Genomic DNA, 144,179 nt, shown 5'->3' with positions numbered 1-144,179 from the left:
TTACTGTGCTAGAGAAGAACTTTCTTTTAAATCTGATTTCATTCATTACATGCATGCCTTCTGTAGATGTCGATCTCCGATCGAAGCTGAATTCTAACCCCCAGGGTCAATAATTAAAAAAATGAATCAACACAAATAATGATTTTTTAAAAATATCAATATGATAAAGTATTGCATTGTTTCTCTTAAAAAATTTGATAGTATCCTATATATATTCACAAGTAAAATTATTATCCCTTAAGTCCCACCCTACTTTCCAGTCCATATTTGAATCTGCATTCCTGAACTTAATTGCAAATAAAATTGATTAATTTAAGCCCTGTCAAACCTTACAAGTAAGATTCTGTTATATATATTATCATATATTCCCATGCAAAAGCACGATACCTTGTAATTTTTACCTCCATTTTTTTTCCCGGGGTCAAAGAAAATGTAAAATGTCAACAGACAGGCATTTGGACATACAGATACCTTTTGCTCTAGTGAGCTTACAAGTACCGGGATTTTTTGCGAATTGAAGACATCATTTGTTGTCAATGGCAATTTTTACATTGATGTACTTGAAATTTGGCCGGAGGGAACAGATCTAGATACCATGATGCAAACAAACTGCAGTAAAAACCATTTTCCCTCATAAAATGAAAAAAAGACTTCTGTTTATTTGCATGTTCTAACTTTACTACATTTCGAAGTATCATTGGAATGCCCACTTTGATCTGTTATTGTATTATTTCATTTCAGAGAAATGACAAAGATGACTTTCTCACACTTTGGTTATATAGTGGAATCATGTCCCTATAATAATACAGAATACACAAACTCTGCTACCAGACTGGGGTGTGGGGTGGATGAGAATGGACGGAGTCAGTACGTCTGTGTTCCCAATCACGAGAGATCAAACCTGGTCGAGTTCTGTTATAATTTAACAACTACTGGATTATATGAAAAGGGTATTTATCGTTTGCGCATATTTTTTTTTTTCAAAATTAGGTTTACTTTTACCTTGTGCTTCAACTTTTTTTTCTTTATGCAGGAAACTGTATAGAAGTTTATAAAAACGGAAATTTGGATCAAACTAGTTGTCTTCATTTCACAAATGGATGTCCTGATAACCATTTCTTTCTTTCTGACTTGTACAAATGTGAGTATAAACTTGATCAATAAATATCCAGTGAAGAAGTAGGTGTAAAATGAATAAGATTTGCATTTTTAGGCAACAGCAACGAAGTATTCACCTAAAACTACTTTGCGAAACAGTTTCTGTGAAATGTAGTTCAAAATATCCTTATAACTGGAAAAAAAGGAGAATGTTATAAAAAGAAAGGGAGATACAGATGATTTGTTTAATTTTTTTTATGACTGCTTTAATCTTTGCAACATCACGTGGAGAACCTGAACGATAGAGTTAATATCCATGTCTATATTGCAAAATAAGTTTAATTGTCAGTAATGCCACATGAATATTATGTAATTTAAATGGTAGATGCTGCAGTGTACATGTTTCTATATATCTGGTAGAATTTAAACTAAGATTGCACTTCTTACTTTTGTTACAGTCCCAGCTTGTCAAGCAGTCAATCTTCAGGAACGATGCTTTTTTGCGGATCCTGTATGTCCTAACATCACGTAAGTAGAGAGAGAGAGAGAGAGAGAGAGAATGCTTAGGGCAGTTATAAAATGGGGTTCTTTATAGTATGATGAAGAACATACACCATATTGGATTGTAGATGTACGTATTCAATATCAATATCGGAAACCTAAATATCACATCTCAAAAATTAAAAATATGAACAATCATAAGTATCTCATCACAGTATACAAATGTAGATCACTTGCCAGTTATGATACACGGTCAATCAAGAGTTAATCCCCATTAACTGTTTTCATAGACGAAAAAGTAAGAATTTGCATCTTAGTTAAAGCTATACAAAGGCTTAACATTTATTAAAACATGCTGTATTACGTTGAGATAGGTTTTGATTGCAATTCGAAATATATGTATTTGTGCACAGTCAAAAATCTACGTGTGTCAACATTCTTGTGAAGTAAAGCATGGTATTGGATGCTATTGTATGGTAGATGATGTTTTGTTGGCTTACATAATACTGATGTTGTATATACATGGTGACTTGAATATTTACACTGGGTCAATGTTTGTGATGAGGAAGAACATCAATTTTTGTCTCATCACAAATTCTGTAGTAGTATATACATATAGGTTGTAAACTGAAGGTGGAGATATGGATAAAAAATTGTACATGTACCTATGGACCACTGGCTTTTGCGTTGTACAATACAGCGCCAGTGCTCGAGGCATCTGCATGTATCTCAAAGAGTAAGAAGTAAATTGGGAATCCTAACATTGGATAGGTAGTAAGTTTCTACTTTAGAGTCTTGAAGACTTTCTCCTGGTCATCATCCCATCTCAACTTGTCTGGTACTGTTGTTATCTGAACAATAATCTAGATTTTTTTACCATTTGATAAATGGTCATTTAATTGGCGAACAGCTGTCGAGAACCCATTGATAAATATACGGTATTTACCAATGAAACAAAAGGAATTGACAAACTTCATATGAATTTTTTGGCTTCGGCCAGATCAGCACCATGTTGATCTTTTCAGGGTCTGGCTCCTATCCCTCCTCACTGACAATGTGTCATTAAAAATTTAACATTTTTTGTAGGAACTCACTTTCTTTGGTGACGATTTCAAATTTACTTTTCTCAATCGCTGAAAGCTTTTTTTAAAACCACTAAAATGCTTATCATAGGTTTTTGAGAAAATTAACAAGTCACCTAGATATAGAGGTTATCCTGCAACATTCATGAACACGCGGACTTTATTTCTCAAATCAATAAATGACAAGCACATTAAAAAATACCTTAATTTGCTGAAAAACTTCTAAAGATCAAACGAGTAAATAAAATAGATGATTAGTCATAAAAACTTCGATATTTCTAATTCACTTTCACTGAAAGTCCAGTCTTGAATGTATGCGGTAATGAATGTCTATACTTGTTCAAAACACCACATAAATGGATCGTAGATTTACCTCCATATGTGATCCTCACAGTAAGCCAGTCCCATTATGGATGCCATTGAAATAAAGCTCGTTTTGGTTTGATAAAGACAATACCTCCATGTTTTAGTGAAATATGTATTTTCTACACTAGTTATACCAACATCAAAGGTCTGAAATTAAAATACATTTATAAATATGCATTCCTTTGATGAGAATATTCAATTCAAAGAAGAGCAGAAAAATCTGGTAATTAAAATGAGTCTTAAATCCTCTGGGTCTGTACCTATTTAAAAAAATTCTTTTATTGCAAGAGAAAACATGAAACTCTTAAGATCCTGTTAAGTATAAAATTTGTTAAAACTCTACCAGACCTAAAACCATGTTTTAAAATTATTTCAGAACCGTTTATGATGTAAAATATTTTACATAAACATAAATTAATGTTAAATTGATCTTTATTTACTCACCCTACCATAAATTATTTTATACTAATTCACAGAAATTGTCGAAAATTAAATGAAATATTCACCAAAAAAAGATGATGACAGTCTCTTTTAAGATTTTCTTATGATCTACTTAATAGAAAATATTGGTTAAAAATATTCATTTGATATATTCTTTAGTAAAATGTTCAAACTCTACTTGTGTAAGCTATAACTTTCAGTGTTTAAATAACTTATGTTAGTTCAAAAATCACCAGCTAAATGTGTAAGACCCACCCTGGCTCTTTAGGTATTGGTGAGGACAATATGAGTTTAAGGAAGATGGACAATTATTGAGCATAATTACAACTTGCTGGATGTCCAGTAAATCACCTATTTCCTCATGTCTCTTGGATTTTACAAGTTCAGTAGAAGGTTTATTTATGCGCGGATTCACACAAGATGAAACACTTCCTTTAAGTTTGGCTTAATGGTGGCTTATAGGTCCTTAATGATGGCTTAATGGTTGTCTTTAAGTCACCGTTAAGCATCTTTAAGCTACCTTTAAGTAATAAATACACCACCATTAAGTTACCATTAAGCCTTCCAAAGTCCTTAATAGGTGCTTAAAGGTAGCTTAATGGTGGCTTAATGGTGACTTATAGACGCTTAATGGTAGCTTCTGGACAATCTTTAAGTCACCATTAAGCCACCATTAAGCCAGACTAATAGGTGTTTAATGTCCAAACTCCATTAAGCTACCATTAAACTACCTTTAAGCCACCATTAAGTCATGATCACCATTACGCAGTCGATAAAACTGTTTTAATGGGTTAAATATTATTTTTATAATATCTTCCCAAAAATTATAAATGTCGAGTTTACACATTTGTTAATTCGGCGAAAATAATGTAAAACAAAGAAAGAAAAAATAAATAAATCAAAAGAAAAAAAACGTTCCCTACAGGATTTGATCCCACGGCCTTTGATTGGAGGGCGAACGCTTTATTCACTGAGCTATCGGGCCTGTCAATGTAGTCGTAAAATATAAAACTTTTATTTTTAACAAAACTTGTTTGGACTGGTACCTCTACATGTATTTTTTGCTAATGTTTATATTTATTAACCAATAATATGAATGATTATATTTATATATATTTTATAAAAAGAAACTTTTATTAAGTTTTATATTACGTAAATATTTCTTGACCGTGGAGCGGAGTTCGGTGTGATGGTGAGAAACAACTTTTTGATTTTAAGTTACTGAATTCCTCGTTCTGTTATTCGCAGATTTATAAGCATGAAAAGATTGAACTTCAACAGATATAACAAAATTTTGTAATTATAAAAAATATATCATCGAAAGAAAATGATGGGAAAAAAAAACCCGGATTATAGTTCTTAAAAATATGCTGCGGATATTTACGATTTTTTGTATTCTAAATAACTGACAATCTTTGCGTAACATATAAGTTATAAAATGTTTTTTTTAACATATCATCTTCAGTTTTAATTCTTTTTATATCATTATGGGTATCAAAATAATTGTCTTTTTTCTACAATCATAATTTTTTATTTGTTATATGCTTGCGTTGAATTTTAAGTTTGTAAAAATAAATCATCAAAATATGTCACTGTAAGTTCCCGTGTGTAGTTTCCTGTTAGCTGACCAGGGACTGGTGGGGGCACCTAATTAAGGTCTATTGTTTAACCAGTCGATATACTGTACACTGTTTATTTTACCCCGCTTCCCAATGTGTATAAATCTGGTCGGATGACATGTTTAATCTGATCGGCTGTTCTTCTGAAAATTGATTTTGAAATAACAATCATTGAAGACCAACTATTTTTGGATAAATTCTGCTTTATTTTAAATAAATTCTTACTTCTGCATTAGTTTAAAAGAAAGAAAAAAATAATGGCACTTAACCACGAATTAATTCAAATTATTCATGATGGAATTCAATGATTGGCAATATAATCTACACCTATATATTTTTTTTTTATCTTAAACATTTCTCTACCCAATGAAAAATTAAGAGACTTAGAGATATTATATCTTTATATTCAGAAGAAAATTACTTTAATTACAATATTTCCTATGAATTCGGCAGCGGAACGTGGCTCTCCACACACGAAAGAAAAATGCGTGATTTTTAAAAAAATAATTTATATTATGTGTTTATGGATAAAAATAATTATGGAACAAGTATTAAAACAAACTGATTTTAGATAGCGAAAATTTTAAGGCATTTTGGTGAAGCTGTTCTCAGTTCCCGAGTTTATACGAATTGACATAAATGTTAGAATTATGAATTGAATAAGAATTTGCGTAAATTATATTGAAACAACTTTACACTTAACAAGTTAGTTTAAAGACTTGATATAGGATGCCTTAAGGTGGTTTAATTAAGTTTGGACATTAAGTCACCTTTAAGCTGCAGCTTAAAGGTGGCTTATTGGTAGCTTAATGAAGTTTGGACATTAAGCACCTAGAAGCTGCAGCTTAATGGTGGCTCAAAGGAATTAACTTCTATAAGCCATCATTGAGTTACCATTAAGCCACCATTAAGCGATTGCTTAAAGATGGTCTTTCGTCCTGTGTCAGGACTTTTTACAAAGTTTGTAGGGGTGGTCCACACCAACTAAAAAAAAATCTGTATCGAAAAACAATATGTTGAAAAAATTATTGTTGGATTAATTGACGTGTAATTTTTGCAGGAAGCAACAAGCCTAAAATGATTTTGATTGATAGGGAGACTGGGAAGGTGAAGATATTAAAGTTACTGAGTTAATGAATATACTTGTATTAAGTCTTTTTATTGTCTCTATAATATGTTGAATTTGCGACCGTTAAGATGAGCGCAGATACGTTACCAATTCAGTCTGAACTTAATCCGTCTCTTCAAAGTGCACGTGACATTTGGTACGTTTAGAATCTAACGTTACATATGACGACGAATGTAGGTTGCATTACCAATTCGAAGCTTCTAAACAGTGCTAGTTTTATTTAAAAAAAAAATATTTATCTGCAATATCCATTAATTCAAGGTGTTTTAATTTTTTCCTTGAACTTTTGCTGTTACCGCAAGGACGTAGTTTACGGCGAGAAACATTTCGCAAAGGATTGTGGGTCCAGTGGTAACTGCAGAAAAGAATTCGATTGATTCAATATTTAAAGTCCGAATTTTCTTTTCGCCCAGGCGTTGCTTTAAGAGCTAGCAGTGACAAGCAGCTCGCCGCGCTTGCTAACATTGTGAGTTAATGACGATGCCTGAGCCAGCTGGAGTTGACAGCGCTCTAGCGCCATATTAAAATATCAACGGGAACATTTTTCTGTACTTAGGGAAATCAGTGCACATGGGCCTAAAATGATAAAAATAGTGCTTTAAAATGGTCTACAGACACAAGGTTGTCTCTCTGTAATAGATGACTACGATTGTGTTTTTCTGTATATGCCGAAATGTTTAAAAATATTACTTACAAAGGTGACCAAAAAAATACAGACTTTAAAGTTTCCAAATGGACCCCCATTGCGGCTCATGAATTGTTTTGCTCACATGGTTTTAAACTTCTCTTCTCTCTTATCCGTTTTTGAAGGATATCGGAATCTTTGCTAAATAAGAAGTTTATCGTTTGTGAATTTTAAGATCAGTCTGTTTCGATTGCTTTATGTTAGTGAAATACAATTAAGATTTCTGGTAAGGAATTCTAAATCTTACATAAAATATAAGAATTTTCGTGAAAAGGTTTACTGAATTGGATAGAAACACATCTTTTCCCATTAACATATAGAACATGGAAAACATCTACCAAAGGAACAACGGAAGGACTTTTACCGAGATTTACTACGAACCATGGGATGTACAACACTACAATGGATATCCAATCGACCAAATTCTCCGAGGATGACTCAGCTCTTTTTGGGGCGATCGTAGGAAGTCTTGTTGCTGTTGCTGTGTTGACTGTTCTTATTGTTTTAATAACAGTTGTCGTACGGAGGAGAAAACATAAATCTATAAGTATGAATTTTCTTTTCAAAATTTTCAGTTCTGTATATTTATTTAAAATTCAAAACTTACCATTATGTTAACTATGTAAATTTCAATAAAAGATGTAGTGGGAAAGCATTCATCGTGAATTTTGCAGAAAAACTAGTATAATCGGAACACCACTTGTTCCAAAGAAATCGGCTTAATAACCCAATATTCCGGATTAGACAACAATTTAAACAATTGGATTTATTAAAGGGGATTTAAAGTTAACATCATATTAGGCAAGATATCATCATACACAATATTCGGATTAGAAAGATTTTCTTGTTTGAACACTTATGGACCCTATATACACTAAAGCAAAATTATTTTTGGACATGGGAAAGTTATATTGAACGAAGGTGGACACACTGTGCTAATTTTTATTCTCATTTTCAACACAGAGTACCTGGCTCTTACCCCCCCCCCCCCCCCGAAATTTATTTTTTAAATGAAGTATTGATGAACAGAAATTACTGATGTTTAAGTGTGTGAGGAAAATACATGCAGATAAAGTGTTTAAGTAACTTGTCTTTACCTATTAATGTTAAAAATGATTGAATTGGTTTACCATTGAGTAAGAAACAGTAGGTTTAAAGTTTCTTAGTCCTATATCTAGGGGCAGATTACTATAAATGCATAAAATCACCATAGAATAAGACCTCTTTGGTGTGCAGAATAGAGATAGTTCTTTATGTCATCTAAAAAATCTAATGATTATTTGAGCAATTAAAACATTACATTTTTTAAGACAAAAAAGGAGAAGTTTTGACATAATTTCATAAATTACCATGGAGTTGTACTTTGTAACTACCTACAGGGTTCTCTGCATTAAAGGGAGAATCAATAGGTAACTCTTTAAAAAATATGCTCATATATATTATATTGATTATGTTAACACATCGTCCTGCAATGGTGATGAATATGTAATAATTTAAGTAAAATATTCATTCAATTGCCGTCATAGGATCGGAAATGCATGCTATTGATACACAAGAACTTGACGACACTGTGGACAGTGGTGAAGATCGTGTAAATGATATTACTATTGTTCCTGAATGTGAACGTCCACTGCTGGAAGCAGATGAAGGTATTAATAAAAACAATGTCATGTTTAAAGTTTGTGTCTTTCACTACAAGTTTCAAAATTTGAACGTTTAATATAATAATATTTCTTATTACTGAAGAATTTGGTGTAAGAAGACTTGTTCATAAAGTATAAAGCACAAAAGGATGTAATTGTCACATTATATCATCATAGGGCCCAAGTAAAGGACTTCACACTTATGTACCTATTGAAGAATAAAGTTTTTAACGAATTTTTATTTCAGGAATTGGGGAAATACAAGAAATGGGCGTCACTGGAGATCCAGAAAGTAAAGATGATTTTGTTACAGAAGCTGATGACAACGAAAATACTACTGAGCCTGAAAATTTATTGATGCAGAAATTAGGGAAAACGAGAAGTAAGAAAATAGATACTGCAAATCACAGAAAAAAATATTTCCGAGCGATTCAGTTTTTTATTCCAAGAACTTTTTTAAGAACTATTTAAGAGCTATTACTTCTAATAATAAAAATAAACCAAATCTACAAAAGAATTAATTTTTTAGAAATAGTATCATCTCCTGCTTTAAGATAAAGTTCCCACAAGCGAAATATTTATTCGATGTCATGTTATCCTACATCTTTTTTTAAATCCCTTATTTAAAAAGATGAAAGAAAAAAACCTGTACGTTAACAGTGTTACTTGATTTCCAAACTTGTGATTCATTGCGGTAAACTCAAAAGGTGATATTCAAGGTTGTCAGCTGGGAAAAATCAAGATAACTTGTTAAATTAAATTATGTTATGCTAAAATAAATTAATTCCTAATAACGTTTAAATTAAATAACTTTATGCATAAATAACCATATTGTACAGCATTGAATGATTTTAAATAAGGCCCGATGTTAAATGGTTTACAATGCAAAATGGTGCTGTCTTACATGTATGACAAACAAGGTTTTTTTTTCGTATTATTTATCTTACACATATAAATGGGATTATTCAGATAGACATTTTTTTTTTTTTTTTTTTTTTTTATTTATTTAAATAATCCAGTATTTTGTCTTTCGTAGATTTATTCAATCCTTTAGGTAATTACAGCCGGTGGAAGACAGATATATCAGGTTAGTATTTGTACGAAATTAGTTTTCTATTTTAAGATTAGCATATATTCCTTAAAATTAATTTCTATTATACTTTCACAAAGATTATATTTTATATACATACTGTGGATTAAGATGACTTTTAATAGCTTTTAGAGGAAGAGTCGTTTTTATACACGTAGATAATTTGCATATCTTATGCAGTGTATTGAAGTATTGGTGTTCGAAAGTACCCATTACTCAGAAACTGTCTCTAACACATTGGACGTTATTGCTGTGATCCCCTTTAGGTGCAGTGTTTTAATTGTTTATAATATAAATATAATGAATCCAAAAAATTCCAAAGAGCCCCGCCCTTTTCCCTACAGATCCATGCATATTACTCAGTACACAGAAGAGAGGTGACAGAACATATTTATATAGTTAGCATTTTAATAAGCTTACCTCAAAAACCGATATCGGTTATATGTATAGCTAAAATAGCCCATACTTTGATATTTAAATAAATCTGAGTAAGAGCATGGACACGAACGTCATCTTCTCACTGAATATCAGATCTGATAATTAGAGATGTCATATAATGAAAATGTCTATTTCTTCCCTAATGATCAAGCGTAGAAAAAGCTTTACACGGAATAATTTTATATTGATCCCCCCCTCTTTAGCTAAAAAAAGAAATATTGAATTGGTCCTGCACTCCCACCACCCCTCAGTTCCTCTATCTGTCAATTTGTAACTCAGTTTTCAGATATCTCTAACAATTCTTTCATTTTGCAATAAAATTCTATATTTTAACCTATTACTCCGAACAAATCCTTTTTTGAGATCAAAGGAAAAAGTCAGAAATTCAAATTTCTGATGATAACTTAAGTTCTCTTTTAGATTTACAATAAACATTAAAGTGAGGACTCTCTTTCTAATAAGAGTGTCCAACATTGACTGATATCATAAGTGAAAGGTCAAGATCACATGTTTATATATGCTGTGAAATTTTATACTTTAGTTTACAAATAATATCTCTTTAAATCCATGTATAACAAAGAATTTTTTTATCATATCATTATATGTCATAAGAAGACTCTTGTTGCTTTTGAGGCCAAAACATGAGAAACCAAGGTCAAAATGTATACGTGGTATGAACTAGTTTCCATGTTCACTTTAGTACTATTTATTACTCGAATAAATGGAATATTAATTTTTGAAATGAAAGTTTAAAAGTAATGTCAAAAATTGCTTCTGGATATCTTAAATAGGTATCGACCTTCAATAGTGGTATAAATTCTAATTTTTTTGCTTACTTCAGCCAAGACTCAAGTGAGCTTTCCGGGTCAAAGGTTGTGCAACGTCTATCCGACTAGCTGTCTGTCTTTCTCGTCCGAAGGTTTTTGTCTTTAAACTTACCGTATTTTTTTCCCAGCACCATCGGCCCAATTTCAACCAATTTTAACTTTCCACAAACAATATTTGGTCAAAAGGAATTCAATTTTGCTCATAGGAAGGGTCACATCCTTTTTTTAGGGGGGGGGGGATAATAAGGAAATACTGAAAATTTACTGGCATCATTTTGAACTCTTTTTCTTCTCAAGCCATTTGGCTAGAAAAAGCTCAATTTAGGTAAATACTTTTTTTTTTTTACCAAGTGTAGATTCTAATTTGACCATTTTATCAGCCCAATGAATAGGATGGAACAACTTTTGAAAATAAGAATATATTGGCAAAAATCGTTTAAAAACATTTTTTTTCAAAAACAGCAGAACCATGATAAGTGATATTTAAAATGTAAACAACCTCAGATAGTTCAGATTTAGGATTGTTCAAATCATGACCCCGGTTTAGGGTGAGGCCAAAAATAAGGTATCGAAGATTTACATTGGAATACTAAGGGGAAAAAATTCTTCAAAAATTTTTTCAGAAAATCTGGGTTGTGATTGACCATTTTCATGTACAAGCATTTTTTGGTATGCATATTTCAATTTGTTAAATCAATCCCCTTGGGGTAGTGTGGAGAAAGAATTAGGAAAAGAAGTAAGAATTAGGAATCGGGTTTTTCTTTCATGCAGGGTATCTTTGAATAACTTATTTACAATTAAACCAGGACCATGGCTGGTAATTTCAATATGCAAAATCGTCAAATAATGCAGATTCAGATTAATTCAAATCATGCCCCCAGATGTATTTTTAGGCCACTATAAGGAATCAAAGATTTACACTGATATATACAGAAAAAATCAATCTTTAAAATCTTTTATCTTCTCAAGAACAGAAAGGCTATGATAAGAGATATTACATGAAGTGTGCATTGTAGTATGCAATAATTAACAGATAGAAGAAATTAAAGTGTGTTCATAGGGTGTTTTGAAGACCATAATATATGATCAAAGATTCACACTGGAATATATAATTAGAAAAATAAAAAACCTTTATTTTAAGAACATAAGGTTGTGTTTTTGTTCGTAATATGCAAGCATTTTAAGGTAGTACATATTTAAGGTTTTTTTCAAAATCAGGACGCCCTTGGAAGGATGGGGTTAGAATAATTAAAGGGATCTTATTTTGTATGGAAAAATAAAATAAAGGAAAATATCCTTAAAAATTATTCTGCTCAAAACACATCATGATAAATTATATCAATATGAATCATTTCTTCTCGGGTAGTGCAGATTCAAATTATTATTATTATTATTATTATTATTATTATCTAGTCAAAGTCCCTATAGGCATGGTGTGGCCACAATAAGAAATCAAAGGTTTACATGAGAATATCTTTAAAAGCCTTCTCAAACAAGGTTACTGATTGGGCATATTAACATGTTCGAGGGTTGTTCGAAAAGTTTGTGGACTTCTGTCTTATTTTTTTTATTTACCGTCATATTATATCCAAATTTGGTAGAAATATTTCAACAATAAATTCAAATGATTTGTATTAAAATTTTTTAAAATATCTTGATTTATTTTAAACTTATTAGGAGTTAAAAACTACGAAAATTGGTTCGCGGAGCAAGTCAAAATTTTGTAATTTACAAACAATACACTAATTAATGTCTGTAGTCATATCATCTGTGAAATGGCTCAAAATCAAAATAAATTTAGACGATCAAATTAAGAATTGTTACATCGTTCCATATTCCAAATTATGACTTAATAGTTTCCTTCATGGAAAAGAAATCAATTCCTGAAGATAGGTAATCCTCATTGAAAAAGGCAAAAAAAAAAAAGTGACGTCGTAGAACGTCACGGAGCAGCAGTTTACGATACAATTTTCAGTTGTACTCTGGAAAACGTCAGAATAAAATATGGATATGTTGTAGAAAGCATGAAATGTCTCAAAAGCTGGTCATTCATATGTGTGTGTAAATGGCCTAGGCGGTATTTGAATGAGATAAACTCTGTGTCAGACGAGGACGATCTGTGAGAAAACGGATTATCTGTAAAGAATCAACCCAAAAACGTTCAGTTAGTAAGGTCTTGGAAAGAGAAAAGCGTTTCATGGTTGCTGGTCTTGTGAAAGCATAGTTACGCGATAAAAAAGAAAATAATGACAATCAAAATAATGCTGTTGGAACAATTGTTTACAAAATGAATTCCAATTGATAGACACACGTTTTAAATGAGCAGATATTGGACCAGACTGTGTGAAATGTATAGGGAGAATATTTTGAGAACCCCATGGCGCTATATTTTTGACGTTATAATGTTGTTTAATTTGCTCCGGGGTTATCAAACATGTTGATTTTAAAATAAAGTGAATTGATTTCTATTAAATCGAATGGAATGAAACTTCACACATCAACAAAATGAATATTTTTACATGTGATAATGTGCTTACATTAAATTTCTTGAAAGTAGTATAACGAGGATTGACATTGTCCACGAACTTTTCGAACAACCCTCGTATATGCAGGCATCTATGGAACATTGCTTTTACAAAGATTTGAAAAAGAACCCCCAAGGGAGATAAAATATCGATTGTTATCTTACGTGGAGACCGGTCCTTCGGATGAGACCGTATAAACCGAGGTCCCGTGTCGCAGTAGGTGCTGGCACGAAAAAGATCCCTCACTGCTCAATGGCCGTAAGTGCCGAGTAAAGGAAAAATATTGGAGCTCTCCACCGGCAAATGGTGGCATCTCCATATGAGTGAAAATTCTCGAGAGGGACGTTAAACAACATACAATCACATACTTACGTTTCAAACGCCATATCAAACGCCATATATCATACCTGTCAATGAAGCATTGTTACAACGCGAAATGTAATCACAACGCAAAATGTAATAAACTGAGATTATTACATTTTGCTTTATTACATTTCGCGTCGAGATCAAAATGTAATAACGCAAAAATGTTACAACATAATATTTGGATTATTACATTTTGCGTTGGGATTAACGCAAAATGTAATAATGCACTTTTTGGTTGTTACATTTAAATTTATGCTTTGAGGACAACGCAGAAAGTTATCAAACAAAATGTAATAAAACAAAATATAATAATGTATTTTTTGTATTGTGTTCATCGCAAAGCATCACAAAATCGATTTAAACATATAACAATTGGAAAACTCGCTTTACTAAATAGACAGATAGACCTATGACTATGAGACAATTGTTACGGTTTTTACGGACATTACTAAATCTAATTGTATTTTTTTTTAACTCTGTTAAATACTTATAAAACATTAACTTAACTTTGATTGAAATGTCTATTTATAAATCAGTCTTTATTAATTATATATCCATCACTGACATTCTTAATAACCAAAGATTGACCATGGGTCCATTAAAAGCACAGGCACCTGACGTCACTTATTTTTCTTTTAATAAAAAAAATATACCCCTACCTAATAATACACGGTGTTTTATTAGGTAGGGGTATATTTTTTTATTAAAAGAAAAATAAGTAACGTCAGGTGCCTGTGATTAAAAGTTCTTGATATTCATATACGACGTGCATGTGTACATTGTTTAACAAATTAGAAGTGTATGTGTGTGTGTCCGGCGAGGAGAAGCGGGGAGTAGGGGTTACTTTGTATGTTGATCATTGTATTTATATGTGCATGCAGAAACTATCCATTTTATTATTGGAGAAAGAGAGAGAGAGAGAGAGTTTTATTTTTGTTGGTCTGCAATTTATGCACATATTTTGTAAAACAAATGAAATCTTGATTTTCAAGAAATCCCCTCCCTGCTATATTTACACCTGCCAGTAAAATAAATTGATTTCTTTTCTAAATTTCATGCATGTGCCTATCAAAAAGCAAAAGCGAAGTGATACACTGATCAACGAAATTAACACCCCCCCCCACACACACACACACACGTGCGCACGCACATTTCTAATTTTCAACACCTATGATTTGAATATCAACTGATTTTAAATGGCTAATGAAATCAATGTATGACGAAATCAGATCTAATGTTAGAATTAGCGTATGTGTATTTTTCCTATTGCTTTATTTTCTTCCATTTATTTTCTTCATCAGCTCTTCAACTGAAAATTATTCTCAACCAGACTGACCAAAAAGGTTGTTTTTGCATTTCGCATTGTTACATTTTGCTTAATCTCGACGCAAAATGTAACTACGCAAAATGTAATAATCCAAAAATCGTGTTATTACATTTTGCGTTGATCTCAAAGCGTTTCATACATACTTTCATCAAGATTCAGATTTGAATCTTTAAACCAAACCTGTAAGTCATGAAAGATAAGACTTTGAACATATTTTTCAGCTCATTTCATATTAGAACTTATATATATATATATATATATATATATATATATATATATATATATATATATATATATATATATATATATATATATATATATATATATATATATATAACTCAGAAAATTAAATTTTTACAAATTTAGAATAGGTAACTTCAAGATTTTCAAAAATATTTTATCAATATTGTCAAATTTCTGCATTTCAATTTCAAGAATGAAAGAATTAAAAATATAAAGCGACCAGCTTATTTCAAATTCCTGATGCGTGTTTTATACCAGTTGGCCCCTCACTTTTTTGATCAGTTTTGGATTTTTTTTTCGTGCTTGTCAGATTTTTAGGGAAGTTGCCCCCCCCCCCCCACTCAACTTTTGCTACGTGTCTGTTACATATAACAGGAGGTGTAACGATATCCCGAGATATGGTAATGCTTTTCGCTTGAAGTCGATTAGCGATGATCTGAAATACTTCTTTTTTATACGAATGAATATAAAAGGATCTACGTCATTTCCTGCTTTACAAAATGTAATTCGTTTCTTTTTCTTATTCTTATTCTGTATTTGTAGGAGTAAGTGCAGAATACTTTTACACCAGTCAATAATAAAAATGATTTTTTTTTTAAAGTTATGTTTTAAAATCTTTTTTATAGAACAAAATTGGAAAGTTATACGTATCAATGCACATCATGATAAACATGTCAAAATATTAATAAATGAATTTTTTTTTAATATATATATTTTTTTTTTTTTTTTGCTTATTGATACTCATAATTATCTTGTTTACACCCTTTACACCCATTCCGTGGATAAATTATAATGAGGTCCATTCGGCAAACCTCGGATGATTCCGCCTTTCATCAAATTATTAAATAATCAAATTACATGTAGATGAGCTACATGTACGAATCGGCCAAGGTGTGCCTAGTGTGATGAGGTCTTTGGGTCCGTTCCTGGGTTTTTGGAAACTTTAAGGCTGTATGGGGGATTGTATAGAGGGAGTATCCTTCCCTAAACTACATGTAGACTTGCTTAAATAAATGGTTACCATTTTGGTCGATCTAGATGCATTTGGAAGCATTATTTTTATAAATTTCGAAGAAAAAAAGCACTACTTAAATAATGAAAAGATGAAAAAGGAAGGGCCAGTTACTTATATCCAAATATTATTATTTTTGAGTTCAAATGAAAAACTATGATTTGTAATTAAAAAAAAAATAGCGTAATATACCCCGATCTCGCCTTATTCTGTTTCCATGACATCGTCGGCCATTTTGAAATTGTTGCACACTTATTTTTCTTCACGGTATTATAATAAAATTCAACTTTGTTTTATTTCAAATGCTACCGGGTCGTGACAAAAAGAAATAATTATCAATATGCTAGTGAAAATTTCAAATTTAAGTCAAATCGCAACCTCCAACTATCCCCATCCCACCCCACCCTTTAATGAATATTCGACTACCCAATGTAAATGCCTTCCAATGCCCCATGTAGTATGGTTTGCCATCATCAAATAGCTAGACTTGACACACTTTATTGTCAGGAAATTCGAATTTGAAATCGTTATCCTTACATAAATTTTGGTGTATGTACTTTTTTTCTCTTTTCTAAAATTCAAACTGCGAGTGATGAGTACTTTAATTTGGACAGATTCTGACAAGGATATATACTGATAGAGTGTACATTGTATACACTGTACATGTTTTGCTTCTATATATAAATACACCTGACAGAACTTTAAATTGTTCATAAAATTAATCATTATTGGTACATTTTTATTTCATCCATATCAGCAAAGTTTTTGGATAAAATCTTTAAATGTTTGAGATGATATTTTATGCAACTGCACGTAATAACGTCTAAAACGAGTTATTTTTACGTCTGTGACATAGCATGTTGACATTTATTTTTTGTTAGGATTTTGTCACCATTCTATTGACATTAATTTGATATATACCGATAGCTTTTTGAAGAGATGCACATTTGACAAAAATTGTTTAATTTTCAGTATGTCTATATTTAAGGACTACATGTATGATTTATCCAACCACAGTTGTACCATGATAATTAGATTTAATTATTAGTTTTGGACAATGTGTGACATTCAATGTTGACATCGCAGATAGCCTCCAAAACAAACACTTCTATCAAGAATCAATTCAATTTTTTATCTCATTGAAGTTTTGGTTTTGCACATTTTTTATTTAATGTTGTATGGTGCAAAATTAGAACAATTAATTCTAAAAATGAAAGCACTTTATTGATTGTCGTATTTAAATGTGACGTTTTTGCCGTCAAATTTCATTGTGACACATAGCTACATGTTCTACATATACATGTATGTGACACGGCAATTATTCTTACCATTTACGACATCCCAAGTTAAAATTCTGTATAGATATGTTTTTCTTAATAACATGATAACGTTTTTGTAGAATTTAAAAAAAAAAATATTTAACACTGATTTTTCACTCAGTATTACAAAATTAGCCATTCTACGGATCTTAAAAACTTTGTGACACCGAACCTCCAAACTGTGTGACACACCAACTTATTCAATATCCTCCAAATGAATCTTCTAAATGTCAGGTACCCAACATACATATGAACATAAAGTATCATTCTATTCTTAAAAATAGTTCTTTACACACCAAAAGGATTATCGAAATGTACTTTCATAATTGATTCAGCTTATTTGATATTTTTCTAAGAACCCAAAGACATTTTATGTTCATTCTGTAAGTCTTCGTTAACGCTTATCTACATCTCTGTCTTGCAATTTGAGCGACGCGTTCAGAGGATACGGATTGAATGACGTCACAATTGTAGAAATTTACATCATTTACATCATATTTTGAATTTTTCTGCTAAATTTTATGTTTGTATTGTTTGTTTTATGGAAGTTATCAACATTTTGATACCTATCTACATGTGTTTTGGACGTAATTGACGGAATAGTCGAATTAATATATTTGATAAATGGAATTTTTTAATCAATATTTATTTTAAAATGTATCAAGTATACAATTACCGATCGGATGATATATAGTTTTCATACAGTTGTTTTAAAATTATAAAAATAGCGCAAATGCTGCCGCAATAAAAATTTTGACTTTTTGACACCAACATCGTGCGCGACGTCAATACAAATTTTCATATACTACAATCCTTAAAAAAGTGAAATGAGGCAATACTTGCATGTGCAATAGGGGACCCCCCCCCCCCCGATATTGTATCTAGTGAAAGAAAAAGTAACTAAATAAATTCATAAAGAAGGAAGGGTAGGCCATTTTATATATATGTAGAATATCACTACAAAGAAATGAACGAGCATTCACATGGTAGACAGTATCTTTTTGGATGATGTATTAAATGGCGATCTTCACTTGATTTATCTTGCGGCTGCTTTTTATTGTATATGTAATATCTGTATAGATAATATGTGGATTATAAAAAAAGCTGCAAATTATGTTTTTAGGTAGGGTGGGGTTTTTTTCATTAAATTTTCTTTGTACACAAGTTATGTTCCATTATGTCATTGTTTGTTAAGCATGGATTATTCGTCAGAATATAAAATTACAAGATGCACTGTATACGTGAAGGATAGCCTTGACCGCACACAGAGTAATTTAACCGAAGATCCAATATATATAAGCTATAATCGTAATTATATTTTGCGTCATCTGTAAGGAAAAAAATCATATTATCCTGTTGTAAAACAAGAAAAGAATGATTCAAGTATACTGACAAAAAGGTACGGCAGTTTTTACAATGTGAATAATTTGAAGACATCGAGTGAACGACTACTACGCTGATCCACTGAGTTGTCAAGGTTTGCTTCAAATTTGCCTGCACACACAGAGGAAACTGAACCGAACAGACTAGTTTTCATTGATATGTAAAACTAGTTTCTATTGATAATTTTTTTTTCATTTTTTAATACAGTCATAAATTCTTTCTGGTAAAAATTGTATTGCTGTAGATTTATTGCGTCATTTTTCATTAGTCGAACCAGAAACATGTATTATTTTCGTTTTTAAAAGTAAGACGGGGTGGGGGGGGGGGGGGCAGAAAAGAAAAAATCAACTTACCTGACAAATCTGACAAGGAAAAAAACGGGGAAGGAATTGTTTAAACTCTAAAATCCTATTTCATGTGTATGTGTGTGTGTGTGTGTGGGGGGGGGGGGGGTCCAACATTTTTTCAGAACAATATTTCTTCTTACATTATCATATTACATGTAACAAAATTTGGCTGATACTACGTATCTGAAATTTCCTCACCGACGCAACATTCATGTGCACAGGGGTAACTTAGGTCAATTTCTATTCAGCTGACTTGCATTGCATTTTAATTTGTAAAAAATAAATATTTTGAATTAAATGTGCATGAGTTTTAGTTGCAAAACATTCTCATATATGTCACATAAGGAATATGGCTAATTTGATTAATTTTCTATTCGATATTGTCAGAGGTGATAATTCCTCGTAAAGGCTAAGAAATAATTGTTCGAAATACTATATTCTGCGAAAAATTATTCAATAATACATGTATTATAGCCATATCATCGGGGGGGGGGGGGGTTTGCCCGTTCGTAATTTTTAGGTTGTTAGAGCTTTTTCTTAGATATCTTTATATGCCAATGAGCAACATGACAGATGACGAGATATTTCTTTTTCTTCTTGGACGTATTTCTGTTCCTTTACTATCTGGAAATGATCTTCGACAGCTTAATGTGACCAACTTTCGATACATACGAAATGTTGCTACGTGCTACAACCGAGCCCTCCAATTCCAGTAGCAAATGTGCCAATCGAGTTACAATTTGCAATGACCTTTAAAATTGTGAATATATATATATATATATATATATATATATATATATATATATATATATATATATATATATATATATATATATATATATATATATATATATATATATATATATATCCCTCGCACTTTCACCTTGCTCGTTTAGCCGTTTAACTACATGTTATTTTGCTGTCTGTATCTATATTTACTGTATTCTTGATTGTATATATGTAACTTTATGTCTTCACATAATCCTCTAATGAGGGAAATAAAGTATGAATGAATGAATGACAGATGTACGTACATACACGATAAAAGTTATTAAACACAACTTTATCTGGTACTCGCGATAGATCGAAATTGCCCAGTTGGTTGAAGTTACGTCACTCTTTCCTATATAATCGGTTAAAAAAGTCAAATAAAAAAAATCAAACTTTATTGTAAATTTAATAATTACATGTTCAAAGTTTAGCCAGTAGCATGAACAAAAAGGTCAATGTTTTATGCTTATTTTTTATCCGTAACGCAGCTAGGTTAAGGACTCCCATAATCAGGGGATATCAATTCCTTTACCAAGTTTTTGTGAGAGATCTTTTCAAATCTAACATACCTCCCTGGCAGGCATATAACATGTAACAGTGTTATAAAAAGCGGGGAAGCTGACAAGAATGAAAAGAGGCAGTTTTACAAATCTGAAATTCAAAATTAATGACAAAGGTGGATTTAGATTCACACTATTAATTTTCCGAAAACTTCTTTTACAATAAAGGTGAAGGATTAAACCCTATTGCATAAAAAGGGGGGGGGGTCGGCATTATATGAAAGATTTCTGTACAAGATTGTTAATAGAAGACGGTTAGTCAAAAAAAGATAGGGGTGTGTCCTTTCGTGCAATATGCTTGCCCATGACAAAATAATTAAATGTACATGCATCGCATCTGCAAGATTTAGTTATCCTATTCAAAATATATATTCAATTCAATTAAATGTTTGAGAGAATTATGGTGGCCCTCACATGAAATTTTAAACACAATTTTCAAATTAATCTGGCCTACGCAATAGTACTACAACTTTGTGATCAACAAATTGAAAATTTTTAAGGCGATTCTTGCTTTAAAAGCACTGTTTTTATACTAAGTGAAGAACACAAAGTATAAAATTTATAAGATCCCCCCCCCCATCAAAAATAAAATAAAATAAGTATCAATATGGTTATTTCAATAAAAAAAATGAGGGCCTTTAAACTATATATATTACACGTAACCCAAATTTCTGTTCTTTGACACCTGCTGAAAAACTTGTATGGATTTTGAATAATGAAAATAAAGAAATTTTATGCTTACTTGGAAAATTTATTTCTGAAAATGGTAAAAGAACCAATGTATAAATACATCTGTCATCATGTACATGCATGCCTTTTCTCCAATTTTACTTTATTGTATTTTTTTCCCTGAAATATATTACAAATTTAAAGGGAAAAAACTCATACAAATGTATAAATACATGTATGAACATGTTGTAGCATAACATATTTGTATTGTCTTGGGATCAGTGACAATAATTTGGACACTTGACACTGGCAGGCGCGTAGCCAGAATAGAAATGATGTGTACGCAGAGAACGGCAGGGAGTTGGGTGGGGGTGGGGCTTGAGCCCCCCCCCCCCCTCCGAGTGTTGAAGGGCTCTGGTCAGGCACGTAATATAGCTTTTGCCAGCCAGGAAAAAATTACAACTTTAAAAATTTTGTCAAGCAAGGACGAAAAAGGAAGATTGTCAAAATTCGAAGTCCTATTTCTTGTGTTTGTGTGTGTGTGTGTGTTTCTTAGGGGGGTGGGGGGGGGGGGTGTCCATCTTTCACAAACCAAATTTTTATTAATATATTACCAAATTACCATGATTTAACAATGGTGCAACAAACAGTGGAGGTCCACCCTTTCAATGTACATTTTTTCAATAGTAAAAGGTTAAGTTTTAGGAATAAGTAGTGGGGAGGCTCCCCTCATACTACGTGCCTGCTGGTGAGGGCCCAGAAGCTCCGGAGTTTTACCAAATATTTCATTCATTTTCTTGAAATACAAAAATTATGCCATTTAGTTTTTGTTAAGGAAATAAAAGACATAGTAATATTTATTGTTTTAACGAAAATTAATATTCCATGGAAACTTATTGTACGTATAATTGAGGCTAAAAATTTAACCGATATATTAATTGGTATCATATACTAGTAATCATTCTTAACGTTTAAAAACACGTATGCAAAATTTTAATTATGAACAAAAAAATATCGTATTGTAAATCATACTAGTAGATCATAGCATTCAACGATGTGGCTAAAATTTAATTTTTCAAAGATCTTTAAAAACAAATATAAATGTATGATAGAACAATGACAAAATAATGAATGATTTATTTGGATTTGTCAGTTATTAAATAAAAGATTTCAAATTTTATCATACAGCCATAAGCCATTCCAAGTTTTTTCTATGTTTAGCGTCCGCGTGCGCCTTGGTTTTTAAGTACAGGTCCACGTAAGAATCAGGCAATCGGTGATAAGTCGAATATTTCATATTCGGCCAATATTTTTTTATATTATTACTTGATACAGTAGTAATTAAAATAAATCATGATTTTTCCAAAAAGGCACATCCAGGCTGTGATATGTTACTATAAATAGATTCGGGCATTTATGGGCCAAAATGTCAACCAAAAAAGAGGAAGTTCAGTACAGAAGTAACAAGTGTTGTTGTTTTTCATTAATTATCTAACCCTATTTTATTTTGAGAGGAGTCTGTATCCTTCTTGTATTAGTTGTCATGGAGTTGGTATCTAGGTCGTATCCATAGTAACCATTGTAATTATATGTCAAGACATTTTGGATGTCACAACCATTGTGAATTTAAAACAATATTATTAAAAACAGCAAACACATTATGTAGCTTATTACACATGGAAAAATAGAACAACTGCTCATTGTTAGTTTTCCAGTTAAAAAAGTGTGGAAAAATCAATTAGCAGTTTTTAATGAAAAGGAAAACTATTGAGAAATTTTGATAAATTGCTTGAAGTTTGACAAGATTTTTTCCTAAATCTAAGTGCATTGTGTGTAAAATTTAACTTTTATTGAATGGTTTCTTAATTACATTTATCACATTATTATGAATTTTTCTATTCAATGTACCAAGTTTACTCTGGAATTAATTTTATTTCTCTAAAATAGTTTTGGAGAGAATTATGATCGGGATCGAAATTCTGTATATCAAGTACCCAACTTTGATGATTCCAGATTTTTTTTCTGTTTTTATTTTAAACAGCTGCTAAAACTAAGCAGGTGCATCCAGTTTTCTTGTATTGCTTTTTTCATATAGTAAACATGATGACCAATCACTATCTATTTGGGTGATTCTTCTTATATAAGCATTTTTATTTTTTTCATTTAGTTTTTCAGCTTTTACTGTTTGTCAAATACTATAACTTATATATAACAACTGAGAATACATTATGCTACATGAAGACATAATTTTTATGTATAAACAAGTCAGAGTATGTTGGTCTCTGCTAGCAATGTCCTAAAACCTCTCAACTTTTATAGATAAAATTATAAATTCATTAAGACTAGTTCTTTGACTCCTTCTAAATCATACTAGTACATGTATATGAAAGGAATGTAAAGGATTTTGTTCAACTGCAGAAAATGATGCAGCTGCAACATTTGATTTACTGTACCGTTATATGAGCAGCAATATGATATTTTTAATTGCATATTTAACAAATATGTCATGTTGTTCAACATACTAAACTAAATGTTTTAATATGAAAATTTCCAAGTTTATTCTTAAGAAATCAACAATGACCAATTTGCAAAAAGGTTTAACATGTTTATTAAATGTTAACAATTTACATGATTTATAAATTACATTGTACATTATACAAAGATCAAAATTTGTAGAAGAACAGGTGTTACAATATCAGTTCTTTATAATCATCATTCCATCCCATGATTTAAAAAAAAAAATGCTTTTTAAACTACAGTACTTTTCAAGCAGACATGCACATTCAAAATTCTGAACTTGATCAATTTAATATATGGACTTGTGGTGCTTCTACTTTTGGATGGTTCCCGTTGTTTTCTCATATAGTACTCGACACTCTAAATCTCAACTGGTATGCTATTCCCTTTGTTTACAAAAGTTAATGAGCAATAGGACTAAAGTTCTACCTAGTACACTACTGTCACTTTATGATGGTTAAACACAACAAAAGGCATCAGATTCACTGCTCGATGTGATTTTAGAAAATTCTTTCATTCGTAAAGTTTGTTTCCTCATTTTTCACTAAATTTTGAAGTTTGGACAGGAGAAGAAAACCTCGACTGTTTGAGAAGACCAAAGAACTCTTCTGCAACTTGAACTTGTCTGAAAAATTAAATGTAGTGGCATATTACTCAGTATTTTAAACTCTGAAAAAGCATAAAATTTAATATTATGAAAAAATTTAATTACTTATCTCTAAAAAACATTTTTAAAGTCTTAAGCAAGATATTTTTTTTTAATTGGTAGTTTGAAATAAAATAAATATCTATACCCATTTTATAAAATGGGGTTCTCCTAATTCATAGGAAGGATTTCCAAGAAGAAAAAAAAATTACACCCAACTTTGAAATAATTTCGAAGAAGACCAGAAATTAAGGCACTTAAAGCTTAATGGAAAAAAGCTTGCTTATTATTTTTGGTTGACATCAAAAGGGTTTTCCTCACTGTTAGCTTAAAAAACTACTTACTTGCACATGTTGCATCACATGAACTCCTTTTTTTGTGAGAAGATAATTTCCATATTTCAGCAGGATTTCGGGAAATAAATCCATAAATGTTAGATATATAATTGTGTCTTGAAATAATCACAATCAATGTTGTTGTTCTCAAATCGAGTGTCGCATGACTCGAATAAGTCCGCATTTCCTCGCCAACATGACTTTATGATTGAGAGTTTCAATAAAACTGCTGTTTGGCAACGATTGTTTAAAGTGCGTTGTGTAACGCGATGACCAATTTTCTTTGAAGTCTGTTGTAAACTCTTGTGCATCTTTGATGACGCAGTAAAACTGTACAACTATAATAATCCTGCCCAAATCCGCATATGACAACAGACAAGTGTCGAGCAACCTGAACCCGATCAAATTTGACACACACTGTATCGCTAGATTTCAAGGAAAAAGATGTTTAGTTTGAAGTTAGACATTCCTTAATTTTCAGTAGATTAATTAAACCAAAATAAAATGCCAAATTCGATGTTTAATCAATTTGATTCTGTTTTTTCGGTATCAGCGTACTTAACAACGAAGCGCACTCAAGCGACAAATTAAGTCATAAATCAAGAACGATAACTGAAATTCACTAATATTGGAAGTAATTATCGGGGTAGTAAACGCTAAACTCGCAATTTTCCAAACTTTTTAAAATTTAAAATTATAATTTTTAAATAGCTGTTTCGTTGTTCATTATCACTTTCTCTCATAACGTTTGCTGTTTTAATTTTTTAAGGTTTCAATATCCATACCATTGTACAGATTTGTACTACTCATGTTCATAATATTTTCTCAATATATTGCCTATTAAATTAGAACAAGCCTGAATATTTCCAAATCATTGAACATATGTAATATATATGTCCTGATGCATAACCATGTGAAGTTTCAAGTCAATTCTCAAACACTGACTTATCACGAAAATTTGATTTTGCCTGATTCTTACGTGGACCTGTACTTAACACCCCATATCAGAAAAAACAAACAAAATCAGGAGTCCTGAAATTGTTTATTCTGGTCGAAATCACTGAATTCTGTCAATTTCTCTAAGTATTTGTCTACAATATGTCAATATTTGGAATATTGTAAGCATTTAATACCTTGATTTTGCTGAAGAATAGATATTTCTACGAGAAAAATGGATTAATGGAATCAAATCCTTTGAATGACATCATTTTTATGACTATAAAGTCTTGTGTTTTATTTTTGCTTGTGTGTTTTTTGCGAATAGGTAGGTATGTATTTGAAAGATGGGTGGACGCTAAACATAGAAAAAAAACTTGGAATGGCCTAATAATTTAAAATTTAAATCGACACGTGCACAGTATGACACAGAATAATTTGAAACAAGAATATTTGTTGGATGGTACTGAGATTTTTTTCTCCGAATAATTCTCTCTTTTTTCTTATCTTTTTTTTTCTTAAAATGATGTGTACGCACTTGCGTATTTGCGTATAGGCAGCTACGCGCCTGACTGGTATTGTCTATGATTATTAACGCTGAATACAATGTTATATAACTGTTTATGTAACTGTTTTTTATATGTTTATTTATATAAAAACAATGTATATTGTGAATAATGTTTAAATTGTGCATTTATATATGTGGAAATGCCTCTCGGGGCCCTTGATTGGTAAATAGAATATCTTGTATCTTGTTTCATTTCATATTGAGTTACTCATAATATATTCGTTACATTTAATTTTGTAGTTAAGTTCTCCACTCTGAGTGATGACGAGGTGTTGGTGTTATTCTGTTTTCTGTGTTCTGACTCCGGTCCTCCTGACTTCACTGACACAGAGTGGCTGGACATGCTTAATGAGATACGACAGATAGTGTACCGTAAAGAGAATCCTGTAACAAGTGAAGAAGCACAGCAGACTCTGGACAGACTGAAGTCACGTGATTACCTTTGGGAAGATCAGGACAAGATAACGGAGGACACCAAGGATGAGACAATGTATAGGATAGCATCAAAAAACAGTGTTATACCATTCTATTACAGTAGTTATGACACAGCCAGTGTGTATCTGAGATCACAGATGTACATCAGAAAACCTGGAGAGAAGTGTGTCACTGGTGGTACTTACTATGATCCTTTACTGATTACTGCTTACACTGATTACTTCCTGATACGCCGTCTACAGATGAACATACTGACTCACGTCACCATGGAGTTCACGACTATATATGATGACATACACCAGATATGTAAGTCAGTGTAAAGGAATGAAAATATTTTCAGATTTCAGAAAATGTTTCAAATGATTAACTGAATTTTGCAGATTGATATATTAATAAATAAGACAGAGTCAGCATTACTCTAAATATTTTATGATATGATTCCTTAGATATTGACTATTTTATTTACTTCATATGTTTTGTTTATTGCTGCTACAAACTGTAGATAGATGTACTTGTAAAAATATTGTGAATTTAATTAGTAAATGGTGATTAAATCATTTAAATCGATTTCTTCGGAGATTAGATGTACCTTCATGTATATTTATACTTAATTTTAGTTGAAATAATAAATTTAACACTGTGACAGTATTCGTCTTTTTCTACAGTGAATGTGTCAAACAAAATACTGAAAGAGAGTGAAGATAAAAGAGAAGAATTTCTAATGGATCTAAGAAGAGGAGGGGAGGCTGTACATTACAGAAGAAGATCACAGGACAGTGTAGATCACGTGACGTGGCTCTGGAGATACGAGTTCTTGGCTAGACCTGACATTGTGAGATCCTGTATAGGCCTCAATCCACACAATGACATTTACATCATCGACAACAAAGCTTACAGAAAAACAAGTAAGAAAATTAGTATAATTGAAATGTTTTATTCATTTTCCTTCAGGTTTTTTACAGTATTAACGGGAAGTAGTGGGGCACATAAGTTTTAGCTTTACGACTCCGATAAATAAAAACAAAAAAGTGCACACTAAACATGAAACTAAACCTTATTCTGCAAAATACTGACCAGCTTTATTTTCCTTACGGTGGGGAATGGTGAGGGATAATTTTTTACTGTCCGACATTGATAATTAAACAAAGTGTACACTAAACGGGGAACTGTACGTTATTATGCTCAATGTAGACTACATCCCTAGATGTATTGATCATGCAACCTTGGTCACAATAAGTTTTTTTTTTAGAATGAACAGCTCTAAAAGCTTAAATATGTTCACTGAGCCCCCCCCCCCCCCCACTCCCCAAAATATCCACCATCCGAAGTAAGTTTTTTTTCATGAATATGGAATTCCTCCTGAACATTTTAGTCCTCCCAGCACAGTGACGTAGTATCGTTTTTTTAAAGGGGGGGGGGGCAGAGAAAAAAAAATCAACTTATCTAAAAAAAAAAGGGGGGGGAGATTTGTTCATTCTCGAACCCTGTCCAAACTCGAAGATTCTAATTCGGGGGGGGGGGGGGGATAGGCGAACTTCTTTCAATCCCAATCTTTTTCATATATTACTACGTTACTCTTATTTGTCTATACCGAAAAAAAGAGGGGGGACAGCCTTTCAAGGTACATTTTAAATAGAAAAAAGTTATGTGTAGAAAAAAAGGGGGTGGGGCAGGCATCCCTGCCCCCCTGATAATACGTGCCTGCAGCTCTACTTAAAAATAGATAATGAGTTCCTGTCTATAATTGCAATGCTTTTATGTTAAAGTGCACATGCACGTAATATAACTTACCAGATAAAATTTGGGACGGTTTATTGCAATTGCATGCGGTGTAGCAACCGCTATAGATAACAAAATATGTAAATAATAGAAATATCATTAAGCATTGCAGTGCAACGCTTAATGTCGATCAGGAATTGTTGCATTAATAGTTTACATTCTCAATTCTACCATTAAGAGGCGATTTAGCGTTAGCGGTCAAGAATGCCAACTATTAATGCAATAATTTATGACAAAAAATGATATTTTATTATTAAGCGGCGTTTTATTATAAGCAGTTGCTACAATGCAGGGTTTCATTTTTTTTTTTGCTAAAGGGGGGGGGGGGGGGAGAAGGGGTTATGGATGAGCGATTATTTCCGTAAACCGGAATGTGATTCTGAAATACGTATCGTGAAACAGAAATTAAAATACCAGTATTTAGTATGTAAATATAAACAATTACTAAAATTAAAAAAAAATGTTGAAAAGTAAGACAACGACATCCTAGCACTCAAACATGCTTTATAACATGAAGCTTTGTCTTCACAAAATATTTGTTAGAAACACTATCCAAATTCATTGAAAACTAGCCAATTCAGAAAATCTGTGTCCCCCGCTTAAGGAAAAAAGAAGAGCATGCGGAGATGTACATGTAGGGGGGGGGGGGGGGCAGACACTTTAAGAAGGGCGGGTGGAGCCATAGGGAGATATGGTATGAAATTTAATTGTATAAACTCAAAAGCTTCTTGAGATATTGCCCAAAATGTAAGTTTTACACATAAACAGAATGTATGAATTAACGACCTTGACCTTTGACCTCAAAATAAATAGGGGTCTTCTTTAGGCCATAAGGAATTGTCGTATAAAATTTCATTTCAAAAGCTCAAAGGATTCTCGAGATATCGCGTTAACACGAAAGTGTAAAAAACAGACAGAATTTATGACCTTGACCTCTTGACCTCTAAATCAATAGGGGGCTTCCTTAGACCATAGGGAGTTGTGAAAAATTTCATGAAAAAGTTCAAAAGCTTCTCGAGATATCGCGCGGAAACTAAAGTGTTACAGAAAGACGGACAGACTGACAGGCAGACCGAAATTAACATCCCCAACTTTCAGTGAAAGCAGGGGACAAAAAAGTATAAATGAAATATCTGTCAAAGGTAATTTTTCCTCTTTTCTTTAAGAACAAATCTTTGTAAATGTAATCTACAAAAATTCCCATACTCTAGCTTTTGAACGTTTTGGAAAATGTCTTTCATTTCATTGATAGGACTGCAGTTTAATGATCGTGCACATGCCACAAACAAATTCTTTCTTATCTCCCTTACAGGAGAGTTACATCGATATTTTTTTTAAATATTTCTTTTAATGAAATTTTTAATTATAAATTTTGATTGTGTAAAAATGTAAAAATGACTTCTAAAAATATACCTAGAAACTTTACAGGAACAAAGCATTATACATTTTTAGAACTTTTATCGTACTGTAAAGTTACATTTTCTCATTCTTCACTAAATTATGTAGCATTCGGCAGACTTCTGATGATTCTGTCACCTTCATCAAATATTAAACACGTTAAGGTACGAATCGGCCGAGGCGTTCCGAGTGATTTTAAATGGCCAAACATCGTCCGTCGTCTTGTGTTAACATTTGAATATTTTCAGCTTCTTCTCTGGAATCACTGAGAACCAATATGTATTACTATTACGTAAAACTGTGCCTCCGTTGACAATGGTTTTCCTGCGAATCCCGATGAATATTTTCAATGTTACCCTCAACTACATGCAATTTGATATGTTAGCCTCAACTCCATGCAGTTCTTATAATAATTTATTATACCTCAGACTGTAAATTTTTATGCCCTCTTTCGAAGAAGGGAGTTTGCTTTGCTGCTGTCTGTCGGTACACCAACAGATTCCGTTCATTTTCTTCACAGAGGTTGCATATACTGTAATAAAATTTTGTATACAGATTTATCATAGGAATATCTAGATCAAGTCTGTTTTGGGTACCATGAGCAATTTTGGGCAGAGTTATGCCCCTTGGACTTAGAAAAATTCCAATTATTTGGGGGAGGGGGACATAAATGTTTCACAAACATCTCTTGTTACTATATAAAAATATGACAAATAAACCTACTAACCCTATCATGAAAAAGTTTTTGTGCTATATGCCCATGGTGAAATAGTCATCAAACTAGTCACCGGCAGCATTCCGTTTCCTTCGAGCTCGCTTTTCATCTCGGAACTCAACTGCTTTTATCCGGATCCTGACCTTCCACGTCAAATAAAGTCGGCTTTGGTAAACAACAACTTACTGACTATTGGGACACTATCATGTTTATCGGCGGCACCTCGGGAAATAATTGCTGGCTTGGGAGACAAGAAATGTGCTTTTGTCCTTATAGCCAGGAAATAGGTGTATAAGGCCAAAAATAAATAAATAAATAAAAGCCCTGTTTTCTGCTACCCGACCGACCCTTTTTTTGCGCCCGACCCTAAAGTTTTTGTCTTAGTTTTAGAAGAAAAAAAAATCGGGAATTCCCGGAATTTCATCGATCTGTCACTGTAATCGGTTTCCATGTTAATTCAAAACAAGCATTTCATGAAATTCTCTGTTTTAAATATGGACTTTCATAAAATACCACTTGACTTATGCATCAAAAGACATGAATATAATTGTAAAAGACAATATTGACCTGTGACATGTTTAATTAGATCTTATATTAGTTCATATCTAAACATGCAGTCGAAAAAAAAATAATTTTCGTACCTACCTACCCTATTTTTTTTCAGGCTTGTAGCAGGAAACAAGACTATTATTTTCTTTGGCCTAATACACTCAAGATAAAAAATAAACAGAATTTCTCGGAACTTTTAGTCAAAGCTGTATAAAATGAAACTCTCCAAATGACAATTTCATCTGCTGTCATTTATAAATTATAATAATTTAAAGGTCTAGAAAAACTATACGATAAGCACCCTCCATTTTCTCTCTATGTGGAGGGATAGGAGGGGAGAGGTCAGGGTAATGAAGGTAGTCTAATTACGGATTCAAATCATTCCGTGTATCGGTTTGAGATTTTGATAAACCGTCTTAGGTTTATACATGTAATTATACCTTATACATATAATTCGTACAATTTGAATATAAAGTATCAAACCAAAAATTCAGTTTAAATCGATCGTCCATTAACTTTCCCTACCAACTTTACAGGGAATTCTTATATCCGGGTTGGGGTTTGGGTGGGTTGAAGGATTATATACCCCTTCCTCTAATCCGCATGGATCATCCGCTACTGATAAGTTTTGTCTTCAGTTATTAGTACAAATGACAAGAGCTTGAGTCTAGTACCATTTATATTCAGTTGAAAAACAAAGATATTGTATGATGATATGGAATGAAAGGTAAATAATAATTTGCTTATGCATGACTTTAAATCTTTTAATGTTTTTTAATGTATAAATTTCATAATTTCAGGTAAACACCATAACTATACACCGGAAGTCAGATGTCTACTGTACTGCTTTTTGTTAACTGAGAAATATCAACTGAATCTCAATGAACAATCACACAGAATCACAAGGGACAAAATCAGAGACAGATATTTCCCTGATATTACTGATGACAGCTTGGTTGATCTTCCTAATGCAATCACAAAAACACGTAATGGTGTCATAACCTTTATATCAGACGATATCCGACATGACGTCATGTACGCCTTTGTCACGGAGTGTCTGGTGGAGGACAGTGATCTGGAGTTTTTCCTGACCACGGCGTCACGTGACGTGATATCAGAATACTGCAGGTCCTGGTGGTACAAGAGGAGTGAGGGAGAGAAATGTCTGTATGTACCGTACAGACCGGAGGAGATGTACGAGCTCTTCATAGACAAACTACAGCTAGACATCATCACACACTGTACCGTGTCTGACAGGTTGTTTCATGACAGTATCAGTCAACGTTGTAAGTATTATTTCTGTAAAAGATAACATATCCTTTATTTATTAATTTTTTTTATTGACTTTAGACATAAACAAACATACATACACATACACAACACAGACACACCATGGCTGGAAAGCTTACATACAGATTTTTAGGAATAAACATGAAATATAAAAAAATTATGAATACACAAGATATACTAAAATAATAATGTAGAGGACATAAATTTATCTATATGTTTATGTTTTCAAATATCTGGTTCCAGTTAGTCCATCTTCTTTTATACATATGAAGTTCATTGTTAAATTTATACAATTTTTCTTCAAATTTATAATACACATATAAGTATTTAATGATATTTTGGATAGTTATATTTTGTTTTTTTCTTGATTGTTGAAAAATGTACTGTTTAATAAGTAGCAATATAAGATTAATAATTGTGTCTTCTTTAGAAGAACCAAGTATAACTGTGCACACATCAAATCTTATTATTTTTCCAGTTTATTCAAATATCCAATCTTCTAAAAGAGACCACAATGGGTTAACTTTAGGACAATAAAAGAAAATATGTACAATTGATTCAACATTTTGCTGACATAAAGAACATAGATTATTTTCTCTCATTTTTGACAAAAACAAATACATACTTGTACCAAGAATCCTATGTATGATACTAAAATTAAACCATAAAAGCCTTGTGTCTTTTGTTATTGAATAATATTTTTTATGAATTAATTTCCAATTAAAATCCTGCTGTAACTGCAGTTCTTTAGCCCATTTTGATTCACACTTTGGTGAAGTATATACATGTAATGACAAATATGTATCATAAATTGTTTTAGAACCTTTTTAGCTCACCTGAGCCGAAGGCTCAAGTGAGCTTTTCTGATCACTTTTTGTCCGGCGTCCGTCTGTCTGTCCGTCTGTCTGTCCATCTGTCTGTCTGTCTGTCCGTCCGTCTGTCTGTCTGTAAACTTTTAACATTTTTGACTTCTTCTCAAGAACCACTGGGCCAATTTCAACCAAACTTGCCACAAAGTATCCTTGGGTGAAGGGGATTCAAGTCTGATCAAATGAAGGGCCACACCCTTTTTCAAGGGGAGATAATAAAGAATTAGTGAAAAATTAATAGAATAATTTAAAAATCTTCTTCTCAAGAGCCATAGGGCCAGGAAAGATGAAACTCATGTGGAAGCATCCTCAGGTAGTGTAGATTTAAGTTTGTTCAAATCATGACCCCCGGGGGTAGGGCGGGGCCACAATGGAGGATCAAAGTTTTACATAGAAATATATAGGAAAAACCTTCAAAAATCTTCTTCTCAAGAACAGCAAAGCCATGATGAGTCATATTTATATGGAAGCATCCTCAGGTAGTCTAGATTCAAGTTTGTTCAAATCATGACCCCGGGGGGTAGGGTGGGGCCACAATGGAGGATCAAAGTTTTACATAGAAATATATAGGAAAAACCTTTAAAAATCTTCTTCTCAAGAACAGCAAAGCCATGATGAGTCATATTTATATGGAAGCATCCTCAGGTAGTGTAGATTCAAGTTTGTTCAAATGATGACCCCCGGGGGTAGGGTGGGGCCACAATGGAGTATCAAAGTTTTACATCGAAATATATAGGAAAAACCTTTAAAAATCTTCTTCTCAAGAACAGCAAAGCCATGATGAGTCATGTTTATATGGAAGCATCCTCAGGTAGTGTAGATTCAAGTTTGTTTAAATCATGACCCCCCGGGGGTAGGGGGGGGCCACAATGGAGGATCAAAGTTTTACTTAGAAATATATATAAGAAAATTCTTTAAAAATCCTCTTCTCAGGAACAGCAAAGCCCTGATTGGTCATATTTATATGGAAGCATCCTCAGGGAGAGTAGATTCAAACTCATTCAAATCATGACCCGGGGGGGTGGGGGGGGGTAGGGGGGGGGGCCACAATGGAGGATCAAAGTTTTACATAGAAATATAGAGGAAAAATTTTTAAAATCTTCTTCTCAGGAACAGCAAAGCCATGATTGATCATATTTATTTGGAAGCATCCTCAGGTAGTGTAGATTCAAGTTTGTTCAAATCATGACCCCCTGGGGTAGGGGAGGCCACAATGGAGGATCAAAGTCTTAAATAGAAGTATACAGGAAAATATCTTCTGAAAAAGAACTGCAAAGCCATGATTTGTCATTTTGATATGGAAGCAACCTTAGGAAGTGTAAATTCAGTTTTGTTCAAATGATGACCCCCGGGGGTAGGGTGGGGCCCAATGGGGGATCAAAGTTTTACATAAGAACATACAGAAAAAATATTTCTTCTCAAGAACAGAAAAGCTATGTTTAGTCATATTGATATGGAAGCATCCTCAGGTAGTTTAGATTCAAGTTTGTTCAAATGATGACCCCTGGGATAGGGAGGAGCCACAATGGGGGATCAAATTTCTACAAAGGAATATATGGGAAATTTTTTTTTTAATCTTCTCAAGTACAACAAAGCCATTTGTTATATTGACATGGAAGCATCATCAGGTAGTTTAAAATTCAAGCCTCCCCCCCCCCTCCCCAGTAATCTTTTCAATACTGAACTGATTTGTGCTTTCACCTATCCAATGTGCTCAGGTGAGTTATGTGGCCCATGGGCCTCTTGTTTATCTTTATTGATGATTTCCACGAATTTTGGCTGATAAGGTCTTGTGACAGAATTTATACCGACATTTCTAACATTTGGCTAAGAATGCAAAATTGCCCTTTTTATGCCTTCGTATATAGTAAAAGGGACTTTTAAAGAAAATTCTTTAACAAGATCATCAAAGCATATAAAGTTACCATTACTGTCAAATAAATCACCAACTACAATAAATCCCTTTTAATACAATGGCCTTGAAAAAACATATTTATTTTGAGTCATAATTTTATTATTATACCACAGAGGTTCCAACAAAATCTCTCCTTGGTTCGAGTTACATGTTATAAGACTTAAGAATTCTGAAAATACATACATGTACAGTACTTCTTTCTTTATTTATTAATACACCTTTCCTGAATCTGAATTTTTCATATACAGTATTTTACATAGTCTGTGTTCAAAGAGGCGCAAATGGTTCTTATGCACCTTGCAATAAGCTTAAGTTATCAAAACATTGATTTGAACATTATTAACCATCAGTAGAATTAAATATTTTAATTTTTAAACTGTTCGAAGATCTATACATAAATAGACATTTATATATAAGATATCTTTACTTATATAAAAGAATACTCGAACGATGATGATGCAAGTGTCAAGTTTTAAAAGCACACCTGACAAAAATAAAATCTTAGTCAGTCCTGGATAGTCAGCTATGATCTACTAAAGTTAGCCATAGCTTATGTGGTATTACATGTAATGTAAATTAAAGATAATAGAACGAGATCACTTTCCTTTTGAATTCGACAGCATTCTATGCGCACTTGAAACTGAAAATTTCCTTGATGAGACACATGATATTGAAGCATTCTATTGAAGAATCGAGTTCTTGTGATATAGGAAAGGGATTCTTTTCCTGATATTGTGTTTTGATTTGCTCAGTTATGCCCTGAAATATAGTAAGAGAGTCATTTGGTAATGTTAACGTCCTGTCTGCATAGCTTTCATAGAGTATGTCCAGATATGGTCAGCCGACTAAATCGTCTGCTGGACTTGGATTTACAGGCCAACCCCCCAACCCCCCATCTTTTTTTACCTTTTGGTTTTAAAGAGGGTGTGGGGTGGTAGTGGTTTAAGTTTACATGCTTATACATGTATTTCATGTTATTTCATTATATAGAAGAGGACTCAAAACACAAATTATCCTATCTCGTAAAATTTCTCAAAGGTCGATGCGAGGTTCTTCAGATGAATTATATTTGTAGTTCTCTGGTATATCTCTCCAAATTTCTTTCCTAGAGAGCTACAGTTCTGTAGCTAAATATTTTACAGAAGTGTTTTGTTTTTCCTCTATATAGAAAAAAAAAATATTTAAAAAAGCTGGTTTTCATCCGGGAAGCTATGCAGTTATTTCAAAATTACATAAAAGCAAGCTGATGTGGTAAAATGAGTTATTCTCAGGAAAGGGGGGGGGATGGCAAAGTGCAAATCAAACTACAATTACTTCTGTCAAAATGATTATACCCACGACATTCGACGTTGGGGGGGGGGGGGGGGCTAAAGGAATCACCTTGTTTGTCTGTCTGTATTCCCGACAAAGACGTTTTGGGGATAAAGGAATCACCTTGTCCGTCTGTCTGTATACCTGTGTTATTGAGAAACACTGGAAGCTCATACTTGGTACAGAGATTGCTTATGACCCAAGGATGTACATTGACCTAAAAACCTTGGTCGTCTCCACAAGTTCAAGGTCACTGCACAAAAAGTATAAAAAATTTCCGTGTCACAACTTTGTAATGGGGAATCACTGGACACTTGTACTTGGTATAGGGATTGTTTATTAACCATTATTGTGTCTTGACCTTGACCCAAGGTCATTTTAGCAATTCCAAGGTCACCGGCAGAAAAAAAAAGTATAAAAATTTTTGTCCGGGCTATAACTTTAACTTTGTAATGGGGAATCACTGGAAGCTCATACTTATACTACGATTGCACATGGCGCCAGGTTTGTCGTGATATTGTCTCAAGGTCATTCAGGCAAGATGAAGATAAGAGAAGATAAGAAAAACTTATTTGGGCAATAACCAAAAAACGGAGATTCACTGGAAGCTCATACTTAATACAGAGATTGCTTATGATCCGAGCGAGTGTGCTGATCTTAACTCAAGGTCATTTCGGCAAGTTCAAAGTCACTGGCAGAAAAAGATATTAATAGCCATTCTCTGTAACCACTTAAACTTTTGTGGCACGCATAGTCACAGATTTTTTTCAAATTTGGCTAGAATTTACCACCTCATAAACTACTCCAAAAAATATTGTTAGATCATATGAATGTTGAGTAGTTACCATGGAAACGGAGTCTAAAGTTGATTTTTTCTGAAAAAATGCAATTTTTGGGAATGTCAATCAATGAAATGCGGCTACTTCAATTCATGTTACTCACAGAAATGAAAAGTATGACATCCGATTTTAAAAGGCATTTAAAAACATTGTTGGTATTCAGTCTATAAATATAAGAAATCTATGATTAAAATAGCAGACATTCATTTAAAAATTGAATTATCTCCCTTTGATAATTGTGAGCTCTTTAGTGCGAGAGATAAAAAAATCATTGGACAAAACTGACTGGAAGTTGTTTACATTATCAACATGTATCCTGGATTTCAAGTAAAATCAAGTGGTTTTTTGTTTATTTAATGTGCATACAAATTTTAACCTCTTTGTTTATTTCTTGCATGCAAAAGAATAACTTTGATGAGTGAACAGTGGTGAAATGTAAAAGACCACATGGTACAGGAAATAAGCTCTGATTCATTCATGATATTGAAGCCTAAGCCTCAAGGTCTTAGGAGTTTTAAAATGGAGATAAAAGATAAACTTGAGATATCAGAATTATATTGAATTGGTTGTAAGAAGAGGTACAGTGTCTCAGTCAGAGTGATATATTATAATGAATACAGCCTTTGAAAGTCAGTGCCTTTTTAAAACAAATGTGGAAAAAAAACTGAATTATAATGTGAGAGAACTAGGCTATTGATTTTACCTAAATAATTAAAGTCAAGCTACATTTACATGTTTGTACAGAACTGGAAGTTGAAGTTTGTATTGAATGATGTATGTAAGTTGATGTCTGTCATAAAAGGGATGGCCATTTGATGCGAGGGGGGGGGGGTTACAGATTTTAGAAACTAAAGTCCGTTCTTGAAAATGTTGAAAATAAATAATCTGTCTTCAACTGGCAGGAAAATAAATAATCCATCTTTGATAAGTGCTACAACCTCCAACCCAAAGGCACTCGTTTCGGTAATAATTTTTTAACCCATATTATAATAAGTATTATTATTATACTATGCATAATGGGTTAAAAACCCCCACCCCACCCCCCACGAAATAAAGTTTGGGCGTTTTCCCTTGGGGCGGGATGGATTGTTTATTTTATTTTCAGACTTTTTTCAGTGAAGCAAAAAATACATAATCTGTCCTGGATCATATTGGAAATAAATAATCTGTCCTTCAATTCCATGAAAATAAATAATCTGACTCGGAAAAAATTTGCCCCCCCCCCCTTCTGAATCAAATGGTCTTCCCTTAACCAATAGTCAACGCAGTCATATTATGCAGTTTTAAACAGAATTTATGTCATTCGTAATTTACAATTTTTATATGATGTGTGTTTTCACTTGATAGGATTTGCTACATTTAAAATATAAACTGATACTCTTTACACCCTCATCCTAAAATTAAAGAATGTAAAAGTATATTTTATCTCTATTTAAAGGCTACATGTAGAAAACAACCCTGTTTTAGTGAGGGATGTAACAGAAAACTCAATCTTTTTAATACTACCTTTTTTTTTGCCTTTATCTGTATCTGATTCAGAAAAAAAGAGAGAAAAGTTATCTGTGTATATTTCAGATTTGAACTTTTTATTTAATGACTTTGAAAATATTTACAAAGAAATTGATAATGTTCCTGATCCAAGTATTTTCTTTAAGGGAACGGTCTTTATCCAAAAAAAAAAAAGAATAAAAAAAATTGTTAAGGTCAGTAATGAAAATGTTTTGTTTTGTAATTGATTCCTTTCGACCAGTGAAAATTATACTTTTGATTTTTTTAGGGGGGGGGGGGGGGGGGGGGGAGGGGTGTTTGCATAGAAATACAAATTGTCTGAATCATATTTAGAGTTTTCATTTTTATCAAGTTTATCATTTCTCTAGACTAAGAAAAATGTAGATTGAGCCTTGTAGCAGTAAAATTAATAGTAAATCTGTGTAGCTGAATTTTATTGATAATGAAAACATAAATAAATTTCTGACAAGCCCTCCACCCCCACCCCACCCCTTTCTACCTAAAGAAAAAAAATCATAAAATTAAACACAAAAAATCTATACTCGGGAATGGGGGCGGGTTGGGGTTAATCACTTATGAATGAACCGCTTTCTTTCATATTTATAAATAACGCTTCTTAATGTTTCACAAGGGATCCGTGTTTTTCTTACAAATGACTCTTACCAATTTATGTGGGGTAAGTGCTTTTACATGGTTCCTGGAAGGGATAGAGTAAGTCTTGGTCATTGGTTACTTTATCATGTTCATTTTAAAAAATGAAAACCATAGGAAGAAGGCAGGGACAAATTATTTTCAAGGACTCAAGTTAAATGCTATACTAACAAGCTAATTCAGAGAAGCTGTGTCCCATGCTTAAGGAAAAAAGAGCATGTACGGATCTTGAGGGGTGGAGTCGGAGGATGGTGCGGTTGGGGGGACGGGATACTTTAAGAGTTGCAGGCGGGACCAAAGGGAGTTATGATATAAAATTTCATTGCAAAAGCTTAAAAGCTTCTTGAGATATCGCACGGAAATGAAAATTTTACACACAAACAGAATGTATAAATTTTTGACCTTGACCTTTGACCTTTTGAACTCAAAATCAATAGTGGTCTTCTTCAGGCCATAGGGAGTTTCAGTGTAAAATTTCATTGCAAAAGCTCGCAGTTTTTGAGATATTGCGTGGAAATAAAGTGTTAAAACAGACAGAATTTATGAATTCATGACCTTTACCTTTGACCTTAAAATCAATGGGGGTCTTCCTTAGGCCACAGGGAGTTGTTACATAAACTTTCACTGCAAAGACTCAAAGGCTTCACGAGACATCGTGCAGAAACGAAAGTGTTGCAGAACGACAGACGGATAGACGTCAGACAGACCCAAATAAATATCCCCCACTTTAAGTGAAAGCAGGGGACAAAAAGGCAAATTTTATATACCATTGTGTCCTTGAACTTTGACCTTCTGTCCGTATTTACCAATTCATGTGATGCTAGTTACATGTATTGTCCACCAGAACTGTAATTTTGTTTATTCATAATTATGTTGTTTAAAACACAAGTATTAGTTATGGCATTGAAAAAGTTGTGCTTAGTTTGCTTACTTTTCCATCTAAATCGAGTCATTTTGACCTTGACCTTTGACCTTTTGTTATGAAAATCGATTTTTTTCCTTTGTTATTGCTATTGTGTACTACATGTACAAATTTGGTTTTAATCCATTTTAAAATACTCAGGTATTTATATGGAAACTGATAGTAGATACCTATTGCCCTTGTCTGGAATTCTTAAAAAAAGCATTAGTTTGTAACCATGGTAACATGAAAACAAGATATGAATACCAAGTGGTTCTTTGCAGTTTATATTACAACTATATATGGACTTTCAAACCAATGTATTTATTTTTTCCAATATGTCCGCAAAAATTTATACCAGGCTTTTCAAAAGAGCCTAAAATCTACAATTTTTCCTTAGAAAAATCATACTTAAAAAGGGGGGATATTTTTTCTATGAGGTTAAGTTACTCAAATACTAGACATTATCTAAAGAACTATAAAAATGATGTATTTTGACAAAAAGATAAAGTCATGTAAATATCTTGTTGTATTAAAGACTTTTAATTAGTCAAAAATGGTCATTTTTCATCAAAATTTAGCATTTTTTAGGCCATGAAAAATGTATGTTGGTTGCCATGGTAACCATTGACCATAGCAACCATTTTATTATGAATTTTAGTTTCATACATCATTATAGGAATGTGTGCCAAGTTTCATAAAAATCCAAGACCTAGCGTGCCACACTCCCTATATAAGAGTTTAAATGCTTACAGAGAATGGCTATTAAATTCTTGTCTGGGCTACAACTTTGTAATGGAGAATCATTGGAAGCTTATACATGGTACATAGATTGTTTTTGACCTGAGAATGTGTCGTGACCTTGAGCCTACGTCATTTCGACATGTTCAAGATCACTGGCATAAAGAGTGTAAAATTTATAACAGGTCTATATTTTTTTTTAATTGGGAAATAACAGGTCTATAATTTTTTTTAATTGGGAAACATTACATGTCCATATTCACTGAAAGACTACTAATCGCCAGAAAATGAGTTTTTTTTTAAATGATTCAGAGAAATGAAAATTAGTTGAAATTCATTATTTACGAAAATTTGAATGTTCACTTTAAAAAAATTGCGGCGGAGTATTTTTTTGTGAGCTCGCTCACAGTACCTCCAGTGTGCTTTTGAGTTAGGCTTTCTGCAGATAAGATTTTTTTTAATTCAAGATCAGCAACCCAATCCTTTATTTACACAATTTAACACACAGCATATTCACAAATCGTCTACAGCCGCCGTGTTATGTCTCGCATGATTTCCTGAGACTTGCTCTTGAAATTAAAATTTATATTTAGCTCTTGTATAGATGCTGCCATATGATATCACCTACACATTGATAAATAAATACATCCGAAAGGGAAATAATTCACTTAGAGATTATTTATGCCTAAAATTAGATAATTTCATATTCCTATACATATCGTAGGCGTCGGAAGCAAATTATAAGTTGGGGGGGGGGGGGGGCTTATTGAAAGGGGGGCTAAACCAACCAAAAAAAAAGTTTGGGGACTAAGCCCCAATTCTCAATGCCTATATTATCTATGCAAAAAAAGTTGGGGGCTAAGCCCCCCTAACCCCCCTCCCGGTTCCGACCCTACAAATATTCATGACTACCGTTAGATTTGAAAAAAAAACAACATAAATTCTTGATAAAAGTTTTTTTTAAAGAGAAATGGATCAAATATTAATTTCATGAATAAAGACAATGTTTTGTTAAAATTCATACTGAGCGATATTAATGATTATCTAATTGTACTACAGCCACTTGGGCATCTCCAAAAACATGATGTGTCTTTCCTTGATTTGGCGTGTAATACGCTGTCGTCATTTAATTTTAAACTTCCGGGTATTTTTTTTTATTGAAGCGTCCTTATCAACATTTGCAGAATGTCGCAAGCTTTAGTTTTTATACCCCACGCAAATAGTTGCGGGGGGGGGGGGGTATAATGTTTTTGACCCGTCCGTCAGTCAGACAGTACGTCAGTCCTGTTTTTTTTGTCAGCGCAACTCCTCCTAAACCGCTGCACAGAATTTCGTCAAACTTTGCAGATATTTAGGACACAATGTGTAGATGTGCATATTACCAGGAAATTCCGATTCCTTTATTTTTCTGTGAATTTCGGCACTTTTCAACTTAGATTTTTGGCCATATCTTGAATATAGAGATGAACAGTTTGTCAGCGCAACTCCTTTTAAACCGCTGCACAGAATTTCGTCAACTTTTGCAGATATTTAGGACACAATGTGTAGATGTGCATATTACCAGGAAATTCCGATTCCTTTATTTTTCTGGGAATTTCGGCACTTTTCAACTTAGATTTTTGGCCATATCTTGAATATAGAGATGAACAGTTTGTCAGCGCAACTCCTTTTAAACCGCTGCACAGAATATTGCCAAACTTTGTAGATATTTAGGACACAGTGTGTAGATGTGCATATTACCAGGAAATTCCGATTCCATTATTTTTGCCCTACGAGTTTTGTCTATTATTGAAGAAACTTTCCAGCTAGGTAATAAGGAAATCAACACTGGAATCAGCCTTTGTAATGACATTTTATGTGAAATATTTTATGACCTTAAAAGACCCCTATTGATTTTGAGATCAAAATATTAATGATTTAACACACACACACAAAATCTTGAATCTTGGATAGTTCTCACCCCATCCCCCACCCCTCAAATTGGTACTTTGCCTTAAATAATTTCATAAGTACAGTATATAAACAAATTCATATGACTACATCATAATTTTGTTTCCATCAATTATTTAAACGTGTAAGTTGTCATGTGTTGGACATGGACTTACACTCATTAACAAATTGAAATCACTGAGGAATTTAAATAACAGTTTGTCAGCATAACTCCTGCACTGAATTTCCTGAAACTTTGTAGGTATTTCAGACATAATGTATAGATTTGTATATTACCAAAAAAAAATTTTTTCCATTATTTATGTAGAAACTTTAGCCCAATTAAATTTGTAACATAGAAAGATTTAAATGTCCTTATATGCAAGAAGTTTTATGTGATGATTTTTTGCAAGAAATGCCCCTTTTTGAATTATACTGTGTATTTAAAATGCACTGTGCTATTCAGTACATGTTGCATTGTCGAGTTTTGGGGGAGCGTGGGGTATGTGAGCTTGCTCACTTTTTCTTTCATTGTTATATCTATGAGTGTATATTGCATAGCAAAAACATGGTCGCAAGCCTTATCAGCAGTAAATTATCATATTATTTGCATGTTAAAAAATATAATAAAAAGAATGAGTTTAAAAACGATGTTTTGTCGCAAAGAGATTGGGGGGGGGGGGGGAGTTAGGTTGGCTCAAATCCAATTTTCTTTACCAAAAAAAAATGCTGAAAATGAAAAAAGTTAAACAGAAAAATGAAATGACAGAAAGTAGAGAATCGCTAAAAACATAAAAGGTGGAGGGGGAAGACACCCCCTTTCCCCTTTTACATTTAAAAGTTACATGACCCCCCCCCCCTTTTCCCGATACCATACACAGAAAAATAATTTTTATCATTATATAAGCAAACTTGCATTCATTTAAATAAAATTTGATTTTATACCGCTTCATATCAGGAAAAAATTATTTTTAAAAATCCTATTGATTTTGTATATAATGTAATCATGTAATCACTATGATTTTTTAATGGAATGAACAGCTCTCAAAGAAGATGCGTGAATTAAAAAGGCGAGCGAAATGCCTATAGTGCGACAAACATGAAGGTGAAAAATCAATTATAACAAGATTTTCTTTGATATTTCATCTAAAATTAAAGTATACTTCATGAAAAATCTCCACAATTTGCAAATATCTCACAAAGATTGAAATTATTTGCCTATGAAATAGCATACACACACACTAAAAGGGCAAAAAAGATCATTTTCTTATACCATAACCCAATTTTTCGATTAGAGTGGGCCTTCGCTCCATAATTTTGAAAATTTATCCTCAAAGTTTTGCGTAAAAATATACATTTTTTTGGTTAACAAAAAGATGGAGCAAAGACCCAATATACCTTAAAAATACACCTTTATGACACAACATTCACATCTTTTCGAGAAATACTTGAAGTCCATTTAGTCCAGGGTCATATCACAAACATGATTTAAATACCACTATTCATCAGGAGCTGTGTAGCGCAGTGGTGTATAGTGTGTTAGTCTCAAAGAAGGATGATACTCGGGATTTTTATTGCTAGGGTTAGAACCATGAATATCACATTATTTTTTTTTAATAACAGAATATTTTTTTTTTCGAGAAAATTTTCCTTAGAAAAGTTTTGTTTTCATAATTTCATAAATTTCGACAATGAGAACTTAACTCTAAAAACAAAATTCACAAAATGGATATGATTTTTATATATATGAAACCATAGGCATTCTGCACGCCTTGTTCACCAATCTCCTCTAATAAAATTTTATTATTTTTTTTTTACTCTTTTGTGTTAAATAATTACCATTTTATAAATAATTCACTTTGAAAAAATATTGTGGAGTGAAAATTGTAGCAGGCAGAAAACGGGTTAAGAGAGGGACTATCAGGGAAAAATCTTTATATAAATTAATTTCTTTCAAGAAAAGCAGCGTTATGATTATTCATTTTATTAGTGCACTGGAAATAGATTTGGAAGTAAACAGTTTTTTTTTTCTAGCCTCAAGTAACCTAGATTTAAAATCCATCAAGTCATAGACTCTCACTGTTCCAAACGGGTTCAAAGTTTTACGTTGGAAAACTTATGAAAAAAAAACAACTTTAAAACATCATTTTCAAGAGAAACAATGTCTTAATTTGCAGTAGTCTTCAGGTAGTGCAGATTCAGCTTGGTTTCATTCCTGGCCCGGGGGTAGGTGATAAACATTATTCATAGGAATATGAGCATACATGTACAGGTATCTATAAAAAATAAGGTCTTCTTGCATCATGATTAGTAATATTAATGTGCAAACAACAATGCAGTGCAGATTCATATTTGTTCAAATCATTACCGGATTAAAATAAGTACATTGTGTTCAAATTCATAAATGAGAATAATCATGAATATAAGAAAAAAAATCTTTTAGCAGTAGCAGACCAAACTAAGTTGTATTCACATGCAAACCCAATTTTTTTATTCTTTATTTTTATTCTTCTTTTTAGGTCACCTGAATCACTCAGGTGACCTATTGCTATCTGTTTTCGTCCGTCGGCGTCCGTCGTGCATCGTCTGTCGGTCGTAAACTTTTGAACATTTTCAGCTTCTTCTCTTGAACCACTGAACCAATTTCAACTAAATTTGTCATATAGCATCTATGGGCGAAGGGAAACAAAAATTGTGAATTTCATGGTCCCTGCCCCCTGGGGCCTGAGGGCTGGGGCTAAAACCACCAAAATTAATGCAGTCTTTAAAAATCTTCTTCTTTACTCCTGGACATCAAGCAGTCAAACTGTTGGCATGATTGTAATAAGCATTGAGCCCTCTACCAAAATTGTGAAATTCATGGCCCCAGCAGGGTCAGGGGTTCTGGTGCTAGGGTGGGGCTATATAGATCATATAGTGAAAGTGCATTATTCCTTTGAAAATCTTTTTCTCTGCTCCTGGGTATTAAATAAAGTAACTAAGTACATAGTTATGAAGAGCAAGAGTGCCTCTTCGAAAATTGTGAATTTCATGACCCCAGGGTCAGGGGTTCTGGTGTTAGGGCGGGGCTCTATTGATTATATAGTGAAAATGCATTTATTCATTGAAAATCTTCTTCTTTGCTCCTGGGTATTAAATAAAGTAGCTAAGTACATAGTTATGATGAGCAAGAGTGCCTCTTCCAGAAATGTGAATTTCATGGCCCCTGGGTCAGGGGTTCTGGTGTTAGGGTGGGGCTCTATTGATTGTATAGTGAAAATGCATTTTAAAATTCTCTGAAAATCTTCTTCTCTGCTCCTGGGTATTAAATAAAGTAACTAAGAACATAGTTATGATGAGCAAGAGTGCCTCTTTCAAAATTGTGAATTTCATGGCCCCTGGGTCAGATGTTCTGGTGTTAGGATGGGGCTCTATTGATTATATAGAGAAAATGCATTAAATCATTGAAAATCTTCTTCTCTGCTCCTGGGTATTAAATAAAGTAACTAAGTACATAGTTATGATGAGCAGGAGTGCCTCTTCCAAAATTGTAAATTTCATGGCCCCTGGGTCAGGTGTTCTGGTGTTAGGGTGGGGCTCTATTGACTATATAGTGAAAATGCATTAATTCTTTGAAAATCTTCTCTGTTCCTGGGTATTGAATATATAAACTAAGAACATATTTATGATGGGCATGACTGCCTTTTCAGAAATTGTGAATTTTATGGCCCCTGGGTCAGGGGTTCTGGTGTTAGGGTGGGGCCTATTGATTATATAGTAAAATTGCATTAATTCTTTGAAAATCTTCTTTTCTGCTCCTGGATATTAAATAAACTAAGTTCATAGTTATGATGGGCATGGTTGCCGCTTCCAAAATTGTGAATTTCCTGGCCCCAGGGTCAGGGGTTCTGGTGTTGGGCGGGGCTCTATTGATTATATAGGGAAAATGCATAATTTCTTTCCAAATCTTCTTCTCTGCTCCTGGGTATTATTCAAACAAAGGAAGTGCATGGTTATGATAAGGAAGAATACCTCTTCCAAAATTGTGAAATTCATGGCCACTGGGTCAGAGGTTCTGGTGAAGAGGGGGGGGGAGGGGGGGACTCTAATTGATTATATAGTGAAAATGCATAATTTCTTTCAAAATATTTTTTCTACTACTGCTTATAAAGCAAAGAAACAAGTGTATAGTCATGATGAGCAAGGGTGCTTCTTCCAGAATTGTGAGTTTATGGCCCGTGGGTCAGATGTTCTGGTGTAAGGGTGGGGCTTTATTTATTTAATAATATAGTGAAAATGCATTTCTTTGAAAATCTTCTTGCTTCTGGGCATATTCGAGGCAAACAGAGTAAAAGTTTTAATATGCAAAGGTATTTTTACCAGAATTTCGAACACCTGGACCATTTAGTCAAGTGTTCTGGTCCTGGCCAGGGCTCTATTAACTTGTATTCTGTTGAGCAAAGTTATTCCCCTTTGCCATTCACCTTTCATAATTAATCACTGTTAACAATGTATTTGAAAGGTTAATAGAATTAAAGAATTATGCAAGAATATTTATTGTATAATACAAAAAGTACTTTCATAGTTTTAATGATAAGGTAGACTTGGAAATAATAGATGAATAAAAACAAGACAAAAATAACTTATCTTTTTCAATGTTCTTCAAAGGCCAAGAGAGGCCAATGTGAGAAGTAATAATATGGGGTTAAAAATAGACATTTTGTTAATAGTCTGCATGGTAATAGTGATAAATGGGGGACAGATAGATGCTAGACCAATTATTTTGTTGATGCTAATCATACTATTTTTCTTGCTTTTGGGCAACAAAGCTTCATTTATCAGTTTATGGATCCTCTTAATTGTTGTATTGTACTCAGGTGACCGTTAAGGCCCTTGGGCCTCTTGTTATTTTTCCCCTTAATTATTAAAGCATCCTTATGTTTTGCGGAGTCAGAACCGTTTAAGACATGACCCTTTGGGGCTATAGTGATTATGGGTTCATTTTTACCCAAGAATATGGGGGATTTTTTTTCCTGAAAAGCAGGGTAAATTTAATTTATTGAGCATTGTGGATCATTTGCCCTTTTCTAGTTTTGCATTTTGGGTAAAAGCCTTTGTTATATCTAGAATGTATTATGATTATTGAAAATGTTCGTCTTTATCATAAAAGTTTTATTGTTATAATTATTAGTGAACATACCAGAAGAAGTGTTAAAATGGGATTTAGAAGAAAGAAAACGATTTGTTGACAAAATAAATCAAGGCAGTGTCCCCATGTATCGTGCGAGATGTCTCCTAGTTGGTTGTACGGGGGCAGGAAAGACAACTGTACTACGTAATCTGAAGAGAAAGAAAGGAAAGGAAGAAACCAAACAACCAACAGAAACAACTATAGGACTGGACGTTCACCAGGACCTGTTTCTTATTGGACAATCTGAGGATGACAGTGGCAGCACTCTGTTCGGTTTGTCTGTTAAATTTTCATTGCATATTACATATATTTATTAATTTTTTAGAGAAAGAGAGAGGAAGAGGAGGAAAGGGTGGAAACATTTATTAAGAGAGAGAGAGAGAGAGAGCTACTAATCTATCCAACTAAAAAGTATTTTTGAGCGCCTTTTGTGCAGTGCAAAACTTCAAATATTTTAAGTAAATCATGCAATCCGTCGTGTTATTACGAAAACATGTCTTAGAAACCGCGCATTATATTTGTTTGTTCTCTCTCTCCAAACTTCAATTAGTAGACATTTTTAAGTTTCATTTACAACATTTTTGCTGAAAATTTATAGTGTAAATCTTTATAAAAAGTAATTACCTAGTTTAAATCTCATTGTTGAAGCTTAGAAAAAATCTTCAAAAGAAAGGTCCTGCTCACATTTGCAAGAGTGTTGTTGCTTATCTGTTTTCGCCTATCGTTGTTATCAATCACATTCGATTGAAAATCTTGAACATTTTTTTTCTTTTCCTAAAGAATTGCTGAAACTTTCATGATCAACTTTCAGCTATTTTTTTTGGTATAGAGAATTTATGGATACAGGGGTACCAAAATTGAATAACATTATATCTGTATCCCCTGGGAATATAGAGATGTAATACAACCATCAACAAGATGTGTTTGTGAAACACTAATGCCTCCGTATGGCAACTTATAGCAAAGGTAAAACTTTCTCAAATGCAAATCAAATATGTTGGTACACAAAGTAATTAATGTCTTGTCTCGAGGAATAAACCTGTGAAATATGAAAGCCCTAGCAGCAACCATTGAATAGATATGGAAAAGATTAAAGTTTTTTTTTCAAAAGTATGTCAAACATCAAGGTCAAGGTCAAATGGTCAAAATAAATTGTGCCTTAATTGAAAGGCCTTCTCCCAAGAAAAACACAGGTGAAATATGAAAGCCAAAGCAACAATCTTTCAAAAGTTATGACCAAGTTAAAGTTTTCCAAAAGTAGGTAAAACTCCAAGGTCAAGGTCAAAGGGTCAAAGTTGTTGGTATCTAAAGTAAGGTCTCCTCACAAGGATTACATATGTGAAGTACGAAAGCCCTAGCACCAGCCGTTTAAAGGTTATGGCAAAGGTTAAAGTTTTCCAAAAGTAGGTCAAACTACAAGATCAAGGTCAAAGAGTCTAAGGTGTTGGTATCCAAAGGAAGGTCTTTTCGCAAGGATTACACTTGTGAAGTATGAACGCCCTAGCAACAATTGTTCAAAAGTTATGGCAAGGTTAAAGTTTGGTAAAGTTTTGCAAAACTAGGTCAAACTCCAGGGTCAAATTTAATTTTGGTGGTATCCAAAGGAAGGTCTTGTCACAAGGATTTCATATGTAAAGTATGAAAGCCCCAGCTCCAACTGTTCAAAAGTTATGGCCAAGGTCCAAATTTGGTAAAATTTTGCAAAACTGGGTGAAGCTCCAAGGTCAAGGGCAAAAGGTCAAATATGGTGGTATCCAAAGAAAGGTCTCGTCACAAGCACATGTGAAATATAAAAAACCATAGCTCTAACCAATCAAAACTAATAGGCAAGGTTAAAGTTTTTGCGGAAAAACAGACAGACAGACAGACTGACGGACAGGTCAAAAACTATATACCCCGAATCTTCGATACGGGGCATAAAAATACTGGTTAACTCGTTCGTTCCATCTATAGCAATAGCGACAGACTTTGTGCAACCAATTCATTGTTTTCTGGCAGAAAGCACTTTTACAAGAGCGAGGAACAAATTCTTGAAAGTTTCAAAAACACAACTAGACTTGGTTACAAGCAACTCTGAATTTTCATTAAGCTTTTCCGAGCCAACTGCAAGAATATAAGAGGAAAAAATTATAGATGTAGCAATAACGATATGTTTAGAACGTCTTTGTTACGGGGTGACATAAAATAACGTGCAGTGATAAAATGTACAAGTATATCATCATCAACATCATCAAAGTTTATGTACATTAAAAGAATTTATACATAATTTTTTAGACTATGAAGGAAATGCATCTCCGATTAGTGAAAATGACAGCAAAGAATTACTAAGTGTGATGGACTTTGCAGGACAAGTGGCATATTATGCTTGTCATCAGGTCTACTTATCACGCAGAGCAATATACCTATTAGTCGTAGACATGACCCAGGATCTAACAACTAAACTACAACAAGATGACAGAAACTGTGTTCTCGGCACTCTTTTCGAAGACTGGACTGCACTAGGTGACTGTTTTAGCTTTCTAACGTCTTTTATTTTCATTTATCATACTTCTTTACATCAATAGAAATAAATCGTAATGTTGATTATTATTTCAGAATTATGTGCTTATACTAAAATAATATTTATTTTTTAACTCCACTTCATTATTTAGATTATTTCACATTCTGGCTACAGACTATTCGAACATATGGTCAGGAAGATGGGGGCAAACGTTATAACACGAAATCTTACGACCCAGAAAGTAGTGAACGCGAGAAAATTTTGACGCCTATCATTGTACTAGCAACGCACAGAGATTCGTACAAATATTCAAAGGTATTTTTATATATCTGATAAAAAGATAACTGGAACTATTTTATTTTGAGTAAAGGTGATGGCGAAGGAATTTAAATATATATTTTATCCAAACACAGTTGTAATGTAAATAGCTCATCAATCCATATCATATGATGCCAAGATCTGTACAGTAAATCTCGTTTTGTACAAACCCACCTGGATATAGCAAATGGACCGATAAAGCGAAGTTTGGAACCCCTGCAAAATTCAAAACAAATTCTTGCAAAATTTAGTTTCATAACTTAATCGATTCTAAGAATTAAAGAATATAATTATTTAATTTTGAATCATGTAGAGGTTAAAATTAATAATTTAAAAAAAAAAAATCATTTTATAGCAATTTCTTAAAGATTTTAAAATTCCAAATATTTTCTTTGTTTTATAAGCTCTTATATTTGAAAATTTATTCATCAGGATTGTAACAGCTACATTTAACCAAATCTAAAAATTGTTTAGATTAATTAGGTTTTTTTCATGATATGTTGAATCTACACAAATTACACAATAACGATCGTGGTAACTATTTCGAGTATGTGCATTTATAGGAAACCATTCAAAAAGTTCGTTCTGACGAAAAAAAGGACCAATGTTTTAAGTATTCCTTGTAAATGTAGATTCAAGTGTGAACATTTCATGGTCTTATGTTGTCTTATGATTTCACAAGAAGGGGCTATACTTATACATTAGAACAACATTCGTTATAACGTTATTCTCCAGAACAGAATGACAAATTATATTCATGTTGCCTTTAATTATAACCCCACCAATGATATGAGGCCTATAAAGGTGATCATCATTTTATGGTGGAATATAGAGGGGGTACCTGTTCAATATCTTTAAAAATGATAGGACAATAACTAATTATTTGTAATATTCAAATAGTCCTATACATGTGCGTATTGTAGGTTTAAATTTTCATTAATTCTATGTCAAGTTAGTGCAAAATTATCAAAGATCCATGTTCTTGTATGGATGTAAAATCTATACTTTTATTCAGGAAAACAATGCTATAATAAAAAGGTAGAATTGTAAAGATCATGGACTTCTAGTTGAGGACTTGAAGGGAGAGGGCTATATGTATCTAGATAATTATTTGCTTTGCAGCTATATACGTCTTATGAAAGGGCCTCAGTCCTTTAAGAAAATATTCCCATATATCTATAAATATGTTGAAAAAACTAATTGATTTAACATGTTCAGGCCTACGAAGAGGATACATCTGCATATGGAAGTTTTTACGTCAAGCTACGGAAACAAATTCCAGAAAATATTAAAAACCTTGTTTGTAAGCACTTTGAACTGGAACTTCCTCCACAAAAAAGATCAAAAGAAGAGCTTCGAGAACTTGAAAAAGTTAGACGCTACATTGCAAAAACAACAAAATCACTTTCGCACTGGGGCGAAAAAGTACCGAAACAGTGGTCTGACTTCGAAGAAATTATTCGAGAAAAACAAGGATTAAAAATATCATCTCGGGAGGAGCTAAAGAAATTTTCAGAATACTTTTTGGAAGACGACTTTAATGATATGCTGAAATTCTATCATGAAATTGGAATGATTCTGTATTTTCCGGATTTAGGACCTGATGTCATTCTGGACATTCAGTGGTTTGTTGATGCATTTAAATACATTATAACTGATCGGAAGCATGTATCGATAGAAATGGCTACCGACGAATATTGGGATAAATATTTTGATGGTGGTGTGATAACAGAATCATTGATGCTCAAGATATGGGAGGAGAAGATTGGCAGGGATTCCCTTTATGACAGATACCTGAATAGGATTACACCTTTCATGGAGAAACTTGGAATTCTTGCGAAAATGGATATGAAATACACACAACAAAATCAATGCTACTATGTCCCAAGCATGAACAAGAGGCATTTAGAAAAAGGGGAAAACTGGACCGAATGGGAAAAAACACCAATTATATCATTCTATTTCAAAACGTATTTACCCCACTTCTTCTTCTTTCGCCTAGTAGTTGCATGTTTTGCATTTTGGGATGCCAAAGAAGACAATTTGTACAAAAATTTAGCATTATTCAAAGGGACTGAAAAAGACGAGTACCACACTGTTGTTATTGCAGTCAATAAAACGTCAATTCAACTGCAGGTACTTACTCCAGGAAATGACATACCACTATGTAAGGAAAGAACAAGAGAAATCCGTTTACAGATAGAAAAGAAAATAGCAGAGCTAACAAAAACATTTCATGGAAATGTAGAATATGAGATCGGCTTCCCTTGTCCATGTGAACCTTTTTTCATTACACAGGAAGATGAAAAACGTTTTATTTCTGAAAGGGAGCTTCAAGAAATTTCTACAGAAAATCCACCATGTCCTAGGTGCGACGTTTTTTCCAAAAAAAGAATAAAAGTAAAAGAACTTTTGGAGATTTGGGGGAAAAGTAAGTCGAAAATATCATTTAGCAAGTGGAATTTACAATTTATTTTTAAATTTTGAGAAAAAAATGTGAATATGATTCAACAAATTCGACAAAATAAAAAGGAGACATGCAAATCAATAAAACAAAACAAACAAAGAAATATTTAAAATATTTAAAAATTAACTTTCGAAAAAGGTTTCCTGTTGAAGCGTTTTGTGGTTTGAAATAATAAAGATCACAATAAAATAAAACCGAAATCTATGCATAATGAACAACATTTACACCCTTTATAAATGGTTATTTTTACCTATTTTGAAAACCAAATGAAGTGATCAATAACATTTTTTCAACATTCCAATTTTTTTGAATGTTAAAAAATGATTAACAGCAACAACTATGCTTCTTTTAAAACTTTAAGATTAAAAAATCCATTTAGTACAGGTGGTGTAGGTTTGTATGTTTGTATTGTCTGAATATGATTATTTACGTTTATTTCAGAGGCTTAAGAAGGACTGTCAATTCCAAGAACATGGATGATTGGATGTTACATACATTTCCGTCTCGGAGCAGAATTTGTTTCCATAATTCAAAAATGTATCAATGATCATAGCTGAAAAAATAATTCATGTAAGGAGTTGATATCGAACATCATATATCGATCTTCTTAGAAATGTTTTAAATCACTGCTTTTGTAATGCACTTGTCTTTATTTCAATATCAAAGTTTGACTTAATATTTTGTTTTGGATATCATATTTATTAAACAAAAAATTACAATTGTATATGTAGAAGTTATAGAGAATCCCTGACATTTTAACAAGCCTCTATATGCATTAAAATTTGAAAACATAAAAATTTGAGACTGAGGTGTATTCATGCATGTATACGTATATAAAATATAAATCTTTGGATCCATGTATTGAATTGTAAGATCGTGTGACATTATATATATATATTTCATTTTTCATCATGTGTTCTTGTCTGTAAACATCTTGTCATGACACTAAGAAAATTATTTAAAATGGTTACTTTTTCCTAAGAGAGCCATTATAATCACCACAGAATTTACGAAATGCTGACTTGAACCGAGCCTGTTGAAATCCCTGTAACATCAACTTATTTATGATTAGAGTGGTAATTGTTTCGTAAAAGAGGAAGAACATAATAACAATGTTACAACATCTAGCGTAGACCACATGTCTACAGTACAGTATCTAGTGTTTTCTACATGTACCAATTATTGTGAACTCTTTGCCACAGATTTTAATAATAAGGCATAAAACGACAATTTGGGTAAAAAGAAAGGTTTTAAAGTATATAAAATAAGAATTAGCAAATTAGCAAAGGAGAAAAAAAATGGAAAGGAGATTTTATTCATTGGATGTAAATATTAGTTATTGAAATCGTCCTTTTTTACCGATAAGTAAAGTGATATCTTACTCTCAAATATTCAAGTCATGTACCTTTCCATTGTTTAATAAATGCGTGTATTACATGTAGTATGATATGCAATAAAATGACAACTCCATTGTCATTGTAACGATAATTTAGAAGAGAACAGTGTTTATAATTCAGTTGTATTTCAAGGAAGAGTTGAGGATTGCTAACAATTTTGCTGATCTCACGCTTAAATATTATCCAGTTTGCTTGTTTACAGTGTCAATTCTTTGATTAGTTTGAAAATTATATTCCCACGTAAAACTTTGATCCCCTATTGTGGCCCAAACCTACCCAAGGAGGTCATGATTTGGACAAGCTTGAATGAACACTAACATGTGAATTGTAGAGGTTCATTATGACTGAAATAATTATACCCTGAGTGGTATGTTTACTTGTCTCAACAAATCAGGTGAGGATTCAGTGAGTTTTCAAATTTTTAAACATAATTTATTCATTTTTGCATACTCTGACAACAGTCGTTTATTTCTAAGTGATTTAATTAAAAAAACTTACATGTTCTTGATTAATACGCGAGTTTCGAGATTGTAACTCTCCTGCGATAGAGGCGCAAAAAGTATCTATATGAGCGTGGAAGTGGGACAGGTTGTTAATGTATACAAACTTGCATAAATAAAAGAACGATTGCTATGGCTTTTAAAATTCATTTGATGTTATAAAAAGATGATAATGCTAAGGAGTGATCATTTTGATAATTTTGTAAAGCTCCTCTATATATATTTACAAAATTTATTTTCAGTTAGAAAACTTGAAAACGTCATAGTCTTTAAAAAAACTAATTCTTTGATTGTACAAACCTTTTCTAAAACGTTATTGGGCTCTTTGAATTTATTATAAGAGAAAAGAGTCATTCAGAATGCCGACGTACTATGATCAGGTGCGTGTGTATTTATTAAAGATCCATATAGATCTATTCCCTCGTTGGATGTTTTATCCACTGATATTTTCTTTTGTTCCGATTTTTATTTTCCTTTCTTCCGTTTTTTTTTCTCCGCAGAAAAAAAAATGAGCGCCTTTACTTTAATTCGGTAATAAGTATATCCTGACAATCAGTTATGACAGACCGGTATATCGACGATGTAATGTATCCAATATGAATAACTCTCCTACCTGCCTGCTTACGCGGAAAAAAAACTCCCCTCCGTAACGAAAGAGCGCATCAAGGGAGATAATCTCGAAACTTGCGTATTAGAGTTCCATGTGACATTTAAAACAAATCATGGAAGAGACCTCTGGCTGTGTCCTTTTTTAATCAGATGTATATCAAAGAAATGATTCCAAGTATATTTTTTGTGCATATCTGGGAAGGATATCATTCTATCTGCAGTATGAATTACACAGTATAAAAATACTTAAAAGTGTAGTTGATCAATCAAAACAGTTTTTTCTTATATTTTTCCATTTTAATTCTTGGCCCATATAGACGTCAGGAAGAGAGAAAGAAAAGGAGAGAGAGGAAACACCCCAGGTATAGCCTTATGCATTTAAAGATAAAAATGAAGCACCATTTCAAAACTGTATATCACAATCTGGTAAAACATGTATAAGGAGAAGACCGAAGTCCTGCTGAATTTAAGATATTCAGATGAATAAGATATTCAACTATTTTTCTAACTGTAACTTGGCGATCTTTCATAACAAATTACTCAACTAAGGACACTTCTCTTCCCCAGCTTGCTTTCACTGGACAACAGTACAGACATCATTTTTAACCATCTCCCTTCCTTCACTAAAACAATCAATCCAATTAATGACTGTTTCAAACTTCTGGTAAGTCTTTTGTCTTGATAAACCTTGTACAACTTATCATGACATCATTTTCACATTGTGACGTTACAAACATGGAGCAAACATTACATAACATCTGCTATTTATAGAACATGTGCATGACTATATGTGTGTCAAATTTCATTCTGATCTGAATTGTGGTTTTGTAAATATAGAGATAGTTCGCTAACTTTTTGATCACCCCTCGTATATCTGAATAATTGCCTGAAGCCACGAGTGTCATATACAGTCATGGGGGGGGGGGGGGGGCAGGTTGCCCCCATCCCCTTGAAAACGTTGCAATAGGCCTGTAATATTAAGTTAATGAAAAAACTGCTGTCTTCAAAATTCTGAGATTAATATTATCAAATAAAATTATTAAAAAATATATAAAAAAAATATTAAAATAATTATGCATCCGTCAAAGTGAATGCTACAATTCAGTCCCCCTACATATTTTCATTTTAAATTATTTCAATTGGTATTATGTGTAGCTATGATCATATTTTCAGCTGTCTTTCGGCACTTCTGATTTAAATTTAATTCATGTAACCTGTACACAGTCACAACTTCCCAGCACAAATCAATCACATTAGTTTGTTTTAATTACTTACCTCATTTTAATATCATGTCATATTAACTTCTTTCATATGTTATCCATATGTATGTACTTTCCACATATATTCCTGTTATTTGAGATACAATAAAAATCTTTATCTAAATGTTCACTTTTCAATAAGTTTCCATTCTTCTTATGAGCCTCAAAGAAGTTAAGATAAAAAAATATATTGATGTTTTACAAAACTATTTTAAATAGTAATTCTTACATGCACGCTACACGGTTTGCACGAAACGCTTTGGAGCTTACACGAAATTTGCATGGTTTACAAGAAACGCTGGACGGTTTGCACAAAACGCTGCACGGTTTACATGAAAATCTACACAGTTTGAAAGAAATGAAAATTGCATGAAAGTCACACGCCTTTTTTGGGTAGTAGTACTTTTCAGGGTCTGTAGTGCCATGATTACGTCAAAATTATCAGGCCCATAGGAAACAATTTCAGTTTGGGGGGGGGGGGGCACAACCAAACAATTTCAGGTTGGGGGGGGGGGGGGGCACTGCCAAACATTTTCAGTTTGGGGAGCACTACCAAAAATTTCAAAATTTCCTTGACAAGAAAAAAAAGTTATTATTGAGGGGGCATAAGCATATAGTAACTATGTTTTCTATAGTATTCTATATGTCGTAAAAATAACAAAGGGGCATCCCCCCGTGCACCCCCTCGGTTCATACGGCTCTGTTATGGATTTTGATTTCATATGACATGTTCGTTGACAATCTCTAGTTAGCTCTTCTGAGCCAAAAGCTCAAAGAGTTAATGCTATGGTTATTTGTGCGGTGTTTGTAAACTTTTTAGAATATGGGCCATAACTCAAGAACCCCATGGCCAATTATTGTCAAGTTTGTCAAAGGGTATCTTTGGCCCAATGGCTCCCGTTTATACTAAAACTAGGGTTCGCAGCACAGTTAAGGTGCCAGATGGAAATATCGGCGAATTTTTTAGATAGAAAATGCATTCTGTACAAGGATGGGCATTTCTTTTTAGGACTTTACTATTATCGGACAAATGCAATGTTGTTGAAAACTAAATGTTGAGGACGATTAGATTTCTTAAATTATTAAGACTTGTCACGTGATGTGGCAGTCACGTGATTTTAGCAAATATACCTGAAGTATTGAGGTCATCTATAAATTCTAATATCGCAAGGGCATAACCAAGTTAAAAATCTAAGTTTAACATATAATTATTTTCAACACTCTTTGTAGTTTGTGAAAAGTGCTGCGAACCTATATAGATTCTACTATCTAATTGCTAAAATTACATTTGTTAGACCGTATGCTGAATATTTTGCTGGTCAAGCACATTAAATATAGATATAATTATTTCATTTGCAAGATTTCAACAGGTTCGCAGCACTTTTCAAATATCTTCATACTTCTTGAGTTTATGTGTAAAAGCTTGTCATAATTCATTGAGGGTATGCCCTTGCAATATATCGATTTATTACGACCCTTCTCTTACCCTTCAATGAATCTGCATACAAATATACGACAGTGTCGCTTGTCTAGGGAATGTACGGGAAGTATATGAATAAAATCATAAAACAGACATCACATCCAAGTTAATGGCCTCTTATATATCTACAATTTATATTTTATTTAATTACAAAATACATTTTTCATTGTATAAATATAACTTGATCCACCTCTCACTGCATACAAACTGCATCAAATTTTCCGATATGACGTCACATTGACAAGTGCATTGCGATCAGTGAATTGTTTATATATTGCTGTGTATGATTTAACCAACGACAATAATGCATGTACTAGTTAGTATTGATATAGTTTAAAGCTATTCATAAGTTTAAAATAGCAAATCATTTCATTTTGTGGTAATTTGAAGAATTTATATTTTTGTGTGACGTCATAGTAAGCATTTCCCGTATAAATTAGGCCCCGTCTCCTTACTGCAGCCTTAACTGTGCTGCGTTGTGACCCTTAAACAAGGGGAGATAATAAGGAAACTAGAAACAAAAGTACTGGTTGTTAAAAAATCTTCTTCGCAAGAACCACCAGGCAGATTATCACCAAACTTACACAAAAGGATGAGGATATGTAGTAGATTAAAATTTGCATGGGGATTTACTCTGGGGCAAAGGGCGTGGTCTCAAGGTCATTTCAAAAATTGACCAAAAACTACATTTTATTAAAATGTTATTTTGCTTACTATGAGGACTAGGATCATCAAATCTTGTCAATTGATGCATCTACGGACCTCATATCATGTTGACTCAAAAGTAGGTCACGGTGACCTACTTTTTAAATTTTGCGGCCATTCCTTTTCAAAATGATTTAGAGACATATTTTGAACACTTTAACGCCTATGATCATCAAACTTTGTAAGTTGATGTATCTTGGGTCCTCAGAGTACGTCGACTAAAAAGTCGGTCACCTTGACCTACTTTTTGAATTTTATGGCTAATCTTTTTCAAAACAATTCAGGTCATTAATTCGAATACTGAGAGGTTTAGAATCATTAAATCTTGTAAGATGATGCATATTGGGGCCGTTAAAACATATTTATTAAAAAGTAGGTCACAGTGACCTACTTTTTGAACTTTGCAGGCTTTCGATTTCAAAGGGTTTTAGAGGCATGATTTGAACATTTTAAGGCCTATGATCATAAAAGTTTGTAAAATGATGCAACTTGGGTTCCTCAAAAAACATCAACTGAAAAGTAGGTCACAGTGACCTACTTTTCAATTTATATGACTATAATTAAATATTTCTGGTACTTATTGGCTTAGAATCATCAAACTTTTTCAGTTGATGCATCTTGGGTCTTCGGAGTAAGTTAACTGAAAAGTAGGTCACCATGACCTACTTTTGAAAATTTATGATTTAAATTAAATATTTCAGGTACTAATTGGCTTAGAATCATCAAACTTTGTCTGTTGATGCATCTTCGGTCCTTGGAGTACGACAACTGAAAAGTAGGTCAACGTGACCTATTTTTGAAATTTTATGGCTGTATTTAATATTATCGGGTACTATTTGGCTTAGAATCATCAAAATTTGTCAGTTGATATATCTTGGGTTTTGGGAGTAGGCCGACTGAAAAGTAGGTTACCATGACCTACTTGTCAATTTATAAGTCTATAATTAAATATTTCGGGTACTAATTAGCTTAGAATCATCAAACTTTGTTAGTTGATGCATCTTGGGTCTTTGGAGTAGGTCGACTGAAAAGTAGGTCAACATGACCTACTTTTGAAAATTTATGGCTTTGATTAAATATTTCAGGTACTAATTGGCTTAGAATCATCAAACTTTGTAAGTTGATGCATCTTGGGTCTGCAGAGTTAGTCGACTGAAAAGGAGGTCACTGTGATCTAATTTTGAAATCTTATGGCTTTATTCAAATATATAAAGTTCTTATTGGCTTAGAATCATCAAACTTTGTCAGTTGATGCATCTTGGGCTCTCAAAGTATGTCTTTTGAAATTTTAAGGTTGCAATTTTAAAAATATTTTAGGTATTAATTGGCTTAGAATCATCAAACTTAGTTGATGCATCTTGGGTCCTCAGAGAATGACAAGTGATAAGTAGGTCACCATGACCTACTCTCAGGTACTAATTGGCTTAGAATCATCTTGGGTTCTCAGAGTGTTTCATCTAAAATATAGATCATGATGACGTACGTTTGGAATTTCTAGGATTTATCTAAATATACAGGATACTTAGAGGCTTCAAATAGAAGTGATAGGTTGTATAGTTTATCAGAAGAGCGGTTCAAGGCCCTTGGGCCTTTTTTTTCTTTTTACGCCACACTGCCAAGGGTGTTCGATAATATTAAAATATAGAATATTTAATTGATGTTATAAAATTCAAAATAAAACACGATTTTTTTAAGTCGTCATTAGAAAACACTTCGTATACACGGGCTGCACAGACAAACTCAACGTTGTGCTAGATTTAGAACAACATCTTAAATAGGGATTTGGTACTTTTTATTAAAAAACCCAGAGTTTTAATTTTTACTTTGTGTAGTTCACGTCGTTGGAAAAATTGTTCATACTAACTTCAAATCAATGAACTACATTCCAATAATTTCCAGTTGTTTGAATAATTTCATGTATCTTAACTCTGACATCATTTTAGCTACATGTATATTAAATCAATTAAAACATATTTCCAACTTTGTTCCATTGGATTGACCGATGTAGCTTTTTTCTACCAATTTACGTGTGGGAGGAGTTGCGGATGAGAGAAGGGAACCATTAATTGTTACGCACATACGGGAGGAAAGACGGACACCCCCCTGCTTTTCATAAGAATGGGAAATATAGCTTTCCTTATTTCTAATGTTTGTTGTTTTTTTTTTTAATTTGAAGAATGGTCTACAGTTTTTTGTCAATTTTTTCCCCCAAACTGTTCATGTTCAACATTTTATCAGGACTTCAAATAGCAGTTAAAAAGCAGAATTGTTATTGTTTTCTATTTAACAGTAACAATAAAATATCCAAATTTCAATTTGACTAAGATATCTTTATTTAACCTGATACCTGATACATGTACATGTATGCATTACCAGTTATGTTTTAATTACTGTTTCGATGGAAATTTTCAATTACTTTATGTATCCTCTGAATATAAACAATAAAAATATTCCTCTATGAATCCATATACATAAGATAAAAGAAATATAATTTAATATCAATATATTCCATTTAATAATCTCTAGTTCTCCACATTCAAAGATATCATCCTGGTGGCCAGGTCATCTGTCTGCCTCCCATAACATGTATGTGTAGATGATGTACTGACTGAGCCCCATCTGGTCCATCGTTAATTACTGAGGGAAAAAAAGCAGAAATCAATAAATTATAAGAGAGAATGAAATGGATGATAAAGACAGATATTTTGAGCATGCATGAAATTGAAAAAAAATCTTTTTATTTATTCACATGTTGTCAATTTTGTGATTAAATTTTGATGCATTATTTCTGTGTATACATTTTTTTAACTCAGTTTATGTGTACCAAATATAATACTTGTATATATTTTACTTTACCTAGTCTATATCCATTTGATAGATTCTCTTGCTCTGCAACTTGTTTAGCAGTCAGTAAAAGATGTCCTAAAAGCTGAAAGAAGAAATTTCAATTGCACAAAATATTATACATATTATTATATATCAACATTTGTTTAATTACTTTAAGTCTAACTATTTCAAAACAACCAGGCCTGGCTCCGGCCATAAAACATAGATGAACTAAGTTTTGATCTCAGTCTGAGTTTAACAAAAGGAATATATAGTGGAAAAGTGAGACTGAGATCAAAAGTGAGCTTTATGGCCACGGGGCCTGATATGTGACTACACTTGATACATTTTATGAAAGTATTTCACAAAAAAGCAGACATAGACATGATATATAGCACAATTTATGTATTAAGGTCAAGATCTAGCAAATGAAAGGTACCTACAGATTTCTCAAATTTGAGAAATAAATTCCTTTAATGATGCTTTATAACTTTAGCTTGGTCAAATAAGGTGTTTCGGAGCATAATTTGTAGGCAAACAAGACGAAAAATCATTTTTTAAAACTATCATTTTTAATGAAAAATTAAGAAAACCTGTCATGAATACAGGAGTTTTTTCCAAATCAGACAAATGAAATGTATCCAGATTGCCTACAGTCTCTCAAAAAACGGTAATTTGTATGTTCTTGGCCTCTTCTTTAGAATAATATTAAATTGAATATAGGTATCGGGATTACTTTTCACATGATTTCAAATTGGATTCCATGAAAATACTTTATTTTTTCTACATAATTTTATGAGAGCCGTAAAGTACGGGAAAAAGAAAGTTGAAAATGATCATGACGTCATAATGGATCAAGCACAAAAAAGTTAGTCTAAAGTCATTTACTAGATCTTGACCTTAAGCTGATGGCAAATTCTATATTTCTTCTGAATTTTTAAACAGAAGTGAAGTGTAGATCAAATGTTGCTTTTCATGCTTACTTCAGTTTAAAACAATAAATATGTAGGAATGGATTGTGTAGATTGTGTAACTGTTTCAGATAAAAACTGATTGTAATTTTCAACTTAAGCTGATGAAGCATGAAATTCATGTCAGCTATATTCTGCCTCAAGAAAATAGAGTATTTCTGTAAGTACTATGTCAGTTTGGTTTTTGTATCACCTAAGATATGTTAAAACATCCCTACATGTATTGGATATAGAATGTTCTATTGTTAAATTGATAAATGTCCTATGGACCCATTTAAACGAGGGCCTGTTCTGAGACACCGTTAGATAAGTAATGGATATATGCCGAATACTGTTCTATATGTAAAATTATCAGACTGTTTGAGGCCCGTTAGGGCCGAAAACAGTCTGATAATTTTACATATAGAATTGTATGAGGCATATATCTTACTAAAACATTGCTATTTAAATGTCCAAAAGTTACCTGGAGGAGTCTGATAATTACACAATAGGAGTTCAGGCATCAATAGTTTTCTACCTGAAACCATCTAATAAGTAGACAAAAGAAAAAAAGAAAGTTTTTTTCTTTCTTTAGACAGTAAAATCAGCGAGTGAACTCTTTTGTTTCATTCATTCATTCAATGGCAGTCGTTTGGCTTAGCAGGAACTATGGACAGTGATCAGGTGATGAAGGAATTTTTTTTTTATGATTCGGAATATTTTTTTCTTTATTAAGTGCGTTTGACATTGATACAGATACAGTGTTGGACGATATCTTCAAAATGCATTTAAAGTAAAAATGCGGATTTTTATCTAAAATTTTGATTGGATGATATAATGAAAATCTTGGGTTTTAAAAGTGCAGTCATTCTCGAACAAACCTCCTTAAATGAAGAGATTCGCAGACTGGTTCTTTATCAGAAATGGATTAAATTGGCTTATTCACAGTGCTGTATCGAAAACGCTCTGCAAAAAAAAAAAAAAAAAAAAAAAAAAAAAAAAGAATGGAAAGTGTTACTTTTCAGGAAGGTTAAAATTCCAGTTTCTTCTTGGATTTGCTATTTTTAACAACTTAATTTCCTCGCTTTCGCTTACCCTGAATTTTTTCTCCCAAACTTTTTTGGGGGTTTCTGGACAAATTAAATCTTGATTTCACTCTAGTTGTTGTTTTTTAACTACTGTCCGATTTTATTATCACTGCCGTCCGATAATATATTATTGGACTGTTAATTATTATTATCGGACGGCTACAGGTAAATTTTTAGACTGCAAGAACAAAGGCATGACGTCAAAGCAATGTTTTAATTCTAAATATATACATTTGTGGTATCTCTCTATTATATAAACATGCAGAGAGCAAATATCTTCATACCTCTATGAAGTTTTTCGAAGGTCATAGGTCATTACGTGACCTAATCACACAGCGCAATAATATCTAGACATAAAAAGACTTACTCCACTAAGCAATATAGCATGTTTTTCATGCATAAAAATGTACAAAATACGCAAGTAAAGTAATAATCATTTTATTTACAATGTAAACGAGTATTTAATACCGTTCTTGATCGATTTTACATAGAGAATAGAAAACTACGTGTTATAAGTTTCATGTTTGAGCTGCATAGTATCAACGTTTACCCTTATTTTTCTCGCAGACCTCTGAATGCTATTATTTTTTTTCCATTAAACTTTACTCACAATAAATTTGAAAATCTGTTGAAAAATATCAATGTAATGCAATCACGCCACAAACAGCTGACAAACACTGCACTTTGGAAGTTCGGTAGGCACACCTCCATCATCGAGATCGTTGTGACGTTGTCTTAACAATGTAAGCTGTCGCCAGTGTCTCCGTGTCAACACCATAAATTAATAAATATGCCTTACTGAAATCGTAGATTTTATGTTTTTGATCAAATTTTGTACTTGATTTCAAGTTATCTGGTCCTGACAAGTGTCTCCATCCATCCCTTTCCGACCGAAATTCCTCCAACTTTTTAGTATGCAACATCGGACGTGTTTCTTGTGTTTTTTAACATCGAATATGGGTTCTCATGAATACAAAAATTCCCAGACACCAATATGCTCACTATAACAATTGATCACATGTAGCTCTCACAGAATATTCCCTTCAAAACAATCCTTTGCCAGATGAATTTGAAGCGTAACCGCTTTTCAAGCCGATTTACACCTAGCGTAATTTGTCAAAATCTACGACGTACAGTTAGTGCAATATTTATATTCGATTACATTCGATTGTCCGTCTCAAATGTATATATAAGTAATAAATAACAAGTTTAAAAACTTCAATGGGAATTGAAGTGGGTCGGTACGTGATCAAATCTTCTGAGAAGGCCTTCGGCCTTCACAGGATTTGATCACGTGACCGACCCACTTCAATTCCCATTGAAGTTTTTAAACTTGTTATTTATTTCTTAATTATACATGTATATTATATATATATGCTGTTCTTTAATGATAAGAGTCAATCACACATTAAAAGTCAATCAAATGAAGTAATCAATGCATGCTTCATACAAAGCACAAATGGATAAGGATGTACCACAAGTTTAAGGCTTATTTTGATACCTAGTGGAGAATGGACATGTATGTACAGTTTGACCTTCAAACAAGCCAGTGAGCATAAAAATAGGCCAATGGACCACTACACTCAACTGAGAAGTTTTAGCCCCGCTGTTCTTCTTCAGATTGCCAAAAAAGAGTTTAACATTCCCATGAAAAATATTGACCCCATATTATAACCCACTCTAACTCTACAGCTCTCTGAATCCATACAATATGATCAACTTGACCTTGCAGTTATTGAGAAGAATTTTTCCCCTTTATAAGGTAAATAAGGTAAATAAATTTGATCCCTGTCTTAGTTTACTCTAACCAATGGGGCATAAATTGAAAAAGAAAATGGATCCACTCAACTTGGGAATGTTTGCATATACATGGCACAATTTTTTTTTTTTTTTTTTTAAATTTTAATCATTTATTTGAAAACAAAACATCACACACATGTTACATACAATGCACTGATTTGATTTTTTGAAAGATTTCTATCTGCCATTTATAGAGTCATGTAGAATAATCTATCACAAATTATCAAAATGAGAAAGAAAAAAAAAACAGACAAAAAAAAGCTAAATATTATATGTATAATATTGTATAATTATGTACCCTGTTATATCTGGGAGACCACACCTCCAGCACAGATACAGTCTATTAATTGTCTCCCTGATAAGATTTGTAGAACAACAGGCTTATTCTTCAATGGGTTAATGATTCATAATTTGTCTTTAATACATTTTATGACATTAAAATATTTTTTATGGTGAATTTTCATATATACTTCAGAAAAAATATTCAATATACTCTTAATATGATAACATATTTCTTGAGGCTTTTCTTGTTTGTTTTCTAGTCTACAGTACATTTTGTATTTGTAAATTTTACAAGCAATCAGGGATATTATGCTATTCAAAAATAATATCTTTTCATTTTTTTCATTATAAAATCCAATAACAATATTTTTCCATGATATATCAAATTTCAAAACTTGCTGGACAGTATTCCATATATGAGAAACATTCTGACATTTTAGAATAAGACGTTCATTGTTATCTTTTACATCTTTACAAAAACACACATTTCATTTTCAACAATTTTCCATTTCTTCAACATTTCTCTATTACATAGTAAGTTATTTTATAATCTATAATTGAAGTCTGATATGCCTCTATCTGCAATAGCTAATATTTTTTGTTCATATATAGATTTCCAAGCAGTTTTTTTTGAATTTCAAACATTTTTTCATAGTAATATTGATATAACGGAGGTTTAAATTTATCATGACATAGAATGTTATAGATCAATTTTGAAGTAATATCATACAATTTAACTTGATGTTGGTATAGTAATTCATATGAAGTATTCTCATACATGAGGTTTTCATACAGTATATTTGTAAATTCATGATCTACAAAAGCTTTAAAAACTGCATTTTTCATTATCACATATTCACAAATCCAGTTTCTCTTACATACAAGTTTATCATAAAACCATTCTATAGGTTGCATACCATTTTTGTCTACAATATCACCAATATATTTAAATTCACTTTTCAGCCAATTTACAAAACACAGTGGCTTGTTTTTGTACTTAATTTTATTATTACACCACAATGGTTCCTTTAATAAAGCGTTCAGACTCAGTTCTCTTTTGTTTCTTTTACATTCATTAAAAAATACAAGCATTTCCTTGTAAAACAAAGGAAAGTTTTCCATAATTCGATAATCTTTTGTATCAATAATATTTGTTTTACATAGATATTCAAAATCAAAATTTCTTTCCTTACACAAACTTTCTACAAAAAGGAATAAGGATTTTTTTTTACTTAATATGTTCTTAATCCAAGATACTTTTATGGATTTTAGTTTTAAAGGTACATCAACAATACCAATTCCTCCATCTTGGACACTTCCAATCTGCGTGTTTCTTTTAATTCTGTCTTTTTTATTCCATACAAAATTGAAAAATAGACTTTGTAATTTCTTAACTATATATTCATTTGGAAAACTTAAAATTGACCCAACATATATAATCTTTGATATTGCTAGACTATTTATTACACAGACTTTACCAAAAATTGTTAATTTTCTTTTTTTCCAAGACTCAAAAACGTTTTTCTAGATCATCTACAATTTTTGTCCAGTTTTTATTGTAACATATTTCTTTGTTATGTCCTATGTAAATCCCTAGAGCTTTTATGTAGGAATTATTGACGTCAACATTTTCTATTTGCTGGTACAAATTTTTCCACTGACCTGTTAAAAGACACTCTGTTTTGGTCATGTTTAGTTTCACGCCAGATACATTACTGAATTTTTTTTAAAACCTCCAAAGAATGTTTAAGGTCAGACGACACGTTCTTAAGGATGTGCTTTTCTGTCTCTTTGTAATTTAACAAAAATATTTATAATTATTAATATCTTGCTATTTCTAAACTGTTTTTAAAATATCTATAAAAAAAATTAAAGAACAAAAAATTGTGATATAAGCAATTCAAAATATTTCCAATAGGATTATATAGGAAACACCATCCTCCGATACCTTCCACAAATCCCTGGTAAGGTACCTCAATTTTTTGCGAGGAAACTTGTTTAAGTAGAAATACTTCAATGACAAAAATCTTAAGAAAAATTATATATTATTGAGGAACGTGTCGTTTGACCTTAAGGGACTTCCTATCTTTTAAAGGAAGTGTGCAGTCATCTGCATGTTGTATTATCTTTATGATATCAGTCATTCCAGGTTTTTGGAAACCCTTTATGTTAGGATTTGATCTAATAGCAATGGCTAATATTTCTACTACAAATAGGAATAAAATTGCAGAAACAGGACATCCCTGTCTTATACCTCTGTGCATATCACATGTTTTAGATACCCACCCATTATTTTTTATTCTAAATATAGACTTATTATATAATATGGTGATCCATTTTAAGAAATTTTCTCCTAATTGTATTTTTTAAGAACTTTCAACATAAAATTCCATTCAACAGAGTCAAAAGCCTTTTGGAAATCAAGAAATAACAATATTGAATCCAGGTCATTTTCTTCACAATACTCAAAAATATCAACAATTAATCTTGCATTTAAGGCTATATTATGCCCTTTTATATACGCCGATTGATTTACATGTATTGCATTATCCAGTATTTTTTGTAGTTTGTTAGCTAAGATAAAGGCAATTATTTTATAATCAGTATTTGTTAGGCTTATAGGTCTATAAGTTGTCAGATTCTTAGAGTCTCCTTTTTTAAATAAAAGAGTTATTAAAGATAACCTTTGTGTATATGTCATTTCGTTTTTTGCAAAAATCTCCTTGAGAGTCATATAATAAAAATCTTTAATGTTTTCCCAGAACATTTGATAAAATTCACAAGGTAATTCATCAAGTCCTGGTGATTTATTTTTCTTCATTTTAAACACTGCTTCTTTACAGTCCGATATTGTAGGAAGTATATCTAGTTCTTTTCTTTCTTTATCATTTATAGTATATTCTAACTGTAAATCGTTGAGATATTCATCTATCTTATTATCAGCTTCATTTTTGGACGTGTATAATTTTTCGAAAAAGGTGCATGTTGATTGTAATATTTCATCTTCATCAAAAACAGTACCGTGTTCAGTATTTAAAGATTTTATTATATTTGATATCTGTCTTTTCTTTTCTAAGGTTAAGAAATATGAAGTATTTTTCTCTCCATTTTCAATCCAGTTTGCCCTTGATCTTACTTGAGCACCTTTTGCTTTTTTGTTAATCAGTTCTGTTAACTCGTTTTCTAATTTTCTTTTTCTAATTCATATCTATTTTTTCATAGGGTAGGTCTTCTATTTTATTTAATTCTTCTGAAATAAAATAAATTTTACTTTTGTAAGATTTTGATAGATTCTTAAAAAAGTTTATACAATTTTTTTTGATATTTCTCTTTAAGTCTTCCCAGGATTCTGTTGGATTTTCTCTATCAAAATTATAATGTTTGAGAAAAATGTTCATATCACTGATAAAAGTTTCATTTTCAATTAAAGATGTGTTAAATTTCCAGTATCCTGGACCTCTAAGGTTTTCATTTACTAACATAGAAAAATTATACATTTATGATCAGACATTCTAGTACCATTTGAATGTGAACCAGGAAATGCTTTGGAGTCTTATAGTTTTACATTGATAACAAAAAGTATTTGAAAGTAAAATCTAGTCAATTCTACTTGTTGGAGAATTTTCTACATTACACCAGGTATATCCTTGTTTATCACTTTTCATAGTTTTCCATAAATCATGCAAGTCTAAACTATTCAATAGTTGTTTTAAGGAATGAATACTTTATCATTATTATTGTCTGATATACAGTTCAGATCTCTGCATATCAAAATATTTTCAAAACTTTCTGTATATTTACCTATCCAGTCTTTAGCACGTTTAAAAAAAATCAGATCTATTATCAACATCATTCGGTGCATAAATATTGACAAGTGTTACAATTTTCTCATCATAATCTACATTCACCAGAAGTTTTTTACCATCGTTTGATCTATGCGTGCTAATTATTCTGATAGGTAAATCTTTTCTAAATAGTACTGAAACACCCCTTCTATATTGGGAATCTGAGTAGCTGTAAATAGATACACCTTTCCAACGAGCATCATATTTTAAAACATTCTTTTCGATATAATGAGTTTCTTGAATGAATATGATATAAAACAGACTATCATTTATCCATGTATAAAACTTTACTCGCTTTTCTGCAGTATTTAAACCTCTGCAGTTAACTGAAATTATATTTAGCTTATTCATTATTTTCTAGTTTTACCATTGCTGTATATCTAACTATGACTTTTTCCTTTGTTGTTCCTCGCCGTTCTGGTGCTGCTACTGGATCCTGCGTCTGTTTCGGGCGTTTTAATTTGGCAGCCACACCGTCGAGCAGGCGCCCGAGTCTATTCTGGCCCGGCCAATGCTGCATGACTGTATGCTATGTTCCACTAAAGTTCAGCCCACTACCCCCCAATACTCGTCCCATGTCGATTCCACCAGGATATCTGTTTTTCTTACTTTTTTTAAAGAATCCCTAAATTGGGAGCACTGTTCAAGTTTGGCCTCCAGAATTTCACTCATAACTGAATCTTTCGATGATAACCATGCATCTGATTCAAGAACCTGACCTCCTATGCGCTTGGCTTCTAAGGCAGTTTCCGCTTTACAAACGGCTTCTGCACGGCTAAGGTCTCCCGATCTTAAGGACTTTATATGTTGGTAGGCATGCTCCGCTGATTGGTACGATTGTTGGAAAACCTTGATTTCAGTGGGAAAGAAGTTGGACAACGGATTTTCCTGCCCAGAAAAGCACACTATATCCTCTTGATTAGCAACATATGACTTACATTGATCAGATCCCGGAAAATGACCAGGCTGTTTACAGCACTGCTCGAATTCACAGTTGCTCCTAAAATGGTCATCCGCCAGCAATTTGTGCATTTCTTCTTCTTTTCACGGACAGGCTGACCTTTATGGGATATGGTACAGCGAAGATCAGCGCATGTGGCAGAGCGCGGTAGGAACTTTCTATTTTCCAAAGGTGACATATATGCAAAACGGTTTCCATTCAAAATTTCAGTCATTCTGTGAGTTTTAGGGTTTCTAATTTTTTCGTATTAATTTTGATGTCGCTGGTTAACTTAGCACTAAAGCTTTCAAGCATGTTTATAATACAGCTATCTTCTACAGAGAGGGGAACTCCCTTCACCAAGACACAAACGACATTTTCATCCGAAGATTCCGTCCCTGCGGAATATAGATTTGTGTCAAAAACCTGGACAGTTTTGCTTCCGAGTGTAAATCCCCCATTTATTAGTGTAGCTCTACTGATCCGTGGATTTGATGTATATCCGCCACAAATCTCTATCCCTCTGTATGCACATCACATCAGAAACTACGGTACGTGCTGCTTCTGCTATATCATAGTCGGAGAATATTTTATCTTTATTTGTTTGTATATCCCTGTTTCTTAAGTATACAGGTTTTAGGGTCTGTACCCCTTCCATGTTTACTGTTTACTGTTCCATTAACCAGGTAAACCAGGTAGTTCAATAGGTCGTGAATACCTACTCACCGGTAGTACGGGCAGATAGGTTTAAACACAAAGCATAAAGCAACACAAAGAAAATAAATCCAAAAAACCAGGAAAAAGTTCGGGAAACATATATCCAGAGTCCAAAAGATACACATATAATATCAAATCACAAACAAGAGGCCCAGGGGCCACATCGCTCACCTGAGCACTATGGCTAGGAAAAAGCAGAAATCACTTCAATCTTGAAAGGTTGAAAAGTTTAAATATAAAAGTGGTTGGGGGGGGGGGGGTCATGAATTGAACAAATTTGAATCTACATTATCTGAGGATGCTTCCATTTAAATATGACCAATCATGGCTTTGCTGTTCTTGAGTAGAAGATTTTTAAAGATTTAACCTATGTATTCCTATGTAAAACTTTGATCACCCATTGTGGCCCCACCCGACCCCCAGGGGTCATGTTTGAACAAACTTGAATGTACACTATCTAAAAATGCTTCCATATAAATATGACCAATCATGGCTTTGCTATTCTTAACAAATAGTTTTTTTAAAGATTTTTACTATGTGTTCCTATGTAAAACTTTGATCGCCCATTGTGGACCCACCTGACCCCCGGGGGTCATGATTTGAACAAACTTGAATCTACACTACCTGAGGATGCTTCCATGTAAATATGACCAATCATGGCTTTGCTGTTCTTGAGAAGAAGATTTTTGAAGATTTTCCCATATATTCCCATGTAAAACTTTGATCGCCCATTGTGGACCCATCCGACCCCCGGGGGTCATGATTTGAACAAATTTGAATGTACACTATCTGAGGATGCTTCCATGTAAATGTGACCAATCATGGCTTTGCTGTTCTTGAGAAGAAGATTTTTGAAGATTTTCCCATATATTCCTATGTAAAACTTTGATCGCCCATTGTGGCCCCACCCGATCCCCGGGGGTCATGAGTTGAAGAAACTTGAATCTACACTACCTGAGGATGCTACCATATAAATATGACCAATCATGGCTTTGTTGTTCTTGAGAAGAAGATTTTTAAAGATTTTTTCCTATATATTCCTATGTAAAACTTTGATCGCCCATTGTGGCCCCACCCGACCCCCGGGGGTCATCATTTGAACAAACTTGAATCTACACTACCTGAGGATGCTTCCATGTAAATATGACCAATTATGGCTTTGCTGTTCTTGAGAAGAAGATTTTTAAAGATTTTTCCTATATATTCCTATGTAAAACTTTGATCGCCCATTGTGGCCCCATCCGACCCCCGGGGGTCATGATTTGAACAAACTTGAATCTACACTACCTGAGGATGCTTCCATATAAATATGACCAATCATGGCTTTGCTGTTCTTGAGAAGAAGATTTTTAAAGATTTTTCCTGTATATTTCCTATGTAAAACTTTGATTGCCCATTGCGGCCCCACCCTACCCCCGGGGGTCATGATTTGAACAAACTTGAATCTACACTACCTGAGGATGCTTCCACATAAGTTTCATGTTTTCAAGAACAGTGGTTCTTGAGAAGAAGATTTTTTAATGATGCCATTAATTTTTCACAAATTCTTAATTATCTCCCCTTGGAAGAAGGCGTGGCCCTTCATTTGAACAAACTTGAATCTCCTTTACCCAAGGATACTTTGTAGCAAGTTTGGTTGAAATTGGCCCAGTGGTTCTTGAGAAGAAGTCGAAAATGTGAAAAGTTTACAGACGGACAGACGGACAGACAGACGGACAGACGGACTACAGACAAAATGTGATCAGAAAAGCTCACTTGAGCCTTCGGCTCAGGTGAGCTAAAAAATATAGAATCCTTGCCGCAAAGGCTTAGAAAAATGGTCAAAAAGACGGAGCTGTTGAAAGCACTTCAGTACTAGAGCCCCTCACGTGACCTCTCTCCAAGCATGGCACAATTGTAGTTCTTGAGAAAATTTTCAAAATTCATTTCCTATAAAGTCCCATGTAAAACTTTGATCCCCTTTTGTGGCCCCACCCTACCAAGGAACCATGCTTTGTACAATTTAGAATTTACATGTACAACACCTCACATAGTTTGGAATTCCATATCAATATGACTAATCTGTTCTTGAAATGAAGATTTTTAAAGATTTTTTCATATATATTTCCATGTAAAAATTTGACCCCCCCCCCTTCATTGTGGCCCCACCCTACACCCAGGGGTAATGATTTTAACAAACTTGAATCTACACTACCTGGGGATGCTTCTGTATCAATGTGACTAATCATGGCTTTGCTGTTCTAGAGAAGAAGATTTTTAAAGATTTTGCCTATATATTCCTATGTAAAACTTTGATACCCCACTGTGGCCCCACCGTATCCCCTGAGTCATCATTTAAACACACCTGAATTTACACTATGTGTAGGTTTCACATAGGTTTCAACCTTTTGGACCAACGGTTCTTCAGAAAATTTTTAATTAAAAAGATTCCACCAAATTTTCACTATTTCTCAATTATCTCCCCTTGAAAGTGGGCATGGCCCTACATTTAAACGAACTTGAATCCTCTTCACCCAAAGATGCTTTGTGGCAAGTTTGGTTGAAATGGCCCAGTGGTTGGTTCTGGAGAAGAAGTCGAAAATGTGAAAAGTTTACAGACAGACAAAATGTGATCAGAAAAGCTTACATGTACTTGAGCTTTAGCTCAGGAGAGCTAAAAATGAAAGTCAGTTGTAGCAACTATAGTTTTTTGCAAGGTGAGTGTTTACAGAATTATCTGCCATGTGTGGAAATTTGATTAGTATTACCACTGGTTATAAGCCAGGAACAGGCCTTAAATCGATATCTTAACCTAATTAATAACCAGTCACTGAAGCTAGTGATGGGACATCGGTTAATTTTCATAATCGATCATCGGTTGGAATCGGTTACTGCTTCCGATGCGATTTTACCGATTATAATCGGATTTCATAGTTTTGTTTACAAAACGCAGACTATTACAATTATTTCATATAATTTATTTTAAATGGATATAGGTCGCCCGCGTGGCGCAGTGGTTAGAGCGTTCGCTCTAGAGTCGCGGCATAAGGAGTTGATCCTTACGTCACGGGTTCAAATCCCACTGTGGGACGTGGAGACCGGTCCTTCGGATGAGACCGTATAAACCGAGGTCCCCTGTCGCAGTAGGTGCTGGCACGAAAAAGATCCCTCACTGCTCAATGGCCGTAAGTGCCGAGTATAGATAGTTTTCAGTAGGCCCAAATTAGCAAGAGTTATTTCCTGTTGGCCGTTATACTAGAGGTCAACATGCTCATATTCCTTCATTATTCAACCAACTTTAACTTTTTATACTGGCCATTGTGGGGTAGGAAGCATTGTTTTTCTGAAAAATATACATTTGTTAAAGCCTCCTTTATTTCATCATTTTTATTCTATAAAGATCTTTCCCCAAATATTTCTGCTACACGCTCTTAGATTTGGTAAGACAAAGAGGAAAAATTCCCAGGTTGACCACCAAGATGGCGGCCAAGAGAAATAACTCGGAGAGAAAATACGTCATATGAAAACTATCTATAGGACAAAATTTGCAGCTCTCCACCAGCAAAGTGGTGGCGTCTCCATATGAGGGAAAAATTCTCGAGAGGGACATTAAACAACATACAAACAAACAAAAATTAACATGAATATATAAAATATATAATTTATTATATTCTTTGTTGTTTTGCTTCTTTTTTTTTTTTTTTACACTTTTTAGGCCTAAATAAAAATGTTTGTTTCCTGTAACATTCCCCCAAAAAACAAGGGTCGGTAGGTTGGGATTTTATTTTTCTTATGAATAAGGGGGTCAAACATCTTGGGACTGAATTATCCAGGTTTATATTTACAGTGGACACCCAACATGGCTGCCTAGCGGCAGAAAACGAACTTCAAAAAGTTGAGGGGGAATTGATTACTCTTTATATTTAAGGTAAATGTTGACTAAGTTGCATAATTTATATCTCAAATGAAAGATACAATTAATATTTTTGAATAAAATGAATCAGCTGATTGATCAAACCAAAGAGGACACAGATTTGGCAGAAAAAAAATCCACCCAGGGGTAAACTGAATGGGTCGGTCGGGTTACAGGAAACAAACATAATTTTTTTTTTAGACCCTATATATGTGCACCTTTCAGTTTTTAATCACCTCTGCTTCGTGCTAGTTGGCTAGTATCAAATGCAGACGCCATTTTCTTTCATTAAGAAGAAATAAATTTTAAACCAGAAATGGATAATTCCGGAATGTATTGTATTAGAAGTATGTTTCCGATGATCGATTATGAAAAATTATAATCGATCATCGGAATCGGTAGCATTTTTTCGTCGACAATCGATGTTTTCTGATTATCGGTACAACACTAACTGAAGCCTTTGTAAAATTCAGGTCAGATGCAGCACCAGGAGCTTGCATCATACTACAAGTAAAATTTCAGTATTTGCACCATACATGTATCAGCACAATCATGTGGCTTATTTAACTAATGAGATAATTCAGAAACTGATATTCACATTGAGCCTAACCTTATGAAAACAGATATACAGACAGACAAACATACAAGGTGAAAAAGGTACACCTCCTACCACTTTATAACAATAAAATAATACATAATGATGAACATATTGTAAAATTTCACAAGTGTAAACTACGAGTTATCTGACCTCTTTTTCCTGTACGTCTGCATCACTGATTCCTGGTATTGGGGACTTTGGAATCACTAAAAAGTGCACTGGGGCTTGTGGTGAAACGTCCCGGAAAGCCATACACTAAAAATAGAATTACAGAAATAAGCAGAACATCAAAGAAATCAAACTATAGTATGATGATCAACTTTATCAATTCAATAATTTAAAAATAAATCTACATATGCTACAAAGTACATGCTTCAGATAAACTGTATCTTGGACATTCATGGTTACCATGGTTACAGATTCTGTGGTTTCTGTCTGTCTTGAACTATTTTTTTTCCTTCTAATGTTACAAATCTCTGCAATCATGCAATCAAAGATTCGACTTTCATGTAACTGATTTTTTTTTTTTAAACTACCTATTCCTAAAATACAATTTCAAAATGGAGTAGTACAATCTCTATTACTGATAACGTTGATAACTACGAATGAACCTTAGATTTTAGTTTTAGTGACTGCTGCAGTCTCTTAAAGCAAAGCCTGAGCAAAGATAAATTTTGGACTGCTGGACATGGATCTAATTGATTTTTTTTCTGCAGTAACCCAAAGTCAAGAAGAAAATTTAACAAACTATACAGTCAGACAGACTGACAGAATTTCATCAGAAAAGCTCACTTGACTGAGTTGAGTCTCTGGTACGAGTTACATCTGTCAATATACATGTATGGCAAAAAGCTAAACAAACCAGTTCATCTTCATATATGATATCTGCTGGGATTGACTTATCGACAATCTTAGAGAAAATGGTTGGTTCCCCCATCCTCTTTGCCCCCTGGGCCTTTTTAACCTCATCAGATAAGAGAGGTCTACTTGTTGTATAATTCTGTTGACAAAGAGAAGAGATTATATGTAGTTGTTATCACTGTGTTGCAGGCAAAAATAAAGAAATGAATAAATAAAATAAAATATTTTTAGAATGTCAGTCATAAATGTACAGATTGAGGTAGCAATTCAAAGATACATGTATCATAATTAAAGTTCAGTACCTTTAATTTACATGAGAAAAAAATCAAGTTATCCACTAATCAATGAAATCAAATTTACTAACTATTATTAAAAGATACAAACACTATATATAATTTTGCAAAATAACCACAGGCACTTGTTTCGTACAAGTGCCTGTGAAAATAACTCTAAAATCAAATAAATCTGGAGTTTATACACTTACAACTAGAACATTTTACAGTGGAACAACTTAATATTTTTATCAATCATAATTACCTTTGACATATTTAATGTGTAACACTGTTGATTTCCTTGTACAGAATTTGTCAGATATTTTACAGGTGTAACCGATCTAAACTTGTAACTGCCACATCGGTCAAGCAACATTTGATGACATATTCGTGTTCTGAGCAGGTGAGCAGAAAATTTTCTTAAACTGGCCATGATCTTAACGTCCACTTTACGCAGATATCATATGGAGTAAAAATAAAAATTGTAAACGGCAAACCGAAAGTACACACAGGAAGCAAATATTGGTATTCCGATCCCGATTGACATGCAGCTTGACATGGTCTTCACCGTGAAGTTCACCGTCTTGTGGGAAACACGGGAAAGACAGGGAACTATTTACTACAATAAAAACGATCAGTAGCCGTCTCATTTTTATCCAGACACGTGTGATAAGGTAAGGATGACTCCATTCTGATGATTCACAATTCTTTTACAGTGTAAAGATATTGATCTGAAAATCTTGTATAGTGCAAATTTAAGCATGATTCTCCTTAGTCAGTGTTAGTATCAACACTATTTATTACTCATATAGTATGCAGTTATTTCATGTCTGATCAGTCAGTACACCAGAATATTTTTCCCTAGGTGCTGGGAACAGCTGAATGTGGCCAACGGCCTGTTTTTTAATGGATTGGACTGTGTATTTTCATGTCAAAGTTTGCAGGTTGATTGATCAGTCAGAAAATCCTGCACTGGCCCTTGCCTGATCTCTCTTCTCCCTTTTCTGCACTTTCACTTACAAAATGTGAAGCTTGTCATGCAAAGCACAATACTTGAACAAACTCATGTGCTTCAATGTCTAAGGAAATATATTTTCATGTTATATGTCAATACATGACTTAACAAATTGGAGTGAAAAAATACTATATAATGCCTTTGTGTATAAGGTTGACATTAATTAATGATTAGGCATTAAACTTGTTATTTAATTTTGTAGATAACCAATGTCTCTTAAGGTACTTGAGACAAATGAAGCAGACAGAAGTCGGAAAAGGACAGCAAGTGATCTTGAAGAGGATAAAGATGCAAGCTTGGTAATAATAATGGGTTTGTCAGCTATTACTTTATACAAAGACTTAAGTGAGTAACCTTAGACAAAGGCTTAATCATGGAAGGACTCTTTTTTTCAAATTCATTTTATTTAAAATTTAACCAAATTTTCACAGATTCAATAAGACATTACTAAGTGATTACTAAGTGATACGTGATAAAATTAAATTTGATCGATTTATTTTGAACAAGGTCAGGTGAAGGTCATTAGCTTTTTTCTATTCAAAGAGTGGTAGTTGTGTGTATGTCTCTCCAGTGTTGAGTATGTGTAAACTTTTTGACATTTTGAACTTCTTCTCCATAACAGTTACGCTGTACGCAGCTAGGTTAAGGACTCCCATATCTACGTCAGCCTATGCAGAGGTTCGGGAAAGCTATTATGACGTCACGTTAAAACAATTCATGTGAATCTTGATGAATAAATATTATATGCACTTTTTGAAACACACTAAAATACTTCTGTTTCTCATAAAAATTATAAAGATAAATGGATGTGCAACTTATCTTGCCAAAATACCACTGTGAGTATGTAGAATGAAAGCTAGCTTGATCTCGCTGTACTTACTTATATGACGTCATTTCTTAGTTTGACACGCAGTTTCTCTGTACTTGAGGCGTGGATCAAGCTTTTATCATAGTTTGAAAAAATAAAAATAAATACGAAACAAGCTTATGTGGATCAAAATAAAGACATATTCTAAAATATATTAATCCACATTTTATTGCAAAACTAACTGATAATGTGTAGACTTTTTATATAGCCGTAGGGAGCACATTTGTACAGTAGCGTGCTAGAATGAGGGGTCCAGCCCCTCGAAAATATCAAAAGTTCAACGATATCCGCTTCACTATAAATTCTGAATTTTTGAATACGTGTAGCTATTATTCCTACTATTCTGAAAAGTGCTGGGAGCTGGTTGTACATTGCTTATATGTTCCGTAATGTAACATTATTCCAGTGCGTATTACATCTTTGTCTGGAGTTTATAGAAAGACGGCTAAATTTTACACAATTCCCGAGCATGAGGAAGTTGCTCCCAGCACTTTTCATGTTAAGAAATTTACCTCAAACAAAACAGAATAAATTTTATAGCGGAAAGATACCCGTATATCGTTGAACTTTTACGATCTTTTTAGTGGTACATGTATGTTCTAATTTTAAACCTGTCACGTGACAAACAGCTGATGTAAGCGATGTCGCTTTGGCTGAACTCAGCCGAGACCCGATATATACAAGTGCAAACACCATAGTTCACATTCATCAAAACTAATGCTGTTAAGAAAAAAATTAAAATTGTATTCATTTTCTCTGAATATACTAAGGCGACTATTTCATGGGTGTCCTTAACCTAGCTGCGTAACCACTTGGGCCTATTTCAACCAAACTTGCCACAAAGCATCCTGAGGTGAACGGGATTCAGATTTGTTCAAATAGATAGCAACACTCTTTTTGAAGGGTAAAATATTTCACAGCTGAACCTTTATAATTATTTGCTCACTGAGGTAAAAGTGAGGGTTTACTGTTGAAGTTTTTTCAAAGTCAGTCTCACTGGTGTCTGCCTGCTAACTATAGTTAGTTAATCTCCACCAAATTCTCCACGGAGGTTTTCTGAATGAAGTGTGTCCAGCAACCTTTGTCAGTTAACAATCTTCTCGAGAACAACTGGACCAAAAAAGATAAAGCTTGTAGATTGAATACATTTGTGTACCTGAGTGTGTACTTCTCACTTTAGTAAAATACCACAAAAGCAGATGTGATGTCTAGAGAGAATGCCATTTTTTTAGTTCACCTGAGCCGAAGACTCAAGTGAGCTTTTCTGATCGAAATTTGAGTGTTGTCTGTCATCATTGTTAGCTCACCTGAGCTGAAAGCTCAAGTGAGCTTTTCTGATCACCCATTGTCTCTCCGTCCGTCCGTAAACTTTTCACATTTTCAACTTCTTCTCAAGAACCACTGGGCCAATTTTAACCAAACGTGGTACAAAGTATCCTTGGGTAAAGGGAAGTTTAAATTGTTAAAAAAAAGGGCCAAGTTCCTTTACAAGGGGAGATAATCAAGAAAAGACAAAAATAGGGTTGGGTCATTAAAAAATCTTCTTCTCAAGAACCACTGGGCCAGAAAAGTTGAAACTTATGTGGAAGCATCCTGGGATAGTGTAGATTCTAAATTGTAAAAATCATGACCCGTGGGGATAGGGTGGGGCCACAAGAGCGAATCCAAGTTTTACATTGAAATATATACAAAAAATCTTTAAAAATCTTCTTCGCAAGAACCAGTGGACCAGAAAAGCTGAATCTTATATGGAAGCATCCTTGGGTAGTGTAGATTCTAAATTATTCAAATCATGACCCCCAGGGGTAGGGCGGGGCCACAATAGGGAATCCAAGTTTCACATTGAAATATATAGGAAAAATCTTTAAAAATCTTCTCAAGATCCACTGTGCCAGAGAAGCTGAAACTTATGTGGAAGCATCCTGGGGTAGTGTAGATTCTAAATTGTTCAAATCATGACCCCCAGGGGTAGGGCAGGGCCACAATAGGGAATCCAAGTTTTACATTGAAATATATAGGAAAAATCTTTAAAAATCTCTTCTCAAGAACCACTGTGCCAGAAAAGCTGAAACTTATGTGGAAGCATCCTGGGGTAGTGTAGATTCTAAATTGTTCAAATCATGACCCCTGGGAATAGGACGGGGCCACAATAAGTATTACAAGGGGTGAAATCTGGTAAAGAACAGCATGGCCAAAGTTATAATTACTCAGGTGAGCGATATGGCTCATGGGCCTCTTGTTGTTGTCTTTGTAAACTTTTCTTATTTTCATCTTGAAGTTCTTCTCAAGAACCACTTAGCCAATTTTAACCAAACTTGCCACAAAGTATTCTTGGTTTAAGGGAATTCAAGTTTTTTTTTTTTGTTTTTTTTTTTTCAAATAAATTGCCACATCTTCTTCCAAGAGTAAATAATTATGAATAATGAAAATTAATGGCATCATTTAAAAATTTTCTTAAGAACCACTGTGCTAGAAAATATAAAACTTATATGGTGTCATCCCTAGGCAGTGTAGATTTAAATTTGTTCAAATTATGACCCCCGGGGGTAGGGTGGGACCACAATGGAGGATCAAAGTTTTACATAGGAATACATAGGAAAAATCTTTAAAAACATCTTCATCTCAAGAACAGCAAAGCCATGATTAGTCATATTTATATGGAAGCATCCTCAGTAGTGTGGAATCAAGTTTGTTTAAATCATGACCCTGGGGGTAGGATGGGGCCACAAATGGGGATCAAAGTTTTACAGAGGAATACACAAGAAAAAAAATCTTTAAAATTGGTCTTCTCAAGAACAGCAAAGCCATGATCAGTTACTGTCATATTGATATGGAAGCATTCCCAGTAGTGTGCAATCAAGTTTGTTTAAATCATAATCCCCAGGGGTAGGTTTTGGTCACAATGGGTTCTCAAAGTTTTGCATAGGAATACAAAGGAAAAATCTTTAAAAATCTCAAGAACAGCAAAGCAATGATTAATCCGAATAATATAGAAGCATTCTCAGGTAATGTAGATTCAAATTTGTAAAAAATCACAACCTCTCAAGAGTATAGAGGGGCCATAACTGTTACAGATCATACATGTATCTATAAAAAGGAATTGTATATTTCAATAAAAATTTTCTTCTTAAGAATGGAAAATGCGATTATTAGTCATATTAATTTGAATGGAAGCATCCTCAGGTAGTGTAGATTCAAGTTTGTTCAAATCATACCCCCCCCTCCTCCTCCTCCCCCACCACTAATATTTAAACTTTTCAATTCTGAACCGATTTCTCCTTTTTCCTAGCAAAAGTGCTAAAGTGAGTGATGTGGCCCATGGGCTTCTTGTTTCTGATTGACTTGGAACTACTGAACCGATATCTGCTTTTTCCTAGCAAAAGTGCGGAAGTGAGCGATGTGGCACATGGGTGTCTTGTTTCTGATTGAAGCGGAAAGTAAATTGTTATTCTCTTTATTTGAGCTTACCTAAAAAAAATCTTTGCTTATGATTGTACGATATGCTGTAAAGGTTACCTTACTTTTGGTTGTGAATCCTGTTTAGCACCTCTAGCGGAAGGCAGCATTGGCTAAATTAAGTACATTGCTAGAGATTTTGCTACATACATGTGTATATACTTACATAATATCAAGCACATTTAGAACATGCTTAATCAATTCAATCCTAGCTTGTTTAAAATCACTCTCTGTCTCCCAAGGGTCTAAGGGGTATGGGAAAACCCACCAAAATGGATGCAGCCTTTAACATGTTTAAAAAATATAACAGTCAACCTGTTAGCATGAAATGCATATATCAACATGATCAAAGCATTAATTGCATGACTCCTGGTTCATGATTCAGGCTCCCCAGTTGGGTAACTTCCAGCAGACAAGCAAAGATAAACTGCATAGATTCTATAATGATTATAAAGACCTCATCAAAGTAAAAAAAAGAATTGTTTCTGGAATCCAGAATTAAGCCCTGTGTGTGGCCAAAGTGACCATAGGTTAAGCACGTTAAGAAACTTAATGCACGCAGGTGATCATCAAGGAAAGGCATATATAATTTTTGCTGTAATCTTCAACATTTCCAAAAACAGGGTTATTTGGATGATTGTCATTCCCCACATGCCTGTTGTTCAGATATAAATTTCTGATGTGGATTTTTAGGTCACCTGACTTACTCAAGTGACCTATTGCTATCCGTTTTCGTCCATCGGCGTGCGTCGTGCACTGTGTGTTAACATTTAAACATTTTTAGCTTCTTCTCTGATACCGCTTAACTAATTTCAATCAAATTTGGCATATAGCATTTATGGGTAATGGGGAACAAAATTTGTGAATTTCATGGTCCCTGCCCCCCTGGGGCCTGAGGGGTGGGGCTAAAACCACCAAAAATAATGCAATCTTCCAAAATCTTCTTCTTTACTCCTAGACATCAAGCAGTCAAACTGTTAGCATGATTGTAATAAGCATAGAACCCTCTACCAAAATTGTGAAATTCATGGCCCCAGATTAAGGGTTCTGGTGCTAGGGTGGGGCTATATAGATCATATAGTGAAAGTGCATTATTTGAAAATCTTCTCTGCTCCTGGGTATTAAATAAACTAAGTACATAGTTATGAAGAGCAAGTCTATAGAGTGCCTCTTCCAAAATTGTGAAATTCATGGCCCCAGGGTCAGGAGTTCTGGTGTTAGGGCAGGGCTCTTTTGATTATATAGTGAAAATGCATTATTCTTTGAAAATCTTTTTCTCTGCTCCTGGGTATTACAGTGCAGGGAACTAATTTTGTTACATAAATCAGCATCAGCATAAGCATTAGTAGCATCAGGATCGAGCTAGCATCAGCATCAGCATTTAAAAAACAGCATTACCAGGATCAGCATCAGCAAGCAAAGGATAAAACCAGCATTGACCTACATAAAATCAGCATTATCCTACTAGCATCAGAAAATCAATGAGTTTTAATTCAGTAAAAAATTCAAAAAGAAAGAAAGAATATTGGTTAAGGTATTCACATTATTGATACATAGTGAGATATTATGATCAAATAATTGTAAAAGGCACTTTTATTGCTTTAAACGGCAATGCTGAAATTCATTATCTACTTCCGGTAGCATGATGCTACTTACGGTAGCATTGACCTAATTATAAAACAGCATCAGGATAAGGATTACTAGCATTAAATCAGCAAGCAAAGGAAGCATTCAAATCAGCAAGCAAAGGAAGCATTCAAATCAGCATCGATGCTGTAACAAAATTAGTTTCCTGCACTGTAAATAAAGTAACTAAGAACATAGTTATGATGAGCAAGAGAGCCTCTTCCAAAATTGTGAATATTATGGCCCCAGGGTCAGGGGTTCTGGTGTTAGGGTGGGGCTTTATTGATTATTAGGTCACCTGAGTCACTCAGGTGACCTATTGCTATCTGTTTTTGTCCGTCATCGTCCGTCGTGCATTAACATTTAAACATTTTCAGCTTCTTCTCTGAAACCGCTCAACCAATTTCAACCAAATTTGGTATATAGCAACCAATTTCAACCAAATTTGGTATATAGCATCTATGGGTAAAGGGGAACAAAAGTTGTGAATTTCATGGTCCCTGCCCCCTGGGGCCTGAGGGTTGGGGCTAAAACCATCAAAATTGATGCAATCTTTATAAATCTTCTTCTTTACTCCTGGACATCAAGCAGTCAAACTGTTGGCATGATTGTAATAAGCATTGAGCCCTCTACCAAAATTGTGAAATTCATGGCCCCTGGGTCAGGGGTTCTGGTGTTAGGGTGGGGCAGTGTTTTCAATAAGAGCCGGCAACCGGCAAAATTAACCGCCTGTACGAGAAATTTTGCCGGCTTTGAAATTCCCGTAATTGGGATTTTGCCGGGGTTGCTACGCAAAATCCGTTGATTCTATCGTGACTATCTACATGATCTAGAGTAGCTTCCCTTGAGTGAGTTCTTTTTCATTGATTTGATACGTACTACAACTACTGAACACAAGGCTACAACTTGCGAGAGTAAAGTTTAAAGAATAATTTTTTTATGAATAATTCCAACCTCATATAGAATTCACAACTCAACGATTGCGAATTAACTCTTATTAGCTATACAGGATATGATCAAGATTATTGAGAATTTGGGGCTTCATTGACACAAGCATCAGGTATCTACGGCCTAAAATTTCAAACAGGAAAATAATTTTGTTTTTAAACATTCACGGGCACTCCACAAGCTAGGTCAAGATTATTACAAAAGCAAATATTTATATTTAGATTGATATAATTTGTAGACTTTACGAATAAAAGTCTTACTTTTTTAATCCTGACTGAGACGTAGGACATAGGAATTCTTACAGAATTTCATCAAACTGAAAATGTAAAATTTTAAGACGTTACGAATAAAAGTCTTTATTTTTTAATCATGTTTGAGAAGTAGGAATTCTTACAGAATTTTCTCGAACTGAAAATGTAAATTTGTATTCTCGTTTATTTGTGTTAGATCTCTTGAAATACAGGAACTGTTTAACTTTTCACATTTAAGAAGGATTTTACGTACTAGTAATTTGTATTTGTATCCATTTTCTTAATTATTTTGTTCTGACAATCTGTGCAAAATAGTAAATGAATTTAAATGTTTATGATATTTTAGTTTAAGATTGCAGAATATTTCAATTTTGGGGGGTATTGTACGTCACTACATGTTAAAAAGTTCTTAAATTTTTAAATAAATTATTTCCTTAATTTTGAATAATTTTCCTGACCAGTTAATGTGAAAGGGACTAATTATATAGCATTTTCAGTATGAAATTCTAGCACAAACAATTGTCTGTGCTAGAATTTCATACTTAAGTTGTCTTAATGTTTTACAGACACCTAGTTTTCAGGAAAAAAAACTCAGTCTGTCAAAAGTCCATAAAACAAATCAGTGAAAGAGTACAAATTGTTTTCTAAATGACTTTATTAAGTAAAATTTGGCAATTGATAGTGACATAATGTGTATAAAAAAAACATGTTACTTTTTATTGGCCTGAGAGGTAAGAAAAATGAGTCAAAAATGCCAATTTTCAATTTCTGCCAGGGGGCTTTGCCCCCCTGGGCCCGTACCAGGGCTCTGCCCTGGACCCGCTGGGGGCCTGAGGTGGCCCCCAGACCCCTTGTCAAGATTGGTTTCCTGCTGTTCCAGATATATTTCCTTCTATTGAAAATCTTATTGAAAACACTGCGGGGCTCTATTGTTTATAAAGTTAAAATGCATTAAATCTTTGAAAATTTTCTTCTCTGCTCCTGGGTATTAGATAAACTAACTAAGTACATAGTTATGCTGAGCATAGCTTCCTCTTCCAAAATTGTGAATTTCATGGCCCCGAGGTTAAGGGGTTCTGGTGTTAGGATGGGGCTCTATTGATTATATATTAGTGAAAATGCATTATATCTTTGAAAATTTTCTTCTCTGCTCCAGGGTATTAATTGATTAACTAAGTACATAGTTATAATGAGCATGACTGCCTCTTCCAAAATTGTGAATTTCATGGCCCCTGGGTCAGGGGTTCTAGTGTTAGGGCGGGACTCTATTGATTATATAATGAAAATGCATTATATCTTTGAAAATCTTCTCTACTCATGGGTATTAAATAGATTAACTAAGTACATAGTTATGATGAGCATAGGTGCCTCTTTCAAAATTGTGAATTTCATGGCCTCTGGGTCAGGGGTTCTGGCGTTAGGGCGGGGCTCTATTGTTTATATAGTGAAAATGCAATATGTCTTTGAAAATCTCCTCTACTCTTGGGTATGAAATAAACTAAGTATATTGTTATAATGAGCATGACTGCCTCTTCTAAATTTGTGAATTTCATGGCCCCTGGGTCAGGGGTTCTGGCGTTAGGGTGGGGCTCTATTGTTTATATAGAGAAAATGCATTATATCTTTGAAAATCTTTTTTTCTGCTCCTGGGTATGAAATAAACTAACTAAGTACATTGTTATGAAGAGCATGGCTGCCTCTTTCAAAATTATGAATTTCATGGCCCCTGGGTCAAGGGTTCTGATGAAAGGGGGGGGGGCTCTATTGATTATATAGTGAAAATTCATAATTTCTAAGTGTATAGTTATGATGAGCAAGGATGCTTTTACAAAATTTTTCAATCTTGTCCCAGGAGTTCTGTTGTTTCTCTAAAAGGGGGGGGGGGCTCTATTTGATTATATAGTGAAAATGTGTGAATTCTTTGAAAATCTTCAACAAATTGCATAGTTATGATAATGAGAGTACCTCTTCCAAATTTGTAAATTTTCATGACCCAAGATCATGGGTTCTGGTGTTAGGGTAGGGCCATGTTAAATAGTGAAAATGAATTATTTCTTTGAAAATCTCCTCTGGTCCTGGGCATATTGGAAGCAAACAGAGTAAAAGTTTTAATGAGCAAGGGTATTTTTACCAGAGTTTTGAACATCTGGACCATTTAGTCAAGTGTTCTGGTCCTGGCCATGGCTCTATTACATGTAATTTGTATTCTATTGAGTGAAATTATTACCCTTTGCCATTCACTTTTGATAATTAATCACTGTGGATAATGTATTTGAAAGATTAATACAATAAGAGAATTATGCAAGAACATTAATTGTATAATACAAAAAGTACTTTCATAGTTTTGATAATCAGGTAGACTTGGAAATAATAGATGAATAAAAATGAAACAAAAATAACTTATCTTCTTAATGTTCTTCAAAAGGCAAGTGAGGCCAATGTGAGAGGTAATAATATAGACATTTTATTAAAAGTCTGCATGGTAATAGTGATAAATGGGGGACAGATAGAAAGATACTAGACCAATTATTTTGTCTATCATAATCGTAGTATTTTTCTTGCTATTAGGCAACAAAGCTTCATTTATCAGTTTATGGATCCTCTATGACCGATAAGGCTCTTGGGCCTCTTGTATTATGAAAATGCATTAATTCTTTAAAAATCTTCTTCTCTGCTCCTGGATATTTAATAAACTAATTAGTACATAGTTATGATGAGCATGGTTGCCTTTTCCAAAATTGTGAATTTAATGGGCCCTAGATCAATAGTTCTGGTGTTAGGGTGAGGCTCTATTGATTATAGAGTGAAAATGTGTTATTTCTGTGAAAAACTTCTTCTCTGCTTCTGGATATTAAATAAACTAACTAAGAACATAGTTATGATGAGCATGGCTGCCTTTTCAGAAATAGTGAATTTTATGGATCCTGGGTCAGGGGTTTAGGTGTAAGGGCGGGGCTCTATTGATTATATATTAAAATTGCATTAAGGTATCCGACCCATATTGCAAAAAAAAAAAATCAATGAACTTTTTTAAGGCATAAATTTGTTAAATACTCCCATTTGAATGTATTTACACATTTATTAAAAAAAAATTTACCAAAGGAAATTTACAAAAAGGCACGTTCTTTATTGCCTCCCTCTAATTTTTAGAGATTCATCATAAATAGCCTTAAAATTAATTTAAAGTGAAACAAAATTATTATAATTATATAAATATATTTATTGACATAATATATTAGTAATATAGAACAATTTAATACAATTTTCATGAAAAAAAAAAGACATCAAATCTTGAAATTCAGGGGAAAAAAATCACAAGTGAGGTTTTAGTGCAAAAAGGTTATATTCATTTGAATGCCATAATTTTCCAAAATAATGTGATGTTGAAAGTTGCAATAAATCAAATACACTGCTACATGTATATTCTGAGATATAATAAAGTTATATTAAGTTTTACCATAAAATAACTGACTTATTACAGGATAAACAACCAGACATCTAATGGCGAATGTTAGTACCTGCTGCTTATTTCTACCTATACATAAATTCAGAACAGATTTGTCATAACAACAATACTTTCTCCCAAGAAGAGACATTGTACCCAATATCTATGTTTATATACCAGTATATGATCCTAATATTTCATTTACAAACACATCATTGCATTGTAAAAATGAAGTGCACACAAAGCAAAGAGCAAGATAGTTATGTATGTAAATCATTCTGTTGCACATCACCATTGCTCATGTTTATAAATTATCATAAGGATAAACATGTAGTGTCACCAGTGTATGTGCATGTGGTTTACAATATGAAAAAGTCAATACACAAAGTTTTCATGAGGGATGTAAACCATCCAAAATGAAATAAAATGTAAAAACACTATTTCTGAAAATAACAACAAAGCTTTGGGATTATATCCCCAAGTAATCACTTGTCTTTGGTAACCCTTGGTTTATCTAGACTGTTCTTAGCAGAAAATACATTCAACAAACCATCTTCACCTTCTCTTTGCCATATTAGTTGTAAATGATGTAAATTCAAACCTGATCCAGCAATATTTTCTGCAGTTGCTGTTTTCAGTACTCCACCTGCTATAAGACAATGCAATGAATCAATGTTTCTTGATTTTTGTTCATTAAAAACCTCTTGCAAAAAATGACAATTTGCTGAATAGGAATGTTTGACAAACTCTGACTTTGTCATGCCACTCTGGTACAAAATTTTTACCAACATCTTTACATCATCAGTAGCATCATGTGAATTATATGATTCTTTACAGAAGTGTTCTGCTAAGTACTCTTGTTTATATGAACTAAGTTTTGGTACTTTAGAGCGAAACATTCCAAGTGAATCAACAAAAGCTAATACACACTTCAGAAATGTGTCACAAAATCCCACTCGCCTAATAGCATATGACAGAACTCTAAAGTCAAATACTCTGCCATTGTGAGCTACCAAAATAACACTGTCAAACTTTTTCAAAAATTCCAGAAATTTAGAAAGGGCTTCTTCAATTGGAATAACATCTACGTGTAAACCCTTCACAGTCATTTCAGTTCCATTCCAAGATATCCCGGTGACTTTTGCTGCTTCAGCAGATATCGGAATGAGAGGTTTGACATAACATGAAAACTTCTTCCCACTAGCCATGTCTTGGGCAGCAATCTGGGTAATGTGTGGGATAAGTCCCCTCTGGACTGAAAAAATATCATTACAAAATCTGTCTGAGTTGTCCCAACAAATTTATATAATTGTCTACATTTATATCTATTCTTTCTGAAAATAAAATCTTTCTTTCAACTACCTATTCAAACCTTTAGTATGGAAATATATACTTACTAAGCCCAGTAGTTTCCAGGTCTATAACAACATAGCTCAAATGGAGGTGAACTAAATTATCAACTTTAGTAAATCCTGGCTTTGGGACAGCTTCAGGGATACTCTCTGTGTCTATATTTGGAGCCATACCCACTTCTACAGTTAAAATTCAATTTTTAAAAAAATTTTCAACATGAGGCAACAAAAACATTGAGTTTAAAAAAAAAGTACCTGACTAATACGTATCACCCTCAGCAGCTTCCCTGGCATCCTTCTGCGTCAATCTCTCCTGTTTCAGCTCAAGTCTACGACGTTTCTTCTGCGGTAATGCAGCCTTTTCTTGTTTCTTCAGCCTTTCCATATTTTCTTATTGGCATACTTCTCAGTGAAGTATCCTGGAGATAGTCCATGGTCCTTGAATGCCTAAAAAATTTTTTTTTAAATTCATTTTTAGTTACTTTTGTCATCAAAATAAAGTCAAATCATTTGAATAGATGTTCTTTTTTAACAATGATCTTATTACCATATTATATTTGAAATCAGCATAAAAAATGTCTTTCTGTTAAAATTCTAAGAGCATATCTTCAAGTAGCCTAGCGTATTGACAGTAAAAATGGAAAGATGCAGCAACAGAACTTGATTTTTTTTTTTATCATAAACTCCAAACAAGCAGAACCTGAAACACAAAAAGAACTGAAAAAGTGAAGGAAATCATAAATTATGTAAATAAGTACAAATAAAGTAACGGAGTGAAAAGGTGAATAACCACTTCAATAAAAGAAGAGCATAACCAACGAACAATGAACAGCTCATCTACCTCCGGCAAGTACTTGCGACCTTCATTCACACAAACAGCTGTAGCTTTAACTCTAAAATCTAGAGACTCACTATCCCCATAATGCAGATGCATTGGTGCTCTAAGACTTACAGCCCTGTTAGCATGTTCACAGGCTTGGCTGGAACCTAGGTCTGAATAAAGTGCAGCATTTGCAATTACCGGCTCAAAAATTTTTTCAAGCTTTTCTCTCAGATTTTGGTCCTTAAGTGCTGCCTTGTATGGTAAGCTTCTATGTGAATATGTCTGGTTTGGTGTCCTCTTATATCCACAGAATCTTGGGAAACACTTAGTATGGTCACCAAACTGGTGTGGCACAAGAGCTTGCAAGTTTTCCTTCATACCATCAATATTTCCCTGGTTTTTTGCAAAAATGTATTTTATACACTTAGATAAATGTTGTATACAACAAAATGTGCCACGTACGTATAACATGCGGTTGGAATACACGTATGTGTTACGTATGTTTCACATACGTGTAACATATGGTATGTGCTACCATACGTTACACGTACGTGGCACAATTAGCTGTGTATTACTTGGTTACTAATTTTGGCATCCTTGGAATTTCTAAGTTCATACAGATGTTTCACAATATTTTTACACAGTGATTACGGTCTAGTTTTTTCTTCAGTTGTACGCCAAGTTCATTGTGTATTCTGGATATTACTGTATTGTCTCCATCCCCCTCCACCACTTCTACAGGAGTATCTTCTGAGATCATCTCTTTTATTGCTTGTATTCCTGCGGTTGCCTCCATAAGCTTTGATGAGCCACTGTGGTTCCACACACATCTGTGTGGGCGAATAACTTGACCAGGTCTGTTGCGTTTCCACCACTTACATGTTGCGCAGGTACGGTGTTTGACAATAGTTTTCAAAACTTTATTACCATACTTACTTTTACTGATAAGAAATGTGTGCCCTGTATGTAGATAAGATTCACAATTGATTATACATGTATCTTTCCTAAATTGCTAAAGAAGCACCTACAATTAAGAATTCTTCATACCTGTAAGACTATCAAAGCCTTTCTTCTGCCAACCATGGTCAGCACAAACAGTCATACCGAACCTGGATGTGGGCATGTATTTTAAATTCCTCTTGGATGTAACAGTTGATGTGTTGTCTGGCCTAAATTTTCTCTGGTGTCTCCTTTGTTTGAAATAAGTAACCCTGTAATGGATAGCAGACGTTATGTAAAATCGAAGAAAAATGGATAATATCAAACTGATTTGACAATACATGTATAATAATATTCAACATTGATAACTGTTAAATAATGTGACAGAAAACACAGCAAAACAAAGTTATTTTACTCTTCTATTTTTTTTCCACAATTACTTGCTTTATGGGGATATAAAAACAAAATATTGATACCTTGTACTTCTAGTTGGTGTTTCAAATGAAGATAACTGGCAAACAGAATCCGCATCACCCGATTTTGACTGAAAATTCCTAAAGATTGAATACACAAACATTGTTAAAATACAGTCTATCAAAAGTAGGATTAGCTGTTTCCCTAGCCATAACCCGGAAAAAGAAAAAAAAAGCAAACATGTTTACATACCTATTACTCTCTCCACCCTCACTGCCTTCCTTATTTTTGGAGGCAAGTTCCTCATCCTGGCACACACCAGTGGTAGTTAGTCTGAGTAATGAAGGGTCATTGAACATTACTAAACATGCAAAATGTATTTTCCCCTCAAAATTCTCATCAACTACAATATCTCCAAGTTCTATCATTTTGAAACATACCCCTGTAATTGACCCTCCAGAACTGCTGAACCCAGCTCTTCATCACATGTAACATGATTAACATCAGTTACTAAGGGAGTCTTATCCTCCTCTGAATACGAAAGCTCACTATAATAAAACATCAATTTCATTGAATGGTCATCATATTTCAACTGCAAAAATCAATAACCATTAAATAATATACAAACCTATCTCTTTCCTCACTGCCATCTCTACTCTCTTTGATAAAGTCCACATCCTGGAAAACAGTTTTTCTGAGTATTGAAGGATCACTGTAGAAAAAGAAGTTTACAGTGAAAATTGAATATGTTAATGTTAAATATTCATAATATGCCACATTTAAGTATAATATTTCTCTTTTTCTATAAAGTTCTCATCTATTTCTAGCACTTGAGACATACCCTTGAAATTCTCCCTCCAGGACTGCCAAACCCAGTTCTTTGTCATATGAAACATCAGTTACAAAAGGGGCCATGTCCTCCTCTAAATGTGCAATATCGCTACAATAATAAAGTCACTAAAAACATTATCACCGTCTTTGATTGGCCATAATATTTCTAATTCACAAACCATTCAAGTAATCTCAAATATAATCAAACCTCATTTCTTTCTCAAAAGCAGTTTTCTTTGCATTCGTCATACTTTTCTCTGCAAAGTTTTCTATGATGTGACCTGCTCTCCTCTCCATAACCTTCAGGTTTTTATGAGATATATATGGGAGATCCAGTGTTGTGAGAAAGTTATTCACTCTCTGGGGTCCTCCAAGGGAGTCAATCATTGCTACAAGAATTATTTATATTTATTTTATGAAAGGTTTCTGAGACTCTCAAATCAAAACATTGAACAGTTATTTAATATTCTACTGCACAAGTATGTATTTCAGTTATCCCCATTATTAATATTTTGAATTAAAAAAAAAAATACCTGCTCCAAGCTTGGTATTTACTGTAAAGTTCCGCTGACCCCTTCTGTTGTGATCGATGTACGTACTGCCATACCCAACTCTGTTAATGCAACCACAATGGCTACATTGTATATACAAATAGCCACCTAACCCCATCTTCATTTCTCCTTTGACATGTTGTAGTGTAAAAAGAAGCGGACCCAAACGACAATTAGTGCAAGACTGGAGGTCGTTCAGTAGGGAACCCCACTCCACTATACGGCGCCCCACATGCCAGTCATTTGTTTTGATTTTCGTCGAAGAACTAAGAGACGAAAACCCGGGACAGCAAAGGTCACAACTATCCCGGGCATCATCGTGAATGTGGCCAATTGTATAATTATGGTCTATTACAATTTGTTCAATTAAATTTTCGTTATTTTTCGAGAGGGCTGGCCTACCTTTCTTCTTTTTATTAGAGGTAAAACGGCCTCGAGTGTCTCGCGGCACTCTATCACTGGGGGCCGCCATTGCTGTCACTGCAGATCACGCTTTCGAGATCGGACTTGAATTCATGCAAATAATTTTTAAATTTTACTAAAATATTAGATTGTTTACATTTCAATCGTTTTAATTGAAAAATTGCATATATTGCGTTAAAATAACGTTTTTAAGTTTATTCAGTTGAAATTACGGAGAATATCGACATGGCCCGGAATGTACCGACATGAAAAGATTTGTCACGTGGTCTAATATGGTGAAAATCTTTTCTCTGTTCCAGGGTATTAAATAAAGTAATTAGGTACATAGTTATGATGAGCAAGAGTGCCTCATCCAAAATTATGAATTTCATGGCCCCAGGATCAGGGGTCCTGGTGTTAGGGTGGGGCTCTATTGATTATGTAGTAAAAATGCATTAATTACTTGAAAATCTTCTTCTCTACTCTTGGGTATTAAATAAAGTAACTTAGTACATAGTTATGATGAGCAAGAGTGCCTCTTCCATAATTGTGAATTTCATGGCCCCAGAGTCAGGGGTTCTGGTGTTAGGGCAGGACTCTATTGATTATATAGTTAAAATGCATTAATTCTTTGAAAATCTTTTCTCCACTCCTGGATATTAAATAAAGTAAATAAGAACATAGTTATGATGAGCATGGCTACCTTTTCAGAAATTGTGAATTTTATGACTCCTGGGTCAGGGGTTTAGGTGTTAGGGTGGGGCTGTATTGATTATATAGTAAAATTGCATTAATTCTTTGAAAATCTTCTTCTATGCTCCTGGATATTAAATTAACTAAGTATACAGTGACAATGAGTTATGATGAGCATGGTTGCCTTTTCCAAAATTGTGAATCTCATGGCCCCCTGATCAAGAGTTCTGTTGTTAGGGTGGGGCTCTATTGATTATATAGGTAAAATGCATAAATTCTTTCAAAATCTTCTTCTCTGCTCCTGGGTACCATATTATTCAAACAATGGAAGTGCATGGTTATGATAAGGAAGAATGACTCTTCCAAAAGTTTGAAATTCATGTCCCCTGGGTCAGGGGTTCTGGTGAAGGGGGGGGGGGGGCTCTATTGATAATTTAGTGAAAATGCATAATTTCTTTCAAAATGTTGTTTTCTACTACTGGTTATAAAGCAAAGAAACAAGTGTATAGTTATGATGAGCAAAGGTGCTTCTTCCAGAAAGTGAGTTCATGGCCCCTGGGTCAGATGTTCTGGTGTAAGGTTGGGGCTTTATTTATTTTATAATATAGTGAAGATGCATTTCTTTGAAAATGTTATATGCTTCTGGGCAAATTCGAGGCAAACAGAGTAGAAGTTTTAATATGCAAAGTAAAGTATTTTTACCAGAATTTTGGACACCTGGACCATTTAGTCAAGCATTCTGGTCCAGGCCAGGGCTCTATTAACTTGTATTCTGCAGAGCAAAGTTATTCCCTTTTGCCATTCACCTTTGATAATTAATCACTGTAAACATGAATTTGAAAGGTTAATAGAATACGAGAATTATGCAAGAATATTTATTGTAAGTATTTTCACAGTTTTAATGATCACATAGACTTGGAAATAATAGATGAATAAAAATAAGACAAAAATAACTTATCTTTTTAAATGTTCTTCAAAGGCCAAGAGAGGCCAATGTGAGAAGTAATAATATGGGGTTAAAAAATAGACAATTTGTTAAATAGTCTGCATGGTAATAGTGATAGATGGGGGACAGATAGATACTAGACCAATTATTTTGTTGATGCTAATCATACTATTTTTCTTGCTTTTGAGCAATGAAGCTTCATTTATCAGTTTATGGATCCTCTAAATTGTTGTATTGTACTCAGGTGACCATTAAGGCCCTTGGGCATCTTGTTTCTTTCTAAAAGGACATGGAACATGAAACACTGAGCTCCTGTAAGGCATCCATGCAGCGAAGAAAAAAACATGCACCATCAAGTTCATCAGAGTATAGTACTTGGAGTGAGGATGAAGATGAAGCAGATTCAAGCTGCTTAAAGAGTCGACTTGCAAGTTATAATTCAGGAAACTTTTCAGCAAGCGAACTGACCTATAAAGATCTTTTGAACTTAAATATCATTTATGAGGATATGCCAGAACCTCTGGAAAAATTTATTGAAGAAGTGAAGGATGCTTTTAGAAATGAGAAAGGATTTACTCCTGATCCCGGCAAAATTACCAACATTCTCAAGAAACAACTTGAAAAAAGTTTGACATTTTCATATGATATGAGAAAAATTGAAAAATTGGTTAAAATTCAGCATAGAGACAGAGAGACAGAGAACGTTAAAAAGGAGGTTACGGAAAATATCGAAATGACATGGAAAAAGATGGATGCACTTTTTGATTACAAGTAAGTTTTTCAAGGAAAAATCCTTAGGTAAACACAACGGAGGTACACTAAGAATGTATCACTTATTATGATAACGTCCGAGAGAGTTTTGGCCTGACGTAATAATCTTTCTCAGGTGTTATCATAATAGGTAATATATTCTCTATGCACTTCCGTTGCATGTACCTAAGGATTTTTCAATGCACCGACTGCAATGCTATTTAAGGAGAAATTATGGGATTCTTACGAGATGCAGAGTCAATCCAATAGCATGAACTAAGACAGAAATGTAACTAGAGACAGTGTGAACCGACATTTAAGGTTAAAATAAAATAAATACATGTTTTTAAACCCAGAAAGACCATTGGGGGTACAGCATAAACAAACTGGAGTGGCATACCTTTCTTTCTGATTATGTATAGTGGGATATTTTTGTGTGGAACGATTATTTCGGAGTTTTCACGATTTTTTTCCATGGAACACATGATGAATAAGTGCAATAAATATAATTTGTGAAAAAAATGTCCAAAAATCCCCGGGGTTGAATATTGGGGGGAGGGGGGTCCTGTCCACAAGTACCTATGTCATTTCAGTGAGGTGGGAGGGCAATAATGCCTGACAAGCAATAATTTCATTTTGGCCTTAACAAATGATAGCAGATCCAAGTTCAAATCATGCACCCTAGCAACACAGTGGCTCCTATGTTATTGCTGACTAGTTATACAAACAATTTTTAGTAAATGTTGTATGTAAAATCATCGAAGCAAGATTCTTTGTTAAAGAGTTGAGCTTTGTTAAGTGTCAGGACATATGAAGGTACAAGGTAAACTTTCAGTTTTTACTCTCCTTTTCATAATGTTAAGTAAGAGTTTGTTTCAGATTAGGATACACTTATAGGAATATAAGGCATGAATGTTTCAGCCAAAAGGAAAAATCCATTGGTAGAACTTTTAAATATAGTGCAACTACTCTATTAGATTTGATATAATCTAATAATAGGTTGACATAGCAAAAAAATGGCTGATGGAGAAAAAACACAAGCAAATAAGGGGAATCAAATAATATTTCTGTTCTGTTACAATTTCTTAGTGCCTTGAAACCTGCTACAGAGGAATTTCTTATGGAGTCTGTTACTTTGTTGAATGTAGCTGTGAGGGATTTTGCACAGGAAACTCTTGCATTGATGGAAATGGGAAAATTTCTAGAACCAAAGTATCCTTTAATAGAGAAGGAGAGGGGAAAAAGGAAAAGGAGAGGTGAAAGGTCAAGAGGAGGGCAAGAATGGTCACATGGTTGTTATGATGATACAAGGTGTGCACACACCACTGAAAACATATGCCTGCATTATGTTAGATCATTTGGAAAGATATTCTTTTTGAAAGAAGGGTAAGTATATGATGTTATATTTACATTTCCAAATTTTTTTCCTTAAGATTCTTTTCAAATTACAAGACTGTTCATTTTCTCATGAACTACCATGGATGAGCAGGAATATCTCCATTGTTACGTCATAATACCGTACTTGACGTCAAAACTAAAGTGCAAACCATTTTGCTTTAAAAATGACAGTTGAATGGCGTAAATTGTGGAAAAAAATAATGTAAATATAAGAAATGAATTTAATTTTTGAAGATTCATGAGGTACATGAACTACAACGCTTCATGCCGGCATATTTATCATGAAACGCTAACGCGCTTCATGAAATATGCCGGCGTGAAGTGTCGTAGTTCATGTCCTCATGAATCTTCAAAAATTAAATTCATTTCTTAAATAACTGTTATTATGTAATTAACCCAACCTAGTGCATTTTTAAATATATTCAAACTGTAGTCTGTGGAGCAACAATATTTAATCAAATTTTTAAATGGAATATATGTGTGTAAGGCAAAAAGTCTTTGTAATGCAAATTCATATTTGTTCAATTTATGGCACTTAGGAATTGGGTGATGCTGGAATAGGTATTTACCATTTTACTTGGGAATGTAAAGGAAATTTTCAGAAAAAAAAAAAAAGCATAGATGTTGGATTTTAAAAATACAGTGCAGGAAACTAATTTTGTTACAGCATCAATGCTGATTTAAATACTTCCTTTGCTTGCTGATTTGAATGCTTCCTTTGCTTGCTGATTTAATGCTAGTAATCCTTATCCTGATGCTGTTTTATAATTAGGTCAATGCTACCGGAAGCAGCATCATGCTACCGGAAGTAGATAATGAATTTCAGCATTGCCGTTTAAAGCAATAAAAGTGCCTTTTACAATTATTTGATCATAATATCTCACTATGTATCAATAATGTGAATACTTTAACCAATATTCTTTCTTTCTTTTTTAATTTTTTACTGAATTGAAACTCATTGATTTTCTGAAGCTAGTAGGATAATGCTGGTTTTATGTAGGTCAATGCTGGTTTTATCCTATGCTTGCTGATGCTGATCCTGGTAATGCTGTTTTTTAAATGCTGATCCTGATGCTAGCTTGATCCTGATGCTACTAATGCTTATGCTGATGCTGGTTTATGTAACAAAATTAGTTCCCTGCACTGTATCAGATTTAACGCAATTTAAAGGTTTCTTACAGAATGATCAGTGGAGGTACTGTAGGGTAGCCTTCCCAATTTTGTAAAATTTGTGACAAAATTCTTCATCATTTGTACCAAAGAATTCCCAATTTTGTCACTATGTAATGATTTACATTGAAAATTGATATCCTCATCTAAGTTGTGTTTTTAAAATACTACTGGAGTATTATAATTTTTTTCCTTTCAGATATTTACTTGAGAGGTACTTTACTTTTAAGAATCACACTGTGAGGAATACACCTGATCTAATGTATCATTACCATTGCGGAAAGAGTTTTGAAGAACTCTTGTTTATTATTATAGAGGTAAATTTTGTTGATATATGAATGTATTATAATTAATCAATCATGTTAAACTGCAGGCAGATGTTAAAGAACACTAAACTTGTTACAAAAGATCTCAGTTTTTATTATAAAGTTTAATATATCACAGTAATTTTATATGTTTTTTAACACCAGTCTTGGAATGTCATCAGAATAAATCTATATACAAAATTTGTCATATTAAACTCCAAATATTGCAGCATAAGTCCTAAAGGGTTGTAAAACTTGAATTAAAATCAAAAGAGCAAATAAGTCCAAAAGGTTCTAGAAAGCCAAAATATTGAAAAGAGAGGGGAAATTTACTTTCCAAAGTATGTTTTCCCAGCAAATAGGGTATCTATACATGGTCCTGGATATAAATTTATCTAAGTAATTTTTATTTGCTGTCTATTGACCACCTTGTCCCCTTCGCTTGTCAGTACATGTAGTTCTGTCTGTTGACAATGATCCCAAACATGGTAATGTCCTCCAATCAAGGTATATCTATTACTGATATTCATGAGTTCTGCAGTGACTTTTGAATCATGACAAGAGGTCTGGCTCTAAGGTTTTTTTTATATACTTTTTTTCAGTTTTATTCTTTCTTAATAGTAGCAGAAGTAGCAATTTTGCATTTCCTTTCAAATTTCATTATGAAGTATCCAAGAATTTGATTGGGTTTTTTTTCTGACCAATCCCTTACAATATAACATTATAAGTTATAGTTCCTTGTCCCAATATTATATGCCAATCTATTTTAGCAGATAATAATTTTTCATAAAATTAAAGTCATTTCCAGTTACTGGGTCATTGTATTTGTTACACAATTAGATGTCTTTCATGGTTTAATAAACTCACTAATAAGTTCACTATTATTAAGTAAAATAATTATAAATGATGTAATATAAAGTCCATCATCACTTATTAAGCATTTGTATTCCAAGTTTAAGGTCATATGCAAATACGAGGGGTGATCAAAAAGTTCGCGAACTATCTCTGTATTTAAAAAACAACAATTCAGATCAGAATGAAATTTGGCATACATATAGTCATACATATGTTCTATAAATAGCAGATGTTAAGTAATGTTTTGCTCCGTGCTTGTGACGTCACAATGTGAAAATGACGTCAGTATGTAGGTCACTTGTGACAAAAAATGGTTGACTCGTTCGTACTCGAGCAACTAACGGCTGTAAAATTTAATGTATATCTTGGAAATTTCTTCGCAGTAGAATGTGATAGTTTGTACAAGGTTTATGAAGACAAAAGAATTACCAGAAGTTCAATCATTAATTGGATTGAATGTTTTAGTGAAGGCAGGGAGATGGTTAAAAATTTTGTTTGTTTTGTTGCCCAGCGAAAGCAAGCCGGTAAAAAGATGTGTCCTTAGTTGAGCAATTTGTTTTGAAAGATCGCCAAGTTACAGTAAGAAAAATAGTTGAATATCTGAGCAATAATATAATTATTAAATCCCTAAAATATCGTTTACTTTAGACTTTAAACATATGAGATATGAAAAAAAGAAGGCGCCCATACTTTTTCAACATTGGATAATCGACGCTCCCTAGACAGAGGACTCGGTTTGTGATGATCAACATGCTAATTCTGGGAAGGGATATCCTTATCCACCCATGCTATCGCCGAGATTTGACCATTTCTGACAGAAGGTCCGTCCTTGTTATAAAAAATTACTTGCATGGTAAGAAATATAAGACTATGAAAAATCTCTTAGCTTCTGTGAACAGACTGCTACGAAGCATGTCACGTGACCGCCTGGATCACGTGATTCGCGCATGGGCAGAACAATGGCAGATGTGCATTAAAATCAGAGAGGGTTACTTTAAAAAATAATGAACACTGAAACCTCATTTTATTTCTTTTAAGGAAGTAATTCAATTAGTTCGCGAACTTTTTGATCACCCCTCGTATGGTCCGAAATATCTGACTTTTCCAGGCATTTTTCATGATTTTGATATTTGATGTTAGAAATTTGGGACTAATGCAAAGATAGATATTTTAGTTTCAAGTAAGGACTTCCTGACAATTGCTTTTACATGGAAGAAAAGGTTTTGTCAGGTATCTTTTTACATTTTAGGTAAGAAAAGCTCCATTAAATCAAGATGCCACAAATATAAGACAGCTAGTAGGAGAGGACATTATGGGACGAGTTGGAGGAGAGCTTCTTGGCCAGTTAAAATACTCTGTATTCTATCCCAGTTCTCTTGGCATCCTTTGCATGGAAACAAAAGTGAGAATTGCCTTCACAGTACAAACAAAAGATAATAGTAAATTTAATTAAATTAAATTTAGCTCACCTTAGCTACACACTCAAGTGAGCTTTACTGATCAAAGGGTGTCTGTATCTGTCAATTGCTTTCTGTTTCAACTTCTCAAGATTGAAGCACTGGACCAATTTCAACCAAACATGACACAAAGCTTTATATATTGAAGGGGATTCAGTTTTTTCAATGATTTCAAGGAGAGATAATGAAGATATGATTAGAATAATGTGGGGTCATTTAAAGAGCCACAGGACCAGGCAAATTGCCAGAAAAGATAAGAACTGTATGAAAGCTTAAGCTTCCTTGTATAGTACATGTATATGCATCAAGGACCCGGAATACGACTAGGCTTTGCATTTTTCATGTTACCCTCTTTAAATAAAGAGTTAATAATTGTTATCATTAATCGATGTACGAGGGCTGTTCAAAATATTCAGGGACAGTGGCAGTCTTAATCTTAGATTAGCACTTTATCATCATTTGTTCACTTCTGACATTTTTATCGCTTCCTTTACATTTTTCAGAGTTTTTTTCCGAAGTTTTCCCATGTGCGGTAATAAATTGTAGTGCGAGTTGCTGCTCTTTGACATTCTTCAATATCTTTTTAGGTCACCTGAGCCAAAGGCTCAAGTGAGCTTTCCTGATCACTTTTTGTCCGGCGTCCATCTGTCTGTCCGCCTGTCTGTAAACTTTTAACATTTTCGACTTCTTCTCAAGAACCACTGGGCCAATTTCAACCAAATTTGCCACAAAGTATCCTTGGGTGAAGTGGATTCAAGTTTGTTCAAATGAAGGGCCATGCCCTCTTTCAAGGGGAGATAATAAAGAATTAGTGAAAAATTAATAGGATCTTTTAAAATCTTCTTCTCAAGAACCACAGGGCCAGGAAAGATGAAACACATGTGGAAGCATTGTCAGGTAGTGTAGATTAAAGTTTGTTCAAATCATGACCCCTGGGGGTAGGGCTGGGCCACAATGGAGGATCAAAGTTTTACATAGAAATATATAGAAAAAATCTTTAAAAACCTTCTTCTCAATAACAGCAAAGCCATGATGAGTCATATTTAAATGGAAGCATCCTCAGGTAATGTAGGTTCAAGTTTGTTTAAATCATGACCCCTTGGGGTAGGGCGGGGCCACAATGGAGGATCAAAGTTTTACATAGAAATATATAGGAAAAATCTTAAAAAATTTTCTTCTCAAGAACAGCAAAGCCATGATGAGTCATATTTATATGGAAGCATCCTCAGTTTATGTAGATTCAAGTTTGTTCAAATCATGACCCCCGGGGGTAGGACGGGGCCACAATGGAGGATCAAAGTTTTTCATAGAAATATATAGGAAAAATCTTTAAAAAACTTCTTCTCAAGAACAGCAAAGCCATGATGAGTCATATTTATATGGAAGCATCCTCATGTAGTGTAGATTCAAGTTTGTTCAAATCATGACCCCTTGGGGTAGGGCGGGACCACAATGGAGGATCAAATTTTACATTGAAATATATAGGAAAAAACCTTTAAAAATCTTCTTCTCAATAACAGCAAAGCCATGATGAGTCATATTTAAATAGAAGCATCCTCAGGTAGGGTAGATTCAAGTTTATTCAAATCGGTAGGGCGGGGCCACAGTGGAGGATCAGAGTTTTACAAAGAAATATATGGGAAATATCTTTAAAAATCTTCTTCTCAAGAACAGCAAAGCCATGATGAGTCAGGGTTTGGATTTAAAAATCTACTCAAGTAACAAAGCCATTTGTTATATTGACATGGAAGCATCATCAGGTAGTTTAAAATTCAAGCCCCCCCCCCCCCCCCCCCCCCAGTAATCTTTTCAGTACTGAACAGATTTGTGCTTTTGCCTAGCCAATGTGCTCAGGTGAGTGATGTGGTCCATGGGCCTCTTGTTTGTTGTTGTTGTTGCTTTTTAGCTCACCTCAACGAAGTTGGGGGAGCTTATGTAATATCCTCGGCGTCGGCGTCCCAGGTTAAGGTTTTTGGAGCAGTTTTTTTTTTTCAAGTACTTCTATGGTCTATATTAGTCAGAGATGCATGGAGGATGCTTCTAGTGTGTTTTATTGTACCAGTCAAGGTTTCAGATGCTGCAATTTCAGCTAAAGAATGACTGGGTTAATGTTTTTGGAGCAGGTTAAAGTTTTTGGAGCAGGTTAAAATTTTTGGAGCAGGTCTCATTTCCAAGTAACTTTGGAGCAGGTTAAAGTTTTTGGAGCAGGTTAAAATTTTTGGAGCCGTGGACTATCCCGGACGTGAATATTAGATGTACTGGACATTCCGTCATCAAGAAAATACAATTTTACTTTGGACTATTCCGAGTTACCAAAACGATGTGTGTGTGTCCGTGTGTGAGCATTTCAAATCGCCTTTGTTGTATGTAACTTTACTCGATTTATTTTCGGATATACAAACTTCTACATTTATATTTCGTAAATTATCTTTTAATAAATTTCATCACTAGTTCACTTGTGTTAATTGACCAAACTTGCATGGATGATACATCTAAGGATGTACACTACTGGACTTGCTTCGGATGTTTGATCTGACCTAAATTTTTGGAGCAGATGTCATTTCCAAGTAACTATAAGCCCTATGTTTACTAAACTTGCATGGATGATACATCTAAGGATGCACACTACTAGACTTGCTTCGGATGCTGGATTTGACTTACATTTTCCGGATGAGTGACCAGGTTAAAGTTTTTGCAGCAGATGTCATTTCCAAGTAACTATAAACACTATATTGACCAAACTTGCATGGATGATATACATCTAAGGATTCACACTACTGGACTTGCTTTGGATGCCGGATCTGACCTACATTTTCCGGATGAGTAACCAGGTTAAAGTTTTTGGAGCAGATCTCATTTCCAAGTAAATATAAGGCCTATCTGAACCAAATTTGCATGGATGATGCATCAAGGGACAAAAAGTCTCAAAACTTACTTCGGATGCTGGATTTGACTTACATTTTCTGGATGAGTGACTAGTTTTAAGTTTTCAGATAAGTCTATTCCCAAGTAACTGCAAGCCCTATCGGACCAAAATTACATAAATGTTGCATCTAGGGATGTACACTCCTAGATTATTAGTTTAGTGTGGGACTTTGCCTTACTTAAAGACAACATTCGTTGAGGTGAACTCTGTAATCTCTGATTACCTATGGTTTCTATGTGGACTACTTATCTTCTGAATTTTAATTCTTTTCAATGAACTAATATATTGAGACACAATAGAGAATACAAAATGATATAACAATTCTTACTATGAACGTGTAGAATTTTTTTTTTTTTTTTTTTTTTTTTTTTTTTTGGTCATTTTGCATCTTACTACTGTAAATCACTTTTTATTCTCGAGAACTGTATTTTTGCGCAATTACGCGAGACGATCTGCTCGCGAAAATTTCATTCTTGCATATTTTTTTCTTAAGCATAGAGTATATACTACAATAACCAGTATTCGTGAAAAATTTGTCTCGCCTATGCATACCAAATACCCATCTCGCGAGAATAAGATGTCGCAAAAATTTGGTGATCAACAGTATATACATTATCAAATGCATTTTGTTTTTTTTAAATTACTAAATTGCAATGTTGGTATTAAACTCTGTAGTGCACTCTAATCTCCTTCAAAGAAAGTAAAGTCTTTTGACGTATATTTCTTCTTGACTTCTTTATGGGTATTTAAAACAAATGTATTTTGTTCCAATAGTAACTGCTAAACATATCTTTTTGGGAAACCTTTCAAAATTTTCTTTCAATTTTTTTCCCCTCAACAGTACCATAGATTAAGTTGACATAAAATTGGGGATAACATTTTTAACAGTGCATGTGAATGAAAACATGAATAAAATCTTCTCTATCTTCATAAAGACATAACCATTCTTGTCATATTGATATTTAATTATCCTCCTTGAAAAATGATTCAGAGATTACTTGGGCCATGATATGGAGTCACAATTTTTCCCAATCAGAAAGTTCCAAATTTTTTTTACAATCCCCTGAAGAATAGATGGGATAAGGCTACTCAAATGAGCATTTTTGCCTATGGGCCTCTTTTTTTAACGTTCATCTTCCATCAATACATTCCATGCCTTCTATTGTAGTTGGTTTTTGTTCTCCTAAAAATATCAGAAGAGCATTTAAAGAGCTTACATTCAGGAGACAAGAAGACATCAGAGGATCCAGGGAAGATTATGTACACTGAGCCGTTTGACATTTTAAAAGCAGAGGACAGGATAAAAATGGCAGATTTTCTGTTCTGGTTAGGATTTGTTCAAGATTCAAGCAAATACAAGTTTTTCTGACAGTACACTCACACCTTGTTAATCCAGCTGCTCGTGTTCCAAAGCATTTCATAGATTAATGGGGCATCTTGATAACTGAAACATACAATGTATACAGTAAAATACGCTTATAGCGAACACACTTATAATGAATTGATGCTTACAGCAAAGTGATTTTTATTCCCCATGCCTCTTAAATATATTGTGAGTGTAACGGATATAATGAATTACGTTTATATCGAAACAAAATCGTCCGTCCCTGGCATTTTTATATAAGCCTGTTTTACTGTACTTCTAATTATATATATTAAAATGTTCCACACAAACTTCATTCGGAAGGTGAAGTGTACAAATTTTTGATGCTCCACTGTATGTTATAAATGTATTTTAGAGAACAAATTTCTTTAGTCTATCTGTTGGTTATTTTATAAAACATGTACAGTGTATAAATTGTTCCTCATACGGTATTAATGAATGTTTAAAGATAAATATGTACAAAGGGTAATCTAAGGATTCATATATTAAATTCTATATTACCATCTTCCATGACATTTATACTTATCAAATGTATTAAACTAAACTATTACACTAAAGTTCCAGAAGAATATGTGCAGTTGATGTACCCTTCATAGATACAGTCTTGTCCATTGAATGGCATCGATACACATTTCTTTTTTCTTTAAACCCTTGACTGAAAAACAGAAAAGACACAGACTTATAAAGTAAATATTTAATTACAGGCAATTTAATATCTTGTATGTCTTGAAAAAGACATTCTCTGATGTCTCAGAATGCCTACAAATACCTCCCCCCCCCCCCCCCGGGGGGAGGGGGGTGGTTTCCACGCAATTGAGAGTCGTCTACACTATATTTCTTAAGTATTTAAGAAAACCTGATTGAAGATTATTCAAAGTTATTCAAGAAAAAGGATGAGGCTGTTTTGAGAAAGAAAAAAAAACGGAGAAATAATTTATTTCAGTGACATCGGAAAATTAACAACAAAAAAGATGCGTGTCTGAAATAATGACGCCCCCTTATGGCAGCTCATGGCCAAGGTTAAAGTTTCTCCAATGCAACTCAAGGTCAAGAGAAAAAAAATGTTGGATCCTAAGAAAGGTCTTATCACACACTTTTGAAATATGCAAGCCCTAGTATCTGTGTCCAAGGCTAACGTTTTTTTTTCAAAATTAGGTAGAACTACAAGGTCAAAGATTCAAAGCTGTCGGTACCCAATCGAAGATCTTGTAACAAGGAATATACATGTGAGACATGAAAGCCATAGTTCCAACCTTTCAAAAGTTAAATTATGGCCAAGGGTTAAATTTGATAAAGTGTCAGGAGATCAAATGTGTTGGTACCCAGAGAAAGGTCTTGTCACAAGGAATACCCATGTAAAATATGAAAGCCCTCTCACTTACCTTTTAAAAGTTATGGGCAGTGTTATTGTTTTTGCAGACAAACAGATTAACAGACAATTAAACGAACGGTCAGACCAATGGTTGTATGTCCCGAATCTTCAAAAACGGGGGAATAAAAATATGGCGCCTAATGAGAGTTTGTTTTGTTTTTTAATGAATGCAGTAGATTTATTCATCTTGCATACTACTAAAGATATCTAAGTTTTACATGGTCAATAATTTTAATTCGTGAGAAAGATCAAAGCTTTTGATGCAATGCACCCCATCTTTACCTATTTGTTTAATGTTCCAAGTTTCAAAGTTATATCCTGGAAATTTATGCCCTTCTAATTGAGATTCGGGGGGCATATATGTTTTAGGTCGTCTGTACATGTATGTTTGTCCACTAAAACGTTAACCTTTGCCATGATTTTTCAACGGTTGTTGCTTCGGCTTTCGAATTGCATACGTGTATTCCATGTGACAAGGCCCCTTTTCTAGGACACCAACATGTTTGACTTCATAACCTTGAGTTTGACTCACTTTTGAAAAACTTGAACATATCTATAACTTCTGAACAGCTGATGTTAGGGCTTCACTTCATTCTTCATATATGTTTTTCTTGAATCTGAATCTTTCTTTGGATACCATAACTTCTAAGCTCTTGACTTTGACCTTCTTTTGAGAAATTTCATCTTTGACAAAACTTCTGAATGATTGGTGCTAGGCCTTTTTATATTTCATGTGTAATTCTTATGATAAAACTTTCTTTGGGTACAAACATTTTTGACTCTCTTAACTTTGACCTTGCACTATGACCCACTTTTGAAAAAAAGAGTTTTTACTTTGACCTTTACGTCTGATTGGTTATAGCTAGGGCCTCTCTATTTCGTACGTTTATTCTTTGAGACAAGACCTGTCTTCAGGTACGAACATTTTTTACACTTAATTTACAATGGAGTATAGCTACTTTTGAGAAACTTTAACCTTGGTCATGGGCTACGATCCAGGGGCATCAGGCTTTCTTTTTTGCCTGGAAATATAACATATGGTATAAGGTAAAAAAAAAAACATAGGTACAGTGCATTCCCACCCAAGGTTCATCCTACAGCATAGAATGAATGTTACGTGAATTATTATTTCATTAAAAAGTGAATTATCAGACACTGAGTGAAGTTTTGGAATACAGGAAGTACAGAAATGCCATTGTTTTAGCTCAGCTCTATAATTTTTGATTATTTATAAGTAGTTTGTTTTTATATTTAAAATTTATAAGTCTGAGTAATAAACTTGTCTATAAATTTCATCATTATATTTTAATCATAAGGATGACTGTTGAGGATCGAACCTGTATCTTATATTAAAAGAAAAATCAGATCAGATCTGTTAATGACATTGTTAAAAAATATAAATTCATATTATTTATCAGTGTCCTTAACACTAAGAAATTTATTAATACTGTTTTGAAAACAGTTTAGTGCATACTTGGTATAATGCATCATGTTTAGCATTTATTATGTTCCAAAACACTTAATTGGTAATATTTATATTGCAATGTGTTGTATATATAGACCATAAAATTCTAGTCATTTATTTATATATATGGTAACACAAGTTGAAATAAATTCATTGATGTTTATATGGTTAATAACTTTATATTTTTGGACATTTTGAACATACTAGGACCTTCATTATTCACAAAAGCTCGATAAATTACACAGTCGAGTGACTTTACAGAATGCTTGCACAAACGTTGTGGTGAGATTATTGGCAGTTTACAGTGTTTTCACAAAGCACAAAGCTACAGTGCAGGAAACTAATTTTGTTACAGCATCCATGCTGATTTGAATGCTTCCTTTGCTTTCTGATTTGAATGCTTCCTTTGCTTGCTGATTTAATGCTAGTAATCCTTATCCTGATGCTGTTTTATAATTAGGTCAATGCTACCGGAAGTAGCATCATGCTACCGGAAGTAGATAATGAATTTCAGCATTGCCGTTTAAAGCAATTAAAGTGCCTTTTACAATTATTTGATCATAATATCTCACTATGTATCAATAATGTGAATACTTTAACCAATATTCTTTCTTTCTTTTTTTAATTTTTTACTGAATTAAAACTCATTGATTTTCTGATGCTAGTAGGATAATGCTGATTTTATGTAGGTCAATGCTGGTTTTATCCTTTGTTTGCTGATGCTGATCCTGGTAATGCTGTTTTTTAAATGCTGATCCTGATGCTAGCTCGATCCTGATGCTACTAATGCTTATGCTGATGCTGGTTTATGTAACAAAATTAGTTCCCTGCACTGTACTGAAAACTATACTTAATGCAGAAAATTTGCCAACTTAAGCACATTTGACAGTTGTAGTGCATATTGAAAATACAAGAAAAAAACTGTGTATGTGTGTTTTGTTCCCCGCTTTCACTAAACAAAACCTATTGACATTAGATGAAAAGGTCAAGGTTGACTTCGTTTCTTTCTCCAACGGCATATTTTTTCAGTTATTCAACTCCTTTTAATTTTTTCCCCTAAAGTGGTGGACAAAAATCCTCTAAATTAGCTTGTCAAGTGTCACAGAGTATCGTTGACCTAAGGGCTTTCTTTATTACTAAAAATAGGAATGTGAACTTAAACAAAATAAGATAACTAGGGAAATTAAAACAGTAGTAATTGCTGAAAAATCTTCTCAGGAACCACTGGGCAATTTATCACCAAACATCCTTAGGGATGAATATACGATGTAGATACAAAATTGATCAAAGCATAACCCTAGAGCACAGGTCTAAAGAAAACTTAAAATTCACCTAAAATAATTTGTGAAAATTCATCAAACCTTTCATTTTATGCATCTTAAGATTTTGGGATATTTGGTCTAAAAGAAGGTCACAATGACCTATGTTTTCAATTTTATCATTTTTCATTATCAAATTCTTTTACAAGCATATCGTGGACATAGTTATGCGAAGGATCACCAAACTTTATTAATTAAGCATCTTGGGTGTCAGGATCTAACAATGAAAAAAGTAGGTCATACTGATCCTCCTTCTAAAGTTTTAGCCAATTTTAAACATTTTAGCTATTTTTGAATACTAAGAAGCTTTGAATCGTCCAACGTCGTCAGTTACTTTATTTTTGGGCTACGAGATTTGTCAACTGAAAAGGGTGTCACCATAACCTACTTTCTGAATTTTAAGGTGAATCATTTTCAAAGATTTAAACATATATTTTAAACACTTTTATTTGCAGGGTTAACAAACCTTCATCTAAAGGCAAAAAATATGTCTTCAAAATTTGTTCCCAATGACCTATTTTTTGGTTATTTATCATTATTCAATATGCAATCTTTAAATATTTGATACTTTGGGGCCAAGGTCATATAAAACTTGTGTAACATACAAATCAGACATTCTAAAATAAGTTTGAACAAATAAAGTGATTATTCAACTCATAAAAGTACGTTTGATACACATATATGTACCATACTAGATATTCCTAGTTGTCAATGAATAAATGCATGTAGGCAATGAAAACAAAACCATATACCAACAGATAGTTGTATTGAAAACTTCAGAATTTTTTTTTTTCACTCCTTAGAACTTTAGAGTTTTTGTTTCAATCATTGGAACCAAACTACAATAAACCTATTGAAAAGAATTGGAAAGACGAATTTTTCGTTATAAAGTCTGGAGTGCCGATCACAAGAGAGTTTAAACTTTTCAATCGATCGATTTTAACCACGGTTGTATTGAAATGAGACAATGATAGAAATAGGGGAATTTAAATTGAACCCGGTAGTAGTAAAACGGTTTATGAAGTTTATGATTTGTCGAGATCGTCTTAAAAACTTTTTTCTACATCCATAAGTTATGTTCTGGCAACTTATGTCAAATACTTGATAACTGGGAATTGATATTGTTGTGTTTAACAACATCAATGAGATCCGACGTAGAATTGAATTTAATTATAATATAAGATTTTTTTTAACGAACTCGGAATGAATATACATGTATGTTCAAAAAGTTTGGACTTATTTACCGTTATTGTGTTTATTTGCTTTTCATGCTGTTTCAAGAGTCAAGTAGGTAAGCTATAGAATTTAATTTTTAAACTTAAAAAAAGATTTTTCACTTCATGTAACTATATGCATATATGAAAGGACCAATCAACAAATTAGAAAAAAAAAACAACGGGACTAAAATTTACATCGCAAACGGGGAATGATAGTTTTATTTATTCTCATGTTATAATTCTCTTCTTTTGTTAATATATATTTTGCTCACTGATTTATTTGTGTTTTAATTTTAAACTAATTAAAAAATGAAAACCAAGGTACGTGCATTAATCCGATCCTTAATGCTGACCAATTAATAAAACTTCCTGGTTTTGAAATTTAATTGGATAAAGATTTAAATGTACAATAGTATTACTAAATGTAATTAACTTGTCTATTATCGAAACATTTTGATCATAGAGAGAGAGGGAAAAGGGGGGTCTATCTTGATTATAGAGAGAGGGGGGGGTTCTACAGATTGTCTTATGCATAACGAATACTTGACTGTATTTAAAGCACACATGTCGCTTACATTGATTCATGTGCGTGTTCAATAAGGACAATGGGTTAAATAGTCCCCTTACGTCACTTTCCTTTATTGGTTGTTTGCACTCGATAAAAAGTAAATGATATGCTGAATGTAAAACCAATTTGTCATCTATCTAAACTATTTATTTACGCAAGACCGATTAACAATGGTTTTAAGAGCAATTCATATCAGCAAACTGCATGATTATCATTTTGATTTTTCTTAGTTTGACATTACATTTAATCACAATAATTTTCTGTACACATCTACTTTACTTAGAAACTACAAAGATTTAGACCAAAGTTTCTATTCAAATTTCTGTTCATTAAACATGTATTAGTTTACTTTATCCTCTAGGAAAAAGTACAACCATTAAAGGGGCATTAGCTATGAAAATGATGGCAAACAATTTTTTTCTCAGAATCTCTCAATAATATTGCGATATATTTTAATGACCAATAGAAGCATTTATTTCATATAAAAACAAGACTTATCCTACGTTGAATTACAGCTTTTAATGTAAAGAAATAAATAAAAAGTATATATACAGGTTATATCTTTGAAGAACAAAAAATACATATTTATGTGCATGTTTTAGGGGTAAAACGTTATTAAAACCATTATATACCATTGTTATTACTGAACTATACTAGTATAAGATGGATCAATTATCATTGAATTCAATTTTTGATGACCAAAAGACAGCTAATGCCCATTTAATGTTACTTGCATGAAGTTCTACAATACATAATGTTTAATGCAGGTTGGTTGCCTAAAAAAGCAAACTCCCTAAGTTCGATCATTTTTTTTTTTCTTTAAAAAAAATTAAAATCATACCACATAAAGCACACGGTTCGGAAAAAAAATAATTACGATGTATTTTGTTTTGTTTTATCCATATAGCTATCGACTCCGCGGAACAGGTTTTCGAGGCTTGTTACGGTATCACAGTTGACGACTTCCTGGAACCTAGCTGTAACACCAGCGAAGTTCTTTACATCCGGGACGTTTTTACTTTTGCAAAACCAAAATCGCACGCATGCCCACAAGAATCAACAACACTTAATCGTAATGACTCTTTCTGTTGTCGCTATAACAACCAATCAACGGATTGTGGATGGCGTTACTATGGTGATTCCTACAAAGGAGTGCATTACACGAACTGTGTAGGTCAGCTGACATGTAAGGTCCAAGTGGCATGGAACGGAACAGAACAAAATTGTAACCAGAGTGTTTTCATGACAAAAACAAACTATATGCGACAATTTTACCACTGCATCCAGAGTAAGCATATTCTATTTTTTTCTTTCTTTCTTTATTTATTTTGAGCAATTAATATTCTGATGTGATAAAAAATGGTCCTAAAATCCCGTATTTCCTAATTCGTTAACATAATTTGGAATATCAATTAATATTTACATTTTTAAATGTCTTTGTCCGAGATAAAACTACAAGTAATAAAAATACTTAATTTCTGCATAAAGCTTGCTGGTTCTTCGATAGTCGTGGTTTTCAAAAATCACGTGCGGGGCGAGAGAGAGAGAGAGAAGCAGACTGGGCTTGAAGCATGAATTTACGGAATCAAGAGCATGCAAATATAAGGAATGACTGCCAGATCTCTTGGTTTTATGATGCTGATCAATCAATTGGCTTGCGTGATAATTTTAATAATGCATAAATTATCACGCAAGTCTATTGCTTGATCACATCATAAAACCAAAGAATTAGACAGTTATTCCTTAAAATAAAATGATTAAATCTCAGTGCTTTATTTTGTTTTCTAGAGTCATTGATATCAAATATTTGTACCTCGGCGATAAGCAACGGAAATCAATTATACGTTTGGAATAACGGATATCCTGCTAAAAGTGGCGACTGCGCAACTTCCTCTGGCTGTGTTTGCTCTGTTTCCGCTTCTAAGAGTTCAACTATTCGGATAGAGCTTCTAGACTTACGTCTTCACAAGGACATCAGTGGTACTTGTTACCAAAGACTTGTTATTTCAGAGGGAGGATCAGAGACCTCCATTGACTGTGATAAAAACAATGGGTTTTCCCTGACAACTATTTATACCAGCCAATCAGATTCACTTAGTATAAGATACGATAATACATATGTTGGAATCGATGGAAACTTCTGGATTTCACTGCAAGGTGTGTTTGTTTGCCATTGAATATTTACTTAAAGTACTTGATATCAATACAGTAAAGGCAATGTGCATGTTTTATTTCCAGATTATATAACGTTATATGTCCTTTGTGACATATTTTATTTTATCAAGTAGACTATGCAATAATTGACTATGTATCAAAACTTGAAATCGAACACGATCCTGCGAATATTGTTCCTTGTTTGTATGTCTTTATGAATTTTATGAGCATTTATTAAAATTTATATTAAGTAAAATATTTCAACTTGAAATTAGTTTTATAACCTACATGTTGGGTAACTACATTTTAAACCTAAAAATTTAAAAGTTTTGGCTGAAAAGGATTCCATGATTGTCAAAATTGTTTTTGATTTCTTTTTAGCGGTAGACAGTACCTCTGAACTGACATTGACCTGTGGAAATGCTTCCTCGGTGTATTCCTGTGGAGAGTCTCTCCCCACATCCACAACGACTTCAACAACAGAATTTTCCTCAAATAGTACTGTCATCTTTACCGGAAGTACTATGTCATCTCCTATAAATAACACAGCATCAGCTACGACGTCAAAAGTGTCATCTTCTACATCGTTAAACGTGTCATCTGATATGATTCAGCAAGTGGGTCAATCGACAGATGCTGGTATATTTCTTTCTTACAAAATATTATTTTTTAAAAGAAAGGGGGCAAAAGATTATGGTTTTACATTAAAAAAAAATACATTTTGATTTTTAATTAAATTTTGACCATGATCTTTTGAATGGTTATACAAGAAATACTTGCTGAAAACGAACGTTGTTTGTAGTTGCTTTATTATAAGGAAGTTGGGTTCTACAATCAAAAGTCTTAAGTATATTTTTAGTATCTTCAAACGGAGCTTAATTAAAAACCGTTACAAAACAATGGGAGGCAATTTGCTTTTTGCATGTATTTTCGTCTTACACATAAATCACTTTTTTCGAAATTTTCTTCCAATAAACCATGGGCCTATACAGTCTTATTCTATCTTGAATAGACACGTTAAAAATTTAAATTAAATTACTTCGCAATATTACTTAATATTTGACCTTTCTGCACAAAATGTCATTTTCTGGCATTAAAATTTTCACTAGTAATAAAGTTATTAGAATTTTATTGAAATTAAGCTGAATTAAATTAAGTTATATATTAAGAAAAGAAAAATAAAAGTGGGGGTCTATGAGTACGGTTTTTTTTTTTAAATATTATGAAAAAGGGTCATCTTGAAGCTATACTTTAGGCTTTTTTTTTCTGTACCTTAAGAATCTATTTTTTTTTTAATTTATATGCAACAATATGATGATAGAATTTGAAATAGTTTATTTAATATACATGTATAATTCGGCACCAGCATTTAAACATTACTCCGCACAAAAAAAAAAAAAACAACTCTGTATGAAGACTGCATAAGAAAATATGACTTTAAGCAAAACAAAAGTGTAAACACTTCAAATGAGAAAAATCGATCAATTTTTCTTCTTAAAAAAACCTTCTGCCACAAATTACAATTCTTCAATTAATGTTTTTTTATGGAATTGAATTATGGATTTTTAATTGCATATAAATTAGTTGGATTGTACAATCCAAATTTATTGTAAAAATTAAAATATGATGCAAAACTATAGAACCAGAGGCCCAGGCAGACAAAAATCTGCTCAGAGGCTCAGAATCTAATCTTCTTAAAATACTAATATTTTCTTTGCATAATTGACACACTAGTTGTTGAAAATTGTTACACCTACTGAAAATAACATTATATACATGTATTACATTTATTTTCATAGATTCTATGCAGTTACCTTAAAAATGCGAAAACTTTCTTGAATGGGGGCACCCAGAGCCTATTATAAAGACATAATTAAAACACATAAGCCACATATAATTTAGACATATGAATAGTATTACATATCATGTAATAGGAAAAAAAGTAGTTTTACCACTCAATATAAAGATTGTGGTACTGATACATTTGAAAACAAGAGGCCCAGGGGCCACATCGCTCACCTGAGCACTATGACAAGGAAAAAAGCAAAATTAAATCAGTACAGTATTGAAAAGCTTAAATGCTTAAGTGGCCCCGACCTACCCCTAAAAGGGAGGGGGTATGATTTGAACAAAATTGAATCTTCATTTACTAGGGATGCTTAAATATTTTTGACTAAATGTGACCTTCTTTTCAAAATAAGTTTGAACTTTCATTGTGGCCCCATTCTTCCCCCAGGGGGTCATGATTTCAAAAAAACTTGAATCTACACCACCTAAGGATGCTTCCATATAAATATGACTAATCATGGCTTTGCTGTTCTTGAGAAGAAGATTTTTAAGAATTTTCCTATATACTCCTTTGTTAAACTTTGATCGTCCATTGTGGCTCCACCCTACCCCTGGGGGTCATGATTTGAACAAATTTGATTTTACACCACCCGAGGATGCTTCCATATAAATATGACGAATCATAGCTTTGCTGTTCTTGAGAATATTTTTGAAGATTTTTCCTATATACTCCTTTGTCAAACTTTGATCATCCATTGTGGCCCCGCCTACCCCCAGGTGTCATGATTTGAACAAAATTGAATCTACACCACCTGAAAATGCTTCAATATAGATATGACCAATCATAGCTTTGCTGTTCTTGAGAAGAAGATTTAAGATTTTTTTTCTATATACTGCTATGTTAAACTTTGATCGTCTATTGTGGTTCCACCCTACCCCCAGGATTCATGATTTGAACAAGCTTGAATCTGCACCGAATTCAAATGCTTCCATATAAATATGGCCAATCATGGCTTTGCTGATCTTGAGATGAAGAATTTTTAAGATTTTTCCTATATACTCGTATGTTAAACTTTGATCGTCCATTGTGGCTCCACCCTACCCCCAGGAGGTCACGATTCGAACAAAACTGAATCAACACCACCTGAGGATGGTTTCACATACATATGACCGTTCATTGCTTTGTTGTTCTTGAGAAGAAGATTTTTAAAGATTTTCGTATATATTCCTATGTAAAACTTTGATCGTCCACTGTGGCCTCACCCTACCACCGGGGGTCATGATTGTAACAAATCTGAATCTACACTACCTTACAATGATTCCACATGAGTTTCATCTTTCCTGGCCCATTGGTTCTTGAGAAGAAGATTTTTCAATGCTGCTATCAATTTTTCGCTTTTTAATAATTATCTCCCCTTGGAGGAGGGCGTGGCGCTTCATTTGAACAATTTGATTTGAATCTTACCCAAGAATACTCTATGCCAAGTTTGGTTGAAATTGGCCCAATAGTTCTGGAGAAGATGAAAATGTGAAAAGTTGCATGTACCAACGACAACGCCAACGACGATGACGACAGGCAACGGACAAATTTTGATCAGAAAAGCTCACCTGAGCCGAAATGACAGAAATCCATTGCTTTTAAAAGAGTTTATTTGCGTATATATAAGGACTTTAAAGTACTCGACGTGTCCTGTGCCCCTCTTTGCCGGTGATATAATGTACATGTATAATTTGGAATCTCTTGATGATGTAGTGGTAACCTCACATTACTAAATCCAATGAGATGTAATGGATGTTCTTGGTTGTTTGCTGCAAACTTATGAATGGGCCATTGCAGAGATTTTTCCGGAATTCAAATAATAACTTACAGCTGTACCATCATTCAGTTGTAGAATAGTGAGATGCAGAGGAAAAATACCAATCTGCAGTGTATGGATATTTGCAAATGTAAAATCCTAATCAAAGCAGAATATAGGAACAATAGACATATAAATCAGAGAAAATTGGAATTAAGTGTAGAAACGACTAAATTTTCTGAATTAAAGTAATATAAATATTAGCATTCTTTTATCATTTTATAGTTGCATTACACTCAGTGAGATATTCACACATTCTTTCTCCTATTTGAACGACATTAAGAGAAAATTAGGAAACTTGGATGTCCGCCATTTTGAATCGCCATTTTGACCTTTAAAACGCCATTTTCGTGAAGGCCAGCATATTTTTTCCGGATTCAGCATACTCGAAATAGGTTAAAAACTATGTTGGACCAAATAATAATTATTTGCCGTTAAAACTTATTTCTAGCCTTCTTTTTTAAAAATCAGGACCAGACTATATTAAAATCAGCTACTTGTTTTAAAAATACTCAAGGAGTTTTAAAAAGTGACTGACAAGAAAAGCATAAAAATGGGTTAATGTAAAATGGAGGTGATTTTTTTGGTTATGTTCATGATACATTAAGGTGTCACAGTTAACGTCCTAAAATGTTTGCTTCTGGTTCAGCAACACTCTGCATTTCTAATATATTGTCACCAATCAAGAGAGGTTAAATCATTGAATATTTGCATAACTGGAAAAAAAAATCAAATGATGATTTAGAAATCTTGATGATTTTTATCTCTCATTTTGTCTTAGCATACTTAAATGAATTTTCTTATAAGTTCACCACATGAAGTTTCTCATACATTTATTTTTATGACAACAGATTCTTCCGACAAAACTGCACTTATCGCCGGGATAGCTGCGGGGGCGCTTCTCTTCGCTGCACTTGTTACTTTGGCTGGAGCCCTACGGCACAGATTCAAAAAGGTTAGAAAATGAGATATTTTATCTGGATTCTTAGTGTGATGATTGATATTAGTGAATATGACTCTTGAAACAGTTGAAATAACTTAAATATTAGTCCAGATGATTAGTACAATGAAATAAGTACGAAAATTGCTTAATTTTGACCGTGCTCCGTAACCCTATTTTGGCGGATTTTTAATGGCTCACGTACAACATGTACAATACAGGAGTGAAATAGTACGACATGAAATTTCTTTTCTTGTATTAAAAAAAAAAAAACTTGTATCGTTGCTTGCAATACTTGATACGTGAATTGGAATGAATAACTTGTTTAGGTTTACACCCAATGGAAAAAAGTGAGTCTCGACTTATAATAATATATACACAAAAATGCACATCACCTAACTAATGAAACCACGTTAATGAGACGAACAGTTTTGAAGAGTCACACATAATGTACAGGAAAAGTGCATGACTCTCATTTGTTTATATGGATTGTCGACATGTAGAGACACTGTGCACTATTGTTATAATTAAAATTTACAGCATTCACCATTCAATTCCTTTCATAGTCCCAAGCACTTTTTCTTTAAGTATTTTACTCTCAATATCTCGAACACTCGGATATCTCAAAGTTTTTTCCTCGGTCCACCTAGTTCGAAATAACGAGGTTTGACTGTATTTTATTGCAGTACCAATATTTTGATGAAAAAGGGTGAATATAACGATCTAAAATGGCTGGAGAGAGAGAGAGAGAGAGAGAGAGAGTAATACTGGCTTATTTCCGTTTAAATATTAGTTATATTGACAGTATTGATTTTGTGTTTTTGTAAAAAAAAAAAATGTCTTTCTTTCTTATAGAACAAAGTCAGTATCGACGACGAATATGAAGAACATTTTGGAAACTTGAAAGACGCCAAAAACATTGCACCCATAGGATACAAACAACTCAGTTAGCCACAAACTCTGAGAGAACCGATGAAATTTTGAAATACCGTTTAAAAGTCCTTGTCTTTCCTTTTGAACAGATCAGTATTGATTGACAAATTATTACCATTGTGTGATAGTGTTATGCCAAACAATTGAGTTTATTATGAAATTTTTTATCATTGTGCATTGTCATACTACCTCTCTTCAAAACAACTGCAAGATATTGAAGTTCTATACACGTGTGTCCTTTCCTTTTTTACATGGTGCTCTAAAAACACTTAATGTATCAGAAAAAGATATTGCTTTCATATCATTTTTCAGTTTTTCCTCGTGAACATCTTTCACAACTTCACTACTACATGAAAAACATTTGATTTGCAACTCCAATGACTTTTTTGACTACATGACTGTATTTTTTTTTTTTCTTTTTGGTCTGTTCCTTGTATCTTGCACAAAACAAAACGCTGTAATCTAGTATTAAAATTTATTGGCATCGTAAAAAAACATTGAGTGGTGAATTTCCTTTTTTTTTGCATATTTGTATATTATATAATCAAGTGCCAAAATCACTGATGTCAGTACATGTCCATATGCAATGGCAAATATTTGATTTATTGCTAATGCAGTAAATGTGTCTACATCCATGATGAAATAATAAATACTGGTTATAATTTCTCAGTATTTTCCTTCCGTCATTGTTATAACTTTACAAATACGTTGTGCATTTTGTATTGAGAAATCATCTATTATTTGTTTGTTTTCACCTATCTCAAACTGCTGCTTGGGGCGCCTTGTTCTGCAGATGAAACCAAAAACATACTTTATAATTAAGAAAAGCACACTATTCGTCTACTTTTTGTCTATACATGTATACATTTACTTACTTTTTTACTTTATTATCGAGTACGACTATATGATGTGGAAATGATAGCTTATGAATGATATACATGTATAAAATGATTTTTCTGGGTAGGCTCTGCATGTCAGTGCAATAATCATGTAAGAGTTTATATAATTGTGAAGTTGGATATATTACACCGTGTCACTGTGACTCCGACTGATTCTTTTCTTGAATCCCTTTTTGAATGTAAACAGTTTTGATTTGGTTTTGTCGTTAGCGGATACTGCTGCTTGTGAGCAGTTTTTGACAAACTCCCGCTTTAACTGAATAACAAGTTCATCCATGGCTTCTGAAACACCAGAATATCCTTCCGCGACAGAAACGTCAAACTTTGGGCAGTTGAGTTGTTCGGCTAGTGATACTCCCTCAGAATCGTCAACCTGCCGCACAGAAAGTAGGTCACATTTGTTGGCTACAACTATAGCAGGCATATCCGGGCCCCTGATTTTGATCAACATGTCTTTTAATGTGTTAGCATACTCATAACTCTTTCTGTCGGTGATGGAGTAAATAAACACAAAACCATCACCCCATCTTATGTGACTTTCTCTGTTTTCCACGCTGTCCTGCAAGTGAAAGAATGATGATGAAAATTAATCAACAAAAATGATGAAATTTAATATTTTTATTTACCTATTATTTATTGCAGAATGACTGTTTAGCAGAACAGCTTACACATGCTACTCTTGCAAGTATGACTTGGGTAGCTATTAAATTCATTCCGTATAATTTTATTCTATCATTATATGTAAGAAAAAAAATAATTCAATTTTCCCCATAAAAAATTCCTTCGAATTGTACAGATTTTAAATGTAACGTCAAGCGGATAAATACGTTTTTTACGTAAGTCAGTGTGACGTAGGCAATATAGGTTATACGATATAAAAAAATTTCTATCCAATCAAATGGCGTCTTTCAACCAGAATTAAATTATTCTTGTATCATACAAGCTAAGTATAATAGTTTCTTTGATTAGTTAGTTTATCATAAAGTTTCGCAAAATCAATCATGTTTGCAAAATCACTTTTAAATAGGAAGTATAAATGGTAAAAAAAAAAATCCTATATGTTTACTGACAAAATTATTACTTTTTTTTTAGTTTTCTCTTGATCCTTCGAATCAACTTACTTCAGAATGAATCAATTTTTCCTTTCTATACCTTTTATTGAAGTAATACCAGAGTTTCCTGACCAGAAGAAGAATCTTCGTCTTGAAATATTGCGAGAATAATTGTACCTTAAATTAATTTCAGAATTTCCTCCGTAATATTTCAAGAATGTAATAAAACCATTAATGATGTTGATGGAATGAGAAATTTTGGATTTATGACGTTCCATGTAGATTACCATGAGAGATACCGCCTAAATATTTATAAATCAACAGACTGTCGTGTATCCCATTTATTTCAAATGTGTCTATTTATAAAAACTTCCAGGAAAAAAACACATTAAAATCCGGCGTAAATTACTGAATCTTATGTTTAATTGCTCACTAAATAGAAGTTTATTACCTATAAATGACTTATTTATGTAAGTCTCCATAAAACTGGGTATTTCTCTGTACATTAAAAGAGCAGGTTTACTTACTTTAGCCGCCGTGTCTATGATCTCGAGCGTGACGTCATCTCGAGGCGATGGTATTTTGTGATTATAAAGCATTTCTGGTAAAAATAGAAACAAAATAAACACAATTAGTCATATATCGAGATAATCTAAAGACATGTCAAAACATATCTGACATATATATTTGGGGAACTGGGGAGGTATCTGTTATGAATGTACATGATGAATTAAAATGTCAAATTTGTGAAATTTCTCATTTTTCTCCCGCTAGTTCTTAGAGGTGAAAATCGAAGGAAATATGATGGAACAATCATTTCAAGGCCTAGGACAGTTTTGGTGTAGATAACAAAATTGTGTTATAGAGGCAACTCTACCCCCCCCCCCCCCCCCCCACACACACACAAAATAATTATTATGAATCAGTAAAGAAGAAAATTACAATGATTTACATTTAATTAAAAAAAAACCCCGAGAAACTACGTTTGTGTGTTAATGATATTAATATTTTTTTCTGAATGAAAAGATAGAATCCGAATTTCTTTTTAAGGTTGTTATTTGTTAGAAAAGCTTTGTTTTACATGTAAAATCTTTTATTAATATTTTTCGGGGAGTCTTACATTTATGTCAGCTCATAACACATTAATCAGAATTATCTTACAATCTCGCCGGAAGAGATCCTTTAAAAAAACATGGCTAAAGTAGAAAACAAGTCATTCAACACAGTGAATCTTGTAACATACAGTGTATAACATCATAAATTTATTTATTTACAGCACATTTGATATTACATATGATGTAGTATTCAACATATGGACACTTAAAATTAAGAATTATAATGCATTAATACATTTATAAATGAAAACGGAACAGAGAAGTAGAATCATTTGTAATATTCATGGAAATGAAAAAAATCTATTTGTGCGCGTGTGGAAATGCACTTAAGATCGGACATGTGTTACATATCATAGTGATTTCTTTGATTCTATTGATAGAAACATTATATTTGTAATTGATTGTAAAATTCCGACTTCAAACACACCGACAGGCCGTACAATGTTTTCGCTCTTATCTTTGTGGTGTAGCTAACATATGATCCTCTATCTTACCGTGAAATAAAAATTGGTGTACGAAATAATTTTGACAGGATTCGTTGATAGCCAGGAATTTATTTGAAGAACGGGATATTTATAGCGATGGTTGAGTAAAAAAGAAAAAAAAATTACAATGAATGCAAAGGTGAATTCTTGCAGACGAGATTTCAATATCGGTACGATGTTTAACAAAAAAAGTAATAATTTAGATGTGCACAGAAGTGTATGTAATTGGTATTTGCGGTATCGTATAATGAACTTTTATGAATACTTGAGCAATCAATAAGATAAATCTCGAAAAGATGGGGGGGGGGGGGGGAAGAAAAAAAAAAAAAACTCAAAAAGATGGGGGATGGGGTGAAATAACAAAGAAGGGGAAATCCATAATGATTATACGAAACATGAGATTACTAAGTCGAATGCATATTTACCCTCCAGATATGACTTTATCTGTTTATGCAGATTGATATCCATATCAACCGCTCGATCATACGAATGACTGGCTCATGTGAATCATTATAAATAAATAGAATTACAGTAAAAAACGAAAATATTAGCATTTTAAATTTAAAACTAGAAATATGTCCATAGGACATGAATGCCCCGCCGAGGGTATATTAGTAATGCAACATGAAAATTTGCATTTGTGTTTGAAATTTGAAGAGAATATCTTGAATAGTTTCTTTAAAATTGAAATTGAAATCTAAAAATTTGGATATAGATGACAAATTTTCAACAAATTATGTATAAGTGCATAAGCTTACATAAATATATCTTAAATGGTTTGTTTAAAATTAAGCAAAATGCAAATTTAAGTAAAATGAGGTCAAGGTCCCAGAAAAGTTCAAGGTCAAACGTTTTTGATGCAGTTGAATGGTTCTCATAAATGCGTATCAGCATATTAAGTTTGATAAAAATATTTTGAATGGTTTATTTAAAACTGAGCTAAACACTAATTTAAAATAAATGAAGTTAAGGTCAAAGGAAAGGTCAAGGTAAATAAAAGTTGATGCAGTTGAAAAGGTCACATCAGTATGTATTAGCATATGAAGTCTGATAAAAATATTATGAATGGTTTCTTTAAAACTGAGTTAAACACAAATTGAGAAAAGTGGAGTCAAGGTCAAAGGAAAGGTCAAGGAGAAAATATTGATGCAGTTGAATAGCTCTCATCAGTATGTATCAGCATATGAAGTTTGACACTAATTCAAGAAAAGTGAGGTCAAGGTCAAAGGAAAGGTCAAGGTCAAAAATTGTTGATGCAGTTGAAAAGGTTACATCAGTATGTATTAGCATATGAAGTCTGATAAAAATATTATGAATGGTTTCTTTAAAATCGAGCTAAACACTAATTTAAGAAAAGTGGGGTCAAAGGAAAGGTCAAGGTCAAAAATATTGATGCAGTTGAATAGCTCTCATCAGTATGTAACAGCATCTGAAGTTTGACACTAATTTCAGAAAAATGAGGTCAATGTCAAAGGAAAGGTAAAATTCAAGAAATGTTGATGCAGTTGAATAGCTCTGATCAGTTTGTATCGGCATATGAAGTTTGATAACACTATCTTGAATGGTATCTTTAAAAAGTGAGCTAAACACTTATTTAAGAAAAATATTGCAGTTGAATAGCTCTCATCAGTATGCATCAGCATATGAAGTTTGTTAAAAATATCTTGAATGGTTTCATTAAAACTGAGCTAAACACTAATTTAAGAAATGTGAGGTCAAGGTCAAAAGAAAGGTCAAGGTCAAAAAATGTTGATGCAGTTGAATAGCTTACATCAGTATGTATAAACATATGACGTTTTATTAAACTTTCTTGAATGGTATCTTTAAAACTGAGCTACACACTAACTTAAGAAAATTGAGGTCAAGTTCAAAGGAAAGGTCAAGGTCAAAAAATGTTGATGCAGTTGCATAGCTCTCATCAATATCTATCAGCATATGAAGTTTGATAAAAATATCTTCGATAGTCTCTTTGAAACTGAGCTTTGAACAGAGCTAAACGCAAAGTGTGACGGAAGGACAGAAGGACGGAGACGGAAGACGGACATGAGAAACACTATATGCCCCGACCATATTCATTGCGGAGCATAAAAATGTTAGAGTTTTTTTGGTTTGATGTTACCTTACCTTTATTTCTGTCATAATCCCCAATATACCGCCTGGTCATATAGCGCACCACAAAGGCTGAAAAATTCACAGAGTACTTAAAGAAGAAGAAATTAAATCAAAATTCAAATACATGTATGTAGCATGATCTCGCAAAATAGAAGTCTACTTACATTTAATACAGGATTGCGGTTTACTGTATTTTCTACTTCAATTATTAATTAAATAATTAAGAAATAAATAGGCTTATACTTTAGTATAAAATACACGAACATGTATATGTAGAAACATTACGAAGTCTCCTCTCTCTCTCTCTCTCTCTCTCTCTCTCTCTTATATGTAGTTACTTGACTAATTTGAAAGTTGAATTTCAACGCACTCAATTCAAATCAATTTGAAATCAACGGAGGCTAAATAACTTCTCTAACATTCTAAAAGGTTTCAGTAAAAACAGTAAAAACTGAATTCATTTGTTCCCTCAGTGTGTTTTCAATTTCTTTTTTTTTTTTTATAGAATCAATATAAAACCAGAAGCATCAATCTCCTGAGAGTTATCAGGTCTCAGAGGGTGATGTCTATAGGCCATCATTAGACGCCATTAGCTCGACATATGCCGTAACCACTTTATGTGCTAACATTGAACTCTATAATGAAAACATTGAACCACATGGAAAACTCATGATCTCTGTTTTTCTTTTTTTTATCAATACATGATTGTATATGTGTATATGTTAGAAGCAATATTTGAATAATTGATAAATGTAAAATAACCGACCCCTTTAACGTTCTTGAGAATTAATGCACGGGAAAATGAATAAATATGTAAAATATAACTTTTTTAAAAAGTTAATGCTAGACCATAACTTGGAATTAAATGATTTAATTGCTTCTTTCCTTACTTGCAGAAAGAGGACATAAGCCATGCAAGCAGACATATAATCTATTTCAAAATATTTGAAAGAAATACCAATCATACCCCACCCACCCCAAATATGCCTCCTCACTCCCCAACCTGGTGCCATTCTTGAATTTCAGCATCAATTCCATTATTAAATTCTTGTGAGTAATGAGATATTCCACCATTTGATAAGACAGGGTTAGACTTCAGGGAATATTGCCAGTGACACTTGAAAGGCAAGCAATTTAAAACAACATAATGTATACATATCTGCTCCGACAGGTAAGATCGTGTTAAAAATCTGATTGACTGATTCTGCCGCCTAATTTCCTGCAGCTAATTTATCTATAAATCTTCTAGAAAACTAGAGATTTGGATCTGCTGTGGTGATGTTAAACCGATTTTTGAAAATTTACAGGCGATTTGGAAATAAACAAATTGGTTTCGTAAGATAAATTCAATCGTGGGGGGTCTGATATGTTTATGTCAAAGCTGAACAATTTATTGTATATTTGTTAAGAATTTTAAAAGGATAAGACAATTGCAAAACAGTCTACATGTACATGTAGCAGAAAAAATGTCAACACACATGGTGCTTATTTATATATTCAAGGTCATGTCAAGAATTTCATTGGGGGTGGAAGGGGGCACAGAGTCATGATTATTATGTTCATTTAAAGGGGGCGAAGAGGGCTAGATAATAAAAAGAAAAGTATTAAATTACTGGTATATAAATATACACTTTTTGTTGTTGTATTACTGTATCTATGAGAGCAGCAACAAATACATTACTTTTTAATTCTTTATAAATACATGCACAATACTTTGAAGCAAATAATATTTATGTTAGTATTAGAATGAAAAGGGGGGGGGGTCCAATGCATTAAATCCGCCATTGTAAAGATTTTTTAATATTACATGCAAGATTGCATGTATAAAATTTCATAATTAAAAGCCATTGATACATATTTAAGTCACTAAACTTCAACCTTGGGGTGGCATTTTTAAACGAGGTCCATGGGCCACAACGCTCACCTCAGTCACTTTGGCCACGCTGTTCTTCATCAGCAGATTTTATTTTTAAAAAAAGAACTCTTTAATTTGATTCCATGTTGTGGACAAAAAATCTTGGCCTTAAACAGCTATAATTTAATCAAAGTTGAATCCACACAACATTGGGTTTCGTCAAAATCGATACGATCAACATTGCTTTGCTGTTCTTGCGGAGAAGATTACGTTCCTGTATATATGGCTTATGTAAAATTCGGATCTCTGAATTCGGACCAATCCAAACACCATGCCTCTTAATTTAATAATAAATAATCCATATAACTTAGGTATGTTTTTTTTTTAAATGATTCAGTGCGGTCTTGTCTCTCTTCAATAAAATTTCTTTCTACATATTATACTCTCTTCTCTGATCCCCTATTGTATCCTCAGCCTATTCCAGAGTGCCCTGATCTGGCCAAATTGGAATCTAAACTATCTGAGGATGCATGCATATCAATATGACTAAAAACGACTTTGCTGTTCATAAGAGGAAGAATTTTAAAGATTTATTATATATAATCCTATGTAAAACTTTGATTCCCTGTTATGGCCCCATACTAACCCCTTCCCCCCTCCCCCAGGGGCCATGATTTGAACAAACTTAAATCTACAGTACGTAAGAATTTTTCTATTTATAGATGATAAATTGTGGGTTTGCCGTTCTTGAGAAGATATATTTCAGGATTTTTCCTTATATATTCCAATTGGTCCCGTGATTTTAATCTACACTACGAAATAAAATTTTCGCTTTTTCCCTTCTTTTTTGGCTCAGTGGTTCGCTAGAACTGGAGAAAATTTTTTTTGAAAGATGCCATTAAAATTTCACTAATTCTTATTTTTTCTCTTTAAAAGAGGACGTGGCCCCTCATTTGAACTCATTTGAATCCTCTTCACCAAAGCATATTCTTTGTCAAATATGGTTGAAATTGACCCAGTGATTCTGGAGAAGAGGATGGAATTGTGAAAAGTTTACGACAACGACAGAAAATGGCAAATTCGATCAAGTTCACTTGAGCCTTCGGCTCGGGTGAGCTAAAAAGAAAAAAAAATTACAATTTTAAAAAACAATAAAATCGACCAGTGCAAAAAAGTGGGTTTGTTAGCAATTTAAAAAGCAAATGATTATGCAATGGAATTCTGAAAATATAAGTTTTTACAGTGCCATATACGCATTATAAAACCACTTTTCGGAAACGTAAAAATCTCTGTATGATACCGTTTTGCAATGTTTGCACACACTGCATAGAGAGTCGAACTTTAAAGGTTTGGCGTACATGTAGATTGACTCTCAATATTTTCTAAGAGAGGTGGTTAAAACGATAATCTTGAACGAGCGTACCTGTATCTGTCCGTAGTAGATACATAATATATTTAAAAGTTTTTGAAACGGTGAAGTTATATTGCGAAGTACAGTCTACACCATTAACAGGTACATGTATGCTTTAATAACACAACAGGTTTGAAAAATTATTGAGATGTACACCGTGCATATATGTACAAGCAAAAAGTTAATGTTTGAAACGTGTTTTCTTTGATCCTGCAAATACGAACATGAAAAAAAGAGATCATAATAAGGAGATGGTTTATATTAGAAATAGTGCTTAAGATCTAATATAAATAATTCTTAAAGATAAGATTTCAATAGCTAGCTCTTCAAATAAATCACTCTGCACAGCATAAAGAAAAAAATTCGGCCGCCCAATCTACGCTTCACGTAAATCAGCTGTTTGAAAGCAACCTAAAACTGCAATTTTCTAAAAAAAAAAAAAAAAAAAAAAAAAAAAAAAAAAAAAAAAAAAAAAAAAAAAATTTGAACCCCCCCCCCCAAATTTCATTGTTTTCCAATTTTAAAATAATTTTTTAATAAAAAACCGAAAATTTTCAGTGGAATTTAGAGATAAAATTATTTTCTATAGAATTCTTCGCGTGATTAGTGTTGTATACAGATCTTTACGCCAAAATAAACATACAATTCAGATCACAATTTCGATTCCATGATAACATAATACAAATTATCTAAAACTTGAAGTCCAAGTGCATTATTCAAATATAAATGCAAGCAAACACTTCCCCGCAAAATTAAGGCAGAGAACCTGTGGGAAACACTAGCTGGAAAAAAAAGGGGGGGGGGGTAAATATTAAAACAAATTTCTTAAACCATTTCAATTCCTATGACAGTAAATTTTTAAAATGAAACACCACTAAAGATGCCAAATTCATACGCACAGACAAACAAACAATGTGACTTACCCGTTTTGCCGACACCAGCACCCCCAAACACTACAATCTTCGCTCCGGTAAATCTACGAACCGACATTTTTGAAGCATGTAATGGGAATCGGCAATAAATTGACAGACGAGCTCTGTTTTAAAAGATCCTAGAAATATTTATGCATTCGCACAAGATAACTGGCGGGAATCCAATGTGAGCATCATTTGACATAATAAATACACAAACATAACATGCTGTGAGATGAAATCAGCGTCAAGTACACGCTTTGTAATAGAGCTAAGAGTCGTCTGACTAGAGGAGATACTTGCTTACTCTTTTATATTTCGCTTACTAAAAATCGCGTGGGTGTTACAGTCAACATGCAAAGATTTGCCTTACAGCTCCTTTTCAATAGATTATTTTGTTTCCTTTCTTTCTTTCTTTTTTTTTGGGGGGGGGGGAGGGGGTTGTTAATAAATTTACTCATTACTAAATTACTAAAGGGAGTGGGGTTTGGATACAACTATAGCAATCAATATGCTATCCTGATTTGTCTTATGCCCTTATTTCAGAAGTTTGCTCGAGGAGGGGTGGGGGGTAAAAACTTTTCTTGTTAAGTACTGGCTACTACCCCATTTTAAATTTTATAAACAAGCTAACGTGACAATAAAAAGAAACACTGTTTAAAAATATCATCATTACAAATATTCCTTTCTTCAGATATTCCATCTACTTATCCATATACATGTATCATTATTCCACAGACTAAGTCAGGTTAAATTGTTACGTGTTTGTATACATGTATACACAGCACAGCGTAAGCGTAAGAAAGAATATGGAATCAAATGGTAAAACAAAATATTTATTTTCAGATTCAGTGAGTGAATACATGTTAAATAAAAACACTGAACAATAGCAAATAATAACAAAATGGTAAAAAAAAAAGAAGAGGTTCATGGATCACAATGCTCACCTGAATCATCTTAGCCTTGCTCTACTTGGAAATTTTTTAAAGGATTCTCATCAATTTCTCTTTGTTATTCTTGACGCACTATTGTGCCCTAGCCCCAAGGAACAAACATAAATCCACATGCACTAAATGTGGATGATAGAAATTCTGTTTTAAAGATATTTCCAACATATGTCAAAGCTTGTCAAAAATACAATCAATACCTATTTTAAATGTCTTAGGTTTGAAGCAGCACCAGGAATGAGAATGGAACCCAGGACCATGATTTTTAATATATGTCCAAATAACTTTTACCCCTATTGTGCCACAACTATAACACCAGGGAAAATGATTTGAAAAAAAAAATTGGATGCATATTACTTATAAGGATGATTTTCATTATATTTTATTCTTTTTCACTCTGTGGTGAACAATTTTTTTTTTAATGACCAAACCAATATTTTCAAATATCTTCCATTAAATTATCATCCCTTAAAAAAAGACATGGCTGTTCATTTGAAAAAAAAATAAAATGTGAATGCACTTCACCTGAATCTGGTAGTTTTGGACCAGAAGTTGAAAATGTGAAAAAAACTTATAAACCGTTAACAACACAATGCACAACAGACAGAGACACAATTCAATCAGAAAAGCTCACTCCAGCCATTGGTTCAGGTGAGCTAAGTATATGTAAATATTTTCTATATACCACAAGTCCTTTACCCCCCCCCCCCCCAAAAAAAAAAAAAAAACAAAAACAAAAACAAAAACAAAACAAAACAAACAAACATTTTTTATACATGTATCTAATAGGCCTATGATAATTATAGTAATATTAAATCATTTACAATCGGTAAATCTGTAAACACAGTTTTAATTTCTGAGCTCAGAATAAATTAAAAAAAAAAATATTACACTTCTCTGGTATACATGGTATATCTCTGAAAACTTTTATGAATGGTAATTAAAATTTAAAATATTTTATTTACTTTATTATTAATTTCTCCCCTTTTTAATGTTCATAATGTTGATGTAGGAGCTGTACTAAAAAAGAACTTCTGGCAAGAAATGAAAAGTATATAAAATTAAAAATTGATCACTGGGTTTATACTGTAGATTCCTAAATATACGCGAGGAATTAATTATCTCATAATTTCATGAGAAACACAACTTGCGAAATAAGATTACTTGCTTTTATTTTTATGGTGCTGAAATCAATGCAAAATCCCTTGATCAACCAATCCATCCACTTGCGAATTATTGTTCTCGCAAATGTTTAAGAGCTATTTCACGATAATAAGTACTCGCAAAAAATAAGGAATTTACAGTAGTTAGTAAATATGTGAATTACATTATATTGATAAAACAAATAAAAAAAAAACAAAATATATGACATGTTACAATTTTTCAAGACATTTAGAGCTTCTAAAAAAAAACTGTGAATTACAATTATGGTTATGGTACAATGTTTTTAAAATGTAACTATATCAATAAACATTAATATGTCAAATGAGTTTTCCCGGCATTAGAACTCACATATTTAAAAAATATTAACAGCTTCTCTAGTTCTAAGATATCTTGGATTGGGATGATTGTTTCTTTTTTAAGTTTATACAACATATAACAGAAAATACAATTTAACACACATCGAAATGTACAAGTATATCTATAGTTTTCTTGCATAATAATTCAATGGAAAAATATTTTTTATTAATTTTTTACATGGAAGACAAAAATAAAAGTGAACAAATTTCAGATTTGCACATGAAAAATAGAGAGGTCCACATGTCACATCAGTAACTTGCAATTGCACCATGCCATCCCTCATCTAACTCCACCCCCACCCCCTCCCCCAAACATATACTTATAAAAACAAATTCTGCAATAATATCCCTTATTGTGGCCAATATCTAAGTCAAACGTATTGATAATTGCATACATTAATTTTAATACAGTTGTTTTAAAGGTTGTACATGTATACATATGTTTATCATCTTAAAACCATACCCACCCACCCCCCACCTTTTTCCCTCAACTTAATCTTGAGAGAAATGTATATATGTACAAATAGATACTTTGTTTACAGTGAAAGGAGTGGAGCCTATGATATAAATGAATATTCACAAATTAATAAATTTATTCTATACAAAAACTTCACCAAGAAAAGTCATAACATAAAAATTAGTTTATATCAAAGGGTAAACTTTAAACTATAATTTAGGAAAAATACAATACACACACACACACACATGGCGTTGAGGGCCCACATTGAAAGACAGATTGCATTCACTTATTATTATAATTAAAAATACAGGAATTGCTAGATAGCAAAATGGAAACATGTAACTTAAACAAATACATCTACAGAATTTTCATTGAAATAGAGCACTATAGGATTTTAGATGCAATAATAGATGTGTAACTAATACTGTAACTACATGTAATAGGAATGTAACCCCCCCCCCCCCCCAGCAAGTCGGATAAAACTTATTAAATCTTATTTGTGAAAGCGTATTTTAATAATATTAAATTTCACTAATTTAAAACATGATGATGTCCACTATAGTTATATATTTTGACATAACAATTCTGTCTTTTTATTTTCATCATATGTTCAGAATTTGAAGAGAAAAAAAAATCAAAGAATTTTTTTTTTCATTGTGATATCATGTCTATGGAAAAAATTTGAGTCATGATACATGTACATTTGATTCCTAATTATAAGTTTCCTTAGCTTCTACATGTTACATGCAGAAAATTCTGAAAATAAACAAAAAAAAAAAAATTATTTCTTTCTTGCATAGTCAAGGGCAAAATAAGTTTGTAAGTTATCTCTCTTGATTTAGATGTTACTTGGTTAACTGGTCAATACTCAGAAAATTAGATATTTTCTCTGTACTTGGGACTTTTTAAGGTTGAATAAAAATGTAAAACAGTAATTGTAAACCATTCTTTTAGTTTCATGAGATGACATTAATGATCAAAGAAATTATTTTTCATTTTCTGAAAAAAAGCTGTCCCCCCCCCCCCCCCCCACCAAAAAAAAAACCCCATAAAGTTATGTAAGAATTGAAATAGGAATATTTTAAAAATTCTGAAAAATCATTGTCTAGGAAAAATGTACGAATGACTGTCTGTGCAAAATGACTACTAGAATATATATTAATAAATTTAAATACATTTTCCCTTTAAATAAGGCATTATTCATTATGTATATGTAATTTTTTTTTCCTGTCAGTAAATCATATGTCATCACACTTGACCGAGTATTTAGGTTCAACAGGGAATTCAGTGAAGAATTTTTTTTTTAAATACTACACGTATGAAAATATTTCTGTCATGCACTTACTGTGCATACTTGGTAATGTAGTAAAACATGCTATAATGAATTCTCACTTTAATACAAGGAAGTGATTTTCATTCCTTGAAATTATAATTTTATCAGGAATTTATCACTTTGTGTGTTTTACTGCATGTACTTCAAATTAAGGAGTATGACACAATGTTTCAAAGTTCACAAGCAATTGTTCATTCTGTTATGTCTATATGCTTATTCATAAAAGTTCTGCACAATTTAACAATTCTCAATAAATACAATGACTGCATAACTAGTCCTTCACTAAATATCAATTGGATATATAAGCCCCTCCCCTCTTCCCTCCCCGAATGATATTTTTTACTTTAGTGTGCAGCCAGCATACACTTTGGAAAGTTCGCATCGTGTTCCTCTTTAGGTTTGTCTTCTGGTTCCCACTCCTCCAGCAGGTTTCCACAAAACCAACACTGGGTAGTGTCATTTTTACCTAAAAGAAACAAATTTTGTAAAAATTAAGCATCAGTATTCTACCTTGATTATATTCTGATTGTATGAAACCACAAACTGCTGTACATGTAAACAAAGTTGAAAATTAGCCCTCTAACCCCCCCACCCCCACCCCCACCCCCCCCCACCCCCGGGAAAAAAAATCAAAATCAATGATAAATATTCAATTAATACATACTTTTAAATTTTCATCAAATGTCAGTGTTTTTTAAATTCCTGCATATATCTTGTTCAAGTAAGTCTAGCAAGTCATCCAATACTGATACTAATGCTCAAGGGCTTTTGCACCATATTTTTGGTACAGATGCTGGGGCCTTAATTTAACTTGGGAAAATGAGGAAAGTTTTTAATTTTCGCGAAAATTGGGAAAATCAATTAACATATAAAAAATCATAAATTTTTTTGTTTTTCTGGAGTTTTGTTTTTCACTTCAGCGTTTTTTTCCCTTATATAACTGATACCGATAAACGGTACCGTTCCCAATGCCAAAAAAATGTTAATTTTTCCCAATTTTGAGATTAAAAATTCCAAATTCAACTGCCAAGCAACAGACTATGATGACATCGTATTTCTTTTTAAATGAAACATTGTACATGTTGTACAAGTTGACTAATTGTTTCACTTCGGCTTGAATCGAAAGTAGAGATTAGTCGTAATATGGCAGGACCTGTGGTGTAGACAGCGTAATGTCATACATTTTGACAAATTGAAAGCATGAAAATGCGAAAACAAGGGACAATGATATGAAAAACAATAAATACTTGTTGTTTATTCTTTAAAACATGGGGTAATATGTAATGAAGTTGGAATAAACTGAAAATACGTTTCATTTGTTTAAATGCCAGAAAACTCTCCTTTGATCTACTTCGATGCTATTTTTCCCAACTGAACCGGTACCGGACCTTTCCCAATGGGTAGAAAAAAATCGCTGCACTTTTAAATTATCATTTAATAGTGACATTTAGGAAACTAATGGATTTACTTTTTACCATATGCATAGGAAAATGGGGGGTATTCAATGCCCCCACTGATAAAAAAAAATATAGTGCCTTATGCTTGTCACCAATTAATTACCTGTATAGAATAACCCAGCCTTTGCTAAAGCATCTATTGAGGGTTTTTCATCATCACTGTATGACCAATCATTGAAAGACTTCATTCTCAAATTATAGTCCTTCATCTGAGGAATAGCACCATTTTCTGCAGCATTTTGTGTATTCCTAATGAAGTCAAGACGAGAAAGCCCTCCATCCAGATTGGCACCGAAATTTTTGCGGTCATTGTCAAGAACTCGAGAACATGATGGGGAAAATCGACGATGTTCGGACTGAATATCATCTTTTTCTTCCCAGTTATTCATAATTATTCCACAAAATGTACACTGAACCTTATCATCTTTACCATTGCCAATGTAATGAAAGCCATTATCTGCAAGATCTTCTTTCTCTTTCACTGCATTCTTTGGGTATTTACTGAAAGTTTTCAGTCTTTTCTGGAAATTCTCCTGAAGTGGTTTAAATCTTTCCAGAGGTGACGTAGGAATTATGTCTTTGTTGGCTGGGTCCATTGCTCAAATCTCCAATCCAGAGAAAAACTATAAACATAATAACTCAATAATTTAGAACACAAGCTTCTATCTCTGTTTTTTTTTAATTATTTTTATAATACAATAGTGGCTATCGCAGTGTATGTAAAATCCACTTGATCATGTTGATAGTAAAACTACTATTACCCTACTATTACCCTGTTAGTAAGCACAATTTCAATTACCATGCATGTACAGGTAGGCATTTAATACAAGAAAATCAAACTTTCGTAGAGACCCCTACCTTTATCAGTGGTCAGAAATGCATATACACCATTACATACATATAATTGTATAGAGTGTGACTAAAATGGGTAGCAAAACCCGGGCTGGGCCGGGAATTTCAAAACTGAAAACCAGGTTTTTGCCAATTACTCAAATGACACTGAATTCTTCATCACGAAACTTACAGACATAATTTAATACAGCAAAATTTGTCTTCGCTGAGAGTTTTAACTCCAAATATCAATTGTTTTTCAGTGATTATTAACAATTGACATTTTCCTGGTGACTAAAATGGGTTGTAAACCCAGTTCATTCATTTTAGTGATTTTAAATTAAAGCAAGTTGCATGCAGAAAATGGGATATCTTTGTGTTTTATCATTGTTTATTAACTTTATGAACTTAAATTTTATGACCAATGCGAAAATGAATATAGATAGTTAAGATAATCATCAATTTTTTAATACCCGGAACAGGTCAAAACCGGACGCGTTTGCCCGGGACAAACTGGAATATTCTGAAATGTTGCTGTCAGATGACCAAGTGCAGAGAAAAGAATGTAGAATTTATTACGATGGTAACCTATACACAAACAAAATATACAAATGGGGAAAAAAAATTAAAAAATACACAAAAAATCCTGTTTTTTTTTTCAAATACAAATACTTAATATGGTGTTGTTGATTGTCACAATGAATCGACAAGATAAAGACGGTACATCTAGTTTGGTATTCAGTTGCATGATTATGTGTTTAATTTAACTACTATTGATGATAAAGATATTACCAGTAAATATGATAAAATCTGCGAAGTTGGCTTGATTCACGGGTATTAAGTGTTATGATTTAAAAAAAAAAAACATAATTCGGAAATGTGAGGTTTGTCCCGGGTAAACGTGTCCGGTTTTGGTCGGTCCCAGGTATTTAAAAAATGCATTTATTTTCAACAATCAGTAATTTTTTTATAAAATGGTCTTAATTTGTGAGTATATTAAGTTAATTTTAATCGATCCAGCACACAAAACTGCAATAATTTATCAATATTAAGTACAAAACATCAAAATATGTAAACCGGGTTTACTACCCATTTTAGTCACCGGGAAAATGATGAATGGTGATAACAGGGACCTATATACTAACATATATAGTTAGTATATACATGTAGATCCCTGGTGATAATCCTTAAAAAACGTAATATTCTCAGCGAAGGTATATTTTGTTGTAATGAATTAAATCTGTAAGTTTCATGACAAATAAATAAGGATTTTTCGAGTAATTAGCAAAAACCCGGTTTTCAGCTTCGAAATTCCCGGCCCGGCCCGGGTTTTACTACCCATTTTAGCCACAATCAATTGGATACACTATCTACATGATCTACTCAACAACAGACCCTAGTGTAGATTCGCAATTAGTTAAACACATACTTCACGACCCTTTGGAACTGAAAGTTGACTTATTGTCAAGATGACTAATGTAACTACTTTGAGGGGTTAATTAATCTATATGTTTGACAGTTTCAGAGCAAGTTGGTAGAAATATTAACACAGGTCCCTGCTAACGATAACCATGATAATGTACTTTCGATTCGTTCAGTACTGTACATTCTACGTTCTGCCACTAGAATCAAACCACGGTTCAGAAAATCTACAATATGTAAGAAAATCTACTTACTTAAACATGTATTAAACAACAAGCTAGGAACAATGGGATTAGGCAACACAACATATAATTTGGACAAACAAGGGGATTCACCTTAAAGAGGATCCCGAGTCCGATCTTAAAGTTTGATTTTTTTTTTAAATTCTTATAAACTTGTACATGTACATGCACATGCATATTTAGATGACAGATAAAACACATGATACTTACTTGAAATTCTAAAAAGTCTCTGTTTTGATATTATTTTAAACGATGTATATGTTTATAAATGAACAAAATACACATATTTGGAGATCCCCTAACTAAAAATAGAATGGAGAGGAATTCCCAATGGTTTCGCCGCCCACCTCCGGCAAATCAAGCTCGGCCTGCCTATTTGAAGACCTACAGGTAATTGAAGACCTACGGAAGACCTAGGGAAGACCTACAAAAATATGGGCTATATACAGCAAAACTGATGTGATATTCTGATTAAAAATGTCTTAAATATATAAAATACACAAAAAATTTTTATAAAAAGAGGTTTTAAAGTGTATTTTTCAAGCTCGGTATGGGGAACTATTTCTTCTCTCAGACGACCTATCGCAAGAACGGCAACTCTGGTTAACTTGTAAACAACAACATGTATATTATGGTGAAGTGAACAGGGAAAATGAGAATACACAAATAAAAAAATTCAAATGATATTTGTTGAGTTTTTCAATCATTTTTATAATAAAGATATAAGCTGGAATATGAATTTTGATGAGATTGATATATATAAATTAATATTTCACATTAGATGTATACTTTCAATATTATCTATAGTCAATATTTAATTATAGTTTATTGCAATTCTTCAAACATGTAATATGTTTTATGGGATAAATATTAAATATTTTAATCTAAAATATTGAAATGTATACTGTGGATTTGTCTTAAACCATGTAAGGTAAGATATCACTCTGACCTAAAGGCTTCACCACTAATGTGTTATATACACACCCTGAGGATATTTCCATGTTTTGATTGCAATTATCAACATACCCCACTTGCTCTGATGAAGTTAATTTACAGTCAACAAACCAGATATATATTTTTAAAAATCTTTTAATTATATTATCTTAATTCTTACAGAGACACTCATTGTCTGTGCTTCATGAAAGAATAATTAAGATTTCTTAATATAAAATAACTTTTTAAACCTATTAAGTGAAGCAAATAAAAAAACTCAATGAGTTTTACATGTGACTAAAATGATAGCATTTTGAAAAAAAAATTCCAAAATGGTCACTTTTTTCTCTTAATCAAAAACATATTTATATTACAGTGGCAAAAACAATAAAAAAAAATGTATGTTAGAATAACCCGTCATGTACTCCCAGAAATACTACTTAAAACATTAAGAATAACATTAAATAAGGAATATTTTTTAAACACGTAGAGCCAAAATATACTGTATATCATTCTTGAACATATTTTGATTAAATAAATAACTTACACTGTTTGACCTCTCCTTAAAATAAGATCAATATAATATGTCATAAACTGAAAATAAATATTAACAGATTCAGAAATATGAATATAATAAGACTTTTCAAGTGGAATTCCATGAAATATAAATTAACACGACAATTTGAAATCTACAGAATTAATCAATGAATTTATGGATAGCAACAAGAAATAGTTTAATATATTCTGTCTGTTATTTACATACAAAGTACACAAATTCTTTTTATAAATTAAATAAGTAACATGTAATCACTTAAATGAAATGCATGCATATTTTGAGAAAAGAAATCTTTTTTTGCTGTTCAGGCTCAGTGAATGTAAGAAGATTTTGTAAGTGATTGTGGCTCTGATCTTTAAGAAAAAATACTTCCGATTTTTTAAACTTAGTTTTAACACTCTGTCAAAGCATAAACATATTTATTTATGTGTATATAACACATTATTTATTATCATATTTAATTTGTACATTGATATACCAATGAAAATAATTTTGAAAATAAATTAAAATTTTTAAAAAGAAAGAAAGGAATTCGGTTAAAAAAAAAAAAAAAAAAAAAAAAAAAGAGTCCATGCATAGGAATCATGGAAACTTCTTATAACAATTTAATAATTCATTAAAAAAAATATACACATATTTTATGATTGATTAAATTATGGTATTATATAATATGTAGATGTCTCTGCTTTGGTTAAGTTTTTTATTTATTTTTTTTTTTTTTACGAAGTAAAATAATATCTAATTGAATATTCCCTTTTATTATTTCATCTTTGATTTAATTATTTCAAAATATCTTCAATGCTTCTGTTTTTCTTCAATTAACTATTGATTTATTTACATTTTTCTGATGTGTTTTGGTGAACAGCTGATTTGTTATTAACGCGAGTTATCGTTCTTGCGGTAGGTCGTCTGAGAGAAGAAATAGTTCCCCATATCGAGCTTTAAAAATACACTTTAAAACTTCTTTTTATAAAACTTTTTTGTGTACTTTATATATTTAAGACATGATTAATAAGAATATCGCATCAGTTTTGCTGTATATAGCCCATATTTTTGTAGGTCTTCCCTAGGTCTTCCGTAGGTCTTCAATTACTTGTAGGTCTTCAATTAGGTATTCCCAATCAAGCTAGCTTATTCGATTTTTTTTTTCATTTTTAAGAATTTTCAACAATTAAATAGAGTCGCCTCTATTATTTTAATAGAAAATGAGTATTTCACGACAGAAATCTATGGAAAACACCCCCTTTTATACCATGAAACAAAAAAAATGCCATTTTAAAACATATGTTTATTTTCATGTTATGCAAATGCATACCAAGATTTTCAGTTGCTGTTTCTCATAATTTATATTAACAAATTAAAATACAGAGAAAATTCTCACTATTTGCGAAAGAATCTGATTTAAGTAACATACATATTGTAACGTGATAATGTCCAAGAATAAGGCAGATGTTCTATTTACAGTTTATTTACATATTTACACAATATTACACACAACACTTATGTTGTATAACATCATATACTCAATACATCAGTCCATCTGCTTAAACATTGATAAAGTGCAGAACTGACATCCGTCTGCGTTAAACTCTAATGCAGAACTCCAAATAAATCGAATTAGTGAAACTCTAAATTATGACAATATATATATGTAATTCAGGCCCGTAGGAAGCAATTTCCAATTTCAGTTGGGGGGGGGGGGCAGCCATACATTTTCAGTTGACAGTTGAGGGGGCACTGCCAAAAATTTCCTGACAAGCAAAAAAAAGGTCATCAGACGATTTTATTGGGGGGGGGGGGGCAGGAATGTAGTATCTATGTTTACTATAGTAATCTAAATATCGGCAAAAATCATGCCGGCAATCCCCCCCCCCCCTCGGTTCCTACGACCATGCAATTGATATACGTACCATGGTAGATAAAAAAAAATAAAGTATCGGTTATAGAAAGGGATTTTAAAATTGTCTACATCTTTTATAACCTAACTGAATATATACACACAAAATTTTTCGTCATAAATTGGTGAAAAACCCATACTATGGAATTCCATATACAATAGCCAACGTACTGCTTACTGCTCAGTACTACATGCCAACTGCTCACTGCATGCTTACTGCTTACTGCCAACTGCCACATATATATTTTAAAGAATTTTCATATTTATGTAGATATTTATGTGAATTTTTAAAGAACATTACTTATTTGGGGGAAACAAAGAGATATTAGTCTTTAATTTGGTAAGACTTATGTTTTTACCGGAGGGGGGGGGTGTTTAAAGACTAAAAACAGGATAATAGTCATTTTATTACCCATTTCAAATGAAAGGAGATAACACATTAAAAATGTACTTTCTCAATCTGATATGTTGAATTTTACAAAAATTAAACATACGGAGAGATATAAGAGTCATTTATCCATTTCCATGAGTATTTGAAAATCCGATAAGGTTTTCAGTCTGATTTCAATTGATGTTTCTAACACCTTGTTGTAAATAAAAGGAGTTGTAAATATATAAGAGCAATTAACTTTCATACACTGGTTTTTAAAATTACCAACCCTTTACTAATAAACTTTTCTTTGCATTCAAACAAGTTTTAATGGCCAAATTGCCAATTATATTGAATTAAATAGATGTAAAATGTAGGCGGGAATCGAGAGTTAGCGTGCGTAGTTCTTACAATAATAACAAAAAAACTAGACGAGCTTGTTGCAAAGCAACAAATAAGTCTTCCGTCTAAATTTCAAGGAGATGAGATCGAGATCAAGAGACATCTACGGTCATATGAGAAAAAATGAGCCATTTACCATTACATGTACTTCCAGTATGACCGGAAGTGACGTCATTTTGACGACTTCTAATGATCTCCTTATCTGCTACTTGTCATTTTGAACAACTTTGCTTCTATGATGCTATACAAATTCTCAATACTTTTCGAGATATCAGGAGAACACTTTTGGCCCCTCTAGCTCTCTAATTTTAGGGACCAGCCCCTTATTGTTGATATCCTTTAAAAGATCGTAACATTCTACACAACTTTTGTTCTATATGTTTTAACAAAATATTTACAGGTAAAAAGATATTGTACAAAAGGTGTTAGAAATATAAAAATTCCCGATAGGACTTTTTCGGGCCATAGCGAGCGTCGAAGTGCGGCACTCCCGGGGAAAGAGAAATGCGTCTGTCACATCTACACATGTTGCTCTATCATCGCCGAAAAATGTCACGTTTCTGTCTAGAAGCGCTTTTCAAAAAAAAAAAAAAAAACAAAACAAAACAAAAAAACAAAACAAAAAAAAAAAAAAAACAAAAAAAAAAAAAAAAACAAAACAAAACAAAAACAAAAAAAAATGTGGAAAAGAAACCTAAGAAAAACAAGAAGGTCTTCCGCTGAAGACGAAAGACCTTAAAAAAAATGACGGATAATTTAGGAATTTTTAAACTGTAAAGACGAGGAAGGAGTAAATCGGAAGAAGGAGTATTTCCTTTTAAAAACAAAACATTAATATTCCCACATTTCCTTGCAGGCAAATAATTCGATAGCGGGGGGGGGGGGGGGGTCACATACAACAAAAGAACAAACTTTAAGTAGCGTCTTGAGTAACATTTGTTGGTGTATATATTTATTCTAGAAATATAACTGAAAATTATGATAGCATAACTTTTGCCCATGCAGTGTAATATATCTTGGAATATCTTTCAGTATTTTTTTTTACCCAATGACAACGAAGTACCTTCTGGGAATTTTTATATGTGCGTTATTTAAATCGTCTTAATGGCTAATATTAGATCTGTAAAAAAAAATTGTGGTGGTGAAGGAGGGGAGGGGGGTCGTCCCCACTAAATTTCCAATATGTACTATACAGTAGTGCTCCCTCAATAAGGCCGCCTGTCACCTTTTTTAATTCCTTGTCAAAGAATTTATGTAAGGTTGTCCAGTTACTCCCACTTTTATAAAATCATGATCAGGTAGGAAAAAGTAAAATTTTATGTGGGAATAGGTAGAATACAAATAATATTAAACAAATAATTAGCTGTTTAAGCATATACATTGTTGTATAAACAGCGACTAATCAACTCCTGTTAGGTTGTAGGACGGGTACAATGTAAATTAACTTTTTTAATGCCCTTTTCTATGATTTATTTTAGTAATTCTGATATAAATGCATATGCCAATAAATATTACCCAAGACCCTCGCTACTGAAAGTTTGCCCCTCCCATTTTTTCTGATGTATATGAGCCTCATTTTCTTTTTAAAAACTGAACATTTCCCCTCCCCCTCAAACAAGCTATTGATTATCTGGGAATTGGATGTTATGTATCTTAGAGGAACTGCTATTTATTCCCATTTATTCCTTCCTCGCTTTCACCGTTTAAGAATTCTGAATCCACCAATTTTTGTTATTACTGTAATCTATCATAGGGTTGGTCCAATTACGCAATATTTGCGTATTATTAAGAACAAAACAGAC

General features: G+C 33.1%; 7 protein-coding genes across 7 annotated transcripts; 4 read left to right on the top strand and 3 right to left on the bottom strand.

The window, feature by feature from the left end:
• The first annotated feature begins 8,455 nt into the window (after positions 1-8,455).
• Positions 8,456-54,389, top strand: LOC133200551 (uncharacterized). Its single transcript, XM_061336334.1, has 11 exons — positions 8,456-8,570; positions 8,812-8,946; positions 9,601-9,651; positions 26,684-27,184; positions 27,544-27,783; positions 32,120-32,605; positions 48,445-48,717; positions 50,719-50,946; positions 51,096-51,259; positions 52,481-53,693; positions 54,171-54,389. The coding sequence occupies exons 1-11, from the start codon at positions 8,456-8,458 to the stop codon at positions 54,176-54,178; spliced, it is 3,414 nt and encodes a 1,137-aa protein (XP_061192318.1). The 3' UTR covers positions 54,179-54,389.
• Positions 54,390-61,988: 7,599 nt separating this feature from the next.
• On the bottom strand, positions 61,989-78,247 carry LOC133200658 (uncharacterized HIT-like protein Synpcc7942_1390). Its single transcript, XM_061336433.1, has 5 exons — positions 78,016-78,247; positions 77,480-77,617; positions 76,768-76,872; positions 62,536-62,608; positions 61,989-62,316 (listed from the first exon to the last, which is right to left on the bottom strand). The coding sequence occupies exons 1-5, from the start codon at positions 78,181-78,183 to the stop codon at positions 62,225-62,227; spliced, it is 576 nt and encodes a 191-aa protein (XP_061192417.1). The 5' UTR covers positions 78,184-78,247; the 3' UTR covers positions 61,989-62,224.
• Positions 78,248-78,311: 64 nt separating this feature from the next.
• LOC133200550 (uncharacterized) lies at positions 78,312-98,450 on the top strand. Its single transcript, XM_061336333.1, has 4 exons — positions 78,312-78,424; positions 78,968-79,064; positions 96,597-97,081; positions 98,150-98,450. Exons 2-4 carry the CDS (start codon positions 78,975-78,977, stop codon positions 98,448-98,450), a joined length of 876 nt encoding a protein of 291 aa, XP_061192317.1. The 5' UTR covers positions 78,312-78,424; positions 78,968-78,974.
• A 1,398-nt stretch (positions 98,451-99,848) lies between these two features.
• Positions 99,849-106,580, top strand: LOC133200657 (uncharacterized). The gene is made up of 3 exons (XM_061336432.1): positions 99,849-99,945; positions 102,038-102,190; positions 106,340-106,580. Exons 1-3 carry the CDS (start codon positions 99,889-99,891, stop codon positions 106,538-106,540), a joined length of 411 nt encoding a protein of 136 aa, XP_061192416.1. The 5' UTR covers positions 99,849-99,888; the 3' UTR covers positions 106,541-106,580.
• A 5,220-nt stretch (positions 106,581-111,800) lies between these two features.
• LOC133200577 (uncharacterized) lies at positions 111,801-120,400 on the top strand. The gene is made up of 6 exons (XM_061336355.1): positions 111,801-112,002; positions 113,404-113,784; positions 114,285-114,653; positions 115,032-115,289; positions 119,146-119,249; positions 120,090-120,400. The coding sequence occupies exons 1-6, from the start codon at positions 111,915-111,917 to the stop codon at positions 120,183-120,185; spliced, it is 1,296 nt and encodes a 431-aa protein (XP_061192339.1). The 5' UTR covers positions 111,801-111,914; the 3' UTR covers positions 120,186-120,400.
• A 228-nt stretch (positions 120,401-120,628) lies between these two features.
• LOC133200578 (ras-related and estrogen-regulated growth inhibitor-like) lies at positions 120,629-130,274 on the bottom strand. The gene is made up of 4 exons (XM_061336357.1): positions 130,020-130,274; positions 125,843-125,899; positions 122,646-122,719; positions 120,629-121,625 (listed from the first exon to the last, which is right to left on the bottom strand). Exons 1-4 carry the CDS (start codon positions 130,084-130,086, stop codon positions 121,191-121,193), a joined length of 633 nt encoding a protein of 210 aa, XP_061192341.1. The 5' UTR covers positions 130,087-130,274; the 3' UTR covers positions 120,629-121,190.
• Positions 130,275-134,589: 4,315 nt separating this feature from the next.
• LOC133200656 (death-associated inhibitor of apoptosis 1-like) lies at positions 134,590-136,347 on the bottom strand. Its single transcript, XM_061336431.1, has 2 exons — positions 135,828-136,347; positions 134,590-134,733 (listed from the first exon to the last, which is right to left on the bottom strand). Exons 1-2 carry the CDS (start codon positions 136,318-136,320, stop codon positions 134,612-134,614), a joined length of 615 nt encoding a protein of 204 aa, XP_061192415.1. The 5' UTR covers positions 136,321-136,347; the 3' UTR covers positions 134,590-134,611.
• Positions 136,348-144,179: the final 7,832 nt, after the last annotated feature.

This window comes from Saccostrea echinata, unplaced genomic scaffold, assembly GCF_033153115.1.
Source record: "Saccostrea echinata isolate AGI-Se365-2 ecotype Australia unplaced genomic scaffold, CSIRO_AGI_Sech_v1 ptg000040l, whole genome shotgun sequence".
Lineage (NCBI taxonomy): Eukaryota > Metazoa > Mollusca > Bivalvia > Ostreida > Ostreidae > Saccostrea > Saccostrea echinata.
The sequence above is the reverse complement of the archived record's forward strand: the minus strand, read 5'-3'. Positions and strand labels throughout refer to the sequence as shown.

Bases quoted from the DNA above. Each gene is read 5' to 3' on its own strand.
- LOC133200656 (XM_061336431.1), bottom strand. From the start codon at position 136,320: ATGGACCCAGCCAACAAAGACATAATTCCTACGTCACCTCTGGAAAGA. The intron at 134,734-135,827 runs GTAATTAATTGG...TGTTTCTTTTAG, and splicing joins GGCTGGGTTATTCTATACAG to GTAAAAATGACACTACCCAG.
- LOC133200551 (XM_061336334.1), top strand. From the start codon at position 8,456: ATGCATGCTATTGATACACAAGAACTTGACGACACTGTGGACAGTGGT. The intron at 8,947-9,600 runs GTAAGAAAATAG...TGTCTTTCGTAG, and splicing joins GAAATTAGGGAAAACGAGAA to ATTTATTCAATCCTTTAGGT. The intron at 9,652-26,683 runs GTTAGTATTTGT...TTAATTTTGTAG, and splicing joins GTGGAAGACAGATATATCAG to TTAAGTTCTCCACTCTGAGT.
- LOC133200577 (XM_061336355.1), top strand. From the start codon at position 111,915: ATGAATATACATGTATGTTCAAAAAGTTTGGACTTATTTACCGTTATT. The intron at 112,003-113,403 runs GTAAGCTATAGA...TTATCCATATAG, and splicing joins CTGTTTCAAGAGTCAAGTAG to CTATCGACTCCGCGGAACAG. The intron at 115,290-119,145 runs GTATATTTCTTT...TTATGACAACAG, and splicing joins GGGTCAATCGACAGATGCTG to ATTCTTCCGACAAAACTGCA.
- LOC133200657 (XM_061336432.1), top strand. From the start codon at position 99,889: ATGTATCATTACCATTGCGGAAAGAGTTTTGAAGAACTCTTGTTTATT. The intron at 99,946-102,037 runs GTAAATTTTGTT...TTTACATTTTAG, and splicing joins TCTTGTTTATTATTATAGAG to GTAAGAAAAGCTCCATTAAA. The intron at 102,191-106,339 runs GTGAGAATTGCC...CTTCTATTGTAG, and splicing joins TCCTTTGCATGGAAACAAAA to TTGGTTTTTGTTCTCCTAAA.
- LOC133200550 (XM_061336333.1), top strand. From the start codon at position 78,975: ATGTCTCTTAAGGTACTTGAGACAAATGAAGCAGACAGAAGTCGGAAA. The intron at 79,065-96,596 runs GTAATAATAATG...TCTTTCTAAAAG, and splicing joins AGGATAAAGATGCAAGCTTG to GACATGGAACATGAAACACT. The intron at 97,082-98,149 runs GTAAGTTTTTCA...ACAATTTCTTAG, and splicing joins GATGCACTTTTTGATTACAA to TGCCTTGAAACCTGCTACAG.
- LOC133200658 (XM_061336433.1), bottom strand. From the start codon at position 78,183: ATGGCCAGTTTAAGAAAATTTTCTGCTCACCTGCTCAGAACACGAATA. The intron at 77,618-78,015 runs GTAATTATGATT...CTTTGTCAACAG, and splicing joins ACACATTAAATATGTCAAAG to AATTATACAACAAGTAGACC. The intron at 62,609-76,767 runs GTCAGATAACTC...TTCTTCTTTCAG, and splicing joins CAGACGTACAGGAAAAAGAG to CTTTTAGGACATCTTTTACT.
- LOC133200578 (XM_061336357.1), bottom strand. From the start codon at position 130,086: ATGTCGGTTCGTAGATTTACCGGAGCGAAGATTGTAGTGTTTGGGGGT. The intron at 125,900-130,019 runs GTAAGTCACATT...TGAATTTTTCAG, and splicing joins TGCTGGTGTCGGCAAAACGG to CCTTTGTGGTGCGCTATATG. The intron at 122,720-125,842 runs GTAAGGTAACAT...TATTTTTACCAG, and splicing joins GGATTATGACAGAAATAAAG to AAATGCTTTATAATCACAAA.